Source organism: Rhamphochromis sp. 'chilingali' (genome assembly GCF_963969265.1).
Source record: "Rhamphochromis sp. 'chilingali' genome assembly, chromosome: 10".
Taxonomy (NCBI): Eukaryota; Metazoa; Chordata; class Actinopteri; order Cichliformes; family Cichlidae; genus Rhamphochromis; species Rhamphochromis sp. 'chilingali'.
The window spans coordinates 37,491,124-37,635,302 of record NC_137937.1 but is presented as its reverse complement, the minus strand read 5'-3'; the positions used below and the strand labels follow the sequence as shown (position 1 = coordinate 37,635,302).

Sequence of the window (144,179 nt, the reverse complement as noted above, 5' to 3'; positions counted from 1 at the left end):
TGTATTTCAGTTGCAAACAGAACACACTGAGCGAGTACAGTCAGGCTGCTTTTCTGCTCACATGTGATCCCAGGATTCACTCACTTCGCCCTGTTTTCTTTTTCCTTGGAGTTCCTGTTCTCCTGTTTTTCACTGAATTTTACCCAACTAAGCTCTACAAAGTCAAAAGCTGCTGACACCTGAAGACGCAGGGCGACGTTTTAACCTTGGTCTGATATAACCTGTTTGCATTGTGACACTTTGGTGCTGTTTAGCCAACAGCGCCTGTGCTATTCTCTGTTTACACATCACCACATTTTGTTTCCTGCACAATACAGTGTGAAGAAACTGGTTTCCATTTCTTATCTGCCCGGCTGTTTGAAGAGGCTGTTTATGCTGTCGCTCCCGGACGGACAGACTGAAGTCCGACTTCGATGCTTCTTGTCTGATTGACCTGTTTATCATTTTGCTTTCGTTGGTTTTTTCTTATCTGACATCTGAAGAATCTGTTTGCTGCAAAACTTTCTGTGAAAACCGGGAGTTTCTTTTTCTGATCTATGATCTCATACAGAAACATGACCTTTATACTGTGTTTATAACACTGCTGGCTTCGATGATCATGAGCGGCAGCTCTAAACTTTATTTAAAGAAAATGTGTTTGCATGGCTTTCCTTTGAGTCCTCTGTCAAATAAAAGACAGATGACTGTCTTCATGTCTTCCTGTTATTCAGAGAATTAATTGAGAGGTGATTTTTATTCATTTTGTTGCTTCATTTACAGTCCTGGGACTCATTTCAAACCTGTTGGGTTTTCTCCCTTCACAGTGCCCACTACTTAAAAACTTCTCAAACTCCATCATTAAATTAAATTCTGTGAGGCAAACATAACCCCGCCCATTAAATTAGCATCACATCACCGACTACCATCATTTATAAACTATGTGTGGAGTGAATTATGCTTAAGGCCATTTTTTTTAAATTCCTGAATCATGCAGCACCGTGAAAGTGCGTCTAGTGCTGGCACGAGGTGTGTTGTTTGGCATGGACGCTGGTTCACACATCAAGAGTCACATTTATGCTTTGGTTTAGGCAACAAACACGTTTTAGTTCAGGTTGGGAAATATTTTTGTTTTGAAACAGACGATGACATTTCACTGTCTTTGCAAATTGCCAAACACGTTGATTAACAGCCTCTCGCCCTCATGTTGACAGATGTCACCCGCTTTGTGTTTCCTTCAAAACATATTTGCTGTTGCAGTTTAGTTGTTTACACCTCAAACATTATTTCTAGGAGAAAGCACTGCTACGTGGCACCTATGAGTTTGTCAGCTTGAATAACAGAAATGAGCATTTTATTGACAGTAGTGAGCTAATTAATTCAGCTTTATTTACACAGCACCAAATCACAACAACAGTCACCTCAAGGCGCTTTACATTGTAAGGTAGAGCCTACATTAATACACACAGAGAAAAACCCAACAATCATATGACCCCCTATGAGCAGCACTTTGGTGACAGTGGGAAGGAAAAACTCCCTTTTAACAGGAAGAAACCTCCGGCAGAACCAGGCTCAGGGAGGGGCGGGGCCATCTGCTGTGATTGGTTGGGGTGAGAGAAGGAAGACAGGATAAAGACATGCTGTGGAAGAGAGACAGAGGTTAATAACAGATATGATTCAGTGCAGAGAGGTCATTGTCACATCTCCTCGAACCTGTGAACGTCTCCTTTATTAAACTTCTTATAAAAGCTGAAAAGCTGAGGTTTAATTGATTAAAAGTAACTTTATCTTCTTACAGGAGATGGTTGGTAGTTAGGAAGGAGGAATCAGCCCCGCCCGGCGAACGTGTTTCAAACAGCAACATTACCTCTTCATATGTCGCAACGTGACCGTTTACAGGCGGATGTTGATGTTTCTGTAAAGAACAGAGGCCGAGCCGGACAAAGCAAAGAGGTGGAGATTATTGCAAAGAAGAATTTAACTGTATTTGTTTAGTTTTGTTTTATCCATGAGCTAATCTGATCGCTACAGGCTTGTGAACGGCCTCCCGCCTGATTTAATGCACACGTCTGTGTTTGCACCGGCACTGCGTTCGTCAGGGTGACCTCATTTGAGCAGATGTAAACGCAGCCTATTTGCATGGAAAATGCTTTGTGATGTCTTAAAAGGAAAACTGCTGCAGCATCAGTTTTTTTTCCATTTAACGTTCAATCGTTGAGATGTTTTCTGAAGAATGATCCAGAATGAATCCAGATTAGATTACATTTATTCTACTAATTCCAACATTCTCATTCGTATAAAACCCTTCCAGCCATGGAGTGCCGTCTATTCCTAGTAAGAGTGAGGCCACGAGATAAGAATGTGACAACAATCAGACTAAACAGATATGCTGTAAGTCTGCCGACTCTTCTGAATATATTTGTGCACCAGTACAGCGCTGTGTCACATAGACAATAAAAAGTGCTGTTATGGGATGAAAACAGGAAGTCGTAGCGTGTTTGTCCAGCTACAGATCCTGCACTTCACCGCTCGTGAAAATGAATTATTGGATGTGTGCATTGGGAATTTCTGCCAGTGATACCACACTTTGACTTTTTGCCAGTGTAAGAGACACTGAACGAGGCTCTGAAATGAAATCTAAAGCCTGTAGATGAAAAATAAAACCCCTGTTCATGAAGCCATCTTTACATTTTCACAGGACTTTTCTCTTTTTTTACTGACTTACATGAAAGTGTTTTATGGGGAGCCTGCGTGACAGAGGGGGGATACCACCTCTGAAGCAAAATTTGGACAGTTGACTCATCCAATACATCACCTGTAAGTCTATCTTTGGGAGAGACGGTGAAGCCGCCTTTGATCAGGATCGCTGCGGAGCTGCTTTCAGTTTCACTGGGATGGTATATCATACTGTCCAGTGCAAATCACACATGTCACAGGCCAAAGTATAGCCTTACTGTACACGAGGGGAGAGAGGAGCCTTGTTTCTGCCTCAAAATGTTGTGATGCTCACATCACTCTGAAGGACTTTGAAAGTGTTGCATTAAAGAAGAAATCATTAGCAGTGATTAGTTAAATAGTTACCTTTGGTTTAATAATGACACCTAATAATACCTAATAATGACACAGTTAAATACAGAGCATGTGTGTGAATAAGAGCACATGAAGGTGGAATAGTGAAGAATTCTTCTGATACAAGAAGATTCTGCAAAATCATCTCAGAATATTTTATTTAAAGTTTACTGTTTAACTCAAGTAAAAGTGTTAATATCAAAAAATTTAAAAAAACACATCAGTACTGTTAAAAATCAAATATTACTGCTGTTAAATACACATTTGTCACTGTCCTGGGTCAGTGACCCAGTGTTTTGTGTTTGCATCATTATTGATCTTTAATTTTGTTAATGATTTATCATCGGTAGTTTCTTGCTTTTTGTCTCTGTATTTCCAGCTCCTGAAGTCCTTCAGTATCTTCTGATTTCTCGTCTTCAGGGTTTGTACCTCCCTGTGTTCCATGTTATGTCTAGTCTGCGTCTCCATGTCTGTCGTTCCCGTTTTACTTTGACAGTCTGTGTCCTCAGTGTCCTGAGTTTTGTTTCTCCGTGTCTCCTTGTGTCACATTCGTCCCAGCTGTGTTCTCGCTGTTCCCCATCCTCTCGTTTTCTTACTTGTGTATTTAAGCCCTACGTCTCTCCTTCTGCATTTCCTCCTCAGTGTTCATGTCTCAGGCTCCTCGTTCACAGTTTTCTTTGTTCTTCATATTCTTTTGTTAGTTTCTCCCAGTTTAGGTTTTTCTTAGAAGTCCCACTCTGCTCTGGTCTTGTTTGCATTTTGCTGTAAATTAAAACTCCATCGTCAGCGTCTGCACTTGGGTCCAAACTCCTCTCATCTCCACACGATTGCCTCATTAACTGTGACAGAATTACTATTACTAGTAACACATATGAATGGTTATTCTGTGGTTGGTCCTCATCAGACTTTCATATATTTATAGTTTCTTTTAAAAAACTATAATAGTACATCTCCAAAGGTTGATTCTGTTCATCTGGACGTAGCGTTTTAAATATGGTACAAAACATTTTGGATGCAGGAGACACCGAAAGAAGACGATGCAAACCAACAAACAACTCGTCCCATCATATTTGACATGAAGTGGAACATAAGATGTCACAATCCCCGAAAATCATCCCCGAAGACTCAAATATCACAAGAAGTAAATGTCACAAAAAACTAGAATAATAAAGAACTAAATCAAATAGAAATGCTCAAATATAATTGTGTTTCACTCGTCTTTAGTTCACATAAAGTCACTAACATATTAAACTTGTGTGACTAAAAAGCCGGAGCGCTCCCTGCTGCCTGTTTCTGACGAAGCCCCCACACAGCACAGACGTACCATCTCAGCACTGCATTAAATAATCACCACAGAATGCTAACACTGAAACACGATCTGCAGTTTCCTGAATATTGTGGCGTTTAACAAGGCGGTGTGATGTGGATTCATTCTGCAGAACTCATTATTAAGACTCAATGAGGCCTAAAATATTCTCAGCGGTAGGAAAAAGGACACGATGCCTTGTGACAACTTTGACCGGAGTCATTTTCCAGGAGAACCAGAGCCATTCCCTTTATGTGGAAACTTATGTCACACCTGCAAAAATGAACAGCGGATGCACGGAGATGAAACGACAGAAAACGAGGAAAACGGCGGAGCTGAACAAGCGCAGAGGTCGAGATAAACATCAGGTTTACGCCCGCTCTCTGAAATATCATATACTGTAAATTTGTGCAAGTGGGTGCACACATTAAACTGCTCCACCTGCAGGAAATCTATCAAGAAGGTCTTTGGGAGACTGCAGGAGGTCTTTGAACATGTGCTACTCAGCTGCTCACCTTCTAGCTCGGCTCTGCACGTTACATTGATGGAGGGAGAGATTTACGCCCCTGCTACGACCAGGGAAAAAAACCCTATTCGGGCCACATTTCTTTGGTGGTGCTTATTGCTCCCATTCATGGGAGTGTATTATATTCAGAATGTAACAGTATATATGTGTGACACTAATGACTCTTGTGGTTTTGGAAGTGGAACAATTTCCCAAAGTCCTAAACTTCTCAGGTAGCGTCTGTCAGAAACCTGCTGCTGTGGTGGAGGGCAGCTCTGCTTTTACTTGTTCTCCACGGCGTGAAGAGCGACCCAAATGTAGAACAAACCAGGAAAAATATCCACTTCCTTTGGGCCCGAGAGGAACGTGTCGACAGCTGAAGCCTCTGCTGCGCCTGCTTCCAGGTCTCATATGGGCCATTTATGTAAAACAACACAGAGAGCCCGTGGAGGGAAAAAATACATGTTAAATGCTTGATAATTCACCATCTCCTAGAGTGGATCAGAAGAGTCCAGGAGACAAACATCAGCTTCTCATTGGGCTGCAACTATTGAATGTTCTTACAATTTAAGTGAAATCAGTCATTTTGACTCGTTTCTGATTCTACAAAGTTCATGTTGCTTTAAAATAGAATAGTATAAAACTTCTTGTTACAAAAATCCACGTCATTGTCCTCAGATCTTACATCTGACATGCAGCGTATTAAATGAGTAATGTGAGAAAGTGAACATTAACTTTCATAATGTGGACATTAATATTGTAATTTGGCACGCTACACTTTTATTCTTGGACTATAACAGCTTTGCATGATTCTCAGTTCAAAATAATCCTCATTTATCTTAAACTTGGCCTTAGTTTCCCCCTCTGTTCATCCTCCATGTGAAACAAGCCACTTTAGTGCAAAAAGTCAGCGCTGGAAAGCAAGAAAAAGTGTAGTAGATACTCGTGAATTATGCGGTTGAAATTATAAACACATAAAATTAGACTCTTTAATATCTTGTGACAAGTTCTGCAATAAATTGACTGTAGCAGGCTCTTCCTGTCTTAAGCTGATCATATTCTACTTCTTCACACCGTTTTTTAGCAATATGTCAGAGATCATTGTTGCAGAGATTAAATATTTTAGCTTTGATGCATTTGGCTGAATCTGAGCCCAAAGAAGGTTCCAGTAGATTTAAGTTTCAACATGAACTATGGCCAAACTAAGTGTTTCACCACTGCAGTAAGAACTAATGTGGTTTCATGAAGCATCCTGCTACCAAGCCCCTCGACTTGGTAGCAGGATCCTCCTCGTTCTCCACCCTTGACCTGCCAAGTGGATACTGGCAGGTGCAATTGTCCCCTGAGTACAGACCAAAGACAGGGGGACTATGGCAGTTCAGGGTCCTGAGCAATTCCTCCACCACCTTTGAGAGTCTTATGGACAGTGTGCTGGCTGGTGTCCTATGACAGCGGTTTCTTGTCTACCTGGACGAACGTCTGGTGCATGGGAGCATCTTTGCTGCTGCTCTGGATGCCCTGAGACAGCTGATGGAGAGAGTGACAGCTGCAGGCCTGAAGAGTGAGTGAGAAGGGAGGTGGAGACTCTGGGCCACAAGTTGCATCATTAAGGCATCAGCACTTTGGAGAAAAAGTCCACACCATTGAGGACTGGCCCACCCCCACAGACCAGGTCCAACTTAAATGTTTCCTAGTGCTGGCTGCCTATGAAGGCCTTCTCCTCCATCGCTGCTCATCGGGATATTTATCATTTAGCTGAGAAGATGGGAGTATCATTGTTGGGACCTTTATTGTCTGCACGGCCAAGTCATAATTTCACTGTATTGCTTTTCTTTAAAAATCTAAGTGTGAAGTGTTACATTCAGTACTTTTACTTAATTATGTTGTAGCATGAACGGCCACATGGGAGGTCTTTATCAGCAGAATCAAAGGCATAAAACTAAAAATACAGTTAAAAGTCTTCAGTTCATTCATTCATTCCCAAGTGTCCAGGGGGCCGGATTGGAAAAATCATTTAAAAAATGTATAACATTTGCTTGACAGCATTTGAAAACTAATTCACCAATTTTGTATGTAATGACTTTAGCAATGAAATGAAGACTAATAGTTTTATTGGGAACGACTATTCAGCATCTAAAAGTAGAGTTCATTTTGATTGACATAAGCAAATGATAATGTTGTCGATGGCAGAGAATTGTATGAAAGCAACTGATACATGTTCAGAGGAAGGAGACATTGCTACTATGATGTGCACAAATGACTAAATGTTGTGGAGGTTGCACTAATGGTTTTGAGAATTTTCATTCTGATCTGAGAAAAGCACCAAAGTGACTGAACTGCAGTTTTAAGCCATTTGGAAAAACATGTGCCTCTGGATGCAGAAAAAACAAGTTAGACACTGTAACAATGCAAACTTGAAAATGTTTTGGTACTTTAACACTAGACTGCAAATGAAGACGAACGAGCGAGTGATAGAAATTAAAAACTGGAAACAGTCCCATATGATAGATATTTTCTCCTATCGTGCTCCCGAGGTCTTGGGGACTTATATGTATTGTCGAACAGTAGCCGGGAGAAAGTGGCTGAGAAGCTGACTAACTCCACCGTATCCAGCTTTGTTAATGCTGCACATCCATAACAGGGGCGGCTCATTTTTCAACAATGCTAACCGTTACAGCAGTCCCATTATGAGGCGAAGCTTTGACGTGAAGAATCTAAATGAACATTATTACTACTCGAATTACTCGAGTTCCTCGAGTAATCGTCTCAGCCCCATTTTCTTATCTTTGTGTATCTGCACCTGTTGTGCTTTTCAGTACTTTGCATGTTTCCAACGTTATACGAGACTAGAAATGTTTAATATCATTTAGCATCCTTGCTGCGTTGCAGCAGTTTGAGGCTGAGAAGCAGAGCAGGCGGGAGCTCTGATTTCGTCATTCAGATTTGCTCCTCTATAACCATTACCTTACTCCCCACTTTCCCCCCTGGAGCACAGGTGAGCTGAGCTCGGCTCTACAGCCATGTCCTGCTTCTACTGCACATTCACAACAGCTGCAGGCTTCATGTATGAGCACTTGATATGAAAAAAGAATTAATTTGATCTGACCACAACCTGCAAAATCCCCGTCAGTGCAATAAAGACTCCCAACATGGAACCAGGAAGATTTACCTGGATTAGGAATGAGCTATAACAGTATTAATATTTTCTACAGTAGCAAATGCTGCAACGGAAACTGCATAAGGGAGCTATTACTACTGATTCTCCACAGAGCATTTTGGATTTACTGAATTTCCAACATGTTGGTAGAGAACAGTTTTGTATGTCAAACAAAAGCTCCTATTAAAAACAATATGCATGTGAACAAATGCAATAAGTTGATTTCTATACGGTGCATGAAAATGAGGTTTTTTAATTTCAAAGTAGTTGCAGGTTGTCATGCTTGAGCAGCGACTGTCAGTGCCAGAAATATTTAACCAAATGCACAACCAAAGTGAACCAAAGTGAAAGCAGGATTAGCTGACTCTGACTCTTTATGGATCTGTTCTATCATAAAAGTTAAAAACAAGACATATATATATATATAGAGATATATATAGATATATAAATATATCTATATATCTATCTATATCTATATCTATATATATAGATATCTACAGTGGGGCAAAAAAGTATTTAGTCAGCCACCGATTGTGCAAGTTCCCCCACTTAAAATGATGACAGAGGTCAGTAATTTGCACCAGAGGTACACTTCAACTGTGAGAGACAGAATGTGAAAAACATAATCCTTGAATCCACATGGTAGGATTTGTAAAGAGTTTATTCGTAAATCAGGGTGGAAAATAAGTATTTGGTCACCTCAAACAAGGAAAATCTCTGGCTCTCACAGACCTGTAACGTCTTCTGTAAGAAGCTTTTCTGTTACCTGTATGAATGGCACCTGTTTGAACTCATCATCTGTATAAAAGACACCTGTCCACAGCCTCAAACAGTCAGACTCCAAACGCCGCCATGGCCAAGACCAAAGAGCTTTCGAAGGACACCAGGAAAAGTATTGTAGACCTGCACCAGACTGGGAAGAGTGAATCTACAATAGGCAAGCAGCTTGGTGTGAAAAAATCAACCGTGGGAGCAATCATCAGAAAATGGAAGACATACAAGACCACTGATAATCTCCCTCGATCTGGGGCTCCACGCAAGATCTCATCCCGTGGGGTCAAAATGATCATGAGAACGGTGAGCAAAGATCCCAGAACCACACGGGGGGACCTGGTGAATGACCTGCAGAGAGCTGGGACCAAAGTAACAAAGGTCACCATCAGTAACACACTACAACGGCAGGGAATCAAATCCCGCAGTGCCAGACGTGTTCCGCTGCTGAAGCCAGTGCATGTCCAGGCCCGTCTGAAGTTTGCCAGAGAGCACATGGATGATACAGCAGAGGATTGGGAGAATGTCATGTGGTCAGATGAAACCAAAGTAGAACTTTTTGGTATAAACTCAACTCGTCGTGTTTGGAGGACGAAGAATACTGAGTTGCATCCCAAGAACACCATACCTACTGTGAAGCATGGGGGTGGAAACATCATGCTATGGGGCTGTTTTTCTGCCAAGGGGACAGGACGACTGATCCGTGTTAAGGACAGAATGAATGGGGCCATGTATCGTGAGATTTTGAGCCAAAACCTCCTTCCATCAGTGAGAACTTTGAAGATGAAACGAGGCTGGGTCTTCCAACATGACAATGATCCAAAACACACCGCCCGGGCAACAAAGGAGTGGCTCCGAAGAAGCATTTGAAAGTCCTGGAGTGGCCTAGCCAGTCTCCAGACCTCAACCCCATAGAAAATCTGTGGCGGGAGTTGAAAGTCCGTGTTGCTCGGCGACAGCCCCAAAACATCACTGCTCTCGAGAAGATCTGCATGGAGGAATGGGCCAAAATACCAGCTACTGTGTGTGCAAACCTGGTAAAGACCTATAGTAAACGTTTGACCTCTGTTATTGCCAACAAAGGTTATGTTACAAAGTATTGAGTTGTATTTTTGTTATTGACCAAATACTTATTTTCCACCCTGATTTACCAATAAATTCTTTACAAATCCTACCATGTGGATTCATGGATTTTTTTTTCACATTCTGTCTCTCACAGTTGAAGTGTACCTCTGGTGCAAATTACTGACCTCTGTCATCATTTTAGGTGGGGGAACTTGCACAATCGGTGGCTGACTAAATACTTTTTTGCCCCACTGTATATACATATCTAGCTATCTATATATATCTATTAGGGGTGCAACGATACACAAAATTCACGGTTCAGTTCGATACTTTGGTGTCACAGTTCAATATTTCTTCGATACAAAAAAATGTTCATGCTTTTTTAATTTGTCATTTATTAAAATTATAAATATAGATTTTAACTCAAAAGTACAGTTTTTAAATTTAATGTTGCTGAAACAACAAAGTAATAAAATAATAAATATGATTGAGGAATCACTCATCTTTGGAAAAGAGAGTTTATTACAGAGAAATGGCTCTTTCAAAATAAAAGCTCTACTATACGCTTCTTCTGGGCTATATTCTCAGCAGCATATTAAACATATCAGGTCCCCATAAGGAGAATCCTGTGCTAACGGCTGTCTAAATGACTCGGGTAAAGTTTGTAGCATGCTGCTTGTTGTTTTTGTCTGCTTCCACTTGTCTTTGCACTAGGATGCTGTCGGAGTAAATGTGCAGTCATATTCGTTGTGTTCCCACTAGTGCTGTCAGCGTTAATCTGAAATGACGTTAACGCCACAACACGGCAAATCTCCGTTAACGAGCTACCGTGGATCGCCCCGTGCGTGGAGCTGGACGGGGTCAACACCTTAACGAGCTAACTGCGCTAACACACTAGTTCCCACCAATTGAGCATTGCGTGGCACATCCAACATACTGTTTTACTTTAGTCCATGACGCGCTTACCTTCAGGGTCATACGTCACATGAAAACCAAAATAGTTCCAAACACCAGATCTGAATGAGGGTGGGGGAGGTTCAATTTGCCATGTTGCAGCGAGCTTAGCTTCTGTCTTGCTAGCTTGCCCTGCGCTCTTCCTTCTGACTATACTGTCTGTGTGGAGCGCTCAGTGAATCTGCACTCGACAGTGCAGCCTAGGCGGAGTAGTCGAACGCAGATCCACTGAGCGCTCCACACAGACAGCAAAGTTGATAAAATTGATTAAAAATTAAATATATATATCTATATATATGTAATGGGGAAGGCTTTAGGACCCAGGGGACTCAATGGAGGGCATAAAAGAGGGCGTAGTAACAGGTGCTGATGATTCCCACTGACAAGCGGCTGTGAGTAATGGATGCGTGAGTAGGTGAAGAGCCGAGAAGTTTAATCGCCTACGACGCAAACTGTGGTTTTAAACCTCTATAGATGAGGTTCAAGGTATAGGCTGTTTGTCTTTTAGTGTCCTTTTTTTTTAAATTTTGTTGAAATGTATTTGATGTTTATTATAATTTATGTTTTAGTAGTGATTTCTGTGGAAGAAAAGGCCAAGACAAATCAGGTGTGCAGCAAATACAGTTGCCTACTCGAGGTATGTTAATTTAATATATCTGACATTTTAAAAAAGGGAAAAAAAGTCTATTATGCATTATAATTTAACTTATATTGTATTCCCTCCTGTAGGTCAGGCTGCACATGCGAACTTGTCACTGTTTTTTTTCCTCCTTCTCTGTATGGTTGTGTTTTGTTGGTTTTAGCAGGTCACCGTTTTTAATTATTTTTGTTGTTTTATTTCGGGTTTTGTTTATTTTTATTGGGTTGGTGCAATACTAAGCGGGCAACGTGCAATCCCTGAGTGGGGCTCATACCTCGGGGGGATGAGGATTTTTTTAGTGGTGCTCTGTGTGTGGATTTGCCGTGATTAAGGTTTATTAAGAGTGCTTTTATATTACCACCGTCTATTGCCTGAACTAGCACTTAGTGCATGCTATAAGTGTTCGGTTGGGCCTTTTTATGTTTGAGGTGGATTTGTCTCTTTTAGAGTGACGAGCACCTGGGACCGCCAAGGAGGAACAAACCCTCAGGTGATAGCTTCGTTGCTGGCAAGGTTGCACCGCTACTATTTTTTTTTTTTTTGTTGTAGCGATGTTTTAGGTTTTTTTTCTTTTTCTCAAAACTTTGGTGTCTTGTCATGTTAATAAATTGTTGAACATCTTTTACTGATATTGACCCTCTTGTCCTGTTTATTCTGGATTCGATCTGTGAGAGTTTTTTTTTGGTCTGAAAGTTCGTACTAGTCATAAGAGAGGCCCACAGTGGTTACTTGGTGGCTTATACCACGCTATATATATATATATATATATATATATATATATATATATATATATATATATATATATATATATATATATAATCTCTGTGGAGAAGACTGTCAAACAATAGTCTTGTCCTAATGGTGGCTGATGCTTAAATTGAACTAAATCTGAGTAAAGTAAAACAGTGAAAGCATCCAGGTGAGACTCAAGAGTTGGCCATGCTAATGAGGACTTCGTCCTTTTGTGTCAGGATTACAGGGTTGTTTCAAACGGGAGGACAAACATTCATTTAATCTCTGTAAATATAGGTCAGTCGGTGAGGAATGCATGACTCCAAATACTGCTGACCAGAGATGGGCAGTAACGCGTAATCTGATTACTTTTTTCAAGTAACGAGTAAAGTAAGGGATTACTATTGCCAAAACGGTAATTAGATTACTGTTACTTTCCCGTAGGAACGCTGCGTTACTGCGTTAGTAAAACCGTGATTTTTTTGCGAGAATGTCTCATGACAGTGACGTAAGCGAGTGCGACGTTAGTGACAACAGCTGTGTGCAGATCAACAGTGGATCATATATCGATTGTGGGAGAGAGTATGAGCGTGCAGCGTTTAAAGCGTGGAAGTACTGACCTTACTTTGAGTTTGATTCCATAAAAAGGGACAAAAACATTAGTGTCCGCTGTGCGTGGGAAGAAAACTTCTTTTTACAGCGAAAAAACCCCTAAACTTCCAACAAGCACCGAGTAGCTACGACGTAATGGGAAACTCAGAGAAACTTGCGGATTCTTCAACTGACCGCGGCACACCTGCACCAGGGTAACCCTCCGCCTACCCTGCTCCTGCTTTACAGGTGAAAATAGAGCAACAGGACCGCTGAGTCTTTGACTTTATTTATTTTCTGCTGTGTTTTACTTGCATCTATTTGAAAGAGTGAGTGTAAACACAAAAAATATTTTATTTTATGTGCTGGAATGTGCAGAAAATAGGTTTAAATGTTAAACTAATTTCTTCCAGTCAGAGAATGTTGCATATAATTACATTTTTGCTTGATACATAAAGTTAAAAGATTAAAACTAATAAAACAAGTTAAAAAAAGAGACTTTTCCATTTGATTACATTTTGTATGATGGATTATGCAGAAAAAGTAGAATTGGGCTGAAAGATCTATCACTTTATCACCTATTCAGGTTGTAAATCGTGTTTTTAAAAAGTAACTAAGTAACTAAGTAATTACTTTTGAAAATAAGTAATCAGTAAAGTAACGGGATTACTTTTTTGGGGAAGTAATCAGTAATTAGTTGCTGATTACTTTTTTCAAGTAACTTGACCAACACTGCTGCTGACCAATAAGATTTGAGCACTTTGGCTGCAGAAATTCAGCCTCATCCTGCGAGGTGACCACCGCCTTTGACCGCACGTTTGTGAGGACAGCCCTCCAGCGTGCAGCAGGTTCACTTTAATTGAGCTTTATTTATATTGCACCTGATCACAACAACAGTCGCCTCCATCGAAGGACTCTTGACTGAAAGAGAAAACCTCCGGCATCATCAGGCTCAGGGAGACGCAGCCATCTGCTGCGACCACATCTCCACCTGATCTGCAGATCTCCAGGGCAGAACGAGAAGGACTTTTGGCAGCTGCAGCCCAAGATGGAGAAAATAAAGTCCGTCCAACCACAACCTTTCCTCTCTGGAGAGGCAGCTAAATGATACAGACGACCCCTTAATGTGAGGCGGGAAAGGGCGGAGCTAGCAGTGAGTCACTGCTCAGGTGTGGGTGGTGTAGTTCTTTCACATGGATTACAGTAGATAAATAAATGAAGTCGTTATGCGGTGGGCTGTTATCTGTACCGTTATAAAGTCTTTATGTGAGAAACGCTGGATTTGATCTAAACATATGATTCCAGTTTAATCTGCATCCTATTTAACTCATTATCAGTTTGTCTCTGCACCTCGCCTAACCACGGCCTGCTAAAATACCAACACTGACGATGACCAGACTCATCGTGTAGCATCCTTAAGTGATTTGAGGATTTAACCGTTGTGAAGCCACCTGAGCCGTGCCCGGCCTGTCCACGGGATTGATGGGAAAGCCAGACGACATGTGCAGCGTTTTACTGTGGGCTGCTCTTCTATTTTCTCGCTGGAAAAAAACTCTCACATCCATGAAACACACATTTGAGCCTGAACAGGAAAGGGGACTATATAGGCTATAGCATGACATGTGTAAGCAGATCTAGCTGCATTTGAAGTTTTAAAAGCTTCTGCCTGAAAGATTTAGTATCGAGAGGGGGAACTGTATACGACACCCTTGCAGGACCCCTTATAAATTGGAATAAATTTTTCAAAGGAAATCATAAAAAGCCCTTTCCTTTTCCCCTTCTCGCCATGCCATGCTGATGGCTCCATTTAAACTGGGCCTATCCACATTCTTTCACCATTACTGCTAAGTATTGAGCTTTACCTTCAGTGACAGAGAGTTTAAACTGAGGTAGGAGCACTTTAATGGCCCAATTTGAGCCATTTTTACATTACATCAGGATGTATTGTGGTATTGTTTGGAAAAGGGCAAAGAATAATACAGGTCCGGGGAGAACGACAAAGCCAGCAACTTCCTACAAATCGACCCGGCTGATGAGAAAAGCAAAGCATGTGTAACGGCTTGGAGCGACCCTAAAAGGGTTCCTGGTTTAAAGAGGTCGGTTAAACGTTTCAAGTCCCGTCACGCTTCACTTGGACAGCTTGTAACAAAGGAGAGACTCTCCAGAAGTACTGGTGATGCAAGTGGATGCAAGGATCCCGCTCGCTCTTCATCCCGATCCTCGCCGCTTTCATCAACATCCACGAAGTTCGTCCAGTAAACGGCCTAATAACGTTTATCGCCTCGCTTTATTGTTTCACAATTTCTTGTTGAGAAAATGTCCCTGGCTGTGTAAAATCTCAGATGAAAGAGAGCGTTTGGATCACCCCTAAATGTGCTTCGGTTTCAGCTGGCTGCAGGCTGTTTGGTGCACAAAATCTCATCTGTGCATTTTGGTTTGACACCCTGTAACCAGAAATGTCACCAGCTTCGAGTGCCGTTGACCGAGACACTAAACATCTGCCTTCTTCAGAAGGACTGCACGTAGTTTAGTCCGTTTTAAATCAAACTCTGGTTAGTTTTCCAGCTTGGTGCAAACACAGTAGTCGCACTTTGTGTGGAGCAAAACAACTGCACCAAGAGCCTCTGGAGGAACTGTAGAACAACTCGTTTGTGATCTGAGCCAGTTGCCAGGTGTATGCATTAAGTCTGCCTTCCTATTCTTTGCATTCTGGGATGTGGCAGAGTACCATAGATGTGCATAGGACACATGGTCAGTGTTGACTATGCAACCAACTGTAAAATGTTGCAAATCCTCCTTGTTCTACAGTAGACCAGAACACAGCAGCTTCTTCCTGCACACACACTTCCTGTTGAGTTAAATAAGATGAGTAGAGTCCAGTCCACCCGGATTAAACAAAATGTTTAGTCAGACAAATATCTTACACTGAAAAACAGGGTGACAGAGACAGAGGAGCACAGGAGCCTGGAAGAAATGGAAGGATCGTGACACGAATCTGAACACCACTGAGTGATCACAGTTTGAAGTTGGAGTAAAAGAACACACTAGTGTGTGATCATGATTATGGTGTTAGTGCACACCTGACATCCTTAATGATGACCGGCTCAAACTAAAGTTTCATTTCATTCATTTTCCTCATGCGCAGTTATCTGCTTGGAGGAGTCTGCTGCCATCGGGGTGTGCCTTTGTCATTTCTCTGAGCCGTCTGCAGTGTTAATGCAGAGGATGATAACTCTGTGTGTGTGTGTTCAGTCTGCCTATATCAAAGTATTTGTTTAGCCAATCAAGCGTGTTGAAGACGCTCTAGGGTCCTCCGTCAGTGAGTCTCCACTTTCTCCTCTTCAACCTTTACATACAAATCGTCTTAATCTGCGCACTGCAAAGCAGAGCATTATATTTCTGGTTGCTTTTTCATGTCATATAAGCACATTATCTGTTTGTTATTGTGTATAGTGTCTTATAGAGATCTGGATGTTTGTGTTTTCAGTGGGAGAAACGTTTCGTCACTCAGAGACTTCTTCGGTCTCAGCTGACTGCAGGTTTGCCCAGCTTTATAAACATGATGAACTGGACGTGAGTTTAGTTTCATGATCATTAATTAGTGATCATTACGTCTTATAGAGAGCATCTCGTGGTGCCTTCAGCACCGAAAAAGAGATGATTCCTTCTTTCCCTCAGCTTGCACTTTCACCTTCTGCTCTGTGCCGCTCCTCTCTCTTTCCCAAAGGGATGTAATCGTTAAATGAGGCAGACGATGAGCTTTGCATTTTAGTGAGATGACTTAAATGTAGCGACCGGGTGGTCTCCTGAGGGCTCAGTCCTTGTAAAGATGAGGACCTCCCCATCTGTATGAAGGCCTCTCTGGGTTTGGCTGTTTCAGGTTGATGACCCGCACAGCTGGAGCTCCGACCTCAAAGACTTGCACAGTGATTAAAACACTCAAAGTTGAATGACACTGGAGCAGCATTAGCTTGGGTATAAAATGTGTATTTGTGGCACTGTTTGTCACTCTTTTAATCAAAATAGAGATAAAAACAAAGACAAAATAAGCAGCAGGACCCAGTTCAGCTCTGTGCTTCTCAGTTTGTCACATTAAGTTACTTTTCTGTCTGTTATCCCTTATCATGATTTTTCCTGCACACAGAATAAACTCATGCAAAGAGGTTTTTGTGTTCCTGCAAAGAAAAGTCATCAGGAAAATGAAATGAAAAAAAAGGTTCAAAATATTTTTATTTTGAACCTTTTTTTCATTTTGGGTTTTCATATAATGTTAGTTAAGATCACTGACTGTCAAAGGGAGCAACTAGAGCTTTAGAAGTTAAAGGTACAGACTGGTGATTTGATCTCCGGCTGCTCCAGTTTGCATGCCAAATTTCCTCGGGCAGGAAAATAACATCAAGATGCTCGAATGCATCTATTAGAGTGTAAATGTTAGATAGGAAGCACTTAACACAGAAGAGTGTGTGTGTTGTGTTGATCAGGTAGAGTAGAAAAGTACTGCATAAGAACCAGTTCAGTTACTATTGCCGTTTGACTGGATACAGGTGGGTTGTAGAGCAGCTTGCAGATGTGCAGGCTTGATATTTGTCAATCATAGAGGCAAAAATGATGGGAAATGCAGTCTTCTGTTAGGCAGGATAACTAATGCATTGCCTTAGTGAAATGAAAATGTTAAAACTGGGTGAGACTTTACGACCCCTGTCTCTCTCTCTATCCCTCTGCCCAGTGTCAGTGTTGTGTATCACTCACACTCTCAGTGGTGTGTGTGAGTCCCTGGTGTACAGCTGCTCGTCTCAGCGCCCTTCGGCCCCCGTGAGTAAGGAGAAGTGCTTCTCTCCCAGTCTGAAAACTTCCTGCCGATCTGTTCCGCTGCAGCTCCTTTGGTCTGTATCCATGCGCAAACACGACTGACCAGACACATGCAGGCCACTGAATCACTCACAGCCTGATGGGAAACATCACCACAAATCACTGCAGAGGCAACTTGTTTCAGTCGCTTCTGCTAAGAGGTCAACAAGGTTAAGACAAAGAATGTGATCATACCTCCGGCAGCACATGTCAGAGTGACACACTTTTGTTTGTTCTCTTCAAGCCCCGTAAAACTCCCGAGATCGTAGATACATCATCAGAGCCTACGACCAATAATATCTGAATGAATGAACAAGACCTCCACCAAGGCTGGAGGCTCCCTCCACACGCTGCATGTAATGATTCACTGGATCCAGAAGAACATCTGGAGCCACTGAGACAGCTCACTGAGACAATGTGTCATTTGTGTCATTCTGTTAATGCTGCTTATCAGCTAAATATGTGTGTGTAAGGATATGACACAGAACATTGCAATGGAGAAGAATCCTTCCAATAATTAACCTGATAGATTCCTAAAGTGAATCACTTCTAAGTTGAGTCAGCCGCTGGTAAAATCTTCCATTCCAATCGATCACATGATCTTCTTGGTGGAAGTAAGAAAGACATGTGTTTCTAACAGAGGTAAAGGTTGGGGAGATGAGCTGCAGATCTGCAGTGACCGTTCCAGGATATGATGAGGCCAGAACAAGCAGAGGGAGCTAGAAATGAAACAAACTGGAGTCCTGAACAATCGAGCCCAAAGCCAAGTCTTAATAATCAAGTTACTGAACCCCAAGTTGTTCTCTGGTCCGTTCCTCAAGTGTGAGTGTGATGTTAGATAGAAAGCAGGGCCAGAACATTTATCGTTTACTTCCAGAGTTTGGGGGCCAGGGCCGAAAGCATCAGCCTCCCTTGGCTTCCAGTTGATGTGCTGCAAAGCTCAGTAGAGGAAAGATGTCCGGTGTAACAGAGGCAAAGGACGAAGCTTTCACCCTGGAGCAGGGGGCTGCTCGCCCCCCTCACCTTCTGTAAAAATGTTAATATTGCTATTTGTTTACTTGTAATCTGTTTTGTTATGTTGTGACTTTTCTGTTTGCTTTGTTTTTAACGTTTGTGTTTTTACACGTGATCTGCCAATGAATAAAGACACTGGGGGCGAAGATGAGCACGTGACTTCAGGTCAGGGGATTTCACTTTGTTGCCGTGGTGAAACTGAGTGTGGGAGGGGCACTTGTTAGTCAGGCGAGTTTCCAGAGAAGCACAGGTGGAGAGCGGGCCGACAGGTTACAAACAGGTTAGTGTATCGTCTTACAGGAGCGGCGGAGCCGGAGACATCCTCAGTGTGCGGGGAGTGGGGCCCCAAACCGACAGAGCACAAGCAGAGACTCCCGACTGATTTGTTCAAAGCAGATTGTTAACAAAGGAAGCCTGAGTGCCACCATATTGACCGTGACAGCCAAAGAACTGCAGCACCACATGACCTTGATTTAACTACTGGCTGATTGCTTCATTGCAGACCGGTGCAGGAAGGACGGCTTCCTCTGAAAGTCTCCACCCTGGGGTGGAAACCCACCACCGAGCCAGCCCAACAACCAGCAGAGAAAATTAACAAATGACACATGGGAGCGAGAAACAGAAGAAAGTCCTAACCCAGTCCTGCCGAACCACAACGTACACAAACACAGCGATGGAGCAGATGCTCAAATTCAGGATCAAACACTGAACCAGAGCATTCAAAAAAAGAAACGCTCAACAGCGTCAGGAGCCAGAGCGACCAAACGAGATACTTGTTCACCTCGCACATGCGTACCTTCAACCCTGCATAAAACAAAGGTGCAAGTCAATGTGCATGACCTTGCATAAACACTTGCCATAAAAGTTAACACAGATGATTTGAAGTGCTTCAGCTCCTTGATGTGGGTTTGCTGATGACCCGCGCAGATCTGGTCCTCTCGGCAGAGTCCAGCTGCTCCTACGACTACTTCAAATCATCGCCTCGGCAAGTGTGACGCAGCTATTTCCGTGCAAGCGGGTTACAATAGGAACAGGAATGCTCACAGAGCAATAAAGAAAGCACAACGGGATCTGGAAACTAGATTGGAACATATAAAGCAGTGTATTAATCTCTGCTGGAGGTTTCCTCTTGTGCTCTGGAAGTCTCCCCCCCTCGTGAGATGACCTCTGCATCTGTCCAACCTGAGGTTGACGAGGGCCTCTCATTGGCTCTGGGTGCAAGAAGCTCAGGAGTTTTCACTAACATGTGCTCTTCCTGTTTAACACATATCTAACTTGGCTTGTCCAGCCTTAAATAATAATTACTGATGAATTAAATGAAATGAATAAATGGGACAATGCTGAAAACTGAAAGTGCAGATAATGTTGCACTGACCCATCAAACCACAGCGACAGTGTAGCTGGGATTTAAGTCGTTTTTTACACTTTACTGAATAAACTTTTTAAAAATGTGGTGATAATTTTGCACTCCTTCATCTGTGGTTAAATGACTGGAGACTTAGTGCCATCAAGTGTTTGCCTTAATAATTGTTGTTGTTGTTTGTTTATTTGTTTATTGGTTGTTTGTCCTGTTTGCAGTGACACAGAGTGTGTTCCTGAGAGGATGCATTTCAATACTGGTCTGTCTGTTTTTTGGAAGAATTTCCCGTTTTTCTCCTTTCTTGCTGCCTGACCTGCTTTTGCTGGATTCACTTTGAAGTTTTGAATATCTTCTTCATATCAGGACATCATGTGCTCAACCAGCTGTCTGTTTTTAGTACTGCCTGTAAGACAATAAAAATGACATCTTATTTTATTACCTGCCTTCCTGCCTTTATGATGTCCTGAGTTTGAGTCTGTTTAGAATTTCACATTAAAACATTAAACTTCCACCAAAAAGGAATAATAATAATAATAATAATAATAATAAATTAAACACATGTTGGAATTTTCATGGCTGCATCCATTTAAAGGTGATCAGATCATTGCATTATTTGCACAGTGTACTGCAGGTCGCTGATTTGAACCATGTCATTATTATTTGCCGTAGCAGCCAGTTGTTATAGCAGCGTAGCATCAGGGTGTGTGATGCCATCATCTACCTCCTGCACTGAGCTCTGACCCACCTGGAGAAGACTGGAAGCACTATGAGGATCATGTTCTTTGATTTCTTCTGTGCCTTTAACACTAGCCTGGATTTCTGAGGGCCAAGCTGGAGCTGTTGGAGCTGTTGGTCTGCAGGGGACTGTGAGGGCCCGCTACACTGCAGACTTCTCCAACTGCAACAGACTGCCACCTCCTAAACTTCTCTGATGACTGGCATAGTTGGCCTCATCACAGGTGAGGATGACTCGGAGTACAGAGAGTGGATTCAGGACTTTGTGGAACCGCTGTCCGTACTGATGAACGTGGGAATACCAAGTGGATTTCCACAGGGGCAGACAAACCACACTGACACCAGGGAAGTGACACTAATAATAATAATGGATTGGATTTATACAGCGCTTTTCAAGGCACCCAAAGCGCTTTACAATGCCACTATTCATTCACTCTCACATTCACACACTGGTGGAGGCAGCTACAGTTGTAGCCACAGCTGCCCTGGGGCAGACTGACAGAAGCGAGGCTGCCATATCGCGCCATCGGCCCCTCTGGCCAACACCAGTAGGCAAGTAGGGTAAAGTGTCTTGCCCAAGGACACAACGACCAGGACAGAGAGCCCAGGGATCGAACCGGCGACCTTCCGGTTACAGATGCGATTCCCAACCCCCTGAGCCACGGTCGCCTAAGATAGTACCTGTGTGTTCACCTGAACAGTAAACTGGACTGACATCACAACACTGAGCAGACTCTACCTGCTGAGGAGACTGAGATCTTTTAGGGTGCAGGGGGCGCTCGTGAAGACCTTTTTTGACTCTGTGGTGGTGTCAGCCTTCTTCTGTGGTGTTGCCTTTTGGAACAGCAGCTTATCTACAGCTGAGAGGGAGCGGTTGGATAAACTCATCAGTAAGGCCGCGTCTGTTCTAGGATGGCCCCTCTTGACCCAGTGCAGGGGGGAGGACACAGAAGAACTCCCCCGTGCATGAAGCAGTTGCAGAAGTGGAGAACTCCTTCAGTGACACACTGCTGCATCCACGATGCACAAAGGAGTGTCACGGAAAGTCCTCCAAAACAAGACATAACACATCAGTTTGCATCCATGAGTTTTAATTTGCTACATCTGGCAACTGTCTGCAGTTTATTGCTCACAGTAGCTTACATCCCACTGTCTGCTTGGATACATCAGGCTTTTCAGGTCACACTGCTGATGCTGAGGACTCAAAACCTCAAATGTCAAATATGAGTCATTTTGCATTATTGTACTACTTGCGACACTTTTCCAGTCAAATATTTTCTTAGCTCAGTGCACTCTGTAAGATAATAAAGCATCAAGTTCATGTGGTGTATTAAAATGTGCAAACTTTCCCTGATTTGCAAAGGACAAAAAAACCCGAAGGAACACGTGTCTCCAAATTGTACTCGGTAGTTGATAAATGTACACGTTCTGTCACTGGTCAAGGCGGGGTGAGGTGAAAATCTGTAAAGGATATAGGGTGATGTGATCTACTGAACCAATCTTGTTCTCGGCTACACAAGCCCTGAAACTTAAAAGAATAAATCAGAGGAGGCTCCCCTCTGCCCTCCCTCTCTCACTCTGAAGTCATTTTTTTCATCCTCTCTATTCCTTCCAGGATCCCACATGTGCCCAATATATCACAGAGACTGTATCACCTTCTCCCTTTGTTTATCATCTCCTTGGATAACCATGTGGAATCCCCATCTCATCCCCTTTGCCTTGTCTCCAGAACTTCTAAACGTATTTTACAAGCCACCAGTTACTGAGCCTAATGGTTTGCAGCAGCCGAGCTGGTAGCGCACATGATATCTTGAATGTAACAATCAAAGAGGCATGCAAGATTTTGGTATTTCCGCTGGCTTACAGATGTGCAGCGGCTTCCAGCTCCAGAAGCTGTAATCTAAGTTAAAGGCGAAGGGGAGAAAAAGACTTCAAACGAGCGAACATCTTATTGCCAGGTGCCGCTGTCACAGATAAGAGACGGTGCAGTGGAAACCTCAGCTTCAGCTGGCTGTTGTGTGATGCCAGATAAATAAAACATAACAGTTACAAGACACCACTGACACACATGTCACTGATGAGAAATTCATTATTGTGCAAAACAGGGCAGGCGCAAGACTTTTTAGGGTCCCTGAGCACAACTTGCCCCCCCAACCCTCCAGGAAAGAAGATGCCTACAGCAACACAGCTTTACTCTGCAGCCTCATAATTAAACATTTTAAGTCTTATTTTACTCAAATAAACGTAATAATGTATCTTTAGTCTTGCATTGAATTTTTTACTTTCTAAACTCACCGATAGGTGGCCTGTGGGAACTCAGACACTGATCTTTACGGACCATTTCTATTTTTCTCATATTTACAGTAAGGTTGTTTTGAATTTTGCAGCTTTTTCCATCGTCATTATAGGAACCGTGATTTTATGCACACAGGAAACACACACGGACCAATCGCTTGGCAACTCATCCCACATGACACTATTTAACCAATCAAGTCCTTTACTCAGAGTGGGCTTTAAAACTGAAAATTCTGTGAGAAAGAAAAAAATAGCAAAAGTCACAAGTGGTTAATCAGGGAGGACGAGGCAGAGCCCATTTAATCCCACAATCGTTGCCCTTTGAACCCCCTATGATATTAAGAACATTGAACACACTGTGCAGGGGAAGTCTAAGCAGGAAAATGCATGCACTAATTTTGCAGGGAAAAAATTGGGATTAAATGGGTTAAAGCTGAAATTTTAAACATCTGAAATGTAGTAAAGGAAAAGGAAGAAAAGGAAAAACTCAAACTTAAACCATCTATTGATTTAGTATTATTATTTTTATATATTAACCCCGTCCATCCAACAGCTTTAGAAAGCAGAATCATGGTTTGAATACACTGACAGATGCTTCTTGTTTCCCAGCAGCAGCTCTAAGACTCTCTATAGGCTCCTCTTGTGAGTCTTTTTCTGAAATTTATTTATTTATTTTATTTATTTATTCACATTATTATGTATTATATGAATTATTGTTATTATTATTATGACAAGCAGGGACGAGCTGATTATTAAAGGGTGGAGAAGCGATAAAGCTTTGCAGGCTAACATGAGTCCCTCTGATGTTATAAAATAAAATAAAAGTTTCCTACTTTGTTAATAAATGAAACATAAAGCAACTGAGATAATCTGGAGAGTAAATTATTATTTTTTTACTATTTATTTATTGTTATTTTTAGATATTACAGTTAGCTTTTTCATTTTTAAAAAAAACAACCTTATTTTACTTGAATTTTACTTTGTTATTATTGTAATATTAGACGCTCCAGTCATTATGAAAATGAACGAGAGACATTGTTGAAATTCTGTTGAACTGCACTGTCTTTATTTTACATGACAGCCAGAGGTTAACTGTATACAACAGACAGAGCTGTGTAATATTTTGATTCTTTAAAATAAAATTGGTCTGCATGTCTGCATGCCTGTGTTCCTCGGGTGGGAGTGGGCTGAGGGGGCGGGCCGTCTGTTGTCTGCCTGCTGCAACTTTAAACACTCACTGTGACATTTTCTCGGGCTGGCTGATGAAGCAGCCGCGAGTTTGCCACTTGTGCAGCATATGTCTTTAATAAAAGCAGAGTGTACCTTCAATTTTGATTTCTTTTCATATGGGCCTACAATATGTGGACAGTGCTGGACAGAAGGTTTTCATTACTCTGTTAAAGTCACACTGAAGTGAAATCTTCGATCATACAGGACATGCGTTTGATGAATTAAGCCCCAGATTAGCTGAAATGTACAAATCAAATCGTGTTTGTGGATAAATACTGAGATTTAAACCTGAAAGCTCCAGCACAGCTCCTCTGGTTTTACCTTTGAAGTCAATTTTTTATTTAATGGTTGGGTGATCCCAAGGGTTTGGGTAATGTAAATAACATAAATGCACCTAATCAATAAGAAAAAGGAAAAGATGCAGGTGCAGCAGTCTGAGCAGTTTTCCCCTCCACCAGCTTTTCCAAGCGTCTGCCCTGTTTCCCCCCGCTGCACATGCCCCAAACCCCTCACATATTGGGGGTCGAGGTGTCTTAACTCGTACTCGGCTTCTTGTCCCGCCTCTAAAATCTGTTATTAATCATTTGATTTAATCAATTAATCGTCTGAATCCTTCAACAAATAAGCACATAAACCTTTCAGTCCTTGATTGTGTTTATCTGGACGTTGGGACGTCCTTACCTGGATGATTGAGCGTGAAACACATGAAACGTTCAGTTTTGGCTTTTGTTATTGTCTCCTGTATTTAATCCTAACCTTTATGTCCTCTTGTTTTGAGTTAGTGTATCATTACTCCAGTGACTAGTTTCCTTTTGTTTCTTGGTTATGTTTAGTTGTGCCTTGTTCCTCTCTGTGTCGTGTCCTCAGTCTTCCTTCAGTCCTTGGAGATTCATTTTGCTTTTTTGGTTTGTTTGCTCTGCACCGTGTTTGTGTTCCTGTTGCCTCCTTGTTCCTTGGATAACTTTGCCCTTGTGTTTCTGGACTAATATTTCTTTGGACTTTTTAAATTTGATTCTTGCTTGCTTTTGTTTTTTAACTCTGCCTGTTGCTTCCTGTATTTCTGTCATATGTGAATCACAACACTAGTGGAGTTTCTTTTGAACCACCTCATGTCACTTCCTAAAATGTTTTATTCCTGCTACGGTACCTCAGAAAGAAATTTGGCCTGTTTAGTTCACATATCTGGTGTATGTCTACTGTAAGACCATTAACGACTGATGGTGTCTGAGTCGTGTATATGTGATCTGAGTTACAGCAGAAGCTGATTTCCAATCCTCTGCTGTGTTAGGGTCCCTGGGTCGTTGACCCAGTGTTTTGTGTTTTTGGTTCTTTGATTTTGTTATTTCATTATATTCTAGCTTTGCTTTATGGGTTTTAGGATCATTCTTAGTTTAGGTTCTCTGGGTGGGGTTGGTTAGAGTTTTAGTGTTCTGGTTTTCTGTCTGTGTTCCATAGTTGCTGTCTTCCCTGTCTGCTGTATCCCCACATCCAGTCAGTGTTTGTGTCTGCCCTGGTCCCACGTCTCTGTTCCCTCTGTAGTGCCTGCATGTGAGTCTGTGTTATGTGTTTCCTGTTTTACTTTGAAGGTCTCTGTCTTATCTCAGTGTGTTCAGTTTACGCTTCTTTGGTCTCGTCAGTTCTGATTTGTCCCAGCTGTGTTTCCCTCCTGTTACTCATTCCCTGATTGCTCCCTCTGTGTATTTAAGCCCTGTGTTTCTCTGTGTCTGTGTCGCGATCTACCGTTTATTTTGCTGTGTGTTTTGCCAGTCCACCGGTGTTAGTTTATTTTCAGTTTTTCCCAGTTATGTTATGTTATGTTTACGTTCAGCATTAAAGCTGTTTTGGTTTAAGTTTGTCTCCGGAGTCTGCATCTTGGGTCCTATTCCTGTTTGCACACAGCCGTCACCTAACATGCTGACATTTCAGACTCCAAATCTTAGTTTATAATCAGAAGAGGAAATGACTTTCCTTAAAGTCCTCTGCCAACATTGATTCTACAGTTTTAACAAATACTCATACCTCGTGCACGTATGGTATCAATTTCAAACTCCTACGTCGTTTCGTTCTCAAGTTATGAGAATCACAAACTTGTGGGTCAAAGCTGCCCACCCGCCCGGCAGGGTGACGACAGTACCCCATCAGCCTTTTAGCCGAGAACATTTTCTGCATTAACCTTCTGTTCTCTGCAGAAGGTCAGAAAACTTGAAAAGTGTCTCTCCAAGTGTCTTTAATGTTTTGCTTTTTTCTGCCCATCGATTCAAAACCAAACACCTGTTTAAAAGGATCCAAAACCACGAACGTTCCCAGAACTAGGAGACAAAAACAAGTTCTTGGAAGTGTTTCTTTAAAATTATACTGTTATCAAAATAGTGTCTGTTAATCTTGTTTTAATCACTAGCACACCGTCACTCTCACACTGTGCGAATGTACCAGTTTGTGCTTAAAATAACTTCAAACAACTGGAGCTTAAATACCTGGAAATAAGATTTTCTTGATACCAAAAATCCCGTGGAAAACTAAGTGGAGCGGAACAGTTTGAACATCACGCTGAAAAGCGACTCTTCCCTATGGGTGGAAAACTGACGCTTTTTTCTGCTTCCCAGCTCTTTTTTTGATTTGTCTAAAAACAGTTTGGGTTCTGAGGAAATGTGTGTGACTTCTGGAAAATGATGTGTGCTATTAAAACCTGGATTTTATGGTATAAACCATTACACATATCTGTTTTGATAACATTTTACTCACGGAGATACATTCTGATGAAATTCTGATGACTTCATGAGGTGATTCCATGAGGGCAGCAACGATAAAGAGGAATCAGAGCACTCGCCTTTATTTTCTTTTAAATCTTATTATTTCACATTATTTTCCAAGTTAAGGATGGAAAAGGAAATTATCTCACCCACAGCTGACCAAAGAGAATCCAAGTCATGAAACCAGCGTAGTAAAGAATCATCATCTCTGCCAGTAAATCCTTCAGCTCAAAGGTATCTGGAGCCGAGTTTGACCTGATCTCAGTTGGAGGCCTGGGGTCAGTTTGACTCTCTGCCAGTCCTGCCAGATAAATATGCTTTGTGCTCCCAGAATCTCTTCAACATAAAGAGATCTCTCACTGCTCCATGAATCTCGAAATCTGTTCTCCATCTTAACTACGTTACATTCTGCTGGATCAAACACGCTTCCTTGTGCACGCTGCTGCATTAATAAATCAAATCAGATTAAAAGCAGCTAAACCAGCTGTGATGTCCTCACTCAGAAATGACAGAAAGGGTTTAGAAAACAGAGATTTTGACAAAGTTGCCAAGACAAAAATTAATTTAAAGCTTTTAATGCTTTAAAGCTGTTAAAAGAAACATTGCATTAAGCCGTGCAAGCATCAGTGACATGACTTCATGTCAGAAATCAAAATTATGAGGTTGAATAAAATCAAAAATTAACTTTAAAATAAAGGAACACATCCTGTTAGGCCTTATGTGGGCCTGGAGAACAGTTGACTGGTGAGTAGTTGTTGGAAGTTGCTCACAGTTGCTGCGAAATCGGTCAGTGACTGTCAGTGTTTTATCCCAGAGCAGTTGGTGAGTGGTTGCTGGCAGTTGCCAGATAAAATTGGTTGCCAGGTACACACTAAAAACCTTAGTGTGAATCGAAAACCTTGGTCACCAGCAGATTGCTGCTGTCACCAATAGTTTACATGAAGGATGCCAATATGTCTGCAAATACTTGCCAACTGCTGAACTTTTACTCTGAAGGGACTCTCAGGACAGCGTCCCTTCAGAGTAAAAGTTTCACCTGTTGGAACATGTTGTTTGCAGCAATAGTTTTACCAAAGCAATCACAGGAAGGTTTACGAGGCAGCATCTTCTTCTAGAAACAGACACCACCACTTACCAACTGATAGGCAATACACATGTCCCCTAGCAACCATGGTTGCCAAGGGGTTGTTGACCAGTCACTAGCCCTGTGTGCCCGTGGCTTTATGAAATGATTTACTTAAGCTGTACAGCTTGTGTGAACACTGGTTTGGCACACCTCATCCCTGACTTTCCAGTCCAAAAACCTCTCTATGAGTCTGATGCAGCACATCAACATTGTTTCCTTTACCAAATGAAACTCTAACTGCTTGTAATCAGATGCAGTTCAGAAAGCACCACCTCAGTCTGAAGGGGGATTACACCATGGATTTGCTGCAGATGACACAATCACTCACGCACTTAAATCTCACGAATTATTCAAATTCTGTCTAACAAGATGATATTTGCCGCTTTTTAGTGACTCGGTGTGACCTGGTCGCTTAGAAAAAGATTAAAAATGGAAAACAAATGTGAGACAACACCGCGGGAGGTGGAGGGACAAAAGAAAGCAGGTCTCACACAGTCCCTGCCAGATACCGAGTGCTAATGGAAGCAGGAAACGCATATTAATGTTAATACTTTATACGCAAATATTTCTGTGCTCTCCCACCGGCTTGTGTTACTCAACGCTCAGAAGACGAAAGCCAAGCGCTTCTCATGTTTCTGACCACAACAAACCCTTTTCTCGTGCACGTCCAGCTTCGGGCCGACTGTGCAGGGAGGGGAGTTAGCTGTGATTGGCTAATACCTCAGCCTGTTGCTCCCCAGGGACGACTTCACTGAGGTGAACTACATGGACGATTCTTCTTGCGAGAGTGCCTTCACGTGCTTTTTGTTTTGCAGCCAACGTCCTCGTGTTTGTGGAAAACAGGAGGCGATGGGGGGCAATGAGCAGCTGGAGCAGAGGCGGCCGTGGGGACTTTCCATGAAATTGGCTACTTTCAGACTTGTTTCCATGAGACAAAGCATTTCTTTTTACAGTGGAAAAATTGCCAAACTTGTGTTGCTATTCCAAACACTATGTGTCATATTAGATGAGGCCACTATGCTGACTGTGGAGCTGGTAGCGTGAAAGGAACTTGCTCACCTGTGAAGGTTATTTTTAAAACTGCTTTATGGCTGCAGGTCTTTATGGGGGGAAATAATTTAAACATGCAAAATTGACAGACAAACAAACAAACAAACAAAAAATAGGAATTCCAAGTGAATCACTGAATAAGCCCTGATATTGCTGCATGTTTACTAGTTGAATTCACCGTATCATTAGGAAACATAATGGTGCAAATCAAAGTGACAACAGATGAACTGGAGGAGCAACAACAAGACAACCCTTTAAAGGAGATGGTTTGTGGTGGCCACAGACCATTGCTCTCCGTATCCGAGTGATTGTTCTCCAGTTTTGCTTTTTGGCAGTGAATTCTTGTCACTGTTAATAATGCGAAATGTAATCAACAAAAAAATAAACATGGCCACCAATCTGCTAGTTTTTGGGTATTTTGAATTTAGCTAATGCTAAAAAGCTAATGCTAGCAAGCTTGGTTAACAAGCTGCATTTATAAACTGTGCAAATAGCAGACTAACAAACCACAGAATAAATTCTGAACTGAAGTACAAATCCTCTTGATGGTTTGCAATATATAAAACTTGTCAGATTATTTACTTAAAATGCTCCAAAATAATACACCAGCACAGCCGGGGTTAGGGGACCAATGCTTAGCTACAGATTCCTACATCGGGAGAACTGTCAATCAAAGCAGCCGCGCCTGTCTCAAGCTTCAGATGGAGACTTGTTTTTTTTTTTTACTGCATTATAAATTTTGAATCCATAAACCTTTCCTTTAAGTGAAATCTATCACACATTACGTATCTGTATTAGCCTCTTTATTGTCATGAATGAGGAAATATATCCAGTGTTGCTAACCTCTACTACAAACATTTATCCCCAACAATGGCCAGAGATTAGATGGTATTCTGAAAAGGTGATTTAAATTGAGACCCGGTTAAACAGTGAATGACTGGACTCTCCAGCACACGCTGAAATAATTCATTCAAAGCATCAGGGAGCTGAATCAAAGAAACGCTGACACTTCCCATATAACTTAATGCTGAGCTGGAGGGGAAAAACAGATCTGTGGTTGGAGAGCGAGTGGAGTGACCCAACCTGGTCAAGTGTAACTGAGAAGGCCATGTCTGGTAACCCCAGGTGCACCAGAGGAGTTAAATGATGTGAGGAAATAAGCAATAACTGCAGAGCGTGTGTGTGTACTTTTACAAAAGCGGTGTCAGGGTCGATAAGTGTCCCGCGGTGGCAGCGAACAGCTGGAAACAGACGATCTCTGACTCTGAGAGCAAGACTTGTTTCATATGCAGCTGGTTAAAGAAGCAAGGACTTTAACATTTCAGCACAAGCTAGTGCTAAGTGCAGACAGTGTGGCTGTTTGAAAATCAAACATGAGATAATGAAGAGCCGAAGCTGCAGATGCTGTGTAAAAGTGAATGTTTTTATAGTGTTGTTATACAGTTTCCTACATGTTTCTGCCCAAAGACTCTTGGCAGCCTGAGAGCTGTGTGGTAAGAAGTTTAGATTGACTGGGGACACTTTTGTGACTCTTTTACTTTAATGTCTGCGCCTTGAGCACCCCCATAGGATCCAATTAGGAGGTGCACTGGACTCCTGAGCTGCATCCCCAAGTTAAAAAAGTGCAGCTTGATCCCTTAATAAACATTTTTGCCATACAGAATACATTATTAGTCTTATTAGAGTTCATGAAAATGCCACCAATAACCACCAAAATTTTACATGCTGCAGTTTTCCACAAAGGAGGAAGAGCTGTTCTTGATTTATCAAAACTCTTTAGAGACTTACAGAGGAAGCACGAACACAATTAGCTTAATACTGTATATGTTTGCCTTAAAATCACTGGGTGTCATTAACAGGCCGCACAAACAGATCTGGGCATAAACCGCCTGAACCAACATTTCACACACAAATCTGCTAATCATCAAAATTTACTTCCATGAATTTTCTCGTAGTCGGCCGCTGCCCATGAGTACAAACCAACAACGAAGGACAAAATGTAGACACACAACTTTAAACTACTGTTACTTACTAGCATGATTATTAATTATGAAAGCTGATTGATCTTTGGTTGTTTTTTACAGTTTTCCCAAACACCATCAGCCAGAATTAGAATTAAATACTTACCAGTAAGACATTAAATTGGATATGAAGAATACAAAATACTAACTGAAAAGGTTGAAATTGGCATCATTGTATGGTTGTCATCACTTACAGTCTCATGTCCTGGTACTCTCCAGGAGAAACTGGAAATTTTTCCTGAATTTCTCATCTCATGCTAACAGATCAGATTATCTGGCACATCTTCTTTTCCCCGTCTCATCCGTCTGTGGAAACACTTCAGCCTCAGACACTAAAGGCTCAGTCGGACTTTCTCCTGCTTTTGTCTTGAGACATCGTCAGCACTTTCATGACTTCAACAAAACATGCTTACATTAGTGAATAAGGCCCGATGTTTGAGTGTTGCTATCAGAGATTCCCAAACCAAGACTAGATCCAAAGCCAATCATGCCATTTTTTTCCATGGTTACCAACGCTGGTACAGACGGTGTGATGGTCAAGTCCCACGAAAGCTCCCAGACTGGATGATTCTGACAAATGTTATAGTTAACCATTCTGCAGGGAAACAACCACAACAAGAACTCAGATTTCTCTTAAAATCAGGCGAAATAAAGCAAATTCTTTTTGCTAAATGTAACCGTGGGACAGTGAGAGTCTGTCCCACGGTTACATTTGCAGCTTTGGAGGGGCTGCAGCTCATGTATTCTGTGTCCTGGCCCTATAATAAGTCTGGGCTTATATACATGTTACACTTAACTGTCTGCTGGTCCAGAGATGAGTGCTGTACTGATTTGGTATCCACTGAGCCAAACCAACAGGAAGTCCCTTTTCTTATTTTATCACTAATATGCTGCAATGATGTTGAGAAATCTGTAACTGATCTTTGATACAGTGTAGTATAGTTAATGATCACGATAACAATGAGCGACATTAAGCATTTTTCTCAGTCTCATTTCAAACGTGTGTTCAAAAAACAACCAAAAAACACCTTCTGTAATATCAAATGGCAGAGAAAGAACCAAATGCTTTGCTGATTATGTGGAAATGTTTGTGAGAATGAATGATGGATCTGTGAGGAGAGTGAGACGCGTCAGCTGAGAAGCCCACGCAGACACTACGGTTTCATCCGATACTCATGAAACTGGTGAAATCATTGCTGGAATTGTTCCTCTTGAAACTCTATTTCATGTTTCACACGGTTTCCCAGGCGGAGACGGACCTGAAAGAGTCCCACACTCAACAGTGCTGTTAAAACTGAAACAAGTGAACTGAATCTCCGAATAAAACGCTTTCTGTGTTTGGACCGGAATAAGTGAGATCCTCTTAATAAAGTGTAAAGTTACCGCACACCAGTCAGCCATGACGGCGGTTGACAGTCAGATGGTGGAAGTAAAGAAATTTTCTCAGAGTGTCTCTGGTGGTGTAGCAGGAACAATCTGCATTTAATGAGCTGGGAGGAAGCCGGAGTTTAGCTTTCCAAAGCGAGAGCAGCAGGAATGGATTCATCAGTGAAAGCATACATGCAGCAGCATTTCACTGCTACTGCAAAGACAGCATTCAAACACACATAGACACTGAAATGATGTTTTTAATCATATTAAAAAGGAAAAGCTGGGACTAGTTTTCTTAGTTTGAATTCACCTTTTCTCATTATGTCATTGAGCCAGGGTGAGCTGTACCAAATTATAGCAAAGCAGTTCCTTTATCTGCAGGTCTTTATGCAAAATATGACCTGGAGAAGGAAATGACCACAATAAACCCAACAAATAAACCTGAACTCATACAGAAAATGATTACAAGTTATTAAAGTCAAAACTTTATTTTTCACAAATAGAATATCAAGTAAATGTTACATTAACTATTTAACTTCTGGAATACAGAATAAAGTTTTTAAAAAATGGAGTCATGAATAAATAAAGATCAAAGTGTTTGCACTGAACGTGACGTGAACACATTTCCCAACACGATCTGGTGCTCAGAGTAAGAACACACCGCCTGACATTCGACTCGCAGCCCCCTGGTGTTAAATTATGCCAAACGATGTCTTGATTTTCCCACTGTTACATTTTCTATTCTATTTTAATTTCCATACTCTTGAACTCACACCGGGAATGTATTCCTGCAGACTGAGTAATGATTTTGGGAAATGCAGTCAGGTCTCGGGAGGCAGCCGTAAAACTTTGCTCCCTGGATCCACTCGAAAGATGGAATAATCAAAACCTCCAGCTTTCTTTGATCTACAAAAACATCTCTCTCCGTATTACCAACCCCACTGTAACATATTCAGATCAGTAAAACTGAGCAAAGGTCCTCCAAAAGGAAATGTGAAATTGGAACATGAGCCCTTACTCTGCTAAAACACAATATTACACTTTCATTTGATGACTTCTTAAGTGGGGAAACCATAGAGACAGAATAACTCAATATGAAGACACCGTTTATGAGCGCTGATGTCATTGTGCAGAAAGTCGTATTGCATATTGGTAAAAGCTTTCACGTTGGGAATAAAACACGAGATTAGCACTGATCTTTTTATCCAGAGTCAAAGCATGTGAAGAACCTCTGAGTGGCTCCAGGCAGGTTTTTATATCCAAAGACGCTGCTTAAAGCAGAGTTACCGCTCCAGATACTGACCGCAATCATTTTCACAAGCTTCACAAGGCTTTCCGACGTTACCATAATGAGGGATTTTATTTTGTTTTTAAACTGTTAATAATGATGTAAAGCTGTGAAACTGCCAGATATTAAAAATGTGTCTATTATTATAAGGATGGATCTGCAGCAGTGACCACAGCTGAACATCTGTTCATTAAAGCTGTGCGAGTCATTAGATTGCATGAGAGGACAAATCCCAAAACAAGTGTACAAGAGACGCAAATGCGTCGTCCAAGTTTTTCCCAGTTAGTTCAAAAGAAAACATCATCTAGTGCACAGAATATGAACTACAGTTTGACAGAGCCACAGCAGAACGATGATTTCAAAACTAAAGAAACGTGAGAAAATGTAACTCTAGAACATATAATAGGACCAAATGACAAACCGACAGATTTCAGTTGGAACCGACTGAGGCTCCACGACACAAGTGCAGACATACTGACTGCTGCTTTGTTACACGACCACTGTTTCTGCACGGTAGCAGGCGGAGCCCAAGTTCAACTGTAAAAATACCAACCTTCAAAATGAGTTTAGCAACTTTTTTCCTGCAAGTTAAGATTGTGATTTGAAAAATGAGATAAGTAATGTTGGTGTAACTGGTAAGCTGGGAGCACCTATTAAAACACCAGTGATCAAGTCAGCTAAGTAACTACCAGCTTCTGATCATCTTACTGTAATAATTCTAATGTATGTAATATATATGTATGTGTCAGTATGAGCCAAACTTAAGTGAACTTTGCATGAACATCATCACACACGCAGTCATTATTCACACATATGTATTAAAATAAATTTTCTTCTGCTTATCCGAGGCCGGGTCACAGGGGGCAGCCTAAGCAGGGAAGCCCAGACCTCCTTCTCCCTCATCCACCTCCTCCATCCTATCTGTGGAAACATCGAGGCGCTCCCAGGTTAAGATATATCATTTCTCTAGCATGTTCTCCCCATAGACAAGTTTTAAACTGTCAGTTTAAAAAAATACTGATTATTAATCCCAGTTCTTTGGATTTTATGTTATTATGTTCGTTTCATCCCCCTGTGATGTAATCTGCTCAGCGTACGTCGCCCATATTTAACTTAACTGGAATTTTGGTCGACTCACTGATAATCAGTACAATACTAATCTTTGCTTATTGCTGTTCACCAGAATTCTATTCAGTCCACTTTTTTCCATATAACTGAATCACGGTTATTTTAAGGGACTTTATATTGTAAGGCAAGGACCCTATAACTATCCAGAGAAAACAACAGCTAGACAACCTCCTATAAGCAAGCAGTGGCAACAGTGGGAGGGGACACACCCTGTAGTGCAACCTAGGTCTTGGCTGAAGACTAGAGGAGGCCGTGCTTTTGCCGCAGCCAAATTATGGAATACTCTTCCTCTTGGCATCTGATTCTATTCAATCTTTTAAATCACGTCTAAAAATGCACTTTTTTTTAACTCAGCATTCGAGGCTAATTAGGGTGATTTTCATCTGGCTCTGCATTTACATACATGCAATTATTTTATATGTGTAACTTATATTTTATATTTGTTGTCTGAACTGAAGAAGCTTCTTGAGGTGAAACGTCTTCAAGCAATTTAAAGAAGTCCAGACGCTTTTCTTTCTAAGCTCCTGAGACTCTATTTTATATTGTGATTTTATCTGTATTGGTATTACTGGAAAGCACTTTGGCCTTTAAATGTGCTATACAAATAAATTTGATATGATATGTTAACAGGAAGACACCGGGACAGGGAGGGGCAACCATCTGTTACGCCGCCTAGTGAGTGTTCGATTATTTGCTTCTTGGGCTGAACCACAGAAAAAGACAACTCGCCTGTAGAAAACCAGGAATCAAATGCAGCACAGAGAAAAAACTAAAAAAAGGTTTGTGTGTGTGTGTGTAGTCATGTGACCATGGTATTAATAGACACAGGAAACATTTGGCAGATGTGTCGCAGGGAGACAGTGTGTACTTTCCCCCCTGCAGATGGAAAAAACATAGGAAGCAATTAAAAGCTCGAGGTCATGTGCCTTCTCACCCTGACACTTCAGGAGCAGGAGGATGCCTGCTAAAAAGATAAAGCTTCTCTTTCTTGAGCTTCTATTACAAAGAGACTCCTCCACCCTGCTCCACCCTGCTCCACCCTCCTTAGTGCACGGCTATTTATTTGCTTACACAGCTTTCCCAAACCTCATTCAGCCTCTAAAGGTCAATAACCACACAACACCTGTCTCAGGCCACACTAATCAGAACAACGTCTGTTTTTCTGTTTGTGGACAACAAGAGCACACACACACACACACACACACACACACACACACACACACACACACACACACACACACACACACACACACACACACACACACACACACACAAAGCTGCCTGCTTTTGCGCAGTATTTATGGTGAGACGAGGTGGGCAGACATGTGGGAACCCAACACCACATTTACATCCAATTGCTGTGCAATGATGAAGTGGTCCATTTGGTTCAGATTGACTGTTTGTCCAGAGCAGGCTTTGTTCTGTAGGCCTGCAGATCCATCATGTGCAGGAGTCGGTGGGACGTCTGAACGCAGCCCCTCGTCGTGACGCACGTGATGATATTTATCAGCTAAAACCGACCCGATCGTCCCAAACAGAAGGCGTTTGGTTGGATTTCTTTGTTTGTTATACACTGAGCTTGGATTTATAATGTGGTCTAATATGATCCGAACCTGTATTTTAATGATCTCATAAGCTGCAGCTGGAGCCCATGTGTGGCTGTCTGCTGTCCTTTTTGTGGAAAATAAGTAAATAAAAAGTGTGTAATAAATGCATAGTTAAAAAAGCACTGTATTCAGATTGAAGCTATTCCACCTGCTCTCAGTGCTTCTCATTTATTTTCCTTACAGCTAGAGAGAGAGAGAGAGACGGGTGAAAATTAAAGCAGTGAGGAGAAACATCTGTCCGATATGAAACAAAACCAGCCATCAATCTTCAGATGTTGCATTCAGAGCAAATAACAAAAACCTGTTTTGTTGTTCGTACCTTTATCATTTTTATTTTTCTGTAAGGCACCCAACGCCAGCAAAGTCTGCCAGGCACCAAGAAGCATAATGACATCTAAATCAACAGGACTCAGCAACTGCAGTTTGTTTTAACTTGTGCCTGCTCCGGGTTTTACTGCCAGACAGATTTTGGCTGTGGTCTTCCCTCTGCCGAGGCCTACAATCCGCACCAAATGTTTCACATTACCCAGTGTGAAAACCCTCCTATTCCTCAGATTCTTTTTTACTGGTCCATGCATCCATGGAAACTTGATATTTCATATTTCATTCTGGTTTGTGGATGTCATTGCAAGTGGACGCCGGTTCACATGCAACCGCCCGACCGCTGCCTTTGATCGGCCTGACCGCGACTAATTGCGGACGGTGAACAAATGAAAGAAATATCGGGAGATTTCATGGGAATTGCCACCACGGCCCGCGCTGCCCGGTGCTGCTGTTAGCAGTTAAAATAACCTGTGACTACTTAGTTTGTTTCCTTTTACAGTTCAACAGAGATAATTTTGATCAAGCGGAAGTCACGGAAGCGTTTGCGGCTTAGAGGAATTCTGGGATTTAAAGTTTTCACCGTCACACCGAAGCCGTAGCTCTTCATTCACATTCCCAGCACATGGAAACATAACACTTGCACTGCTTTTAAAAGCCTTGAGCACAAGTCAGAGCACCTCCTTCACATGTCCTGTTTGAGTCTGTAATAAACTGCGTATAGAAACACAACACCACAACCACAAAATCCCCACATGTTCTCAAAAGGTATTCACGATAGAGAGCTGAATTGTTCTGGCAAACAAAATTCATTCCTCGCATAAAATATCAAGGGAAAGATGTAGAAAAAATTTAAAGCAGCATAAATGTTCCAAATGTTTAAGAGTGGCCGGCGGATCCCGAGGGGCTCGTTCGCTCTCTGTTCCTCGTACAGGATGTAACTTTGCAAGCTGGTTTTCATTCAGGCTCCAACAAACCAACAGCTCACTCTCTTAGCGTTTATCTTCGCTGAGATTTGCGTGCAAGTGTCTTCCTTTCTGCTTTTCCTGGTTTTTTTTTAAATGCATTAAACCGTTTTCCTGCTGCTTTGGTGCACAAACATGTCGATAGGTCTAAGGTATGTGTTCGACCACGTAGCACGTTGACCTGCGCGGCTTCAGGGAGTGTTGGTAAAAAGGCGGCCGATTTTCCGGTTAGGAGGGCAGGTTAGCCACGGTCTCAGCAGCAGGTGACTGGAATGAGGTCATGATTTGGTCATGGGAGGGGGGACGGCAGCCCCCTGTGTGTGTGTGTGTGTGTGTGTGTGTGTGTGTGTGTGTGTGTGTGTGTGTGTGTCTGTGTTGAAACCTCTGAACAACTGCTGTGAGGAGACATCAGAGGGCCGAGCTACGCTGCTTTTCTCCACCGTTCAAGGTGTCGTTTCACACCGCCGAGCCCAGCCGCTGTGGAATCCTCCGGATTGATTTGCTTATCCATGAAAGAGATGGACTGCTACTACGAGCCCCCGGAGATAACACGGGAGGAGCACCGTACACACCAAGGAGGAAGACTCTGAGCTGCCTGTGTAGCATTTACACCACTTTATCTCACACCCCTGACTTTCCATAAAAGGTTATTTGCAGAAACTGACCTCCTAGAGTCCTGTGACATTTGCCATTAAGCTTGCACAAGTAAAGCTTTTCCATGTGCTGCTTTAAACAACTGCTGCCACTCAAATAACTTAATAACATCCACATTTCAACCCTGACCACCTTTACTTGCAAAGATTCTTTTTTCTTTTAAAGTTACTTTGCTCTGTGGTTGGGTTTTACTCCACCTGTTATGATTTCTTTTTCAATCTCGTGATCCTGCAGTATTCTTATGACCGTCTGCTGAAAGCTGCTGCTGGTGTTAATGAGACCAACGGTGCTAAAGAGCAGGAGACGCAGAGGAAGCTGAACGGTTTATGCTCACTGTGTCATGGAGCGTTCAGGTTCAGATGCTCAGTGTTTAAATTTTACATAAAATTGAAAAAGAAATGTAAAATCACCATGTTATATGTTTATGTTATATTTCTGACATTTTACACATAACTATAAAATTATTACAATAAAAATATATGCAAAGTAGATTTTTCCTTAGTAGAAATTCATGGAGGGATGGCTGGAACATTGTGACCATCATCACTGTAAATGTTGTTTTTCTTCATTTATTTTATAACTTCTGAAAAAAAATTCAATGCAAAAACATTTAAATTCCAGAAATTCAACTCAATATCTGTTCGGCTATATTTTTGCATTATTCAAAGCAATGATTCAAAGGATGGTTTGCAGCTGACTCCTGTGTGTAGTTTCAGGATGCTGTGTGTGTTTAACAGCTACAGTTTCTGGCTTCACTTTGCAAACCGTCACGAGCGCTCTGTCCACGCCCCTGCTGACACAGGGCCCACTGAGCGTTGTGACAGTTTTGCAGAAATAAGCTTTTAGCTGCGATTCAGGAACCACGTGTCCACTCGGTGTGACAGCATCAGGTTGCTGAGAGAAAGGGAACAATGTGCAGTTACACACAGACAGATTCAATCTGGTTAAACATCACAATACAGCCAATAGCTAAGAGCATAATTATAAAGTAAATTAAACTGAATTTCAATGGGTTTTTTTATTGTACACTACAATTTACGAATAAATGCTAATAAAAATAGATGCAATAGAATAACGGACTAACAAGTCAGATTTATGCAAGAAACAAAGAAACAATTACAGAGTAAGTAAATTTAAAACTAATTTAAAGCACAGCATAAGTAAAAAAAGGAAAACTCGTGATACATAATGAATATTAATTAAGAATTTAAAATAACAAAGATGTAAAAAGGCAAGTTTCAGTCCCTCCATAGTTTGGTACATGCTCTGAAGAGTGCACAGTATTGTGACATAAGACAGAGAAATATTGTTTTTACATATAGTTAATTACACACTGCTTAAAATTATTTATGCCGTGCTTAAATTTACTTACAGCACAATTTGTGACTTCCCTATAAAATACCTGATTTCTGCTGAAATACCAGGAAATTATGCGGTACGTAAAATGACTTAAATGTGCAGTGTAATTATTTCTTTGTTCCACAGATTTTGAAACGTCCACACTGCACAGGCTGTCCAAATGTCAGCATATCAATGGATGTGGCTGCACCAGCTGCTGTCTGAATGCATAAATATGGGATGAAAATTAAGTAGTTGGTGCTCGTCATCACATCTCGTGTCTCTCGTTTTTAGTGAATCGTGTGTTCGGCAGCAGATCTCCGGGCCGCTCTCTGACTTTGCCGGGCACCAAATCAGCTTGGCATGCTGCAGCAAGCCTTCTGTAAGACATTGTCTTCAGTGAGGTATCGCCTTTCACTCTTTTCCTTTCTATGCCATTTGCTGTGCGAGGGTAACAAAGCGGCGTAAATCTCTCGAACTACCTGTTTGATAGTCGTCCAGAGGCGCCTGATCGCCACTGCCAAGTTGGGGAGGGGGGGGTCGGTTACTGCTGGGAGCCTGAATCTCATTTGAGCTCGTAATGATGGTTAAAACAAAAGCCAGTGTAAGGAGAGACGGGAGTGTAATTAGCAAGAAGTCCAGTCTGTAAATACTCAGCGGCTTCAGCCTGTTATGCGATATGATTCATGGAGTGTGTTGAAGAAGAGTGAGTGTGAAATTTCCTCTGCTTGGCGTTCTCGGCCTTCAGATCCGACAAGATGAATGAGCTTGATGAGCTCTTCGGTTTCCGTCTCAGCCTCCTCGCATTTGGCCTTCACGGTTTCTTTCCTCCCTCGCTGTGGAGCCACTTTACAGGAGCCATGAGAAATGCCGCCATCAAAGAATGACTTTGTTAGGATATTACAAGCTGATGTGAAAGTAAGAGAGGGGAAGAGAGAGAAAAGAAAGAAAACACTGGTAATGGATCATAAGTTACACTTTTAATGGAACAACGTGATTTGATCCGGGTGTCAGCTCTTTCTAACTGATCAGAGCGAGGAGGGCCGCGAGGTTTCCTCGGGCTGTTTGTGCTCCAGATGATGTAAAAAGTGAGAAGGAGGAGGACAGTTTAGCCCCAAACAATTAGTCTCTGCAGACCAGCGAGCCTGCACAGTGCCAAAGGCCTGCCAGAATGAGAAACTCAGATGTTCCTCAAAGCAAATGTCGAGTCAGATTGACTCATTTGTGGATCGCGTTCAAATGTGAACGTATCTGTCTGGGACGAGCTCCGACTCCATAAAAGCCGTCCCTCGTATCTCCCCAGTATCTAATTGTATCTAACAGGAAATGAATACTTGATTCACCACCAGCTTAAAGAGGCAGAACTAATCAATCCCAGAGAGCCAACAAAAGCATTTTATGCAAAATTACTGATGAAAAACGAGTTTCTTAAAGATACAGGGACCCTGCGCCGCTCCAGAATCGGAATCAGACAGACTAATTATACATTCATAAGCCATAACTTACAGTTCAGCATAAAAATAATAATTAATCAAAATTTAAGAATCAACAATAATGCATGATATTCCATAATTCTTATACAGAACATGGGATGTTTTTCATGACCTCACTCTAAAGTCAATGTTTTTAAGGTTTGGACTTGACCCTCCTGTTATGTTGGTTTCCAGGAACACCAATCATTCCTGGGTCAATTTGACCCGGGGCGTGTTTCCTCATCCAAAAGTGTCAGACACACTGGCATTGATTATTTTACAATTTTCTTTTATAATTTAGATTTTTTTCGTTTTCTGTAGTGATGCAGATGACATGTGACATCTCTTCTGTTCTGGGTCAGTCTGACCCGCAACATAGAAACATCTATGATTTATGGCTTTCATTATTTACTGTCGAGTTTCCTTCAGTTTATTGTTCACCATGTCTGAATATTTTTTTTGGCACAAGCTACATTCTTTAATTTAGCTCATCTACTCAGTCCAGTTCTTAAGTGATGATGTATGAACCCTGCTTGCAGGTCCAAACCAGGGTTTTAATAGTTTTGCAATTTTCATTAGTTTTTATTTTTATTTAGTTTTGACTTCAGATTTTCAATTTTATATCAGTTTTAATTAGTTTTTACCAGTTGTTTGCTAGTTTAGTTTAGTTTTTAGTTTTTGAAAATCCTTAGTTTCAGTTTAGTTTTGATTAGTTTCAGTTATAGTTTTAATTGTGTTTGCAATAATTAAGTGTAACAAAATCCCAGTTTCATCATATCAGTCATGCTCTTCTGCTTATCCTTGGGTATGTTGCTATTCCAGCTACCATACCCTGCACCCTGCACAGGTCGCCTGTCTGCTGCAGGACTAACACGCAGAGACAGACAACTCACATTCCCACCTATGGGTTCTTTAAATAAATAATTAAATAAATAAATAAATAAATAAATAAATAAATAAATAAATAAATAAATAAATTAGGGCAGATGAACAACCATTGATACCAGGCAACTATAAAATGTATATCTTGGCCCCAATGAGACTATTAACTCTTGCAGCACCGGGTGTTCGTAATTTTGGTTCAAGTGAATTGATAAACTTTTTGAAGGCAATTGACTCACACAGTTATGTAGATATCCCCGTCCTGTTGTCCCGGGATGCATCACGCTGCCTTGCCTGGGGTTAGCGTCTGTTTCTGGGGATGAGGGTTGAGTGTGCTCCCTTCTCAAGGAAAGCTAGGTTAGCCTTCTTTTGTGAGCTTTTCAAGTGCACTTTAAGGTTTGTGGGATTTTTTTCCCTTTAGAAATGTCCCTCATAATTTGTCTCTTTCCACTACAAGACACTTGCTTTATCCAAAACACAGTCATATTCAAAGTAATCCCAAATTGGACTCTGGCGTTTTCTCCTGACATGATTCTGCGCGTAGACGGAGCAGCAACACAGACGACCCGACTAACGTGCTGCCACCTGCTGGCATAATGAGACAGCAAGAAAAAAATCTGGAAACTAAACTTCATTTTCACCCTTGACTATTGTATGACACGCACACATCAGTGAAAACTAAACACATTTTTGCTATAAATTCAGTTAATTCTAGTTAGTTTTGTGAACACTCATTACAGTTTTAGTTAGTTTTCCTTTTTTTGTTTTTATTTTTATTTCCGTTAACGAAAATGTTTTTTCACTTCTAGTTTTCGTTATTTCGTTAGTTTTCGTTAACGATAATAACCTTGGTCCAAACTGAGTTTATTAAGGCTGTTGTGTTTTTAACATGTTTTAATGTTTTGTATCTTGTTCTGTCTGAACAACAACTGTGTGATTTAGCCCTGTGATGGACTGGAAGCCTGACGAGGGCGTCTGATGCCTCTTTATGTAGGCTGGGATAGGCTTCAGACTCTCTGCAACTCTTGTACGATGAGACAGTAAGAAAAAGAATGGACAGATGGATGGAACGTAATTTTCACATACGCATCGTAAATTATTATTTTTTCAACTTAAAGCTCATTTTTCAAAAATGGTGAGGCCTTACTGTAGCGAAACCATCCCTGAGAAGGGTATCATAACCTCCTGAAGCGAAGAACAAAACATCAGGCGGCTCAAGAAGAGTCCCAGCAAGTGCAGCCGCCACATACCACATTTTAACAAGTATCTTACCACACTCACGCTGTAACCAAGTCAAACCATATGGACTGGGGAGAAGGGCGGGTGCACGGCCCAGCAGAGGTGTCCCATCTCAGGATCAAGTCATAAGTCATGTTGAAATACCTCAGAAGACAACAACATGTGGACAATTACCATCCTGGAGGTGGAAAACAGAAAACAGACAGAGAGCTAACAGAGAGATAAGAGCTTTTTGTTTTCATGGAATAAGTGAAACAGCAGAAAGTTGTTTTAATGACTGAACTTCCTCTTTTTCCTTGTTTTATTTCCTGTTTTGTTCCTTTAAGGTTGTTAAATTTCAGCCTACATGGCACGCTCACATTTATTTTGAACAAACCTGTTGCAGCTTGTCATTAAACACTGAAGTTTACACTGAGTGATGATGACTTCACTGATGTCAGGACGCTGAGCAGAAGGAGCTACACTGCGTGGTGAGGACTGCACAGCGTGTGGAGGGGTTGGAGCACCCACACCTAAAAGATGTTTACACCAACGGTCCGAGGAAGGAGGCCAGCAACATCATTTAGTCACCCTCTGTTTGAACTTTAGCCATCAGGCAAACAGCACAGATCTGTAGCACAGCGTTTTGCCTCCATCACCTCACCACAACCACCCATACACTCATCACATCATCATCATCATCACTCTATGTAATCATTCCTTCGGAAGTAAAAATATTTTTATAATCTGTCTGTTTATTATTGTTATTATTAATTGTTCTGATGGGTGTAGCAGACATGCTAGTCTAAATTTAGTTGTTCTTGTATAATGATAATAAAGTTTATTGTTTTGTATTCTATTAATAAAGTTGCTAAAGTTAATCTTCTCATTTGTGATTGCACACATGACAGACTGACAGCAGCTCATGAATTATTGGATTATTTCTTTTTTATGAAGGTTTATAAACTTTATCAGTAACAAACTATAACTAAAATAAAAGTTGGATATAAGCATTAGAAAATCACTTGTTGGTTCTGCTGATCTTTGCATGTTAATGTTAGCATTAATGCTACTTTGCTGACTTTTTGAAACCCAGAGTGATCGTGTTTGGAAGTGAGGGACTAAGCTAATAGCTAGGTTAGCGTGCTAGCATGCTAGGTGTGTGCAGACATGCATGCCTGCTAATTAGTGTAACAGTGAAAGTAACAGATAAAGAAGATGCTGAAATGGGTTGGAAGTTCTGTCAGAAAAGCCGTGGTATTTGTCAGATACAGACGAGAGGTTCAGGGACTCTGACAGAGGTGGGCTTCAGCTCCCAGCACACACCACGCCCCTGAAAAGGGAAGAGGGATCGAGGTAGAGGGAATTCATCTGTCTTTTGCACCAGGCCGTGAATGTGCTTTTTAATCCTATGAAGTTGGGTATTTTAACATGTGAGTGTATGGGGACTAACTCACTGTTGGTGCCAGCCTCAAGTGGACACTAGAGGAACTGCAGTTTTTGGTACTTCCAAACCGCAAAAGTAGTAAAGCTCTGTGATTTGCCCTTGGCTGTTTATTTTGGCTTTCACTCGACATTTGGTTGGTGTGGTTTGGCTTACACCCCCCATCATCTTAGTGGTGGGTGAGGCCACGTGGCGGCCCTTTGCTGCGTATCTTCCCGTTCTCTTTGTCCTCAGTTTCAGGTCCATCTTCATTGCTAAACTATCCAATAGAGGCAAAGAAATACTAATAAAAAATACTTATGACATTGCGCCCAATAATGAAAAAGTGCAAATGAGGAGAACACGACGCAAAATGCACGGCTTTATCTCTAAAATGCTAAGCTTAACATTAAATAATACCCTACTCTAACGTCTTTTGGACAAACGTTCTCACGTTGCTAATGGAGATAAATAATTAGTCGTCTGCTGTGACAGGTCAGCGCTGTGAGCAGGCCGGTGAAAAATTGGGCCACTGCTGACAGCTCCAGTTAAAAGTATCTGTGGCACAAAGTAAAACATGACCTTTGTTTAAAATTGCCCAAAAATTCCTCCTCCAGAGACATGCAAAACGTTTTAGTTCTACACAGCATGTGCACATAATGATCAGCCACCTGGCCCCGCTAAGTTTTTTTTTCTATGTGGGAATTTCAGACTAATTCAGCCAGGAATGTCAGATGGCTTCTCAAGATGATGCACCTGATACTAAAAAGAGCTCCAGTACAAGATGGATAGCTCCCCGGAGAGAGCTGCTCTTCTTTCCACCCTAGAAGCTTCGGCCTTTATTTTTCCACCAGCAGAGGTGCTTTGACTTAACCCTAACCCTTTATGTCATTTAAATTTTGAAGATACTTCTCTTAAGAGGAGAGCTGGCTGGGATAAATCTCACATTATCTGCAAACTTGCTAAAGCTACAAAGTAGACAGCGCATACCAAAAAACCCCTCTCGCTTTTTGTGGGCCCTGAAGATGACGGGCTGAGGCTGAGGCAAGGTTGCGCTCAGTGGGGGACCAGGAATATAGCCGAGGTCTGGAGGGGTGGGTGGACTTTGTAGCAGGAACTTCAGAGAAGGTGGGACACCTCAGGATCAGGTCGATTACAGCTTGCGTGCCCGTGTCCAGGTTTATGACGGCGTTCCGCTGGAACAGATCTTTGTTGGACGGAGGGGCGAGGCAGGTGTTTCCCCCCGCTCTGCTCCTCCCTCATCACCAGGTCATATAACTCAATGACACACACACACACACACACACACACACACACACACACACACACACACACACACACACACGAGGATGAGCCGCCAGCTTTCTTTTCTTTTAAACTAGAGCCTCACTTTCCTTCTGTTTAACCTTTGACCCCAGTGAAACAGTTCACAGCTTAGAGACACTTCTTAACACCAACATGCCCCCCCACTGTGGGAAGTCCTGACACACGGGAACACTTATTATCATCATTTTCTTCCTCTGATTAGTTTTGGTGCCTGAAACAACTGTGGCCGAATAAAAATGAAGTTTTGTTTTTTGTTCTTTTTTTAAATAATAAATCCTACCATGCTTACGTTTTTATGCTTGTAAAAGTCGTTTTGTTTATTTAACATCTGTTTGATATCTTTTGTTGGACTTTTCAATTCAATTCAATTTTATTTATACAGCGCCAAATCACAACAAAAGTCGCCTCAAGACGCTTTATATTGTACAGTAGATACAGAGAAAAGCCCAACAATCATATGACCCCCTATGAGCAGCACTTTGGTGACAGTGGGAAGGAAAAACTCCCTTTTAACAGGAAGAAACCTCCAGCAGAACCAGGCTCAGGGAGGGGCGGGGCCATCTGCTGCGATTGGTTGGGGTGAGAGAAGGAAGACAGGATAAAGACATGCTGTGGAAGAGAGACAGAGGTTAATAACAGATATGATTCAATGCAGAGAGGTTTTCACACAAAGTACATGAAAGCTGTTCTCTATACCAGTACCAGCTGTAGCTACATTACCTGTCCACAGTTTTAGCATGTTAGCATACATGATGGAGAGGCTGTCACTGTGGCTAAAATGTTTTTGGGATTGTTTCATTTCTATTACACAGAATTTGAGTTTTCACCTGAGAATGTTAAGCCCAGGTTGAGCATTTGTCCACACATAGGACTCAGTTCTGCTTCCATGCGCCATCTTTGTTTACTCTTTCCCACCCAGGCTTCTAGACTTCTGATTCGCCAACATTTCTACATGGTTAGGAATATATCGCCACCTGCTGGTTTGGCACGTTCCTAGCAGCGTTTTTCTTCATTTTTGCGTTTACGTGTGGACGGGATTTAAAAAAAAAATGAAAACAGAAAATCTCCATTTTCAAAAATACCCGTGTACTTGTGGACGTAGCCTTACAGTGCTTAAAAAATCTTTAATTTAACAATAATATTTTTGAAAATATGAATCTCTTTTCAAACTGCAAGATGTATATAATCTGGAGTTTGCATTATAGTCAGAAGGTAATGGGTAACAGTGCGAAGTATCAAAGCAAGTGTAAAAGCTGAACAGTTTGACCAGTGACATTGAGCAGCAGTCGACAGCAGGACTGGCCCTCGAATCCCTGGAGGCCTTTGACTTGACAGCTGCCTTTATTCAGTGTTGTAATGGCCTGTTGCACCACTGTGCTCTGCTTGCAGAGAATAAAAAAAGCAAATTTTAATTAATTGTAAAGCACAATTTAATCTCATTAATTAGTTTTGCTTGTGTTTGTGTGTCAGAGGGGGAGGGGTCTTTTCTCTAACTCCACTGGGGTGGCCATATGGTGAGCAAAGAGTGAGCAAACCTGCACATGGCACAGTCTCCCACCGCTGCAGGAGAGCAAAAGCAACCCAACACATCAATAAAGCGTACGTCTTTCACATGCAGAAATACCAAGCTATCCGTCACACAGCAGGGGGCGGGGCCAGGTCACTGGACTCCTCTACACTTGATCTCATGTCGTCCTCCTCAGACATGTGTGCTGCCCTTCTCTCATTCTCACATCTGAATCAGGCGCTGTTAGTGCAGACTGTACATCATGTTTCATACTTTGTTTTTCTTTTTTTTAAGTGGGCTCCGAAAACCAACCCTCACTTTATCGCAGGAAAAAAAAAGCCACATCTGTAATATTTGGAAATGGAAGTGCATCAGGATGGGGCTGCTGTTAGTAAGGACACAAAGCTTCATGGTTTTCACGTGTGCACGTGTGCAAACCAGTTGTTGTCTGAACCGCTCACAGAGAGAACTCGCAGGTCTGAACCCAGAACCTGAGCAGCCGATATACGAGACTGATACAGAATGAAACTTGTCCGATTGTATTAAAATGCTTTTCAATCACCTAAATGTAAACAGTCAAATGAATATTCGCCCTCATATCTTTCGTATTCTGCAAACACTTGACGGTGTCCTGATAACGCACCTTAAAATCTCCTGTGAGAATGTCAGTGAACTTTTCCCTTTTCCTTCCAGTGTATGGAACTCCTTTCATTGCTCCAGGGATTGTTTAAAGATGACATCTTTATTTTGGGTTTCATGCTTGAAATGTTAAATCCACAGATAATCTTGTTCTTTGTGAACGCGCAAAACAAACTGAAGGAGCCTGAACTTAACTCAGCTTTGTGCTACTGTACTCTGCACTACGGGCATGCAGGTATTTGGATAATATATGATAAACGATTGCCGTAAACCACCACCAAGGCAGATATGATTGAGGTGACAAGAAGAATAGCTGACTGTGACCAAGCTGATAACAGCCCTGAACAAAAGGCCTGTTTCTGATAAAGGAGATGGCGGAGATAGATCTCTTTTTTCGGGACACACGATGCTTGATTTACACGCTTACGTGAGTAGAATAGTTTTCACCTTCTGATGGACGACGATCTTTATCTGACTTCCAAACTATCCAAATGCCATCATAATATCAATTTTTTAGCACGAACAATAAACTGGTTCGTTGCGTTGCAGATGGGAAAATTCTCCCGGTCAGGGTCTTTACTTTGATCACCGCCTCAGCGAGATGCCTCCTCAGGTCTCAGATGCACCAACACCTGCGTCCATGTTGTTTAGCCATGCTCCATTGGTGGTCTGTCAACACGAGTGCTGATAGACCGCCAAGGACTAATTCAAAATAAATGACAAACCTGTGGGGGGGAAAAAATCACGTATAAAAGAGACAGTCTATGTTGTTAAAAAGGAACCTGTGAAGGAGATGTGTTGAACTGGAAACGTATGAAGGTTCATACAAATCTCTCTTAGGGATGAAAAGCATCTGCAAACATCTGCATGCAACAACATTTTTCTCAAATGAGCCTTAATCACAGCAGCATTATGGATCAAGTGCTACTGTCCTCATATCCAGATCATCAGCATATAAATGTCTGGTGTCCTCAAACCAAGTTCTGATTAAGGCTTGTTTTGTTGATACGTTTTTACAACAATAAAACGGGTTTTTATTTGAGGTTCTATTGAATCTATTGTGGGGAAGAAGAAGCTGATCTACATTTCTACCCTCACCTGTGGTTACGAGCTGGGCCGAGCCTGAAAGAACGACGTCCCAGGCACAAGTGGGGGAAATAAGTTTCCTTCTGTGGCTGGGCTCTGAGGAGTACTCAGAGTAGATCTGCTGCTCCTCCACATCAAAAGGAGCGACTTGGGGTGGTTGGGGCATTTGATTAGGATGACTCCTGGACACCTCATAGGGGCTTTGGGCATGTTCTACCAAGCGGAGGTCTTGGGGTAGTCCCAGGACTTTGTTACAGTCGCAGTTGTGCGTTGTCTCTTTATGACAGCCTAAGTTAATGTTTAGTGATGTCACAAGTATGCACCACTGCCCTCTGCAGAGTGTGGGAGAAACATGCTGCACATGGAGGCACGGACTGAGATGGACCTCATATCTTTACCTCCCCAACTCAAAGTATCATTACGGGCTGTACGAACACGGCTCACTTCATGTATGATAAGACAGCAGTCGTTCAACCGGGCCTTGTAAGGTTGGTGAGGAGTGTGTTCATTAAAGGACAAGCCCAGTAACAGTGTGGTCATGAGTTTTTAAATGTCCTGCTGAGTGTTTCTGCCGCCTCCTCTCAACCACCGAATACAACCCACGTTACAACTAGGTGGAGAGACATCTCCAGGCTGGCTTGGGAATCACTTGGTGTCCCGCTGGATGAGCTGGAAGAGCTGGAAGAGCTGCCTGAGGTGAGAAAAGTCTGGGCTCTCTGCTAAGACTAGTGGTTCATGTTCATGGATAAGACACTTCACTAAAAGGTCTTCATAAACACGTTAGTTATTTTTCCGGCTGACCTCTTTGCGTTGTCCTTTTCAGACAAAAATGTGGGGAGGAGGGTATCAGCTGTACACCTGTGATTAACTGACTCAACTTTCTGGTAGTTACTGCTACACACAGATGAAACCAGTAAAAGCAAGATGAGTCTTCTCAAAAGGTATCATTCTGAGTCCCAACAACAACAAAAAAACGTTAGTTTAAAAAAAAGAAATTGACTTGCAAGAAGATCAATTTTAAAAAAGATGATTACCCAGTTCATTAGATGCTGAGAGAATTAGCTCTCTACTTAGCGCTGTTGTTGCTTTTATTACAAAGACAGAGAGAAGAGCAACGCTTTAAAACACACAAAAATAAATGCACGACTCGAGCCATTTGTGTGAATCATCAGAAGGGTGTGACACAGTGATTTAAACTTTCCAGATCAATAACTCATAAACGAAACACAGCGTCAACATAAATGATCCCTCGCTGGTGTCTCTGTGGGGCCAGCTGTGGGACGAGTGGCCTCCTGTGGAACCAGCTCCCAGTTTTTAGGAGACTGACGTCGTCTACTTGTAAGATCACAGGTCAAACTCGACTTTTTGATAAAGCTGGTAAAAGTGTTTGTGGATCAGATGACCCTGACCCTTAATTATGCTGCTGTAGGCTCAGGCTGCCGGGGGGCCTTCCCACGATGCACTGAGCACTTCTGCGTGTCTTTGACTTCTATGTTATTTCTGCCACAGCTGATTTGTTCTTGCCAGCTCTTTTTTTCTCCTCTTTTCTGTCTCATCTTCTGTTCATCTGGAGGGAATAACGTCACTCATCCAAGAAATGTTTCCTCCCCTGAAAACGCTGTGCAACTTTGCAGGACTCGAAAATATGTTTTTGAAAAAAAAAACTTATTTATTTTTTTTACATTTTAAAATTTTTGTGTTTTTTTATGTGCGTGCACACAACAGACTAGTATTTTCCTTTTTTTAAAAAAAACTTTGATTATTAATGTGAATCTGGTGCTTTCGTCACAACAACACAAAAATGACACAAAGATCCAACACAGTGAGGACTGGCTGCTCAGAGAGCGTCAGAGCGCCATTAGTCAGGAAAGCGCTGCAGCTGCTGGAGCATTTTAATACTGGGGAGTTTATGATCTCGCCCATTCACAAAGTGCCTCCTTCCCCAGGGGGTCATTACTGAGCTCCCGACTTCATAATGGTGCTTAACATTACCAATAAAGGGGGGATCCAGTGTCAATAAACAGAAGTGGTGATGTTTAATCGTTTCTGAGCAGAGGAGGCAGCTGACAGATTTGAATCACAGGGGGTTAATCCAGGATACACAACATGAGTTTTGGCAGATATGCACCCTTATGTGGGGAAAAGCAGTAAACAGAAAACAGCCACAGTTTATTGGGCGTTTAACCCTTGGAAACCTGCAGGACAACGAGCTGCTATCTGCTCATGTCTCCCTGCTAATCAAAGCAGGTGAAGCATCTCTGAGAGCTCCTTCCAAAGGTTCAGCGTTTCAACTTGTATCACTTTGGCTTGATTTGCATCGCTTCTAAAATAACACCTGATCGTATTTGCCTTCTGGGCTCATGAGCGTGACTTGTTGATGTTCCCCCGGGCTGTTGTTATTTGTCACGTCAAAAAGTCAGTTGGGCTTTCCAACTGCCGAGATGTAATCTCTGTCCTCCCTGCAGGGACGACGTATGCCTGAATCAAAGCGGCAGACGTCCATTGTATATTTGGCATCGCTAAATAAGCAGAGAAACATTTTAGGGCTTTATCATTAGTGTGCCAAGTCTCTGCATTCAACCATGACATATGCTGAAGTATTTTTTTGAGTACTTCGAGTGTCTGCAGTCAGCTACTTCAGTTTTTGGCAAGCTTTTCTTCTGAGCATTGTTGCCTCAATATTTCATCTATTTTTTAATTCTCCTTTTTAAAAAAAAGAAGATATATAAACGTGTTTATGCATGAAATAAATCGACAGAGTGCATGTCATATTTATACAACAGCTTTTTATAAAGGGTGCCGTTTCTCTTGTCAGAATTCCTATTTGACATCAAACAAGTGTCAGGGGTGGCTGCTGTGGTCTACAGCCTTGCTGTGTGTGTTCTGTAAATATGCAATGGGCTCTCTGCTGCTGTTTTTCACTAACATATTGCACAATCTCTGTGCAATCACTACAACAACATGGATTTTAGCTGCAGGTAATGCGTTACATGCAAACAACCTTCTTCTGATCAAAGACACGTGAACGGTCTGCAGTGAAAAGGAAACGTAAATTCATTTGTGGATGTTATTAGCTCAGAGTTCTGAATAAGGCCAGAACTGAAAAACATCTTAATTTAAAAAAATGTGTAGCCAAAGAAATTGCAAGAAAGCAACCAATGAGTGCCCATCATGAAGCGAGCTGCATAACTCATCACATGGCACTCAAATATTCACCTGGTTCTGTGAGCAAACACACAAAATCTATTCCATTTTATCTGTTATCTGTGACACTGTTCACGTGGAAAGCAAAAGGTTGCTGGTTAGATTCCAGCCAGAGACACACATGCCCCGGTCTATAACTTCACGAAGACAATCGTGTGGGGCGACCTGCTGTGATGACCCCTTGTGGCAAGAGACGGAGCCAAAAGGAGCTCAAACCGTCCCTATAAGAAGATCCCAAGCTGCTCATTTCGTTTTTATTTACTCCCTTTGCACATCATGACATGCAGGTAAGTTAGAGTTGTAATAATATCAGTTTTTTACATGAAGTCAAGACCAAAAGGATTTTGTTTGTTTGTCTGACAGGAGAACACAGAGCCTTAACCTGTTAATATGACTGAGGAATGGAGTTGCACTAAAAACTCAACAAGAATGAGCAAATCCTGCAACGATTTATCAGGAACAAGCACGATGTGTGTGAGTCAGTATCAGTGTGTGTGTTTGCTGGCCAACGTAAAGAAAGCAAAAAAGCATCTGTTTTATTTGACTCTAATATGTGCAGCCCTTTGTGATCACCTGTCTGTGAAAGATGCTTTATACAGTGGGGCAAAAAAGTATTTAGTCAGCCACCGATTGTGCAAGTTCCCCCACCTAAAATGATGACAGAGGTCAGTAATTTGCACCAGAGGTACACTTCAACTGTGAGAGACAGAATGTGAAAAAAAAATCCATGAATCCACATGGTAGGATTTGTAAAGAATTTATTGGTAAATCAGGGTGGAAAATAAGTATTTGGTCAATAACAAAAATACAACTCAATACTTTGTAACATAACCTTTGTTGGCAATAACAGAGGTCAAACGTTTACTATAGGTCTTTACCAGGTTTGCACACACAGTAGCTGGTATTTTGGCCCATTCCTCCAAGCAGATCTTCTCGAGAGCAGTGATGTTTTGGGGCTGTCGCCGAGCAACACGGACTTTCAACTCCCGCCACAGATTTTCTATGGGGTTGAGGTCTGGAGACTGGCTAGGCCACTCCAGGACTTTCAAATGCTTCTTACGGAGCCACTCCTTTGTTGCTCGGGCGGTGTGTTTTGGATCATTGTCATGTTGGAAGACCCAGCCTCGTTTCATCTTCAAAGTTCTCACTGATGGAAGGAGGTTTTGGCTCAAAATCTCACGATACATGGCCCCATTCATTCTGTCCTTAACACGGATCAGTCGTCCTGTCCCCTTGGCAGAAAAACAGCCCCATAGCATGATGTTTCCACCCCCATGCTTCACAGTAGGTATGGTGTTCTTGGGATGCAACTCAGTATTCTTCTTCCTCCAAACACGACGAGTTGAGTTTATACCAAAAAGTTCTACTTTGGTTTCATCTGACCACATGACATTCTCCCAATCCTCTGCTGTATCATCCATGTGCTCTCTGGCAAACTTCAGACGGGCCTGGACATGCACTGGCTTCAGCAGCGGAACACGTCTGGCACTGCGGGATTTGATTCCCTGCCGTTGTAGTGTGTTACTGATGGTGACCTTTGTTACTTTGGTCCCAGCTCTCTGCAGGTCATTCACCAGGTCCCCCCGTGTGGTTCTGGGATCTTTGCTCACCGTTCTCATGATCATTTTGACCCCACGGGATGAGATCTTGCGTGGAGCCCCAGATCGAGGGAGATTATCAGTGGTCTTGTATGTCTTCCATTTTCTGATGATTGCTCCCACAGTTGATTTTTTTCACACCAAGCTGCTTGCCTATTGTAGATTCACTCTTCCCAGTCTGGTGCAGGTCTACAATACTTTTCCTGGTGTCCTTCGAAAGCTCTTTGGTCTTGGCCATGGCGGAGTTTGGAGTCTGACTGTTTGAGGCTGTGGACAGGTGTCTTTTATACAGATGATGAGTTCAAACAGGTGCCATTCATACAGGTAACGAGTGGGGGACAGAAAAGCTTCTTACAGAAGACGTTACAGGTCTGTGAGAGCCAGAGATTTTCCTTGTTTGAGGTGACCAAATACTTATTTTCCACCCTGATTTACGAATAAATTCTTTACAAATCCTACCATGTGGATTCATGGATTTTTTTTTCACATTCTGTCTCTCACAGTTGAAGTGTACCTCTGGTGCAAATTACTGACCTCTGTCATCATTTTAGGTGGGGGAACTTACACAATCGGTGGCTGACTAAATACTTTTTTGCCCCACTGTATAAAGCATCTTTCACAGACAGGTGATCACAAAGGGCTGCACATATTAGAGTCAAATAAAACAGCCCGTGTCATGGCCACGCCGCCCGCACGGTCACAGCGGAAAGCAGCAGAAGCTCCAGGCGTCCTGTCCACATCCAGGAACACAAAGAAGATAAAGCTCCACGGTGCGAGGGCCTGCGACCAACTTTCCACACCTTTTATGATCATGCATGTGGAAAAGCTTTCAACATATGCAGTGTATGAAAGTTTCAGTTTCAACTTCCTGTTTTAATCTGATAGTCCTTCGTCTCATGTTCAGTCCCCTTGTTTCATTCAGCTGTGTTCCCCGGTGTTTCACATCTCCATGATTGCCTGCCGCGTCTCCTTTGATCTTTGTTGTGCCATGTGTTTCTTCCTCGTGTGTCTCGTCACATCGTTTTGCTCCTGCCTTGCGTTATGATTCTCAGCAACAAAACTGACTTTGAGTTTTAAACCTGACTTTCCGAGACCTAAGTTTAGGTCCAGCGCAGTTTGACACACGCACAGCGAAACCTGACAACAATAATCTGTAATGTGTGCAAAGTAATTACACGTGTTGCATAACACCACAGTTTCACTTAATGCTGCCTGTATGCTCAGGTAAGCCATGTAATAAATGAAGATATTTATCCTTTAATCTAATTTCAGGAGCCACAGGATGAATTTGTAGTTACGTGACAAAGCAATTATCCAGCACAGGTGCGACTAAGCAAATATTTACTTTGGTCCCTTCAAAGTAAACCTACATCTTATCATGCACTCTGCACCAGCTCATCAGCGCAGCATCTGTCACTGTCAAAGCAAAGCGTTTCACATATCTGCATCATTGTTGGTGTCGCACAGATGATCCCATGTTTGTGCAGTAACGCACACTAAAGCCCGCTCCGTGGCTTTGTGCTCGATCTCCCTGTAGCAAAATGTCGGAGCAGGCTGGCACTCGCTCAAAAATAAGATACAATATTGCAGTTTATCAAAGACGGAGCTATCAACAGAAAGACTCCTGTGAGGCACCTCGCCCTATAAAACAACATGAAATCAAACAGCTCGGGTGAACTCATTCAACATCATTGTTGAGATGACAGCTTATTCTTTTGGCAAGCAAGTGAAAAGGGCCTGTTACGTGCTTCTCTGACACTTTTCATTAACACCTGCACAAAAGCAACAGTGAAAGACAAGGACGAGGAGAGGCGAACCTGACCGTATCCCCACGCTCATTCATCACAGCCAAAGGTATCTGCATCATGCGTTAGAGTCAATAAAGCCGCTGAAACTGGAGCTGATTTCTTGCTAAATTCCACCATTAGTCACAGGCCCATATTTCAGGATTAGCCAATCCTAAAAGGGGTAATTGTGGCTCAAGAGGGGGCTCTTAAGTCTGTCTGAAGCTGTGTGGAGTCAGTGTTTGTTTAGGTATTATTTTTTGGGGGGGGAAATGGTGTCTTTCTGCGTCTTTATGCCTGGCTGCTGTAAAATTCCTGCGTTTGTGGCTCTTTGAGGTTTTGTGATTCCACTTTGAGGACAAAAAAAGGTTTCAAAGAGAATGCTCATCAAGAGTTATGTTTAAAAAAGTCTAATGGTTACCCTGTGAAAAAATTCAGTTGTCACATGCGAGCTGCCCAGCGTGGCCCGATCACGTTTCTCCGTTGAGGTGAGGTGCACACAAGACAATATGACGCCCGAGAGCCACTTAAGTTCCCCGCGGACATTTGATAGAAGCCTTAATCGTTATTTTGGGGCAAAGCGGGACAATGGCGCCTGCGGGAGCGTCGTCACGTCGAGCTGTTTGCATTACTACTCAAATCTGTGTCGTGCCTGTTAAATCTTTGCAACTGAGGGAAATTTTTCAGCACCCGGCTTTTCCCACAAGAGAAATCGCTGGGAAACAAGCTATTATTTGCAACCCTATCCCATTTGATTTCTCTCTGCAGTGAAAGGAAATAGTTCCCATTGAGCTTTGTGAAACAAGAAAACCATAACATTTGGTCAGTCGCTCTCGTGTGGTTTTAGAGAAAACCAAAATATCTCGTTCAGGGACAGGCTTCCACAGGCTCGCCGTGCACAGTGAACTTGGGCTGAACTGGTTGTTAATGATTATAACCCTGATATATGCGGGTACGTATTGTAAATGAGGGCACACTTAGGAAACCACAGGGGCCTTGTTATCCTTTTGCTATTTTCTCGCCGCTTAAGGAGGTCCACCTGTTCCCTCTTAAGTCACACCGTGTTACTGTTAACTCTGAGTATTTTAAAAGTAACACGAAGACATGTAGAATCAATGCTGTCAGCAAGTCTGACCAAACATCTCTGGTCCTTTTATTATTAAAATATGAGCAAATGCACAGTCAGGTTTGGACGGGTACATTTTATCAAGGAAGATTTCATTTGTTGCTTTTTGTATTTACACATCTGCAGTGTTTTTACAAAAAACCGCGGAAGAATTTAAACATGAAACTGTTTTGGCTGTTTTTCCAGAGAAGTGGAACTGTGCTGCATGTCATGTTATTGTAAGAGAAAACCTTTCAATGGAGTTGAAAGGAGAAAATATGAAAACTGAAAACATTGCATTCATGCTCACTTGGAGCTGTATTGAGCATCTGGTGAGGACTTCCCTGCAGTACAGCCTGTATTAGCTTGTTGGGAACAACTCAAGTGCAGCGGGTTGTAGTGCAATTAAAGTTTTAATCCCAAAGAAAAAACTCAGAGTTACATTTAAGTGTTCTCCTGAAAATGTGAGTGCCAAAGCACAGGTTTGAGCAGTAAAAGGAGACGGATGTTGTGATGTAATAACCAGCAGAAATGAATGGACACCCCGGTGTTTCTAATGTTTTTACTTGGTGAAACCACCACAGAAGGAAGAGCTCAGGAACAAGTCTGCCCTGCTTAACTGAAGTTACAGGAACTGGTTGCCTAATATTTTGCTTTCAGTTATTGAATGTACATTTAATACAAAGTATTTCCACATATTTGTCTTTTTTTTCTGTCATTACTGCACAGGGAAGAATGAGACGACACATGAACCGTGAACAGCGCCTACAAAGTTGAGAGCTTTTACTTTATTTGTTCCTGTAAAGTCAGATTATTTTCACATTCGTCTGTTCCTGGAAACAGAAACATTCAAAGGTTATTGTATCGCCATCAAATGCTCGAGGTCCCTGTGTGGTTCAGTGTTGGGAGGCTGCTAGTCCCATGCAGAGCTTTGCATGGGACTAGCAGCGTGTTGTACTTGTGTCCTGTAACCAAGCTCTTTGTGGTGTTTGTGAATTAGCTCCTGTAACGCTGGAAATCACACTATGCAAAGAATTTGTTTTTTTTAATTTAGTGAAACTTGTGCATTAAAATGATTTGTTCCAGGTTTTTGATCTCTTTTTGTCAGTGTTCACTTGTAAAAATCAAGCTTTTTATACTTGATTGTTACGAGCAGTGTTGGTCAAGTTACTTGAAAAAAGTAATCAGTAACTAATTACTGATTACTTCCCTCAAAAAGTAATCCTGTTACTTTACTGATTACTTATTTTCAAAAGTAATCAGTTAAAAAATTACTTTTAAAACTTGATTTACAACCTGAATAGGTGATAAAACAATAGATCTTTCATCCCAATTCTACTTTTTCTACATAATCCATCATATAAAATGTAATCAAATGAAAAAGTCTTTATTTAAAAATTGTTTTATTAGTTTTAATCGTTTAACTTTATGCATCAACCAAAAATGAAATCATATGCAACATTCTCTGACTGGAAGAAATTTGTTTAACATTTAAACCTATTTTCTGCACATTCCAGCACATAAAATAAAATTGCTTTTTTTGTTTACACTCACTCTTTCAAATAGATGCAAGTAAAACACAGCAGAAGTGGGGCAGGCGGAGGTTTGCCCTGGTGCAGGTGCAGTGGTCATGTCAGTGGAAGGATCCGGGAGTTTCTCTGTGAATTTCAGATTCATGTGGCAGCGTACTTGGAGCTTGCTCAGAGGTTTAGGGGGTTTTCGCTGTAAAAAGAAGTTTTCCTCCCACGCAGTGAACAGCGGATGCTAATGTTTTCTAGCTTGAATTTAGTGATGCAGATTTAAGTTCCAGTACAAAGTTGTTTGTGCAGCCAAACAAATCTGTAATAAGTCCAGCAACCTTTACAGCAAATGAAATTCAAGTGATGTTTAACATCCAAAAATTCTCTTACCAAATTTACAAAGACAACAAACAGCCTCAAGCACTAGCCTCACCTCCTCCAAACTCCCAAGATCCCACTCCAGTCTTTAAGTCTGACGTCATCAGCTGTTTCTGGGTCCAAACTCTGCTTCAGGTCCCAAAGTCAAACCAACACTGAAAGCTACAAACTGTCTAAATTCTTTCATCTTTAATGAAATGATCAGCGTTGCTGCTCTAGCAGATGTAACAATTAAGTTTAACATCCAGGCATCCATGAAAACAGAATTCATGAAGGTTAACGGAGTTACAAGTTAGCAGGACATTAGCTCGCTAGCTTCCACCTAAACATGAAATAGCATGTTCTGACTGAGAGATTTCTGAAAAATTCAAACGTACAGTTCTGCTATCACTTCCAACATAAATGAAGACAGAAAACTAAACAGCAGTGACGTTTGCAGGGTTACTGAAGTTTGGCTAGCTGGTATATAATGATGTGCTACGTGATCGCTAGCGACACAGCTATGTTAGCATAACATTAACACTGAAGCTGGAGGATGAACGCTAACTTTTTTCCACTCGATAAAAGTTAACGTGAAGGTTCCTGATAGTTAGAGACAAATACAGTCGCATGGCAGGATGCTGTAAACGGACCAAACTTCAGTCAGAAGAACAACTGAGACAATCCATCCACAATACGAGGTTAGTCATTAACATACAGCTGCATGGGCTGGGCTGTAGTTACATCTAATGTTTTAAAAACTGAGGTTTGAAACAGGCTGCCAATGAGCAGTGATTATAAAAACTGAGAGAGGCCGTCACTGATCACTGATGATTTTAGGAGCTTGTTCAAATTAAATACAAGAAGATACAAACATTAAAACATGTTAAAAACACAACAACCTGAATCAACGCAGATTAGTTTTGACCCATAAGCAGGGTTCATATGTCATCACTTAAAGACCGGATACAGTGGTCCAGACTGTTTTGGCAGTGCAAAGGTAACCCACATAATGACGAGTCAGTTTACACACAGATAAATCTATCTATTGTCGCCTCTTACAGATTAAACAAGTAATTTTTTTTTACCTTGTTACAGATGTGCACGACAAGCTCTGATACATACTGGATAATAAGTGAAACATCTGTTTTCATAGTCTGAGTAAAAACAAATGTCAGAGGCCAGGACTACACTGGAAACAGTGCCGTAGCTCCGCAAACGCACATAACGCACACTGCGTAGGGCACCAAATGGCCGGTAGGGCACCAAAAAAATCAGGGTCGTAAAAAAAAAAGTAAACCATATTAATACTATAAATATCATATGCATTAATATGGTTAAACAATACAAAAGCAACATAAAACAATTTTCCCGAGAAAAGGGGTGAATCTGCTTTGTGCCCTGTCTCCAGTCTCCTCCTGGTGCCCCCCCACTCCCAGTGGTCTGTTCTATAATTGGTAAACACCTGTTTGAACATGGCCTCGAAACGGCAACAGGAGTCGGGAGCGGAGAAAAGAAAGAAGAAGAGGAAGCGTGATGAAACTCAGGCGTCGCTTGCCGGTAAGGCAATGTTTAAATAATAATAATAAAAAAAGTTCATTATTGTAGCCCTTGCTTGCACGCTCATGTCCGTCAACTCTGTGATAGCTCCTGTTAGCAGTGTTCATACTGTGTTAACAAATGTTGCAAATGATTGATGTTGGGTAGTTTGTTTACGTTGTGGATATGAATATAGAATGGACTACTAAAAGCAACTCATCATGGTCACTCAATTGACGGTTTTCAGATAACGTTAGCAATCGTGACTCACGATTGCTAACGTTATCGTGATTCGTGAGACTAGCATTTCCCTCCTCAGGTTGCTAGCTGGCTAACGTCATGCATGCTACTGATTAACCTTAACTTTGGGATAGGTCAGTGATGCAGTCAAGTATTATTATCAGATTAGACAAGATTACTTTGTATGTTGCTGCATTTCAGGATATCTATAAAGACGCATATCTTATTTATGCCATTGACGTCTGAACACATAAATAGTTCTCGTCTTTCTTTAGGTTCATAGATCAAGGGCGACATCTGTTGGTGAAACTGTAATATGAAACCTATATCTTCCAGTAATATAGATTTCCTACTTGCGCATTTATATCAAATTATGTACAGCATGTTTATATTGCCATTTGCCATTATGAAAATCTATACATGTAAAATATAGTTAGTAATTTTTAAATGTACCAGTGACTTACTTAATTTATTAGTCTTATAATGCAATCTTTCGTAGGCCTACTGTAGATTCAAAATTGTATTTCTGTAAAATCCCTGAATATTTTCTCTTGTATGCAGGGTCAATGCTTAAATATGTTCAAGGAGGATCTCAAGGACAGGATGAACCATCCAGTAGTAGTGCCATCCCTGGACATCAACCACCAGCCATTGTAGACCCTGCAACAATCCCTAGCCAAGAAGAACAAGAACCATCAACCACCAGTTCAGGTACAGTTCCATACACAAGTACCACTGAGAGTCCTGTCACTGAGAGACTATCAGAAAGTGACACTGTGGAGACATGTGTGCCCCCTTCAACCGATCCTGCTCTTTGGCCAGCTCACATTGTAGATGCTGATCGTGTTGAAATTGTGCGGAGAGGTCCTTTTAATGTCAGCTCTGATTTTAATTTTCCAAAGGGGCCTGATGGAAGAGCATTTCACACTAGCCTTAAGTTCAAAATTCTTCCCAATGGAGAAAAGGTTCACCGGAGCTGGTTAGTGTACTCACCGCAGAACAATGCTGTGTTCTGCTTTGCATGTAAGCTTTTCAGTGTGAAGGATATAAAGCTGAGTACAGAGGGCTTCAGTGACTGGTCGAACATCAACATCCGTTTGAGGGGTCATGAGTGTAGCCAAGACCACATACAGTGCATGCTTAAGTGGAGAGAACTGGACACACGGCTAAAGAAAAGCATGGCAATAGATCAACAGGAGTTGACCTTACTAGAGGCAGAAAGGAAAAAGTGGCGAGAGATTCTCAAACGATTACTCTCAATAACTCTCTCACTGGCTTCCAGAAATTTGTCTTTTAGGGGCTCTTCTGACTGTCTTTATGAGCCGGACAATGGCAACTTCTTGAAGGAAGTAGAGCTTATGGCAACATATGACCTTGTAATGGCAAATCACTTGGCCAACATAAAAGATGAAGGTTCCCACACACATTACCTCAGCCCTGAGACACAGAACGAACTAATTCAGATTATCTCTTCAGAAACATTCCGCGCCATTGTGAAGCAAATCCAGTTGGCAAAATACTTCTCCATCATTCTTGACTGTACTCCAGATGTGAGTCACACTGAACAAATGTCAGTCATAGTACGCATTGTTTGTTTCCAAGCACAACCAGATATTAAAGAATACTTTCTTGGCTATATAAATGTGGAGCAAACAACTGGCCTTAACCTGTCCAATGTTGTCCTTGACAAGTTGAAGGAGCTTGGCATTCCATTTGAAAACTGTCGAGGACAGGCCTATGACAATGGGGCCAACATGAAGGGGAAGAAGCAAGGTGTTCAGGCCAGACTGCTACAATTAAACCCGAGAGCATTGTTTGTGCCTTGTGGAGCTCACACGATGAATCTGGTCATAGCTGATGCTGCCAAGTCCTCTCCAGATGCAACTGGCTACTTTGGGTATTTGCAGAAGTTGTTCAATTTCTTTTCCAGTGCCACCCAGCGATGGGCCATTTTAACAAAACATGTGAAATTGACACTTAAATCTTGGAGTGACGTTAGATGGGAAAGCAGGCTTCAAAGTGTAACTGCTGTCCGGAGTCAGACAAAAGAAGTGAGGGATGCTCTCCTGGAGGCCAGAGAAGCTGTAAGTGATGCAGTCGCAAAGGTGGAGGCTCAAGTGCTTGCTGAGGAAGTAGCCTCATTTCGATTTTTGATTTGCTCCATCGTGTGGTGTGAACTTCTTACAATCACAAACCAGGTGAACAAGTTACTACAGTCCAGCTCCATGCAGCTCGATGTTGCTGTCAGGCTCATTGACACTGCCAAAAGTAACCTCTCTAAATACAGACAGTCTGGGTTTGATGAGGCTGTGTCAGCTGCCAAAGAACTCTGTGAGGCCCTGAACATAGAACCACAGTTGAAGGAGAAAAGGCTCAGGAGCACAAAAAGGCAGTTTGCATATGAAGCTGTTGATGAGCCCCTCCATGATGCCCTTAAAAAGCTTGAGGTCACATTTTTCAATTGTGTTGTGGACTCTGCTTTAATCTCCCTACAGGAGAGGTTTGAGACCATGAATCAAGTGAAGGAGAAATATGGAGTGCTGCTTGATTTCAGCAAAGTGAATGGGATGTCCAAGGAGGATTTAAAAAAACACTGCACTGAAGTACAGAAGACACTGACAGATAAGGGAGTAGCTGACATTGATGGACCTGAGATGATGCAGGAAATCATCAACCTTCCTCAGCTGCCACCACAGACGTCTGCTTTGGAAATGCTGTCATTTTTACATGACAATCAGCTTCAAGAGGTATATCCCAATCTGTGGATTGCTCTGCGTATTGCACTGACCCTGCCTGTCACAGTTGCCTCTGCTGAGCGAAGCTTTTCAAAGCTCAAACTCATTAAAACGTACCTGCGTTCATCAATGGGGCAGGAACGTTTAAGTGGTCTGGCTGTTATCAGCATCAATGGTGACGTGGCTCAGAAGCTATCATATGATGACCTTATAGCTGATTTTGCAACCAGAAAATGCAGGCGTGTGCCTCTCTAGGCCCTAGAGAGGCACACCACGCCTGCATTTTCTGGTTGTCAGAGTATGCCCTAGAGTCTAGGGCATACTCTGACAACGAATTGTAAAAATGTTTAACATAGTTACTTAAGGAATGTGGCTTTTGTGTTCAAATTCTTATTTTTCTTATTTAAGTTTCTTATTTAAATTCTATTGTGAAACTATTTGTAAATATATTAATAATAATACTATTATATTATATATATTATTTTTTTATAAAAAAAATTACACATTATTGCCAGGCTCTTTGTTCTTGTTCCAATGTTCAATTTTTGTTTCAGTATTTATTTGTAACAGTATTTTTAACCTCCTTTAACCTTATTTATTTGTTTAACTGTCATGTTTGTTGTTATTTAATTAAACAAATTCCACTGAGAAATTCAAAAGTATTAATGTTTTTTTTTTTTTTTTTTTTCAGTGGCGGGGGGGGGGCACCATAAAGCATTTGTGCTTAGGGCACCCAAATGGCTAGCAACGGCCCTGACTGGAAAGGTCTAAATGGTTTACTGGTACTAAATTGACCAGGGGTAAATTTGTGAGTTTTGTGTCATCTGTGGATAACAGCAGTGAAAATATACCTGAGGTTATACTAACGATCTGTATGTGCTGGTTATGTTTTCCTGTACACACTCTAGCATGATGTGTCAGGACCATGAGGACAATGACACATTCTAAAACAAAAATATGCAGAATTAACATGAATGAATTACGGTGAATTTCAAGTGTTTCCCTGCAGGCTGCTTGGTTTTACTGTCAGTCTTAACACATTTTACCTTCTTTCATCAACAGGTTTCTACTGGTCACATCGTTATTCCCTCCTCTCTCTGACTGCAAATCAAATTCCTCTTGAAGACTGCAGTGGGGCTGCTACGCGCTGGCTTAGAGCCAGGCCTGTCTGCATTTCAACGATGGACTCGCACAGCAATTTGCCTGAACAAACTTATCCCAGCTGTACGGCTAAACCTCTGGAAAAGACATCACTGCGACAATTTCAGGCATGTTTGACTTTTCAAATGGATTTTCAGAGATGTTCCTTCCTGTAGCTGCTGTTATTTGAGTCAAAATAAAAATAGAATCAAAGACGCACACCTCCTAAAGATGGCATTCAGTCCATGTGCGAGCTGTTCTTTTAAGTCAGAGTGGAAACATGTCAGGAGATGAATAGCAGGACAATAAAGGCTTTGACTGTACTACAAAATGACACCACCAATAATAACCTTACCATAATAATGGAGAGGTATAAAAACAGATGTTTTAAAAAGTGGAAAAGTCCATGAAAAGAAAAATAGATTAAAAAGCAAACATGCCTCTGATGGTCCGGACTCGTCCTTCCCGCACTGTATGAGGTTAAAAGGATCAAAATCTACTACCCATTAAAACTGAAGCATACCTCGAAAAAGTACATGAAATGTGAACCAATATAAACAGTAATATTTCAATTTATCAAATAACACCTTTAGTAAGGTGTTAGTAAACACATAAAGCATCACTCCTCCCTCAGTATGTAATATATAAACACAGAAACATTTTATTCCTCATTAATAAGCTCATATGTAACATGACAACATTTTTATAAGAACCAAGACCAAAGACATGCATGCACAACCCTGATATGGATAAGAGGAAGAGAAGGGATAAATGACAGATTCACCTTTTCTGTGTGCACAAACAAGGAAATATTACTTCAGGACAATCTGTGTCTTACAGCATTTATACTATAAACATCCTGAAAATTTAACAGTTTAATGTGATGGACGCTGTGAAATATTCACTGTTTTTGTTGTAATTTCATGCATGTTTATTTAAAACAAAGATACTTCAGTTGATCTAAAGTACTCAGTGAAAAATGTTCCTGTCTTAAACCCTCCCGCAAACTCTGGTGCATACATTTCAGTGTTCTGTGACTCTCGCGTGGTTTTATGCATAAATATTTGCATGTTCTTTCTCACTTTGTGCTTTGTTTCTTTTTCTGTTGTCAGGACAGCTGAGACGTGAGTCTTTACGTCTTTCATTTTCATTTGTAAATACTTTGTAAAGCTTAGCCAGTCGAGGTCATGTAAAAATGTATCGAACTAATAACTATCTGAATTTGCAATTGTAATTTTAATCAAGTGTTTAAAAACATCTCTATTAAAAAACAAACAGTTAGTTCAGCTTATAATTCTATAATCATCTACTTAGATTTTCTAAATCACACCATAATCCATTAATGTAATACCTTATATAGAAACACTGACTCTGTAAAGTATAATGACACTATCTTTAATCACATTATATATGAGCTCATTAATCAGTACTAAAAAATATCTGAGCTCTATAAAAGATGAATTAAGTTTTAAGTAATACTTTATTAGTGCTTAATAGCGTGTAATTAATATGAAGTTGTTACTAGCTGGTGTCTGGTCAGATAAGAGATTCTCTCTTCCCAATTGGTCGCAGCAGATGGCCCCGCCCCTCCCTGAGCCTGGTTCTGCTGGAGGTTTCTTCCTGTTAAAAGGGAGTTTTTCCTTCCCACTGTCACCAAAGTGCTGCTCATAGGGGGTCACATGATTGTTGGGTTTTCTCTGTATCTATTATTGTGAGTCTACCTTACAATATAAAGCGTCTTGAGGCAACTGTTGTTGTGATTTGGCGCTGTATAAATAATATTGATTACTTTGTGGTAAATTACTGCAGTATAGCTAACAGCACAGTCTAACGGCCTCTAACAGCAGCTAACTGGTTTCTGATTTCCATCACTATGAAGCTGTTTCAGGTCGTTTTTTCCCTCATACAGTATTTGAGTGAAATTTGACTCCAGACTTTGAATGACCCGTTGCATTGCCCTCCTTTTCTTCTCTTCTTCTGATTTCTTGGTGGATATACTAATGTGCTTGGGATCATTATGCTGTTGAAAGCAGCACTTGTGGTCCATCGTCAGGTTTTAGACACATGGCTTCAGAGTTCAGGATTCACAGTTTAATCGATTATTGCCTGCTGCCCAGTCGCTGATGCAGACAATAGCATGTCAGCTCATTCATTGCTGCTGTTTGGAGGTTCTTCTGTTAAAAAGCTGTCTGCAGTTTGTATCAAGTACATCTACTGTCACTCGTTCTGGTTAAACAACACACTTCAGCAGCGACACTTGAAAGCGTCACCTGTAAATCCTCTTGAGGTTCTGGTGGGGCGCTCAGCTCTGGACCACCTGAAGATAATTTTATTTAAGGGGGAACATGAGCATAAGTCCAATGTCAGAGAAACCATCATCTTTTTCTCTTTTTTGAAGGTTTCATGCAGGTCTTCTGATATCTGCACAATAAGGTCACACATTTCAGTGGCAATTCACCTGTTGCTTCCTAGAAAAGGTGCACCTGATGTAAAATTTCACAAATATAGCACAAATATTTGATGTCAAAACAAAGACATTTCCTTCTGTTTGATTGCAAAATTTCGGTTTTGTGTGTCATAACCTCCTGAGACTCATCCTGTTCACTGTGTCCTCTGCAGTGGACAAAAAAAGTTAAACTGAAACATCCTTTTTTTCCTCGGTTCTCGGGAGAAAATGCTGCAACATTTACTGTGAAATTGTGCCTCTGTATACCAATCATATTTAACCCTGTAACACATATTTGATACATGAGTTTTTGAGACCTCTCCATCCGGTTGTAGCAAAAATGATACAAATTATGATGATACAAATCATTATTGCAAATGCAAAGTTTCAATTGTTCCATGGTTCAGGCTTCGCATGGCCAAATTTTGTCTGTAAAATGTTTTATGACCCCAAGGTTGTCATGAAAGGCCAGGGAAGCTGTTCTGTATCCAGGTGTCCAGGTGTGGCGTCTCTGTGCACCTGGGAATTATGGGAAATTGTGCCTGAAACCGAGCTAAGATAAGATTAGAAATACTTTATTTATGTCAAAAGTGGTGAAATCACCGAATAAAAGCATCCGGTTGAATCTAAAGGGGAAAAAAGTGAAGAGATTAACAAATAGAAATCTGATATGATACAATAAGAAGGTGAAATATAAAATGAATGCAGGTGTTGTCGTGTTTATATGTGTAAAGTAGACACATACAGCATCCCACTATCATCTAGCTGTGTCCTCTGTATATGCAGCTGTGGACAGAAAAAATATTTTGGTCAACGATGCACCGCACGCAGGAGCAATACGCTGAAAAGCCGAGCATCCACCCTCTGTTTTGCTTTGCCATGCTTCATTTTCTGTTTTCTGTATGCTCCAAATTGAACTCATCTTATTTTGGAGATGATTGCATCCCCTTTTGCCGACTCCAGAGTAAACATTTACTCCGAATAGGAAATAAAACTAGTTGAGTAAAGTGTACAGTACAAGCTCGCTTCTTGGAAAGGCCGCAGAGGAGCGGTGGTTTGGGTAAGAACCAATTGCTGGCTCTGCTCAGACTATCCTGTCAATGAGTCCCTTAATACCATAACAAAACACGAGGCTGACACATACGACGGGCCCGTCTGTTTGTGAACAAGTCATCACAAGATTCCCATCCAGGGTTAGAAAGTTACATACACATCAGTCCTGACACGGAGGACAAAAAAAGCCTTTTAAATGGAGGCCGGTGGGGGGATTTGTATTGTGAAAGGCATGAGAGGAGCGAGGTGTGGCACTTTGACAAGCTCTTTGTGAGCACAGGGCTCACATATTAATTGCAGCGCAGGGCGGCTGCCGTTGCTGTCAGAGAGCTTTGGTGCACAGCGCCGGGTGAAATACCACAGGCTTGAATCAAACGACTAAATACTTATCACACGTATTGTTCTCTCAAAGTGAGTGCTGAGTGTCAGGTCAATGGATGAAGGCTGATGTATCTGAAGGCAGCGTCTGATCCCATTTGTCAGAAGCACGTCTGTCATTACCTCAGTAATGAGTAAGGTCTTGAAATCTGTCAGACTGCACAGAGCTGACAAAACATACATCATCTCCTTTTTACAAACTCTGATAAGAATGGTGTGCATTACAGCAAGTGATGACCTGTATAAACACTGAATACTACAACACTGTGGAAAAAATGCACGCCTAATCAGAGGAAATTCACCGTACATTAGAGGCGGAGAAATAAGGAAAAAAGACACGAGGAAACATAAGAAACTAGAAGTGGGCAAACAAAAGAAACGTGGCTGTTTCACTGACACAGACTAACAATGGAAGCAGAGTTTACATAAAGGTCAAAATCCATGAGAAAATACACCACAAAGTAGCACAATATATCAACTGTGTTAGCTTTGAACACAGCTCTTTGTTGGAGCCTCCAGGCTGACGTACGGCTGTTCAAACACAGTTGTAGGAATCATCTCAACAAAACACATCAGCTCTCTGCTGTCAAACTAAAGACACTCTTTCTCTACGCAAGTGTGGGTGACAGGCAGGCTTGGTGATTAGCTGAAACGCAGTGATGTGAATTGATGATCTGCTATTTTTTTATATGTTTGTCACATTGAAATGTTTCAGATCATTAAACAAGTTTAAATATTAGACAAAGATATAACAGGTAAACACAAGATGCAGTTTCTAAATGAGGGAGTTTATTAAGGGGAAGAAAATCCAAACCAACGTGTCTCTGTGTGAAAAAGCAATCGCCCCCTGAACCTGATCTGTGTTTGACTTAACCCAACATCTGCAATCAAACGTCCCTGAGTTTGTGTCTATGTGTCGGCCTGCCAGTCTGTCACATAGACACAAACTCACATTCACTATTATGGGTAATTTAGAATCACCAGTTAGCCTAACTCTTGGCAGGTCAAACCACAATAAATAGGGAGAGTGTACAGGTGGTGTGTGTGTAGTTGTCTGCCTGTTTACATTTCTCGAATTTCTCGAGTCCAGGAAACTAACCACTCTTACTACACTCAACAAAAATATAAAGGCAACACCTTTGTTACTGCTCCCATTCCCCATGGGATGGACGTAGAGACCTAAAATTCATTCCAGATACACAATATAACCATCCCTCCCAAACAGTGGTCACAAATCAGTCCAAATGTGTGGTAGTGGGCACATCTGCTATATTGAGATAATCCATCCCACCTCACAGGTGTGCCACATCAGGATGCTGATCTGACATCATGAGTAGTGCACAGGTGTACCTCAGACTGCCCACAACAAAAGGCCACCCTGGAATGTGCAGTTTTGTCTCACAGCAAAATGCCACAGATGCCACAAGCAATGAGGGAGCGTGCAATTGGCATGCTGACAGCAGGAATGTCAACCAGATCTGTCGCCCGTGCATTGAATGTTCATTTCTCAACCATAAGCCGTCTCCACAGGCGTTTCAGAGAATATGGCAGCACATCCAACCGGCCTCACAACCGCAGACCTCGTGTAACCACACCAGCCCAGGACCTCCACATCCAGCAGGTTCACCTCCAAGATCGTCTGAGACCAGCCACCCAGACAGCTGCTGGAACAATTGGTTTGCACAACCAAACAATTTCTGCACAAACTGTCAGAAACCGTCTCAGGGACGCTCAACTGCATGCCCGTCGTCCTCATCGGGGTCTTGACCTGACTCCAGCTCGTCGCCATAACAGACTTGTGTGGGCAAATGCTCACATTCGATGGCGTCTGGCACGTTGGAGAGGTGTGCGCTTCACGGATGAATCATGGTTCACATTGTTCAGGGCAGATGGCAGCTGAGAATGTCCCAGTTCTTGCATGGCCAGAATACTCACCGGACATGTCACCCATTGAGCATGTTCGGGATGTGCTTGACCGGCGTATACGACAGCGTGTACTGTGTTAATGCCATAAATAAATAAAGCTTGTAATAAGCGTAATAATAATAATAACAAAGAAATTATTTACAAAATGAGAAAATGTTTAAAATAAAGTAAAAATGCTAAACCAGGATCTCCACAAACACATACACACTGAGTCACACCTTTGTGCGCTCATTGTAAACTTTCTATCCCACTGGGACAGACTGGTCTTTGCTAAAGAAAAGAAAAAAGGTCAGTAATAGTAATAATAACTTTGTATAATGTCTGTTAAGAAATCCAAGGACCAAAGAGTATAACTAAACAAAAGGATGGAGGTTAAGAGTCCCGTGATGAGAACGAGGCTTCAAAAGTAGGCAGTGCAGACGTTTGGACGGATCTAAAGAAATCACAAATCAAAAGCCTTCAGATAGAAAGAAGAGCACAACAACACCGTGATCTTAAATCTTACAGCTGACCTGATAATTTAATATGTAGTTTTTACTAGAGTAACTTTGCCTCATCCAAAGTTCAACACAGTCATTTATCTGCCTTTGTGCTGCCAACATTTGTTTGCTGTCTGCAACAAGCCTGTTTAAGCCCCTTTCTCCTCCCTTTAGACAAAGGTTCTTCTCATTGGCTGCCCCTTGCAAACACAAGGTGTGATTTATATGTTCAGAGCCGGAGCTGTGTGCCCGAGATCATCATATCAGAGGAATCTATGCTCCTTACAATAGTGTTTAAGCTGTGTGACGTCTTATTCTTGATGGTACAGAAGTGGAAAGAATAACCAAACAATCAGACATCGTTTAGACTTCATACATTTAGCGCAGGTTTCTGCAGTACTAGTATTTTAGGAATAAAAAAGGATTTTATTTAGAATATTCACACTAACCTGTGTGAGTGAAAACAAACAGAGCACGTCATTCCTCAGAGGAACCACAAAACAAACACATATGTCTTCCTGAACGGCCGACAGACACATTCCTCCACAAATGCAGACAGACATGTTGCACCCTTCTTTACACCGCAGCACCGCTCAGCCCGTCTGTGCATGTGGTTAAGATGAAGTGGTCTTAACAGCTCGCAGATGCTTGCCGTGCGCTGATGGTGGGCAGGTATTCAGGGCTGACTTCATTCACTGTGACAAGTTTAAAACACATGCTGGCTTTGTAGCTTCAGCTACAACTTGAAAGGCCTGGAAACACATTTGGGTAAAATGAGCCAAACTAACCATTCTGCCCCGTTTGATCCGTTTGATCCAATTGCAGCTCGTGGTGAAAGAAGAGGACACAACTCAATTACAGGTGCCATTAACAGGCGTGGATCAGGAGCTGTTTCTGGTCTATTTGGACTTTAAAACGTTACAGGAAACGTTTTTTATTTATGTTTTTTAAACTAAATTTTGTGGATTATATTCCTGCATTTCCCCTACAGCTTTCCTGGTTTTCCTACGCAACTGTATACTTTTAGGGTCAGAGTGAATTGTCAGGATAATGATTGTTTTTTTCAGCTGGGTGCAAAAAGAAAAGCAGTGAGATGCTGTCCTACAGACCTTACGTCAGTGAGGACACTTAAATGAACATTTTGGGTTTTAAACCTATGTCTGCCATGTTTATTGTGCTGTTCTCAACCCTTGATCATCTGCTTTTATCTTCCACAGGCTTCAGGCTAACGTTCCTTTGCAGTAACACCCTTGAAATCCAGGTAGGGACAGATCTTTCCAGGAAGTGCGAGTGACAGGAAGTGTTTAAACTGTCAGTTACTTATAGTCCTTCATTTATTTTATTTTTTAGAATGAGCCAATAATACTATTTCATACAGCAGCATTTCCAGATGCAGAGCTGTTTGTTTTTTATTGAAAACACTCGGGTGAAGATGCATGATTAGAAAGTACTGGTCCGTCCTCAGAGTGCATTTTCAGGTTTCATTTGGAGGATTTGATTATGCAGAAGTGCCGAGTAAAGTTGACGTTTCAACAGTTGCCCGTGCACTGACTGATTAGACATCAACATCTGTGCTTGTGTGTAATCTGTCCAAAGATATTAGCAGGGTTATCATCGTGCTGCTGCTTTGTCCGGCCCAGGCCACCAGATGTCTGGCAGGCTGTAATATTAAACAGCGTGCTTTAACAATGAATGGCAGAGCACCTGCAACAAAGGCAACTACAAAGGGGCTTCCTCTGACAGCGTTTCCTCTCTTCTCAGCCTCCTGCATGGCCCCTGCACCATCTTGGAAAAAGATCTCAGGGCCGTTGCTCCGGACCAGACGCCGGTCCCCTGAGAGCACTCAAAGGCAGCTCTCACAAATTGAGCACCAACAGGCAGAAGCTGAGGTTGCGGTGAAGGAGGAGGGCACGGTCACCTGCACGTAAATCTCTCCAAGTTCCCCTTTCATGAGACCCGCTCGAAGAGAGCAACAACAAACATGGTCAGAGGGTCAGGGATAAAGCACAGACCTGCAGCTGGACACGTTTAGGAAAATTATTTACAACAGATAATATTAGGCCGAGCTGGACACCCCTGATATCCGAGTCAGTCGCTGAACACCTGCGTTTTCCAGCAGTCTGTGAACATCCACTGTACGTGAAATTTTAAAACCAATGAGGAAGGATGGAAAACAGATGCAGGTCAAATATTCGTAACCTGACACGGTCACATGGCTGCGATGATGAGAGCGACCTGATGATTGGAGAACTGTGGATGCAACTTTAAATCAGAACAACTGAAAGTAGGCGACGTCCAATAAGCATAGGTTGTACAAAAGGAGATGTCTGCTCCTATATGCAAAATACGCATTTATATATTATATATAAGCTTATTGTATTCAAGAAATATTTCATTATGCTGAAAAAATACAACACATCTTTGCAGAGTTGATTTTGTGCCGTTGTGTCTTAAAAACACACAAACTCACCAAAATCAGAAGATCATCGTTCCATGGAAAAATAATGTGATCAGCACATGAAGACACTTCTGTTATTGTCGCGATGATAATGTGACAAAACTACAACAGCAACACAGCTGAGCATAACTTAATGATGACCGACGTCCTAAACACACTCAACCTGTCACAAATGCACAATAATAAGTCCACCAATGTGCCGTGAACGTGTGGGCTCTCAACGTTAAACATAAAACAACACGACGCCTAATTAGCTGATGTTCTTTAATGCCACCTGAGAACTTCTTCATTTGTGCACCAGCCAATTAGAATCCAGGGATCGAGACACTGTTTTTCCTGTCATGTGATGACGCTTGTGTCTGCCTACTGAGCATGTGCAGTTGCTGCATGTCCCTGACTTCTCTCTGAAACTGCTCAAACACACATTGCAGTCAACAGGCCCTTATTTCACTACGCAGCCAAAGCTTTGCTGGTATTTAGTTTATTATATACATTCAAAGTTATATCAGTGCTTTATGTTTATGTTTTTTTTAAATATCAAACATTGTATATAATGTTTATATGTCAACTAGATGTTTAGCTCATTGGTAACTTCTAAATCTGCTTTACTGTCAAATAAACCTGTAAAAGATGGATGCAGCGTCCACGTCTGAAAAGTGAGGACAGCGTGGAAGAGCCACAAAGATGCATTTTTGTTAATGCCCAGCAGGAGGTAAAGAGACCTGCAGTCCAATAGAAGTCTATGGGCAGTGACCCTCAACCCTGACCTGTGAACTCTGAGTTTTTAGGCTCAGTCACACATTTTAATTCATACTGAAAAAGAAAAAAGAACTTTTCAAATGTTGGTGCCTGTGAGTGTGCAGCATCACCTCTGACCCCCCTCACACTTATTACTTATTATGATGCTGATGGGTAGTTACGCCCATCTTCATATGTCACTGCAGTGGTAACACCTGGGAGAGCAGCCACACTGATCACTGTGTTCGATTTGAATCAGTTTGTTTTTTCTCTTTGCTTTTGAGAAATGAAGAATCTTGAAACCAAAAAAGGCAAATGACATCAGACTGAACAGGCAGTCAACAAGATCTCAACAAGGTCTGGGAATCAGTTCACAGTGTGTTATCCTCTGGCTTAACAGTGTCTTCTAAATAATAAATGAACGTGGTTATAACTAGAAATAAAAAGTCAAAAATGAATAAGAGATAAAAGGAAATAACAGGATTTAAGTAAAAAGAGAAAACTTAAGAACTTCCAGCTGCTAATATCAATAATAATTTGTATGTACTGTAATACAAAGAACAAGCAGTGACACATGTAATGTGAACTGTATCACACTAAACAAGCACATTTACTGGTATCTACTCATAACAAACATGGCCGCTTTATTATTTCAGTGCTGCCTGTCTGTGCTGTTCAAACAGCCATTCCATCATCCAGCTCAGAAATAAATCAAGTACACCACAATGTAAGCATTGGTTATTCAAATGGGACTCTCAGATAACACAGAGAAAAAGCAAACAGCTCGCTGCCAAATGTGGCTCATGTAAAACTAATTATAACACAGGCTTTGTTTGCACCTGTGGAGACGCAGTGTGTGCACAAGCCTCTGATTCTGTTAGCCGCTGATGTGACGGCCAACAGGAAATTGGTACTAATAACTTTAATACTTTAATAACTTACTTTTGTCTTTGTCTACTTTCTAATTCTGGAGACATTAATAATAGCTTTGATTGAAACCTATTATTTATTTGTTTATTTGTTAAGATATTTCATAAAATATGTGTGTGTGTGTGTGTGTGTGTGTGTGTGTGTGTGTGTGTGTGTGTGTGTGTGTGTGTGTGTGTGTGTGTGTGTGTGTGTGTGTGTGTGTGTGTGTGTGTTCTACATTTAAGGTCATATATTTTGTGGTTTATATGAATTCTTTATTGTTTCACCGTATCGTCTTTGCTGTCTTCAGGTTGGGATCTGCTTGGATTAGAGCCACCATACACGGCGTCTTTTATCTGCATATTATTTTAAGCACATTTGTCATCTTGCGTATAGACGTTTTATGTGGAATTTAAAAAATAATTGCTCGCATTTGCAATCCAAATTATTTTTCCTTTCATTTGGAATTTTCACTGAGGCCAATAACGTCCTTTGTAAGGCCATGGGAATCAGTTTTATATTTTATATCAGGGGTTGCTGATCGAAAGAGACGTCTCTAAGTATTTCTGGTGTATATGAGCCTCGTAGAGCTGTGCAGGCTTTGTCTGTATAGATGAGTCAAATTAAAAGCAGCCCACATTTAAATGAAAATAAAATAAATGAGTGAATGAGCAACACTGGAAATGGTTTGCTGACTATTTATTTTTACAAGATAAATTTAAAATATAGTTGCCAGGCAAACATCTAATATTAAAATTACCTAACAGGTCGGGAACAATATGTTAGCATAGGGCATTACCATTCAGAGAAACTTGGTATTACATGTGGTGTTCCCCAAGGGTCAGTGTTGGGACCAAAACTTTTCAATGTATACATAAATGATATTTTTGATGTTTCTCAAGTACTTAAACTCATACTGTTCGCAGATGACACCAACATATTTTTCAGTAGCGATGATTATACTGATCTTGTAATGACTGTAAACAGGGAGCTAAAATTAATAAAAAAATGGATGGACATAAATAAATTATCATTAAATATAAATAAAACTAAAGCAATGTTTTTTGGTAATTTAAAATATAATATAGAATTACCAATTATCATTGAAGGTGTACCAATTGATAATGTGAGTGAAAACAAATTTTTGGGAGTTATAATTGATAACAAAATTTCATGGAAACCCCACGTCAGACACATAAAAACCAAAATTTCCAGAAGCCTCGCAGTTTTGAACAAAGTGAAACAATTCCTTGATAAAGATGCACTTCGTACTCTGTACTGTACCCTGGTTCTTCCATATCTTACATATTGTGTGGAAGTGTGGGAAAATACATATAAAAATACAACTAATCCATTAGTCACAGTACAGAAACGAGCACTGCGTATTATTCACAAGGCTGGTTATCTAGATCATACTCACAAATTCTTTCTTCAGGCAAAGTTACTTAAATTCCAGGATCTGGTTAATTACAATACATCCATAATTTTGTATAAAGCTTTTACTAAACTTTTACCGGCAAATTTACAAACTAGATTTGAAATTCGAGAAAAGGTTTATAATGTGAGAGGCTTTGGAGAATTCAAATTACCCAGAACTCGAACAACCCGTAAAGGCTTTTGTGTGTCTGTATGTGGTGTGAAAATCTGGAACAGTCTGAGTTTACAATTGAAACAATGCAAAAATATTCATAGATTTAAATTTCTCTACAAACAGTTGGTCTGGTCACAGTATACTCAATGATGCTTTTAGTGTGCTCTGTAATGTCTGTCCTCTTACCATTGCTGGTATGGATTCCAAAATAAAAAATAAAAAATAAAGTGTGCGTATGTATGTACATATATGTACTTGTGTGTGTAGATATATATGTATGTATATGTATGTGTGTCTGTTACTTGTAGTTATTACTGCCTGTTACCTGTGGTAATGCAATTTATAATTTATATATTCTGTATTCAGTTATGAAGGCTCTAATTGTTGGTTGCGAGCTGCCGTTTAGATGCTTGTATGTGCCCGGGGCTGTTGATGGGTCTGTATGCAATGATGGGCGTAGCTGCGGGAAGTTTATTGTTTTTTTTTGTTGATGAGTGAGTATAGGGGTGGGCTTTAATAAGTTTTCTTCGTCCCACTCCTTTTTCAGGCAAGTTTTGTTTTTTGTTTTGTGTATTTTATGTTCAATATAGGTATTTGTTGTGCCTGAAAATGAATAAATAAATGAATGAATGAATGAATGAAAATGTTTTAATCATTAATTAATCAACTATTGAACTGATTTTATTCCACTATTATTAAGTCAGCCAGTAAGTAAAATGTATAAAATAAGAGATAAAAATCAAACATATAACAATGTAAAGCAATAGAATAAAACAACAAATTAAATTAAATGAAAAACCTGTATGTATAAAAATGTCTTCAGCTGGTTTCAGTGGAGTCTGCACGACGTGAAGACAGTGGGAGTGAATTCCAGCCTTGAGTAAATGTGGCCAGCAGCAGCAGCCTCGTACCTGAAGACCTGATGTTTGAGTATGTCAGAGATAAACTGGGGCTGAGACCATGAAGGGCCCAAAAAATTCAAACTAAAATTTTCTGGCAACCAATGAAGAGAAGCCAAAACTCGAGTATATGCGATTTTCTGTTGGCGCCAGTTTAAAGTTCTGCAGTCTGAAGACCAACCAAAGCTCATTTATTAAAACATAAAAAGATAACAATAACAATAATAATCTTTCAGAATAATCAGAAACTGTATTTTATGCTGATTGGTACCAGAAACAGAAGCACCTTTCAAACCTAATTATTTACTATCAAAAATGACTAAAAGTGTTTTGCTGCTGGAAATATTTGGTATTTAAAAAGTAAAACTCTCACATGTGGTATTCTTTATTCAGTCCCATTCGACCTTTAAAGAGACTAATAAAGCAAAATAGGATATTTCAAAGAAGAGAAAATTGAAGAGCCCTTCTTTGCATTTCTACTTGAATGTTCTTTTGTTTGACCCTTTATTTAAAAACCTTTAGACTTTGAATAAATTGTCATGCCAGTGATTCCCTGAAGCCTTTTACGGAGGGTTTCAAGGTGAATGGAAGCCACAACCACTAGTCCTTTTACTGACAAATGACTGCGGCCAAGCCCTTTCCTGGCTCGGTGAATTTGAAGGGGGTGGTGGCTTTCACCACAAACTTAATTAGGTTTGTTTATTTGGGTAAGATTTACATTCAGGAACCCTGTGCACATCCTTTATAAGGACACGTAAGAAAGGGCAGAATTGTTAAGGAGGGGAAGTTAGGACAAAATGTCGTGAGCAGCTTTGTTTATCGATCTGTGGGGTGCAGGCCATTCAAATGATGGCTGGTCAGGCCTTTGAATACCTTTGAAGGTCATCAGAGTGTCACTGCTCGTGCACAGAAAGTTCACATCAAATAAAACTATTTTTTCAAAAGACTGAAATTTGAAAAATAATCATTAAATATTTGATTTTTATTGCAAATCCTGTTGATTACATTTGAAAATAACCGTAAAACAGACGAGTTTTGTGCATATTTGTAGGATCTGGTGGATCTTATTTTTTATCTACTGTAAAAAATGAGAAATATAAACTTTCTAATGTGAAGCACATGCACATTTCTTCCTGTCAGCAGAAGACGGCCAAAAGGTTTTGGGTGTGTTAAAAAAAAAAAAAAGCCAACAGGGCGTTAAAATAATTTACTTCCCTGAGTGGTTCTGAAAGCCTGACAGCACCAGTTTGTAGAAAGAGTCAGCCTGGAAGTGATCCCAAGGAAATATTTTGAATATATTACCATGCTGAAATAGGCTGTAATCGTTATTGATCGTTATTTTAATTCATTTGGATAAAATACACTTCATGTAAATGCTGACAAATTATGAACTGTACTATGCAGAAAAGAGTAATACTCTGAGTTTAAATAAACAATGTTCAGTAAAAACAGCTTTATCTTTTCATAATGAAAACAAAACACAGTTTCTGATATCAATAGGATGCAAATGGAGCTTTGCGTTGCTGTGCATTATTTGCATGGCTTGCCTTTAAACTCTGCTATCGTCAGACTTGCTAAGTTGGTAAATGTAAACGTGTGCTGCAGTACTCAATCACTCTGGATTTGGCGTGTTTGTTTAGAGCCCAGGCGTGCGGTTCTTCACAGGTGCTTGTGTCAAAGCAGGAGGCCGGCTCGCTGAGGCATCCGCTGGTCAGTGTCTCCATCTAGTGTTGACTCCACAGACTGCATGCAGGAGCGCTTTCCTTAAGCTGCTTTAATGTTACCACAGCAACAGTGCGCAAACACTGTGCTAAGATGTAGTCAGACTGTGACTGACAGCTGACAGCGGCATGATCTCTCATATATTGTGGAGTTTTTAGCTCAGGATGTAAAGTCCACAGAGGCAATGTTGTTGTGATTTGACACTATGTAAATAAAAATGAACTGCAGAAGGTTTTTTTTTTATAAACTACAAAAAGTAACTAACAACATAAAGAGTTCTATGAGATGAAATGTGCAACATCTGCATGTTGTTAGATTTGATTTAATCACTTAATTGATATATTTTAAAGAAGACGATGCTTCAAGGAGAGGAGAGCTGTGCTGACTCAGTGCAGCAGTTTTGTCTGATTGTGGAAAGACAAACACACAGCGATGCAGGAAATACGTACAAGTGCCACAAGATGATGTATGCTGAGACGTTTAATCTCAGTTTAGGTTTAACAATGTCAACTTACTGTTTATTGGCTTTTATGCTTTTTCCATATTTTGCACTTTTAATATACTAGCTACGCCTCACGGATCCCCTAAAAGTGTGTTATTTGTTATTTGCTTTCAGGAGAATTTTTATGTTCTGTTGTATGAATGTAAATGATATCTGCATGAAAAGAGGTTGCTTGTTTATATCTTCATTAATGTAGATGTGTATTTATGGTTTTATGGAGGAAGAATAGCCAAGGCTAAGACTGATAGCATATTTTCATTAAATACAAGCAGCTAGAATACAAAGCAAAAAAGCATAATCACACTTAAAGCTTACTGAAGATACAGCAGAGAGGAGCCTCACCATGACATGGAGTGTTCAGCATAACATTTGCATATTTGTGTTGACCTTTGAAATTGAATTACTTAAGATTATAATATGATTTATTATTATTAATGGAATTTATGCTGTGCCCCTCTACAGACACCCCTCTGCATCCCTTTCTTCACATTTAAACTAGAATCTACTCACACTCATATAGTACCTTTATAGTCTTACTGACCACTTTTAGACTACGAGTCAAATTCTAACCATATATTCATGTAGCACTATACAATTAAAGTATTTTATCTGCTACTATCCACATGGTGATTAAATGAAGGACTCTTATTGGTATTTTACTGTGAAATACTGACAGTAAGAAAAAACTACTCATTTATTAGGATCCTTTCAGACAGTTTCCTTTAAAAGACAATTGAATGACCCACCACTGGCCCAAAGCTCACCATCCCACGGATTCTACGTTGGATCAGGCCTTGTGTCCATAAAGTTTGCTTCTGCATGCTTTTGAAGCTTCGTGTATTAAATGTTAAATATGAATAAAACTTGAATTAAAACTTGAAACAATAAAAAAGTGAGCTTGTATTTTCCTGCTGTAGTGACTAAGAACATATAAAGGCATACATACGTTACATACATACATATTATACACACAGTGCAGTGCATATATGTACAGTCTGTATAACTAATTGCTAATTACTCTGATGTTAAACACAATTATAAAAGCAAAGTATACGTTTTTAAGTATTCATTTCTAAAGGCAGGGAGAAGAGCACTGACAGATGGACAGCATCAAATACGTTATTACAACACAAACCATGTTTGTAATAAACTTTTACATGAGCGGGATATTCGTCCAGGGTGCTGCTCTCAAAGTTACAGCACTGGTCACAGAGCGGGCACACGCCCAGAAACAACACTGCAAGAGTGACAGCGATTCAGCCTATCACCGTTTACGGTAGGTGGGACTTCCGGTGACATTGACAAATCAGTAATGGCGACACAAGAACAACTTAAACATGACAGCAAAACAACACCGAGGGGGAGTGAACTTATGGACAGCAGTCATATTTTGAAGAAATATTATAAAAATTTCATCTAATTATCTGCAATTTCAATCCAGCGAAAAGGTAAAACGACTAACGGTGGTTCGGTTTTGATGAATACTGAGGTGTAACTACTGTTAGGAACTGCTAACTGTCCAAACTTTCTAACACGGACGCAGTTCGCTACATGGAAACCAGAGCCAGCTAACGGGCTATGCTAGCTGACGTTAGCAGATGGCTAAGTTACCCAACGATCGAGCAAAGCGGCAGCGAAAAAACGGCCGAATTTAGGGCTTTTGTGAAACCGCGTGTCTATAAACGCGATACACAAGTTAAATTGTGCGTCTTTAAATGTTAACTAGGTCATGTCAGGTGCTCGACTTTCATCTTAACTTTGATTTTGTCTGCATATCCGTTATGGCCACCAGTTTTTTGGGGAAGCCATGATCCAATCAGAGTGGGCTCTACAGTTGATCGAGCTAACGTTACTGTAACTGTACAGGGACGGTCGGAAAACAGGCCAGCTGGTCCTCCAACAGCGTTTATCTACGTGGCGCTGATTGTTATGCATGTTTTTTGTTTTTCTTATAGGTGTTTATGACATCGCTGTGTTTTCTAACGGTGCAGATACGTTTTGCAGTCACTATGCAGCTCTATAAGTCAATCATGCTATGGCTGTTGAGACCCTGGAAATTTCTGGCTCATAGTGACACTTGTAAGCAGAACATAACGTCAGACACACGTCAGCTAATTCTTTCTATATAAAAGAATCCTTTCACGCAGCCTCGGGTTTTATTATTCTGTGTGCAGGAGAGCTTTGCCTTTAACCCTTGTGCCCTCAAATTTTGCACCCCTTTCCACACCTTCGTGGACAAAAATGTCCACGCACAAAATCTGCCATAAAATACAGCAATAATTTTTCTGCGTGTTTTCATAAATCACCAACTTTAACCTTTTTCAAAATGAGCAAGCGTTAAATGATTTTCAGAATTTTAACCCTTTAAATCCCGGTTTAAACATTTGAACCAATGCATTTTGTTTTTACCCCCCCCACACACACAACACGAATTATTTTCCGTATAATGAATAGAATTGGGGATACGGACATGTCAAACATCAGCAACAAGTCTGATTTGAATGGATTATTATTTTTTGTGTAGTGCACATGTATAATCATAATCAGCATACTTTATTAATTCCTAGGGAAATTATGTGGGTTACAGTTGCTCCAGTACAGTAACATTAACAAAAAGACTAGACTATGTAACAATACAATATTTTAAGATATAAGAAATAAGGAATAATACACACCCAATCTGCCATAAAATCCTCATAAAGAAATACATTTTTCTGTCTTTAATTTTTCATAAATCATTAATCAACTGGACTTTCTCTCAAAGACACACATACGTCACATATTCAAAGCCTGGGTATTTCAGTTCATATTTGTTCATATTTCATATGTTCTGTTGTGTTTTCAGTGTTGTTGCAGTTTGCATAATAAATGTTCTCATTGATGAATTAGATGTTGTTTCACACACACATCCATACAAATCACTCCTGGGGCTCCCTGGTGGTCACAGGACTCCATAATACAACTGGCAAAAATACAAGAATTTCATGCATTGGTCTACTATGGGGAAATGGTTGAATATGGTGAAGTACAGTAAAAATGTCAAATATCACTGCTTTTCTTCCAAATGAAATGCTAACATTACAGAATGCATGGTTTTATACTGCAATGCAGAGAGATTAAAAAATGTTGTTTCAGTGAAAGTGAATGAGGCCTTTCTGTCCACGAAGGTGTCGAGAAGGATTACCAGGCACTACACAAAAAATACGAGTAATGAAATTAAATCAGTTTGACATGCCCAAGACTCTAATCACCACCAATGTCCTATTCCCATACTATTTATTATATGGAATCATAATCAGGTTTAACTGTTAAACAGGCATTGAATTAACTCAGTGGCTGTTTCCGACATTCTTTGATCACTGATAAACATGATTGACGTTGTTCACAAACAACAGCTAACATATTAAAATCCATTTTCGGATGGTATGTGCCTCATCTTGTTTTCATAGAATTAAAATCACATCAGTCATGTTCTTATTTTCCTCCTCTAGCTGTCTGGTACTAGGGCTGGGCGATATGGCCTAAAATCCATATCGCGGTATAATTTGAAGCACGTGCGGTAACGATATATATCGCGATATATACGTTATACATTTTCTTCTGTATTTTCCACACTATAAGGACTTAAAATCCTTTAATTTTCTCAAAAATCGAGAGTGTTCCTTATGTATGAATTCTGGTTGTGCTTACTGACCTGGAACGGATTTCGGCTGCAGAAATCTGTTAAAAAATGTTTTAGTACAACTTTGGTAAGCCGCACTGCTTGATGGATTGTCAGAGCATTACGGCTGCCGTAGTGAGGAGCTCCGCGGAGTAATCTGAGTCCAAAACTCCGTCTGCTTCAGGTCCCAAAGTCAAACGAACACTGAGAGTTAAAAACGGTCTGAATTCTTTAATCTTTAATAAAATCATCAGCGTTGCTGTTTTATCGGGTGTAACAATTAAGTTTAACATCCAGGCATCCATGAAAACAGAATTTATTAAATTTAACGGAGTTAACAGTTAGCAGGAAGTTAGCTCGCTAGTTTCCACCTAAACATTTCATACCATGTTCTGACAGAGATTTCTGAAACTAATTCAAACGTACAGCTCTGCTGTCACTTCCAACATAAATGAAGACAGGAAACTAAACAGCAGTGATGTTTGCAGGGTTACTGAAGTTGGACTAGCTGGTATATAATGTTGTGCTACGTGATTGCTAGCGACACAGCTATGTTAGCATAACATTAGCACAGTGAAGCTGGAGGATGAACGCCAACTTTTTTTCCCGCTCGATAAAAGTTAACGTGACGGATTCTGGTGGTCAGGGACAAATGCAGTCGCATAGCAGGATGCTGTACACGGGCCAAACTTCAGTCAGGAGAACAACTGAGATTATTCATCCACAATACGAGGTTAGTTATTAATATACTGCAACAACACGGGAACAGAGCAGCTGCGAGAGAATTCAACATTAATGAATCAATGTTACGGAAGTGGAGGAAGCACAGTTTTTGGCTTTCCCCATATTTCAAAAGTGCTTCATCTCTTTGCTATGACTGTCGCCCAGCATAATTTGCAGATGATAATGGTTGTAGCCGCTGCGATGCTTTCGACCAAAACAGGCGCAGCTTGATGACATCATCAACATGCGCTATCGCAATAGAGCGGTATAGTCAAAATCTCTATCGTTGGCCAAATTTATATAGTTTCTATCATATATCGTTTATATCGCCCACCCCTATCTGCTACCTTCACAGGTATTCAGTAGATGTCCGGCCCCTCAGAGACATCAGGTGGTATGTCGCATCCTGGCCCTTCTCCTGGGGCGGGTATGTCCCCAGGGCCCATCTTGGGCCCCAGCCCTGGACCAGATCCCTCACCGAGCTCTGTTCACAGCATGATGGGCCCCAGCCCTGGACCCGGAACACCCAATGCACCTCACGGCATGCAGGGCCAGGGACAAAGTGATTACTCTCAGGACAGCATGTACTCTATGCATAAGGTACAGCGTGCAAACAGTACTACAAACTATGTCGTGATGTCATTAGTGCTAAAGGAAACTGTTAAAGTAGATATTTATATCACTCTGATGGATTCAGTTTTTTAAACCTTTTAGTATGCTCACTAATAAACCGACCAAACTAAAACAAGGAAGGGAGGAAACATTAGGAAGATATGAAATACTTTAATTATCCTTTTATATATCATATAAATATATATTAGCTTAAATGAGGGAATACGACATATCTGTTGTTTGATAAATTGATACAGACATAAATAATAAATGTGAATTTTTGCAGTACTTTTATAATCTTTTTATACTCTTGAGTTCATGCAGTGGAGGGTGGAATAGATTTTTTTGTTATGGTAATTTTTAAAGATTTTGGCAGTTTCGCAGTAGAATTACTGATGTTACTTCTGCTTAGGCAGGCAGTTCATTTTGCTGCTGTAATAATCCCAACTTTGGAACTAATAAAGGCTGTCTTATTTTATCTTATCTTATTAATGTTTATTTTTGATATGATTAGAACCATCAGTGTCCTAAATTCAATCTTAAACTGGCAGGACAGTGTGTTTTTGCAGTTAACTTGTGTAGATCTGAAACATATTTTGCGTTTTCAGCCCATGGAGGGGATGAATGACAAGTCAATGGCAGAGGCAATGCACTTTGGTCACATGAAAGGTGTGGGGATGAGGTCTCTCCACAGTGGCATGGGACCTCCACAGAGTCCTATGGACCAGCACAGCCAAGGTTTGAAACCCAAGTCCTTCAGCTCTCTAAGCAGCCTGGTTTATTAACTTAACCTCATCATCCACTTGTGGTGTTAATGTTTCTCAGACATCTTCTAAATATAAGAGTTAATATTAAACAAGGAGGAAGCAGCAAGGAAATAAACAACCCAGCTGTGTATTTTCCTCTTTCTAGTGTGTTAATGATTAAATAACCTCTAAGACTCATTGGCTTTTGCTCTGATCCCGAGGTTGTGACCCAATTCTTCAAGGCTTTGATGTGTGAAACCTCCTTTCTGTCCACTTAAGGGTACATGTCTCCCCACCCATCCCCAATGGGAGTCCATGAGCACGCTTCAAGTCCCATGTCAGGAGGCGGAGGTGGACCTACACCACCACATATGCCCCCTTCCCAGTCAGGCCCTATGATGTCAATGGATCCCCAAGGAGGCATGCCCAACATGGGCCAGCAGGTGAGGGGGTCATCTGCTTTTAGTCCAGTACAGCTGCAGCAGCTCAGAGCTCAGATTCTGGCCTACAAGATTCTGGGTCGTGGGCAGCCGCTACCGGAAAACCTTCAGCTGGCTGTTCAAGGTAAAAGGAGCCTACCCACAATGCAACAGCAGCAGCAGCAACCACAACAACAGCCGCAGCCACAGGCACCAAGTGCCAGTCCTTACAACAGGCCTCCAGGTACGATACAGATTTATGTTGGTACAAATATTTTGTGAGTTTCTTTGTTGTGAAAGTCTTTGAACATTAACAAGTAAAGATAAAGAAGAATTATGATTTTGTTTTTGGTTCTTTGTTGTACCTTAATGTGAGACTGTAGTGTAGAAAGATGCCTCAGTCAAAATATAAACTGATCTAATTACATAGTTTAGTTTTGGGTTTACGTTGCTGTCAATAAATTGAGTAAAAAGCTTGAAATTGTCACTGAGCCCAGATTGAAACATTCATATTGAACCTGTTTTGTCTGACAGAGAACAGAGATTTGTGTGATTAATGGTGTAATGACAGAAAAGAGGCGTGAAATAATTTTCCTTTACAGTTTCAAATTGTAACGGACAAATTGTTGAACTATGAAATCTGTTATTGTGTTGAAAGGTATGCCAATGGCACCTATGGGGGGTCCCCAGTCGAGTCCCTGCCCAGCCCCGGCCATGCAAGTACTCAATCAAAGCACAGGACCCAAGCCTTGGGCCGATGGTAAGTTTGGCAGGTGTATGTGGTAAACATGGGCTCTGTGGCTGGACCGATAACACAGGAATCTGCATGTGGCTTCACAGTCAGTCCCACTTTTCATTCCGCCCAGTCTAATCCAACATGCAGTGCCCAACAGATCTTTCTGTCAAATGGCTTAAAGCAGAGAGATCCCCAAGCATTTACTAAAACTTCAGTTCAGCAGGTAAAGGTGAAGAGAATAATGGTGCAGTAGTAATATGACAGAAAGTATGACAAGAAGATGAAATATTTAGAATGAATAGTAAAACAGTCATAAATTAAAAACAGATACAGAACAAGAAAATCTCAACTTCCACTGTGGTCGATTTAAAATTGAACAAATAGAAAAATGAATCTGTCAGAAGCTCAGGGAGATCTTTCTGACAGCTAATTGCTCCCAGGTGAGGACACTGTTTCCTCTGTCATGAGCTCTGGCGTTGTGTTGGTCAGTTAACCGTGTATGAGGAACGGAAAAATTGACCTCCTGAAGCCAAAGGGGGAAAAATCCATAAGATGTGTGTAAGTGCCAGGTTGTCTGTAAACACACAGGTGCATTTACTGAATTGAGAAAACCCTGGTTGATGTGCGTGTGTTCATAACTTCCCATGTGATAATTTGGTATTTTTGAATAATTCCCAGTGCAGACATTTTTACAGACGGTATTTTTACCTAACGTATCCAGTTCGTCCCTTTGGGGTCATCACAGTGGATCCATCTCACCCTCTGCACCGTCTTCTCTCACACCAATGATCTGTTCATCCTCTCTAACTACATCTGTAAACTTTCTCTTTGGCCTGAAAACTTTCTTGTGTCTTTATAATTCTTTGTGCAGCGTATTTCCTCTCTCTCGTCTGTAGATGTTCAGACCATGTCCTCTCCAAAGATCCAAGCTGAGCTGTCCCTCTGATGTGCTCATTTCTAAATTACTTCCACCCCCATCTTTGTCTTTTATGTTAGTGTCTCCAAACCATCATAGCAGGCCACTCACATCTTGTAAACCTTCCTTTTCACTCTTGCCGCTGTCCTTCCGTCACCGATCACCCTTGACACTCGTCTCCACCCTGCTTCACTCTTCTCTTCACCTCTATTGTCCACTGTCAGTTGCTTTGAATGGTTGCCCCCAGGTATTTAAGCTCATTAAGCATAAAAAAACTCATGCAGCTTGTTGTGGTTAAAACCAAACTGAAAAAAACGAAACAATACTGACACGTTAAATTTTTAAAAACCTTTTGGTACTGAAGGAATTTGAGATTTTGGTTATGTGGGACTGGATGCAATAACCAGAAGTCTTTGCTCTCCAGGTCAGTGTGCTGAAAATCAAACCATTGCACAGAAGCAGCTCACTCCTGTTGCTAGTGGTCGCCCCTCTCCTGCACCACCTCAGGCCTCTGCTGTGCCAGCTGGGCCCATGCCGGGCAGTTCGGGGACCCCTCAGCCTCCTGGGCAGCAGGGGTCCGTAATGCTCCCGATACAGCACAAGCAGAACCGCATCACACCTATCCAGAAGCCCCAGGGCTTGGACCCAGTGGGAATCCTGCAGGAGAGAGAATACAGGTAGACACATTCACGTATTCATCAGTGGTCTCACAATAGTGCAAAAACTTCACATCTACACAACTCATCACAATAAAGAATGAAACTGCCTGCATGAAATCAGTGGTAAAGGAAGTTTGAAGATGAATTTATGTGTCGAGGTCAAACTGCTGCACATAACAAACTGCATTGCTCTGCATATGTGACATTACATGTTTTTCACTTGAAACGAGTTTAAGTCACATATCCAAACATTGACTGTGACACGAAGACTTGCGAGCAGAGTCTGCGAGCGTTTGACGAGGGTTAAGGTTACAAGCTTTACCCGTATGAATATGATAACGTGAGAAACACTTTGTGGTGGAGCCCCTATGGCCTTTCTTAAAGGTGCCTCGCATGCTCAATCACAACTCACTGTTATCCCCGCAGGCTGCGTATTTTTCTAAAAACAAAGATTGCCGAAGGAGACGTCGGGAAGCCTCCACAGACCTTAATCTTGTTTTGGCCCTAAGGCTTGTTTTTCTCTCCATAAATTTGATGTTGTTTTGATGATCTCTTCTTCATGTTGTCTTGACCGAGCTGCATTGGTTTAGACATGATTAGAGAGAGACTTGTCCTCAGTCCACCTTGTTTGTCCAGTGAATACATTGTGAAATACTGTGCCTCTCACAGTGTTGTGGAACAGCACTGCATTATTGTCAGTGTTATGTAGTAATAAATATACTCCTGAGGCTGTTGAATAATCAAAACAACTTTAGATCTTATTGATTTAATGCAGTTTCCCCTCAGAAAGCTACCTGATGATACTACTAAATAAGTAAAGCTCACAGTGTAGCTGCACCATGGATGTGTGAAGAGGACCAGAACTCGTACTGCGGGCAACAGACCACCCAGAGATATAGGGGAAAAAACTTTCAGTAAGACTACACAAAACCTGCAGGTTTTATGGTTTAGTTGGACCCAGAGTGTCATCATCTGTGTTAACATGCACCAAAGAAGCTAAAGAAGCACTTGGAAACTAGACTTTAAGCCTGAAAGATACTTATTCAGCAAACACTCAGTATGCACCTGAGGCAATGAGACCATGTGTTGATGGAGGCTCTAATGAAGGTAACTGCAAAACAAAGCATACGTCAAAAAAGTAAGTGCCATGCTAGATTCAGATGTTGCAGATTGCTGTGAAAAGTGCAATCTGCATCCAAATCCCATCTAAATAGTGTGATAACATGAATCACATTCTATGGCCTTAACAGCTGACAGGTCTCATGGCAAATGGATATAATAATAATAATGGATATATCACCATCGTCCAAATTTCCAGTGATGTAAATACCTGACAGCATGTGGTGGCCAAATGCCTCAATAAAACACTGTATGTGTGTCCAGTGTCCTGCAGTTTAACCAAATGTCTCCGTAATGTCTCTCAGACTGCAGGCTCGGATTGCGCATCGAATCCAGGAACTGGAAAGTCTGCCAGGCTCGCTGCCTCCGGACCTCAGGACTAAAGCCACAGTGGAGCTCAAGGCTCTGCGTCTGCTCAACTTCCAGCGTCAGGTACGCGGCAGCTGCAGCGTTTCATGTTTCACGTGACTGCATCAATGTAAATGCATAACTGCAGCAGCTCGTAGTCGAATGGAAAGAGCTCACTTTTGTTATCACTGGAAGTTCATCGGATCACCTGCCGTGTGAGTGTGTGCGGCGCTTTTATCGATAAATCCACTCTGGGCTGGCTTGCTGCTCAGGTATTCTTAGAACGGAGATGCCATTTCCACTGATTTATGTTAAAGGTACATGTACATACAGAGTTTGGACTTCTTGCTCTCAGTCAACAAAATACATTCATCCACCTAAAAATATGATTATTAATTTGTTTTCTTTAGGCTGGCTTTTATTGTTGTTTTGGTTTATCGACACTTTCAGAATTCTTAATTTCTCTTATGCAGTCGTGCTTTCCCATATGGAAAAGATGTATATAAATCTATAAATACAGGGCTCTAGACTAACTTTTTGCCATGGTTGCACTGGTGCGCCTAAAAATAAAATTTAGGCGCACCAGCACAAAATTTAGGCGTACAAGCACAAAAGTTAGGCGTACCCAAATTTTTAAACTGCATTACTTAACACCGCAGTTTTACATGTTCACGTTTTTTTTGATTTGTAAATGATTAACTAACAACCTTTCAAAATGATTAACTTGACACCCCCTTTGCTGCCCAAATTAACAGCAGCTCCATCAGCCCCCATAGCAATGATTTTATCCAACCAGTTACTGCACTGGTCCCCAAGAGCAGCAAATGCTTTCTTTGAGGCAGCATAAATTCCTAAACAAATTAAAAAAAAATACCATTTACTTATCAGATCAAGAGTTTACAATGCAGTCTTTTTCAGTTTGAGTTTCTATATTCATGTATTATTGCTATGTTTAATTTTCAATGATAAGAACATGCTAGATATGGTTAATTCAGTAACACGACGTAATATTATTAATCATATACATAGGCTACGTGACATGACATGGCTTACCTTTGGCATGGGCATGCTGGACCTCAATGTGTCCAATCAGTATATTCGCTGGTCTTCCTTTTTGCAAGATACGAGCGTACACAATGACACATTCTTTTGTGGCGATGTCTGTGTCTCCATCGATCAGGAAGGCCATGTATGTACTGTTCGCAATTTCCACTGACGTCTTTTTTTTCAGTGTGTCAGCGATTACGCCTATAAACTGGGCGCACGCAACATCATTGCTGTATGTGGGGTTTATGTCCAAGCCATTTTTCCTGTGAAGAGTTATTTCTGACTTGAACTTAGTAAACGGAACTTCTTCTTTTGCAATATTGTAGGCGATGTTAAACTTAATGATCATCTCGGCCTCCTCCGATGACCTGTTTACTCCTGCCTGCCGCTGAAAGGCAGTGGGGAGCGGGGACATTTTGGCAGAGCATTTATCGCGGCATATAATGTGTCTTCTCGATGCTGTATGCTTTTTCAGCGTTTCAATTCGAAACGTATTAGCACCAGTGACAAATGCTGTGTTGCCGGCCATGGTCTTTCCACACTCGCGACAATAAATGCAGTGCATCATATTGTCAGCTTGGCTGTATCTTAGCCAGGGAAACTGGTCAAGCCACTCGATTCGAAATCTATACATTTTCTCACTTTTACTTTCAGTGGACTCCGGCTGGGAGTCGATCGTATGTGGCTCATTTTCTGATGCCGTCTCCGGACCAGTGTTTGACAAAAACGGAGAGGTTGATGGCTCCGTGTCAGAGCGCTGGCTCAGAATTTTGGACTGATCAGGCCTTAACTTAACGAAAAAGTTATCAATTGTTCTTTTCATATTTTCTCAATACCAACTTCATACACTTCTGACCTGGGCTACTCACCCTTCGCTATCTGCCCGCACTTTCAAACGTAAACACAAGTAGGTCTGCAGGAATATCTGGACCACGGCCAATCACAGAGGTCCCCGCCTCTGAGTATCTCTGATTGGTTTAGAACACGACATGGGCATAATGTGTGCCTGTTGTTGAACACACGGAGACTTTCAGGGTTGCTGAAACCTTTTTTCCGAGAAAATACTTGGTTGCACCGGTGCAACCAAGTATTTTTTATTAGTCGCACCATGGAGAAATTTGGTCGCATTTGCGACCAAATTGGTCGCACTCTAGAGCCCTGAAATATATAAACAGATATAAGATCCCTTGAAAAATTATATAATGAAACTTGTATGTTTTGGATACTTACTAAAACAATATATGAAAGTAATGAGAAAGTGGCCACTTTCATGAGTAAATCATATATGTTTTTACTATTTCTTTTCCATATGGGTTGTAATGAAGTGGACCAACCCTGTTTTTAAAGGAAGCTCATTCAATCATGCAAACGTTTAATTAGAAGTCAAATTGTTCATTTTAAGCCCTTTGATAATACAATAGTGCCTCAAGCTGCAGCTTAGCACTATTTTCAACTCATACTCAATTTGTACTTTAGAGATACAGGTGAGATTAGATCACTTTAGAGTTTGATAACCCGTTGATGAATATCCCAGCTGAGGCAGGACGTCGTGGCCTGTATGAGACGAGACACGACCCTGGAGACGGCCCTCAACTCGAAGGCTTACCGGCGCAGCAAGCGGCAGACGCTGAGGGAGGCACGCATGACCGAGAAGCTGGAGAAGCAGCAGAAGCTCGAGCAGGAAAAGAAGCGCAGGCAGAAACATCAGGTGAGTCACACCAGAGTCCATGTAACAACCCACAGCACTTATTATATCATTCATCTTATTGTTGTTCTTGTAAAAACTGCAGTGCCATGGAAATCATTAAAAGTAGTGGTGCAACGGATCAAAAATCTCACGGTTCGGATCGGATCAATTTTCAGATCAGCAAAAAAAGAAAAAAGACAAAAATTGAACATTTACTTGAAGTATTTTTTGCCTGTTAAAAACATTCATCTCTAATAGTAATATTAAAAAATAAATTATGGTTCAATATAGGGCAGTACAGGGCTTTGTATCTACCACTCAATTCAATTCAATTTTATTTATAAAGCACCAAATCACAACAACAGTCGCCTCAAGGCGCTTTATATTGTAAGGTAGACCCTACAATAATACATACCGCTCACTACATCGCACTCCGCTGTGATATAATGAGCGGTCACGGTCACGTAGCTTTCCGTTGACCTGCAGCTCCACCCATTTTTAGTTGGGCAACAGAAGATGCCTGGGACAGCTCAGCCATAACTTTAATCTTTTCCTGCTCATACATGCCTGGAACGATCTTGTCACTAAAGTGGACGCGCAACGGGATATCATAGCGTGGCTCAAGCATGTTCATCGTAGTTTAAACCCCTTGTTTTGCACAACAGAATACGGCGTCCCGTCTGCAGCTAAACACCCCAGTAGCTTCTGTAATAGCTTTAGCCCGGTCAGACTGGGCAGCAAAGGGCTGCTTAAATACTGCAAACTCCTCTGCTCCTCCACTTGGACCGCTAGCACTGACCATAGCTATCGCTTGACAGACTGACCACGCGCACCATACACATACTTTTTTTCCTTCTTTTTCGGATCACGTGCGTGCCGAACCGTGGAGTGGGATCGGTTCGGATTACGGATCAACCGTGATTCGCTGCACCACTAATAAAAAGTATTCATGACAATTTTTGGTTAAAAAAACAAAACGCTACCGTCTCATTTCCTGCAGTCAAAACAAATGCAACAAAAGCAATCAGAAAACTGTCAACAGTGCGACAGCATCCAGCAGGTCCTCTGTGTGAAAGCAGGTGACAGGCTGACAGGAAGGAAAACTCATGTGGCGTCAGGGTTGTGTCTGCAGTGACGGGAACAGAAACAAAAACTTGTGACTTGTTTTTCAGGAATATCTCAACAGCATCCTTCAACATGCCAAGGACTTCAAAGAGTATCACCGCTCTGTGTCCGGTAAGATGCAGAAGCTCACCAGAGCCATCGCCACCTGGCACACCAACACGGAGCGTGAGCAGAAGAAGGAGACGGAGAGAATCGAGAAGGAGAGGATGAGGAGACTCATGGTGAGGAGCGCCAAACCAAGATGAATCTTTTTGGAAGTCATGTGTTTTCATAAATGCTCAAACTAAAAGTTACGGATATACATGCTGATTATTCACTATAGTGGCTACAAGCATATCACAGCTTACAGTAAACATGTTTGCTGCCAGCAAATAAAGGATCTGGGCCTTCCTACAGCCTGCTGAGCTTGGACCAGCCTGCTGGTGCTGTTCTTATGATGCCAGTTGTTGTCACTGAGCTCAGTGTTGGCTTGACACACTTAGACATCTGTCTAAATGTTGCTCTCTGCATCTGTATAAGAAATGCCCCCAAATGCACAAAGCAGACCAAAACTGAACCTTTCAGAATTAGTATTTAATGTGGGTGATGGTCTCAGTGAGAAGCAGGATTAGACTGTCCACTCGTTTTCCGCTGTTCTCATTCTTCTCTGGTGTCTGATTATATTCCGACTCATTAAATCAGAGCTGGAGTTTGTCAGCTAAATAATAGCACACGATACAAACGTCCACAGTGTCGTGCTGCGGCTCTGCGTTCCTGTTTCGCACTTCTCAGCCCCCCACTCAGCTGCCAGCGCTGTTAGTGCTGCTGAGGCCTCATTACACGCATGACTGAAGAGAAGGGAAACTGTAGAAGTGTCTTATGATACAGACAGAGGAGGACTTTGTGACAGAGACAGTTCACAGATAAGGTCGCTGGTGTGCAAATACACAGTTTAGCCATTTAAAAGTCTGTCTATTAGTTTTTTAAAAATTATTGTTAGCATGTTTTGTAAAGGATCCATTTGTAATCATAATAATAATTAAAGATCCTAAAGGTTAAACTGGCAACTATATGAGTGCAGTGGAGTTAATTTATAATTCCGTCCTGTTATTGTAATGGATCATTTACACTTTACCGTTACAGCAGCTCTCGTCTTTAATTTGATGTCACTTTGGCTCATCCAGGCAGAAGACGAGGAAGGGTACCGAAAACTAATCGATCAAAAGAAAGACAAGCGTCTGGCCTACTTGCTGCAGCAGACGGATGAATATGTGGCCAACCTCACCACCCTGGTGTATGAACACAAAGCTGCTCAAGCTGCCAAGGAGAAGAAGAGGAGACGGAAGAGAAAGAAGGTAGGAGGACGAAGGTCAAGTGTGTGCTCTGTGCAGCACTCAGCTTCAAGCAAACATAAACACAATAAAGTGGCTGCTGCTGTTTATCCTTATGTGTAGGATATGTGGCCTGCAGTGTCATATTCAGTTCAGGGCAGTTTGTTTGCTCTTCTCTCAGTGTTCTCAAATGCTCCTGAGTAAATGACTTCACTACAACTACACTCACTGGCCACTTTGTTAAGTGCACCAGTTCAACGGTGCATTAATGCTCATGTTGCAGCGACTCGGTGTGTGCGGCCACGTAGGCCAAGACAACCTGCTGACGTTCAAACCGAGAATTAGCTCAGGGTCAAGGACAAACGGGGATTTAAGTGCCGTTGAATGTGGCGTGGTGGTTGGTATTTCTGAAATGGTCTGGAAAAGAGAAAATATCCGGTGAGCAGCAGTTCTCTGGGTGAATGCCTTGTCGATGTCAGAGGTGAATGGCCTGACTGCTTCAGGCTGATAGGACAGAAACAGTAAGACAAGTAACCACTCACTGCATACAAGGCATGCAGAAGAGCATCTCTGTGTGGGCGACAAACCTCCAAAGCAGCACAAGACCACTGGTGTAAGCTAAGAACAGGAAGCTGAGGCTCACAGGGTCGACAACAACAGGCTGGATAAATGTTACCTGGCCCGATGATTTTTGATTTCTGCTCTGATATTCAGACTGTAGGGTCAGAATTTGGAGTAAACACATCCTGCCGTGTATCAGCGAGTCAGGCTCCAAGTACCAACAGGATATTGTTTAACAAAAACACCCCAGCTATTGTGGCTGACCTCGTCCATCCCTTTGTGATAATGGTGTACCCGTCTTCTGAATCTGCTTCCAGCAGGATAACATGTCACAGAGCTGCCTTACAGTAGTTTCTTGAACATGAAGAGTTCACTTTATTTAGTGGTTCTTCACAGTAACCAGCGTCATGGATGTGCAGCAGCTCTGTGATGCTGTCGCACACAGTATGGACCAAACTCTGTGAGGACTGTTTCCAGCTCCTTGTTGAATTAAGCAGTTCAGACGGTAAAAAGGATCCATCCTGGTCCTAGCAATGTGTACCTAATAAAGTGTCATGTGAGTGTACAACAGGAACACAAAGAGCACCTCAGATTTCCCATTCCCTCTAACCTATTATTATTATTATCAGTGTTTTTCCAGCTTTGATATGAGTCAGTGTTTTGAAGAAAATGCCATCTGATTGGTTGATGTGTTATTTATGTAGAAGGTGGATGGCGATGGTGAAGGCACTAGCGCAATTGGACCCGATGGAGAGGTGAGTGACTGTTCATGTTAAATGTAAAAAGTGTTTTGTAATTTGATCTGCAGCTAACTTTGAGTTTACTGAACGCTACCTCATTGTTAGCACGATTCACACTCTGCAGCTTACCTGCTCAGGACTGCAGACAGAGTCGGTGCTGAGATGTGACAGCAGTGGACATTTTTTGTGGAGACTAAAAGTGGCAATAAAATCACACGAGTCCTGCACTTATGTTCAACAGGTGGACACAAACATGAATGAGTGACAGTCGTACTGATGGATGTGTAAATAATCAGCTGTTAAAAATCAAGCACTTCTGTTTCAAAGACTTTTTCAGGGTTCACGTCCCCCCGATGTCGACAGATGTTCGCTCTTTGTCCTCTGAATGTGTTTAACTTTCAAAATTAGTAACGCTGATAATTATCCCTCTCATGCATTTGCTGAGTCTTTTATTGTGACTGCTACAAAATCCAACCTACTCTGACAGAAAAAAGAACCAAATAAGGAGGCGAACAAACAAACAGTAATTATCCATTGAGAGGCAGACTGCACCCTGGGCGATTGTGCAACAGAGGCATGTTGTAAACAGTCCTCCGAAAGCAAAAAGACGTCTGTGCTGTTTGTTTGTTTGCAGTCGTAACTTTCCACACTTTTTAATCATGTTCCTCTGTGTGCTCCAGAAGCTCAGGCTGAACTTTGATGGCAGGTTTGGTGAAGCTCTCATTGATGTTGTTTACCTCTAAAGGCAACTTTGGAGGTCTGAAAGTTTGGTTCATGTTGGGATTTATTAGTCTCATTTTTTCCGGTGAAAATAATTTATAAAATAATAAACAAAAGCTTTTGAATTGTCTGTAAAATTTTATGTTTTATAGCTCTTGTTTAATTGGGGTTATGGAACTAATGAAAAGTGTTTTACGTTCATGATATGCAGTCATAAAAGCAGCAGAAGCTCAGGTTACATCAGCGGTGGCTGATGAAAGTGAAGCTTTGTGGTTTATGGTTCTCGTTTCTAAATGGATTTGAAGATCTATATCATACTTTGATCAATATCAAAGTCCGCCGCTCATCTTAAAAACTTAACAGCTCATATCTTTTCAAAAGAAAGTTAAAAGACTAAAGTTTGAAGATGAGTTCAGATTTGTTTATGCATGCTGCTTCTTGTGTTTCCTCTGTCCTGTAGCCCATGGATGAAAGCAGCCAGATGAGTGAGCTGCCTGTCAAAGTGATTCAGACTGAGACCGGGAAAGTTTTGCAGGGAACCGAGGCCCCAAAATCCAGCCAGCTGGAGGCTTGGCTCGAGATGAACCCCGGGTGAGTTGCACAGCACTGTTGTCGGCTTCTGATCTCTTTGAAACGAAACCGTTGGACACTCCAAGATTCTGCTGGTGGCAGTCTTTGTGTGTTCGGCCACGGTGGCTCGTAATGCTCACACAGACTGCATTTTGTAACGCCAAGAACAAAACTTACCAAAATCAATTCCAAGAAAATTCTTTCAAGTCTAGAATTAAGCATTGCTATGCACATCAAGGTTTGTGAACGCGATGACTCGAGAACGAAGCAACATAGGAATTTCAGACAGATGCCAAATCTCAGATAAGCTTGGATCTTAGTGACCTTGGCCTCGAGGTCAGAGGTCGAGTTTCCTGAAAACCTGGCGTGTCTAATAACTTGAGAAGGAAGTCACCTCGGATTTTGACGTTGATACCAGTCTTGGCATCCTCGATAGAATTCATGCATTTTTATGTAGCTGGTTTCTCAGTGGAGCAATATGTAGCTGTTCCACCTGACACTGTGGTCCATGAAAACACATCAAACTACACTCGCTGTGTTCCCTCACAGGTCACAGCACACAGAGTCCACGGCTGTATCCCAATTCAGGGTCTGCAGCCTTAACGGTCCACAGGGGCCGCGCACTCAAAGACCGCTAAGGCCGGAAGTGCGAGGCTTGTGAGATGGGACGGTCTAGCCTCCGTCGCGCTGCCCAGGTTGCCTAGCAACCATGATACTAACAGCTGGAAACGTGTCATACAGCTGTGTTTGACAGAAATGAAGGGGAACATATTTTGTTCATTTGTTTGTTTCTACATGAGCTTTGATCATTCTCTGTGAGATTAAGCTCAGCTATTGAACGGCGTATTTTTTAAAGTAAAGGCTTTAAAACCAAATTAGTACAAACGTCACTAATGTCACATGACTTTGCCGACATGTGGCCAACAGGAATGTTTTCATGTTCTTCGTTATTAAACATTTGCACATAAATAAGTGACATGATATTCAATACTTACTTAAAGTTTACTCTTCGGGCGCCCCTCATCCGCCGTTTTTTTCTGCAAAATTATCCACACCCACCGCCGCGCTATGCATTCTGGGATATGTTGGGCCACGAAGTCTACACCGCCACAGCCTTAAAATTCAGGGAAATGAAGGACGCATTTGAGGACCGCATTTCGAGCAGCCTTCGAATTGGGACAACCTTCGTCGCGTCGCTGTGACGTAATCGGCCTTAAAATGCGGCCTTTAAGGCTGCAGACCCTGGATTGGGATACAGCCCCTGTTATCACTAAAGCACCCGTCGTTTTCTCCGTAGCACCTCCAGGATTGCAGGTGTCGCTCTGTGCAGCAGAACCGTGAGCACGATCAGGTGGAAAAGATTCGTCATTGCCAAGAACACCAAGAGAAGAAAATCCAGTTTGACTTTACACAACTTTAAAACAAAAAGCAGCAGTTTCATCTTCAGTGAAATTATACTGAGCCAGAAAAATCGTTAAAATTAAAAAACACAAAAGAGCATGAGCTGCTGCAACAGGCAGACAGTTAACAAGGCAGAAAAAATACTGAAATAATAACATTAGCTAAAATGTTTTAGATTTTTAAATAATATTTAATAAAACTAGGAAACGTTGAAATTCTCCTTCCACACTCTGATGATATTGATAGTCTGAATATCAATATCCCTGAATCAGCGCATCTCTTTCATAGTTAAACATGTTTATAGTGTGAAACTTTTACTCGCTCTGTTTATTTATTTATAAACTCTCTTCACTATCTGGAGAGTTGTTGCTTGTTAGATAAATTCTGCTGAAGCTCGTCATTATGTTTCTGTGACGGGCACAGATGTTTTAATGAGGCTTTGTTTTTCTGTTGCTTCTTTTGAAACAGGTATGAAGTGGCCCCGCGGTCAGACAGCGAGGAGAGCGGCTCAGAGTTTGAAGAGGAGGTAGAGGATTTTCTCATTAATAAACTTTATATTGCACAAGATCCACCAGGGGGCGCTGTACACTTTATTATCCACATCAAAGTTGCTTCTTTGTTCCACCTGTGCTGCTGTTATTTTATTAAGCACGCTCACAGTCATGTGTTATCAACTTTACCTTATAAGGAGGAAGATGAGGCGTCCAAAGGAGAGACAGAGGAGAAGAAGATAATCGATCCCAATGGAGATGGAGCCACTGAGGGTGCTGCCAAGAACATCATCGAGTATTGTATTTCCTTCTGTTATCTCCCATTTACTCGCCATGTGTTGCATCGGCTAGAAAGAAGCGTTCAGTTCACATATGCTGGAAGTTGAGGGTGTAGATTGTTTTTTAACAAACCTGATTTTCCCTGCAGGAGCCTCACAAATAAGCAAATAAACAAACCTCTGGCTGTCTTTGTATTGGATTTGGATTTCCAGAGGAGCTCAGACAGTTATTAGTCTGAGCTCCCGGGGTCAGGCCTCAGTTAGGCGCCATTAAATTAAATTTGTAAGCTGGTTTAGTTTGAGTTAGAATACTTTCAAATGCTCTCTGTCTCAAATGATCAAACACACATGCAGGTCAGCCAAGCAGGATGTGGATGATGAGTACAGTGTTCCTACTGGCCAAACCAGCTCCCAGTCTTACTACGGCGTGGCCCACGCTGTCATTGAGAGGGTGGAGAAGCAGTCGTCACTGTTGATCAATGGGATGCTCAAACAGTACCAGGTACACACACACGTATACATGTCTGCTTTTGTAGAAGCTGTCTACTCCTCCCTGTGCCTGAATCTACCAGAGGTCTCTTCCTGTTAACAGGGAGTTCCTTTTTCCACCATTGCCAGGTGCTCCTCGCAGGGCATCAGTGGATTGTTGAGTTTTTCACCCTAATATTGTATCTTTGAGGGAACTTTTTGGTCCACGAAATCCAACAACATGACAAGAATTTAATAAATGAGTCAAGCAAGTCTACATTGGTCACATTTGCGAATAGATCGAGGGAACATATAGAAACACTTGTTGTGAAGCTTCTGCTTTTTTCCAGCTTTGTGCCAAACAGTGTGTCAGATGTGTCCTTTATCCTAGGCTGGTCTAAAACGTCGTTCTTGCCTTTAACTGGTTCGACCTCATTTGTAAGCGCTACGCTGGAACTTTGGCGTGACTGAGCAGGGCCTCCTAACTGTTCTTGGACAGCTTGTCCTGATTCTGGCTGAACAGTGTGGCCCAGTGCTGCCACCAGTAGACACGTCTAATTTGTCTTGAATGCCCTGTGAGGACTTGAGTTTCAGTTCAGTTCTACCGAGTCTGTGAAAAACATCTAAAGTGTCCAGCTGGAGCAACAGAGTAAGATGTTGAAAGTCTAGTGAGATGGCAGAACGCTGCACAGAGATTTGCAGCGTCATGCAAAGATATCAACTCTTTCAGCAGCTATTTTATCTTCCATCAACAACTATGTGCAAAACAGACGTAATGTGGATTTCAGGTTAGAGAGCAATCCACCAGGAATGTCTGCTTGCATGTGGTTGAAATTGGAACTTCTTTCCAAGTGAAAGTTGAGTCAGATTGTACCCTCTTTCAGCACACCGGCTCCTTTCAAATCAGCGAGAACTGATTTGCAGAGCTAAACTTTGTCTAAATGTATGTCTGCATGTTCACATGGGAAGCCCGTGTCTAATGTGATATGGTGCACATCCATGGGGCATTTTTAAGCACGCGTGGGATCCACCCGAGCATTTGATGTGTGATTTGAGAGGCATTAGACAAAGTCATGCAAACACTGAGCTTGCATGGGCAGTCAGCAACTTGATTGCAAACAGAAATCAATATGGCAGCTTGTTTGAGACCAAAACTAGTGCAGCAAAATGTATTTATAACAACATGGTAGCAATGAAGTATGCAGGTGCTGAATATGTTTTCATTTTAGATGAAAAAAGTCCAGTCTAAGTGCTTTCAGTAGTTTCCTGGTTACATAGACAATGAATGGGAGCAAACGTTGGCTGATCTGCAGAGAAGACCAACTTTGTATAAGGAACATTTTAGAGACTATAAAGTTCTCGTATAAGTTGCAAACTGCAACCGAGGAGCACCGCTGCTGTCAGCTTTAAGCAGAGTTTACACGACAGCTGAAGTAACAGACTGTCTGCATACAAACAGCTTTAGCTGTAATTGGATCTTCATTCTCCAACTTTGTGCTAGTCTAAAACAAAGGGTCAGTGGATGACAGTGTGTTTAACACGTAGTTTGATAAATGACTTCATTTGGCTTTTTACCCACAGAGGTTTTGATTGTGACTACAGTGACACGCGCTGGCGTTCCTTAACTCCCCCTGGGTATTTGGACTTGATGGACTGCATCATTACTGTGTGTGTGTGTGTGTGTGTGTGTGTGTCTGTGTGTGTGTGTTTCATCAGTTTTTGTCAAGAAAACAGAGTCTCGTCATGCTTTCTGTTCTCATATATTCTAAATGCATTTTGCAGTCCATGCACGTCTATTTTTGTAGTAAATGTGAGTGAAACAGTCCAGCGCCAACTTCCTGCTGTGCTTTCAGTGCCACCAGTAACAGCTTCATAATCATCAAACGCTACCTTCAGCATGAAAACAGACTACAGACTTATAGATGAGTGCGATTTCATTTGATAAATGCGATGAATCCACACCTCAAATGTTAGATACGTTTTATATTATTGATTCATGTAAACAAGCATCACGTTTCGTGGGAAAAAAGCCTCTCAGCCTCCTAGAGGTCCGAACTAAACTTAGTACCTTGATCAGAAAACTAAACTTCCTTTTTATTTCTCTTAACCTTTAACTTAAGCCTACATGTGGGACTAATAAAGATTTATCTTAATCTTAATCAGCAAATTAGGTGATAGTTAAAATAACAGCTCGAGCCTTAAATGTATTTATGTTCTTCAGTGCAGGTAAATTAGCCTCTGCTCTCTGTGAAGATGTCCTAGTATATTTACTGAGGCCGTTGCCGCCCTCTGGACATGGAAACAAATCATTTTCGGGTTTTCTGAATATTCCCGAGTCTGTGGGCAAAGAGCTGGTGACTGTCACAATCTTCGGTCATAGATAGAGGCTTTGTAAACAAACACATCTCCTGTTAGGCACATGAAAGCCTGTCTGCCTGTAGCGATGCAGACACCCTCATCTCGTCTTCAGCTGCAGCGTACATGACCGTGAGAGACATATTGGCAGAGATCTGGAACTGGCAGCTGGGTACAGCTAGCATTTGTTTTCTATCCAATCACGGTGCAGTCATCCTGTTTGTCTGATTTATGGTGTGCCAAATTTAAAATGAGATATGGCGCCCTGCTTGGGGAAAATTGGACATTCATTAATCGGATCAAACGTCTGCAGTGTCAGTGTATATATAGCAAACCTTAATTCACAGAGACTATGCATTCAGTTGGGAATTTCTTTTCACAACCTTCATCTCTGCAATTAGCTCTGCCGCTGCATGTAGTGAAGTATTGTGCAGTTTATTGGTCACCTTTTCTGTTGCCACTGTCCTCCTGACCTTTCCTCAGACCGTCCTTCGCTGATTGTTTCCCCACAGAGTTATTTTTCTCCCAATGCTTTAGGATATAAAATGCTGTGGTGGCAGTAACATCAAGTTAGCCGGCAAAGCTCACAGTGAAAAATGTCAAATTAACTTCTTCTAAAGGTCTAAAGGTTTGCACATTTACAAGTACAGAGGCAGAAGAAATGCCTTTAGATTCCATATGTTTGGCAGTTCTTTCTTTTAGGCTGTCACAGCTAAAGGCACAGCATGACATCATGGATATGTGTGTCTAGTTATGTTTAAAAACTTTAACACATGTATAATTTCTGCACTTTTCTGGATTTTTCTGGATTAAGTCTGACATGTCAGAAAAAGTCACTTGTCCCAGAATCCAAAATTCAATCAGTCAGCAATAAAAAAAAGGATCAAAGATGAGTTTCAGTGTAATCTTTTGTCGCTTTAATGTCTTTTTTTCTTCTTAATTCAACTTAATTTCACGGCGTATGTTTACCTGTCGCCATCTGCACCCCACCCGCAGTGGCTCTGTGCCCCGACAGCAGGCCCCGCCCCACAGTTTGAGAAATCAAGTGTGCTGCTCCACAGTGGGATGCTATAGAAACAAAGATTGCACCAACAAACGTACAGAGCTGGATGTTAGAAGACATTAGAAGGCCCGTAGTGCTACACAGACCATCCTCAACATGCAAGAAGCTTTTATGGGCTGCTTTAGCTTCATCACCTGATTGTTAGGACTGCCCTACGATAGGATAAACACAGTAGTGCAAGGATGCATTTACTTGACTTGTTGCAGGTGCCTGTGATTGCCTCCATATCTGCTTTTATTATTCACAGCAGCCAAGGAGAGCTCCATTATTCATGTTGGAATATAGATGATTGTAAACTCTGGACATTATTAATTGTATTGTCTTTTTAACATCTAGTTAGACGTGAATTTCTCCTTTTTCTTCGTCTTCACCGTTTTATCGTTTGTGTGTTTTGTGTGCACACAGAGCACGCTCATGCTTTCCTCTCTGTGTTTTAGATTCAGGGGCTCGAGTGGATGGTGTCCTTGTACAACAACAATCTCAACGGCATCTTGGCTGATGAAATGGGGCTCGGCAAAACCATCCAAACCATCGCCCTTATCACCTACCTGATGGAGCACAAGAGGCTCAATGGTCCCTTTGTCATCATCGTTCCTCTCTCGTTAGTACTTCTCTTCCAGTATCAATCGTGGCTCTTATCTCGCAATGTCATGACACCCTAAAATCTAACATTATTAGAGTTACCTTTGAAAAGAACTTCAAATGATAATCATTCGTGTGAAGGCTTTCTTTTTGTTCGTGTATTAGCAGCACTACACGTAAACTACCCTGAAGGTCCTTATGAGTGCTCCCTCACTCCCTTCCTGTCCTTTTAGCTATTTCCATCGGTGCCAGGAACCTGTTTAAAAGGCATAGGCTATATTTTATCAGCTTCAGCCTTGTTACATGGACTCAGCATCCATTTGAAAAAGCACAAACAGCTTTTCAGCATGACTGCACCTGGAATTAAGGGGCGCTGTAATAAGAAAAAAATGTGTTTTTTTATATCTTTCTAATAGATTTGTGCTCTCCACACGCCCCTGTAGACTCACAGTGAAATAGCCTGAGCAGTACGCGGGCTGTAATGGAAAGCAGGAGAGTTGGTGTTTGCGCAAGTGTCAGGTGTTCACATCCATCTCACTGTGATAAGTCCAAATTCATGCTTCGTAATTATTCTAACAATATCAAGTACAGTGCATACTAAACAGGGTACGAGAATACTACTGCAGATATTTTTCACTTTGCAGTGTGGAAAGGGTCCAGCTGCTCACAGCTGCATTAAAAATGCATTGTGCACGAAGGTGCTTATTGTTATTGAAGTTAAATTGGTCTTCTTAGGCCACTTCCTGTTAGTATGAGGCGGATGGAGGCACGGACAGACACTCACACATACGTCTTTCAGGTCTCGCTTCTCTTCTGAATTGTGGAGCTGCTGGTTTGCTTTGCCTGTGATAATTGAGGCAAGGTGCAGAGAAAAGTTCAGCCAATCAAATTGCATTTATTCAGATACGTCAGTGCAGCTGCTTGGCACTCAGATTGTGTTATTGAAATAACCTGAGAGAGTACGCTAGGGACGGGTGCAGCTCGTCATTCAACATTTAAACTGCAGGAGAAATGAATCATTGCTCTGAGTAATCAGAACATCTCATGTAGCCAAAGCAGTGAAGTTCATGCTAACTGCTAATGGAAGCTTGCCCTGTGGGAGAGATACCACCTGGATATGACATTACTGCTCTAGTGACTGCAGCAGGACAGAGGCATTACATCATCAATAACGTTTATGTGACCCTGCACGCCCCTCAAACCACACGGTGTTCTGGTTATGGCTTTCTTTTCTTTACTGTGCTTTCACAGTACTTTTTGGGTTTAGCACAGTCTTCGGTCCAATCAATCAGCTTGTCACCAGCTCCCGGCGTCACTAAAAAGGGAGAGACCTGATTACGCCTGCTGCACCACCGCTCCCCTGCTGCAGAGCCAAAGACATCACCTCTGCCACAGTTTAGTTTTTTAACCTGCTAAAACAGCACAGGAGGATAATTAGCATGTCTGAGTGTGTTTTTGGCCCGAATAAAGATGCTGAATTTTAGTACAAGGCCGTGTGTGCATCTCATTATAGGGTCAAAGGAGCCAAATTATTTGATGGCAGTTTTAATGATGAGTAGAGAGGCTTGTATTTATTTCATGTGTGGGGCCGCTCACACAGTCCTCACGAACACTTTATAACTGTGCAACATTAAGGCTAGAAACAACCCATAATGCATTGTTGTCCATTACAAAATAATATCTGATAATGTGAATAACTGATGACTTTACGGGGTGTGGTCGAAATAAACTGTTTTCAGAATGTGGGAATATGTCCGATTACTGATCCAGCTTCATGAAGTGTGTGATTCCCCTCATTGTTTTTCACTTACAAACAGCAGGAAACCAGCGTGCTGTTGTTCAAGGGTGAAAATTCAAAGTGGTTTAAGGCTGATGAAAGTGTGCTCCTTGTGCAGAGTGCAGGAAAACACTCGGCTTTTTAATTGTTATTCCTTTTAATGTTGGTTTCTAACTGCAGGTGTTGGAAGATTAGAGTGAACAATGGTTGTGTTTTTAGAAGCAAGCCTATTTTTTAATGATTAATGAGCAGAGCACTTTTTCTTTCTAAGTGATGGAAGCTGAGCGGAGGCTTAATTCGCTGCTCAAGGCCACTGTGTGTAATGTGCTCTTGAATATGCATAGTGTGCAAATATGGAGTAAAGCCTAAAACTGTCTGTTTTTTAGCACACAGCAGTTTGTGCCAGTGTGCCACTGAGCAAGAGCTCATCTCGTCTCTGCTTTTGTGCATTTTCATGGTTTCATTGGTTGTTTTTGTAAATGAAGTGTTGATGAATCTGTCGTCTTTGAAGACTCTGCCTTTACTGCTAAAAACATTCTGACCACATTTAAATGCTGTTTTCAGGACCTTGTCTAACTGGGTCTATGAGCTTGACAAATGGGCTCCGTCTGTGGTTAAGATTGCTTACAAGGTGAGACAAATCTCTGTTTTTTAGTCTAGTCTCTTTTTTCACATCACAGATGTTCAGATTTTCTGCTTTTTACGACAGAACGTTGTCTCTTCTTTGTCTCTCCACATATTAGGGCACCCCTGCTTTGCGTCGTGGGCTGGTGCCTCAGCTCCGCAGCGGGAAGTTCAACGTCTTGCTGACCACCTATGAATACATCATCAAAGACAAGCATATACTGGCTAAGGTGAAAAGGATCAAACCTCTTTCTTCTATCTGTAATCTGCTTCCTAACGTGAACCCTGTTGCAGCAGCTCCATCACAAATATCCACAAAATGAGCAAAAGGAAATTATGGTGAGCTTCCATCCACCGCTGCTGCCGAAGCTCAAATCAGCAAAAAGTCTGGAAAAGCGACAGAACTGTGATTGTTGTTTGTTTCATGCAGTAATTTGAGAGATGTTTCCTCACTTTGCTTTTCATCTCTTCAGTTGAATAAGTCATGCATCGTGCATTATTCACTGACTCGCTTTTGCACTTTGTACATTTTGCTGTTTTTAATGAACAAACTTTTCATCTTCAGCTAAAATTCAGATTTTTGTTTTTCTCACTCGAGGCTTTTTAAAGGTTAAATATGTGCATCTGGCAGTAATTGTATTTTATTAACATAAAAGTTTTGCAATAACACCAAGTTTTATTACTTGTGATGAACAAACCTGACTCCTGTGTGAAATGTAACTAGAACACAGGGATGTGCAAATCTTACAAAACTGTATTTTATTCACAACAAAACACAGAAAACACATCAAATGTTTAAACCGAGTGAAATAATTGTTCATTTTGTATCTGATGGCAGCAATATGTCTCCAAAACAACAGTTTGCCACTGTGCAGCATCCTCTCTTATTTTAACATCAGCCCACATCATCAAACATCTGGAGCTGAGGAGCGCAGCAGCTGGAGGAAAGCTTCCGGCCTTTTGTTGCTCCCACTCGGACTGTTTTTCAGATGTTGCTGCCATCAAAATCAAAATGAGCCAATGTTTCACCTAAAATTGTGCATTTGTTCAGTTGAAACACGTAATATGTTTTCTCTGTTCTGTTGTGAGTAAAATATGAGATCTGCAATCAGTGAATTCTGTTTTATTGACATTTTACAGCTTTTTTGTGCTCATAATACACATTATATGACAGGGGGCACAAAGATTTCATCAGGTCAGATGAGAACGTGTGTCATAAACACGCTAAATAAAAGGCGGAGTCAGAAGCTTGTTTGTATTTAGAATTATTCTGCAGCCTGACGGTCGTCAAAGTGCAAAATCAAAATCCTGCAGTGACGACTGAGACACAAACTGAAATATTTAAAATGCTAATTTGCACTCGGGTTCTGTTTTGTGTCTCCTACAGATTCGCTGGAAGTACATGATTGTTGACGAGGGTCACCGCATGAAGAACCACCACTGTAAACTGACACAGGTGCTGAACACGCACTACGTGGCCCCCCGTCGGCTGCTCCTCACCGGGACTCCTCTGCAGAACAAGCTGCCCGAGCTGTGGGCCCTGCTCAACTTCCTGCTGCCCACCATCTTCAAGTGCTGCAGCACCTTCGAGCAGTGGTTTAACGCACCCTTCGCCATGACAGGAGAGAGGGTAGGTGCCAGGAGAACTACCAGTGTTTTAGTTTTAAGCTAACACTGGCTGATGCTGAAGTCTGGGTTTTGCAAATCAAGTTAATAATTAGTTTTAACCTTCGTAGATCAAATAATAATACATAATGCATTTTGTGTTGTCATGTAGTATAAATTTACAAAGGAGATATCAGAAAGAGACGAATCATTTCTGAAAGCTCTGTGATTATAGAGACTGAAGAAGTTTTACAGTTTGGCTGCTGTCGTGATCTCACTCAGGGCAGGAACCATCAGAAGGAACCTCGGGCACATAAATGGTTAATAAGTCCTTCATGTCATTTGGATCAAGGCCACTTAAAACTTTTAAAGTGATGATAAGTACAGACATTATCATTCATTATCAGAAAATGCCAAAGCTTCTGTGTAAAAACTGAAATCCTTTTAAAAACTGTATTTTCAGCCTTTTCTTCCTGCAATGGGCTGATTTTTACTGAACACAGAAATACTTCCCATTTAAAGCTGTTAAATGGAGCTGCTTCCATCTGTTCCCCTCAGCTCACTGCTTTTCTTTGCAGCAGTCACATGTTTCATTACTCCGGGCAAGGAAGCAAAGGGAGGTCATTTATATCTAAAATTTAACACGGCTTATTTAAATGCATAAGGGAGAATGTTTTTATACCCACTGCATTAAGACTCTGGAAGTGTTCTGGATGTAATTCTGAGTATCCACGGGGAATTTTATTTCCTGCCCCTGGAAAGTTCAGTGAGTCTCATTTAGAAGTCTCTACATTTAGAAGCGGTTTCGACTGCTTTCGATGCTTCTGTACCGTCTTCCAGAGCGCAGTAGGCTGAACGAGCGGTAGCCAGCATGGAAGTGGTCTCTGATATCTGTCTGTGCTCAGTTTGCAGTTTCAGCAGTCATGGGACTGCGGTTTGGACAAAGGTCCCGGTTCAATGCTAGGAGAGGACACAGCCCTTTGGGGTCGTGTCATATCAAACATGTGGACACCTTTCATGTGGGAGTAGGCAAAACTTTCAAATCCCCCGTAGCAGTGCCCGCTCCCACCAAGTTCAACGTTTCATCTTTAGATTACATACAGCTCGTCTCATATTACTTTTCTAGATGCATATAATTAAAAGTTATAGATGATTTCTAAGCTGAAAAAGAAGTTTTCGTTTTACTAAAGGGAACCTGTTCTGCTCATTTCCAGCTGTACAAGCGTTGCATGATTTAGGAAAAGAATATTTAAAAGCGTATTTTTGCTTTCTTGCATTAGTAGTAGCTGTTTTAGTTCATGAAAAACAATTTGGTGCCCTGGGTGCAACAGAAGCACCGTGGCCAAACATAACAATTTTTAATTAAAAAGGCACCCTTAAGGAAAAAGTGGATTCAGGCACGCTTCTTATCATCAATTAGTTTTTAAGTGATGTGTAATAATGGCAGCAGAGTGAGTCAGTGGTTGGAAACAGGCCGGACCCTTCTGTCTGGAATTTGCATGTTCTTTGTGTGCCAGCATGGGTTTCTTCCAGGAGCTCTCGTTTATCACGCCATGCAGAACATGGCGTGATAATAACAACCTTAGTTGGCCAAGGAAACACATGCAAAAGAGCTTCTTTCTCTTAAGTTTTACTTCTGGGTTAAATGACGGTTTAGCTTAAAGCAGCATGTCGGCAGGTAGGAATCTCGTCACTCTGCATGAAACAAGCAGCTGCGAGGCGTCGTCTCTCACTCTTTCTGACGTGTTCAGGTTGACTTAAACGAGGAGGAAACCATCTTGATCATCCGGCGTCTGCACAAAGTGCTCCGCCCGTTTCTCCTGCGCAGGCTGAAGAAAGAGGTGGAGTCTCAGCTGCCAGAGAAGGTGAGGTTAACACGACTGAATGCTGATTTAGGACGCTGCAGAGTTCTCAGTGCACCAAACCTGCACTGCTGTTTGTATGTAATGCATGTGTAAGTCGCTCCTATTGAGCTGATTTCAAGGTTACATGCAGCTGTTTTTACACTTTGAGGAACGGGATAGTCTTTGCTGACCTTGGATGCAACATTCCTGCTTTCCAAAGTAATTGAAGCTGCAGGTTTGTAAGTACTGCATCGAGCTCCTGGCCACACTGTGCCGGAGGAGTTTCAGAAAGTAATTGAAGAAAAGGAGATAAAGTAGTCTGTGTGACCTAAACACATTGTTATCAACTTATACGGTTGCATTGCTTAACTGTTGTGACCCAGAGCCAGACACCTTAACTGATGACAGGAAATTATCCGTAGCCTTCTTCTGACCATTCATAGTTATTAAAAAGAATGAAAGATTTTGAAGGAGATGACTTTCTAAGCTGAAGCACAACCTCACAGCTCGTTCTTTGGTATTATTCTTTATGCCTTTATTTTCATTCTCATTAGTGTATTTTGTCAGTGCTGAGCTGACTGATGGGGATTGTGGATTTGGCTCAAACAGCCTCACTATTGAAAAGACACCACTGTGCCGCTGGAGTTTCATTTAATTATTTATGTTGTCGTTCACAGGTGGAGTATGTCATAAAGTGTGACATGTCTGCCATACAGAAGGTTCTGTACCGCCACATGCAGAAAGGCATCCTCCTCACTGACGGCTCAGAGAAAGACAAGAAGGTAGATCATCAGCTCCTCGGTGGCTCCGCTGTGTCGCTTTGTTCTGTCTGTGTGTGTCGACAAAGCCTTTGGGAAGAGTCTGCAGTGATTTGCCTGCTGTTTGACATTAGAAGGACCTTGAACTTTCTTTGAGTGCACATTTGCTATGTTTGCATAATTTAATTGGATATTATAAATTTAATTTGACTCCTGAAGCTACATTTTAATTTCCAGCTTTAGTTTAATTTCTTTTAACCAAAGCACTCGCGGGAATATTCTGCCCATGATCTGCGTTCAAAACAAACTAGTCAGTGTTACCTACGTCCAAGACGTTGTAAAGAAGTTTTTCAATGTGCTGTCCATGGATGCGTCACGATTGTGCTCATCAATATGACCATGTAAAGGGGGGAAGAGCCCCTCTGAGAATCGCTGCCTTATCGTGGTGGAGGGTTTGTGTGTCCCAGGGATCCCAGGGGCTTTGTTGTCCGGGGGCTTCTACCCCCTGGCAGGGTCTCCCATGGCAAGTTGGTCCTGGGTGAGAGACCAGACAAAGGGCGATTCAGAAGCCCAATCAAGGGAACAGTTCATCCTGCCTGGGATGGGGTTACCGGGGCCCCGCCCTGGAGCCAGGCCCAGGGAGGGTGTCCGAGGGTGAGCGTCTGGTGGCTGGGCCTTAGTCCATGGGGCCCGGCCGGGCACAGCCCAAAAAGGGACGTGGGTCCATTCTCCTGATGGCCCACCACCCGCAGGAGGTACGTTAGGGGTCGGGTGCAACTGGGACAAGAAATGCCTCCTGAATCTGAATCTCCTTTTGACTTTATTGAGCTTCGTGACAGATTTTCATCTTCTTTTATTAACTGAAAAAGCTCTAACAGCCCAGTGCACGCTGACTGTCCCCACTTATTTTAGAAGCTGAGGAAATCCTTCCTTCATGAGTTGGTAAAGACCAAACACAGAGTTCTGACGGAGTCGGCACCGCTCTGCTCCTCAGGAGGCTGCAAACACGGCTCCAAATCAATCAGAACGTGGTTCCTTAAACAAATGTTGGATCGGTCAAAACTTCGTTCACACCTTGTTTTCACTTCCCACAAGTTTTTAAAAAATAGTTAATAATTAAAATAAGGTCTTGTAGGTGATTAGTAGCATCAGCATATCCAGACTGTTTGGGTCTTTTTTACTCATTTTATCTCTCATACATTTCTGCAGGGCAAAGGTGGAGCAAAGACCTTAATGAACACCATCATGCAGCTGAAGAAGATCTGCAACCACCCGTACATGTTCCAGCACATTGAAGTGAGTGTGGGATTGTTTGCTAGAGTATTTTATGTTGATTTCAAACTGTTGCACATTTACTGGATTGTGATATTTAGGTTTCAGCTCAGAGAAGCAGATCATTGATCACATCTGTGTCCCCCTGGTTTTTACCGCTGTTCCAAGTGAGCTGTTTCACGGTGGCTTTAGAGGGGAGTCTAGGATTCACCGTACCTCAAACACCAGCATTAAACACCTGGTCCTGTTACATTTGCTACAAATTGGTTGTTTCCAAAGTTCCTAAGTGTTGGCTTGTGATGGCAGTTAACGGCAACATCAGCCATATTTGTTCCACGCCGAGCTGATTCATGGTGTTGTTGGGACATTGCCTTTAAAAGTAAAAGTAGTTCCTCAGATGCCAGGAGAGCATTAAGCGTCTCGTCTTTGCTCTCGCAGGGAGTAATAGAACATATGGCTTGCGGTGTTTGCAGAAATTGATCAGGCTGGTAGACTTTGAGGCTGACGCTCATTTGAGCCCATCTGTTTGGATGCTGGGGCGGTTCTCAGATGAAACATCACAAGAGGCTGAAAACCTTAAAGGCTCATTCAAACAGACTCTCTGTAACTGCTTCAGTCTCATGATTGAAGTCCTGATAGAGTCATGTAAATGTGATCAAACAGTAAGGTTTTCATTGATGTTTAGTTCTTGTGTTTGTTAATGTTCTCAGGGCCCCACACAGAAACAGAACTGATAGATCAGCTGGTTAAAACCTGCCTGTTGTTGCAAATCTTGTGACATGTTCACAAGAAGTCATATATTTGCCGTTTATAGGACTTATTTTAATTGTCTGTGTTGCTTTGACTAGTTGATGTTCTCCATTGCAGGAATCCTTTGCTGAGCACTTGGGCTATCCGAACGGCATCATCAGTGGGTAAGTCGTACGATCAAACACCTCGTGTCCTTCACTGTTGCACTGTTACTGTTATGAAAACATAATAATACAGTGGCCAATCGATCTGTTTTGTGCTTTGAAAAACACATTTGATTTAAGGCAGTGCTGTAGATGCTCGTGCATGGGCTGAGTAAATAAGTAAAATAAAGATTTAACAGTGATTTAAGCTCATATTGATGCTCAGACATCGTTAAGCACTTAACTGCTATATTTAGTTCTGCAGAGATTCAGGATTTCCTGCCATGAACGTTTGCTTTTAATTTCATCTTTATTAATGATAAAAAATCCACACATGAAAGTGAATGATTAATATTGTTTACGTCAGTTTACATGAGTGCAGTGATAGAGCTCGTCAGTTTGTGTATAATCATTTAACTGCTAATTCAGGATGACGAGGTTTCACATGCAAGAAGCCAACCTGTCAGATAATTGCTGCATCTCTGCTGTGCTTGGCACTAATTGGCACCAGATAGCAATTATTCACAGCGGCAGTTCACCTCAAACCCCTCGTGTGAGAATGGGTCCACGTTTAGATCACAGATTGCAGCTTTGCTTTGGAACATGCCAGAAACAGCCTGCTGTGTTGCAGGAACAGGACACGTGAACCCGACGTGAAAGACAGCGCCGATTTCATGGAAGGGGTATGCAGCGCGCTGGAGCGAGAGTCAAAGTTTGAAGTGTTAAGCTCGCCGCCTAATGCTGCTTCAGGCACGAGGATCTCCAAACCTTATTGCAGCACGGCGTGCAATAAATGCTCACAAAGGAAATTGCGGCCGTTTCAACTTATGTAGCGCTCGACTCCAGGTACACGACGCCCAGCTGAAAACAAGTCGAGCTGCCTGAGATTCACAGAATTTACAGAAAATGTAAAACTTTTGTGATTTATATCGTTGTCTGGACGATAAATGTCTTATATGGGAATATGAGATGTTGGTCATATCGCACAGCGCTAATTTTGCAGGATTTTCACTACAAAACATTCCAGTAAAACAGGCGTGCTTTTGTCCCATTTTTGTGGAGACAGTGAAGGTTCCACGGCGTGCAAAGAAGAGCGTAAAGTCTGAAAAGGTTAAAGCTCGAGAAGCTCTCATCGTAAATTGAAACCTTATTATTTGCAGCCTTCGTCACGCTCGTTATAAAACATATTACTGACGTTGTTTTAAATAGCATAGGTGTCACCAGTGATTCACCTCAACATACCTGAATGGGGGGTGTCCAGTGGAGTATCACCTTATTTGCTACATGAACTGGGAACGTTCATGTTAGGTGAGGTGTTAAAGTTTTGCTCCGCTTCGGTATCTTGACCTAAAAATAGTTCACGATAAACAGAAAAGTCTTTTAGTTTAAAAAAAAGTATGATTCAAGGCAAAGAGAAAATAAAACATTATAGAAGCTACTTAATAAAAGATGCATCGTGCACATAAAACATGATGAATAATAAAAACCACTGTAGAAACTCATTTATTGAGAAGTCCTTGTTCATACCTGCTGTAAGCAGCAGCAAGCTTTTAAAAATGCGAACAGATCCTCTGTTTTTCAGAGAGAATTAACATCAGCGCCTGTGTGTTTGGGTTTAACTGATGTGTGTCATTGAAGTGCATTTCTCTTCATGGAGCTCCTGTGGTCAGTGACACGCTCATTAACAGAGCAGGATGTTTCAGTGACATACAGCAGGGAAAATAAGGATCGAACATGTCACCAATTTCCTGAGTAAATATATTTCTAAAGCTGCTTTTGAATCCACACATGTGAAGAAATCAAACCATGGACAGAGACAGAGTTTTTAACAACACAGTCTTGGTAATATATTGAAAGAAATCCAGCTGTTTATTCTCATGTTACCCATTGGAGCTGTTTAATAAACAAATCACGCTGAAGAAACAGAAAAATTAAAGTAGCTTCAAGTTCCAGGAGACAGAGGACAGATTAAAAAGCTCAGATAATGTGTGGATGTTTCATAATGTTCTTCAAAGCTTTAGTGAACATGTTTTCACAGAGATGACGTAAAAGCCCAGAGCTGCCTCAGCTGTTGTTCAGACTCTGAGTCAGGCTTTCATTGGCCAATTTGAAACCATTCACTGCTGTCACACTAGATGCCACGCAGGCTTTAAAAGTCTATTAATAAAAGTTTATGATCCATTTCTTGTTTTTACTATCTGCACTCAGGCCTGATCTGTATAGAGCATCTGGGAAGTTTGAGCTCCTCGATCGCATCCTACCGAAGCTCCAGGCCACCAACCACAGAGTGCTGCTGTTCTGCCAGATGACCACTCTCATGACAATCATGGAGGACTATTTCGGATACCGCAACTTTCAGTACTTGCGTCTTGATGGTGAGCTCACACACACATCTGTTTGAGGTGTCCTGAGCCGAGCCTGTGAATCAGGACAAAGGCAGAATCAGCATATTTTAAAGTCCTGAAAGAAGCTGAATGGAAACAGAATCAGATCCTGTCTTTGTTTTGTTGATATGCAGTGAGGGGATTAATGTTGTAGTATCTTTACCTGAGACAGTAAAGCACCTTGTGGTGAGTGCTAGAGCTGCTGGATTATTGCACTGCTCAAGAAAATGAAAGGAACCGTGGAAGTCACACATGGGACTCAATGCACGAATACTCGAGCTGAAAATCTGTACGGATGTTCTTTGTGTCTAATTTACTGAGAACAAAATGATCGACTTGATTCAAAATCACACCAAATGTCAGAGTTAAAAGCTGAAATCTCAGGCTGATCAAAGTTGCTCCCACATGCCTGGACGCACTCTCGACAACATCTGGACGGACAACCGATGAGACGGCATGTGGTGTCCTGGGGCATTAGTGAGCCACTGGGTAAACTCTGGTGCTGTTTGGTGGGTTCAGATTCACTGATAGATCCCAAAGGTTCTCGAGTCACGTCCTCGTTTCCCACACTGGAGTCTATTCCTTATCAGTCCTCACTGGGTTCTCACTGGTTCTGCTTTGAGTCACCACCATCACTAGCAGCATATCAAAAACATAACACTTAAATGCTGTGGATCAAATGTTTGTGCATGTTTGAGGTTTTCCCCTCTTTGATGTGATCAGTGTTGGGGCCATCGTTAAAAAAAGTAACTGTTGCACATATTGCACGGAACATTTTCTTAAAAGTAATGCAGTACATTACTGAATTTGTTACATTACTTTTGTGTTTCTTCTTAAAATGACATGAAACATCGTCTCATAATTACCATTTAACCATCTAGACCTATAGGTTACTGTCATACACACCAACACAATGAACGATTTTTCTCTTCGTATTTAGGTATGAACACAAACCAAAGATGGAAACCATTATAGAAAGACTTCAAAGCGATCGTCATGGTGATTCTACTTTAGAAACATGAACAGATAGAAACACAGGCTTTAGCCTGACGGCTCATCAGTTTGTTACCTGTTGAAGTTCAGGGTCTGGCTGGGAGCTGGAGTCAGCACTCTCTCAGCTTTAAGATCACTCTGGGGTCTTGGCTAGCTTAGCGTTAGCATGCTATCTGTGCAGGTGCTAGCAAAGAGCTGAAGTTGTGTTAGCAGCATGATGCAGTTGTTTCTGTCCTGGATGCAGTTTCCACTTAAATATCATGCTTCTGTCCTTTTGTGGAATAAGAGAGTAAGGTCTATACAGTGCAGAGTGAGCCACCATTTTCCTTCTCCTGCACACGAACTAGATTGAGCTGATTGTAGCACAGTAAGTGAAATCGATAGGCAAACAGATTAACAACTCCAAGGAATCAAACTTACCGGGAACTGCTTCTCTACAAGAACCGGTTGTTGATGCTCATCCCCTGGCAGGGTACCAGTGCCTGCATATGGAGGTCTAAATAACCCTCCAAAAACTTCCTCCCCAAATCACCACTGACCCACTGCCCTTCATGCTGGATGAAGGTCACGCCACGGCGTCCCCAGACTCTTTGACATCTGTCACAGGCTCAGTTTTGCATCTGTGGAGAGAATGGGGTGCTTTGCCAGACCTGCCAGTTCTCATGATGATCTCAGGTCAAATGAGTTGATCCACACAGTGCTGTCTGTGAGCACATGTCCCACTAAAGGACTCTAGAGCCCCATGCCAACCTCATGAAGTTGGTTTCTGGCGGTTTGGTCCGATATGTGCATGAGTAGCGTGCTGGAGGTCACTTTGTATTGTTAGCTTGCTCTTCCTGTTTGTGTTCACACAAAGGAGCAGATACCAGTCCTGTTGCTGGGTTGATGTCCTGGTGTCTTTTCCACATTCTTCAGAATGTACTGGGAAGCACCAAAAAAACCTTCTTATAACGGCACATATCGATTTGCCACTCTTGGCGCAGTTGGACGGCCTGTGGGACTTAATTGGGCTGCGGTTATCTCACGCTACCAGCAGTGGAAAAAACAGGCAAAAAGCAGCATAGAGAAAAAAATAATTCAAGGAATAAGGAGAGGGCAGCGATCTGTGGCCACCACCTGCTAAACCATCCTCTGTTTGGGGGTCTTGTTGTTACCTGCTGTCACTGCGATTTACAACAAAGCATGAAAATCGATTCTTGATGGTTGATGCAGGATGATGTCCATGAGGTTTGCTGTTACACTGTGATGTGTTTTTGAGTCGTGGATTTTGAGCAACACTGAAATTATTAGAAGAACACTTGACTTAACTTAAAAAATGGCTTTTGAATTAAATGTGAACCAAACTAACGGTCACGGGCAGCATGTTTAGAAAGGCCAACAGTAAATGAAACGCAGCGCATTAGTCACAGTATATTTGTGGGCATTGAGCCCTTTAAATACATTATATGGTGTTTAAAGGACAACTTTCCTGCCTCTGCCATTAGGACTATTTTAATTTGTTGTAACTCAACAACAGCCAGATCCCCGCACGTGCCATCGCAAACAAAAGACGGGTTATTAGCCGCTGGGTCTGGCAGCAGAGACCCGAATCCACTGAGGAGCTGTCATTGATTGATTGATTGATTGATTGATTTTTCCCCCGGGACTCATACTGAAACACAATAGGACGTTTAACTCGATAGCGTATCAGTCTTGATTTTAGCCTTACTGCAGATTTGTTTTTCCCAGCAGTGGAAACGAAAAGCGTTTCATCAAAAACATCACAAACAGAAAGACTGTCACAGTTGGGCCAATTAAAAAAATAGAAGTTCAATACTTTTGTCTTACTTTGTTAGATATAAAAGCACATTACACACTCCTGTGCTAAAGAACACAGTGCAGCCGGTCCTGCTTCACACCAGCTTGCAGTGACTCTGTCTTCGTCTTTTTATGCCTCCATGCTGCTTGGCTGTCCATCTGTCTCGGTGTTTGAGGTCCGTCCTCCTCACTCTGATGAAAGCACCACTCTTGCATACTTTGAGGGAAATTCTTGAAATTTAGAAAGTGTTCATTTGCATTAAAAGGAAAGGTCTGTGTTGCAGTGACTTCATGATGTCCTGCAGAAACACTTGGCTGTTATTTAAAGCAATAACCAGAATGAATCTATGGATAGCCCTTCCACTTCCCATTTATGCCCATAAGCCACCAACGGCCTCAGTGAGCTGGAACTAAACAAGCTGTTATAAGGTCAAACCACATATATAAGATACGTTTGGTCAGACGTGGATGTGAAAGGCGGTAAATCACTGATGTGATTTTTGTCTTGGCGTTTTGTGGTGAAGAGTTCTCATCAAATCATTAACAGTTTCAGTCTGCAGTTTGAAGCAGTACATCATTTTGATGCTCAGCATTTCCACTGTCTGCACAGTACAGCAAACTAAATGAAGATGTAAGCCCCTTACTCTGGACCCGTCTCTGGACTTGCCCTTTAGAGACGCCTCTGAAACAGTTTGATTGGTCTGAGATGAGGAGCAGTTTACACACGCTGGAGCAAACCAACAGGAAGAACTTCATGCAGACTTCAAACAAAGTGATGATGTTTCTTATGATGCAAACAGTTAAAAGACCTACACCATGTAGGTCTTTTAACCTTTTGTTTCTAGCCTACATCAGCAGAAACAGAACATATTAAAGGATCCCTGTTAGGAGTTAATTCCGTACCACAGATGACAGCGACATAGTTCAGTTCAGGTGATCGGACCCTTCATTATACTAAACCATAACAGGCCTGTTAATGCAGTTATGTTATTTGCCTGTGGTGTGTCACACTCTTTGAAGTTATGTGCATCTCTTTCATACACTCTCCGTTTCTCTTGAATGTCTGTTCAGCCTCATTTTGCTTTTAGAAAATGGATTATTATTCATTGTCTCACTTCCTTTTGATGTTTCTGCATTGCTGTGTGTATTTGGTTACTTTATTTTAGGGCTGCTCAATTAATCGAATTTTAATCTAAATTACGATCTGGGCTTTCAACGATCATTAAAAATGACTGAGCCGATGGTTAGCACCTCCCTTGTGCTTTACTCTCGCGCTGCTCCGTGCGGCAAATCGAGCGCACCGCTCTGCGTTTCGAACACGCGTCACAACAATAAGAGGACCCGAGGGAAGCTCGGAAAGCTAAGCAGAAGTTATTTGGAGAGGAGAGTGACTGCTGTTGGTTGAAAAGAGGTAAAAAAACTTCAGTGGTGTGGAAACATTATGGTTCACGGAGTCAGACGTGGATCAAGTAGACACAGTGTGTAAACTTTGCTACGGTGTCGTAGCTGCACCACAGAGCAACACTGCAAAGTTCACTAAACATAGATGTTTACATTTTTCATTTATTTCTTATATTGCAAACATTTGCACTGTTATCAGTATTTGCACACTATTTTATATTATTTTTTGACAATCTTGAAAGTCATTATTCAATACATTGTTATTGTTAAATAAATATCGTCAAATAATCGAGATCTCAATTTCAGTGAAAATAATCGTGATTATCATTTTTGCCATAATCGAGCAGCCCTACTTTGTTTTATGTCTTTAATGCATCTAAGGATTCATTTGATAATTAATTGTATGAGATAGTAAAATAAAAATTCAAAGAATAAAAACAGATTTCGTGTTTCAGGAACCACCAAGTCCGAGGACCGAGCAGCACTGCTGAAGAAATTCAATGAGGAAGGCTCTCAGTACTTCATCTTCCTCCTGAGTACCAGAGCTGGCGGCCTCGGCCTCAACCTGCAGGCTGCTGACACTGTGGTCATCTTCGACAGTGACTGGAACCCTCACCAGGTCCATGACTACAGAGTTTGAAGTGCTCAGTATGATGTTGATCATATTTCAGGTTGTATGTCTGTGAAGGTTCTCAGTCATCCAGGTCATCGTAGTCAAAGGAGCTTGCAAAGAAAAGCGTCTGGACTTCTTTAAGTTGCTTGAAGACGTTTTACCTCTCATCCGAGAAGCTTCTTCAGTTCTAAGGTCAAATGGTGGAGAGTCCCAGATATAAACCTAGTGGGAATAACCCCCCACAGAGGGACAAAAGGACCCCTGATGATCCTCTAATCGCCTGAGCCAAGGTGTGAAACTGAGTGTGGGTCCCAATCAGCCAGAGTTTCGGGTGTGATGAGAGGTGAAACGTCTTCAAGCAACTTAAAGAAGTCCAGACACTTTTCTTTGCAAGCTCCTTTGACCATATTTCAGGTTGTTTTGTTAAGTGTGCGTTTACCTGGATTTTATATTTCTGTGTTGTGTTGTAAAAAGATGGCTGTGCCTGTTTTCTATACAAATCCCACAGAGATCAGGTTCTTTCTCCGCTGTACCCACTGCTGCCCTCTAACCAGCCAATCAAAAGCAGGAACGTCAGTGAAAGCGTCCCTGGCCGTCAGCCAATCATTTACAATCTAACAACGAACAAAATGATTCTGTAGCCTAGCAACAATAACAGCAACAATCTGGAAATGAGCTCACGGGCACTCGGTGGAAGAAAGCCCGTAGAAACAAGCTCTATTATAAGAACCATACATACAGTCCTGTGCAGAAGTTTGAGGCAGGTGAGAAAAATGCTGTAAACAAAGAACGCTGCTTTTTTTTAAAGGAAGTGTTAATCATTTATTTTCATCAATGAACAAAATGCAGTGAAATCTAAATCACATCAGTCTTTGGCGGGACCGCCCTTTGCCTTCTTCTACGTACACGTGCACACAGGTTTTGAAGGAACTCAGCTGGTCGGTTGTTCCACCCACAGATGGTCCTCACATCCTGTCTCTTTATGTAACCCCAGATGCTCTGTGGGGGCCGTACCATCGCTCCCAGTACTTCTTGATCTTCTTTATGCTGAAGATAGTTCTTAATGACTTTGGCTGTATACTTGGGCTCGTTGTCCTGCTGCAGAACACATTTGGGGCCAATAAACAATCATTTATATTTCTGAAAGCGTTCTTTGGTTACAGCGTTTTTCACACCTGCCTAAAACCTTTGCACAGTGCTGTATGTTGAAGCAAACACATGAAAAAGACGCCATAATACAGTAACTGGAACAAAGAGTTCATCTTCATTTCCAAGGTGTGTTTGGTTCTTCCAGTGAGGACGTAGCTCTTTTTTTCCAGCTTTAGCTTGTCCAGCGCCAGCCGGGAGTTTATTAAACCTCAAATTTACAAAAAGTCAAATAATTAAGTGACTAAAATATTAAATAAATTATTTCCCTTTGCTTTCTGGCTCCAAAGGTTTCCAGTGATATGCAAATCAGATGAACTGTGCCTGGCTTCATATCTTATTGATACCCCACTACATTGATTTGTGACAGGGTTGACAACTAATCCATTTTGACTTTGGCGAGAATCATTGATTAATTTTTAAAATGGCATCGGGTTGTGAAGCAGCCCGCAGCTTGACTCCAGATGAATTTCACAGAGTGGACCGTGGGAGGCGATGGCTTTGGTATTGCGTCAGGTGCTACTGTTGAGTTTTTCCGGTGTTTTCAGGAGAGTTGGTACAGTTGGAACAGAGACGGTGCTGTTAGCCTGGCTGTCGGGCTGACAGTCATTCGTGTTGTCTCAGTGGTTCAGTAGAGTTTTTTCCAGCTTTAATGTAAAACAGCCTCCTTTATGTTGATGCAGGACCTTCAGGCTCAGGACCGGGCTCACCGCATCGGCCAGCAGAACGAGGTGCGCGTGCTTCGTCTCTGCACTGTCAACAGCGTCGAAGAGAAAATCTTGGCTGCTGCCAAATACAAACTGAACGTTGATCAGAAGGTCATCCAGGCCGGCATGTTTGACCAGAAGTCGTCGGGCCACGAGCGCCGCGTCTTTCTCCAGGCCATCTTGGAGCACGAGGAGCAGAACGAGGTAGGATCGTATTTCCATATGTTGTTGTTTGCCTCCAAGACAGCATCGTTTGGGGAAGAAGATGAGGTGTTATATTTTTTACATGACTCTTCCCTGAACATTTGGTCTTCAGTTAAATTATGCTTTGGTTTAATAGAACTACTGCAGGCTCGGATGATTCCTTTGATACGAGTTATTCATCCTTTTAATATTCCAGCACAGTTGCACAGTGCAACCGTGGCAAAAAGTTAGTCTAGAGCCCTGTTCCAGGGTTTAGTAATCGCTTTAGTTTCATTTTCTGTGGCGGCTGATTAAAATTTGTAAACCATACTTGATTTGAGCTGAACGTGAGATGATTGTGTTTCACTTGTGAAGAACACTGTCTGCTAACACCTGCCTCCTTTGCTATTTTAGGAGGAAGATGAGGTGCCTGATGATGAAACTCTGAACCAGATGATAGCCCGCAATGAGGATGAATTTGAGCTCTTCATGGTAAGATAATGACACATCATTGCGAGATTGAAAGTAAAATTGCCATTTCAATGTAAAATTGTTGAAATGACAGGTGTTACAATATTAATTCACCCAAAATAGAGAAGCTGGTTCTTTCACATCTGTAAGACAAATTGATTATAGGTTCATGTCAAGGCTGTTTGTGTGGTTAAATGTCACCTGTACTGAGGCCCGTCCCCTGCCAGATGCTGCCTTTTGCACGATAAATTAATTTAAGACCAGTTGATGCGGGGAGTGTGAATCTGGAGTGATTCAGAGGACACCCCATAGCAGTTTCACTCTTTGCTACTCATCATGGTCCTCTGTGTTGGCTCAGCGTATCACTAAGATCACATTTCTAATGTTTCTTCTTTTTTTTTAGATTCTCACCACATAAGCTCGGCCTCCTGCGATTTTCATTGGTCTCTTAACTCTTCCTTAGAAGCAAGTCGAGCCACTGAGCAGCCATCTGTTTGTAAAACTTGTTATTACAGCGGGCACCAAGACAAAGACCTTCAGATAGATTCCACAGTTTAATCTGCACAAGAAAGCTGCTCTGTTTTGGTGACTGTAATCTAAGTGAAATGTAAAAATACCTTCTTCTCCTGACTTCTGCAAACTCTCATAACACAACATTACTTCCTGGCAGCTCTAAAAACTCCCTAAAAGCCTCCAGCTGATCCAAAATGCTGCAGTGAAGCTATGAATAAGGACTAAGGCTGTTTTTTCCATATTAGCCTCTCATTCAGTCGAGGGCTGGGCGACATGAAGACAATCTAATATCGCGATATTTGTTATCTGTATCGCGATACACGATATGTTTAAGTAGAAACTCAACTCGTATTCTGTCGCTCGGGTTACTGAAGTTGCCACCACTGGTGCAGTAAGCCTAAAGCATTCAGAGTTGTGTGTTTCACTCTAACCTGATGTGTGTTTCCTGTTCTTGCCGTCTAAGCGCATGGACATGGACCGGCGCAGGGAGGATGCTAGGAACCCAAAGCGTAAGCCTCGCCTAATGGAGGAGGACGAGCTGCCTTCTTGGATCATCAAAGACGACGCCGAAGTGGAGCGGCTCACCTACGAAGAGGAGGAGGAGAAGATGTTTGGTCGAGGGTCTCGCTGCCGTCGGGACGTGGACTACAGCGACACGCTGACTGAAAAACAGTGGCTGCGGGTAAAAACGTGTTTCGTTATCATGTCAGCCTCAGTCTCCACGCTGCAGCCAAGTTAGAGGGTTTTGTGTTTTTTTCCTGCTGCTTCACCTGGAACCTCAGCAGTTAATTATACGATCATAGGTGATAAATGTGATTCACCCCGCGCCGCAGGTCACGTTTTCTGAAAATGTTGTGAATGCGATAACTCGAGAACAAAATGATGTAGGAGTTTGAAGTCTCAGTAACCTCGGCCTCAAGGTTGTGACTTAGAATTTCAAATTAATACCATAGATGTGTCGACAAGAAGGCTGAGGAGTCGCACTGGCCACTGCCAGCATTTTTAGAAATACTGTAAAGCAGACAGGTAAGTTAAAAGTGCCTCACTAATGACAGTACTCTTTAATAATATATATATATATACATATATATATATATATATATATATATGTATATATATATATATATATATATATATGTATATATGTATATATACACATATACATATATATATATATATATATATGTATATGTGTATATATACATATATATATATATATATATACACATATATATATATATATATATATATATATATATATATATATATATATATATATATATATATATATTAGGGGTGCAACGATACACAAAATTCACGGTTCGGTTCGATACTTTGGTGTCACGGTTCGATATTTTTTCGATACAAAAAAATGTTCATGCATTTTTAATTTGTCATTTATTAAAATTATAAATATATATTTTAACTCAAAAGTACAGTTTTTAAATTTAACCCTAACCCTTGTGCGTGTTTTTTATTTTGACAGCGAATGCGCACCTGCGGACCACTTATGTGCAGCCCTGGTTTTTTAGCTCGTCATATTGCAGCCACAGAAATTATTTTGTCCATGAAACCATAAAGCTGCACTTTCTTTTTGCCTCATAGTCTGATTTGTCATAACTTCTCCATTTTGTGGTAAGCTTTTCTTTGGCTGTCACTTCTTCACCCTGACCTGTCTTATTTGGCTCAGCAGAACTGAAATGCTTTTACACACTCACTCACATAAGCTCAGCGATTCTCTGCGCGATCAACCTCTCACATGTTTAAGCTGCGGGAGATTTCACTTGTCATGTTTGCATAGTAAGCTAACGATTAATAAGACGATGTCAGAGGAATTGGTGCACAAATTATCATCACTCACAGATCAGTGCTGTCGCTCTCTATACACAGTTCGCACGATTGCAAAGTGAAAGCAAAAAAAACAAGCGCAAATTCAAACGCGATTTCAATATGTCACATATTGACAGTGGCTCACCGATGCCAATGACATAATTACCCAGCTACATTTCTGAAAGAATGCAAAAGCATTGACATATATTTTTCGTACAATAGCCCGACGGGCAGGGAAGAGATAGATTTTGGTAGCCCGACTGAAAAAATCGCTAGCTCCGGGACGTCGGGCTAGCAATATTGCAAGCCCTGTATCTGATTGAGGAATCACTCATCTTTGGAAAAGAGAGTTTATTACAGAGAAATGTCTCTTTCCAAAATAAAAGCTATACTATCCGCTTCTTCTGGGCTATATTCTCAGCAGCATAAGGAGAATCATGTGCTAACAGCTGTCTAAATGACTCGGCTAAAGTTAGTAGCATGCTTGTTGTTTTTGTCTTTGCACTAGGATGATGTCGGCGTAAATGTGCAGTCATATTCGTTGTGTTCCCACTAGTGCTTTCAGGTTAATCTCGTTGAAATGACCTTAACGCCACAACACGGCAAATCTCCGTTAACGAGCTACCGCCGATCGCTCCGTGCGTGGGGCTAGACGGCCAACACGTTAACGAGCTAACTGCGCTAGCACACTAGTTCACACCAATGTAATTGAGCATTGCATGGCACATCCAACATACTGTTTTACTTTAGTCCATGACTCGCTTACCTTCAGGGTCATACGTCACATGAAAACCAAAATAATTCCAAACGCCAGATCTGAATGAGGTTCAATTTGCATGTTGCAAGGAGAGCTTAACTTCTGTCTCGCTAGCTTGCCCTGCGCTCTTCCTTCTGACTATGCTGTCTGTGTTGAGCGCTCAGTGGATCTGCGCTGGACAGTGCAGCCTAGGCGGAGTAGTCGAACACAGATTCACTGAGCGCTCAACACAGACAGCATCGTCAGAAGGAAAATTGATAAAATAAATTACAAATGTTGTATTGTTCGATACATATGCGTACCGAACCGAAAGCACTGTATCGAACGGTTCAATATCGATACGAATATCGTTGCACCCCTAATATATATATATATATGCAAGTAACAGTTTAACCTAAGTCTCATTATGGCTGCATGCTGTAGTTTTGCTTGATTTGATGCTAAAGGCACCGATTCACACTCAGCAAATAAAGTGTGACATGTTCCCTGGAGAGACAAACTCAGATCCGTTTTATTGACTTTAGCTCAGTTCTGTGGGAGAACGAAAATAGAAAGAAGAAAGTTTCAGGCCAAGGTGAGAATATATTGAAACACTGTCAACTGAGTTTCAGACGAACGTTAATTAAAAGAAAACGACTTAAACCTTTAAGCAATATAACAAAGCTAGAGGTGTGATGATCATAGAAATCGTTTGTCAGGGAGCAAAGCATCCCCCAACTCAAATGGTTTGAGTCATATAAAATATCAACAAGTACTGAGTGGATTTCAAAATATGAACGTTGTGTACATTAACAGGCCTGTTTCCAAAGGCAGTCTTTGGCTAAACCTTTTATTCAGTTCAGTTGTATTTTATATAAATTCAGTTGAATTGATTGCAGTGAATCAAAAGAACAATCGCCTCTCTGCACTTTATGTTGTGAGGTTAAGAACCTAGAGTAACAAATCACACGGCCCTCTATGAGCACTTGGCAACAGTGGGAAGGAAGAACTTCCTTTCAACAGGAAGAAGCTTCCAAGTGAACCAGGCTGAAGGATGAGGGGAGGGAGGCAGGACAAAAGACACACTGGGTATGTAAATATTTTACACATGAAGCTGTATGATTAAAGGGTCCAACAGCTGATGGGTATTGAATAGCGGGGTGCGACACAAAGGATGCAGTTTGGCATGGTTTTGCTTAAATAAGCAGGGTCTTCCTGAAAAAGGTTTCTGCAGTCTGGCAGCATATGTTGCTCCAAAATGATTACATAGCTCAGGCCTTCAAAAACCTCTCGCCGTGGTTTTCTGTACCTCTGTGCTTTAATACATCAAGAGCTTTTCTCCTAGATTGCTCCGAGGAAACTTAACAAATCAAACATTTTGACACTTTTCATCGACCTACAACAAGTTGTGTGGCTTTCCTTCCTGTTGTCTCGGAAAACGGACATTTTTCAGGTCACAACAGATCATCATTAAACAGTCATTAATGATACTGGGTTTCAGAGCACAGTGCATCCTGCCCAATGTGAAAACACTGTTGGTCCTACAGTGTAACAGCATGCACCACTGATAATCTCTGAATCTTTGCAACGAGAATTGTTTTTGATTGTTGAGATCCTTGCTGTAGGTTTGACCTCAGCTCCGCTGTGGCTCTTTTCACGTTTTAGGCGATTGAAGATGGAAACCTGGAGGAGATGGAGGAGGAGATCCGGCTGAAAAAGCGCAAACGCAAAAGACGTCAGGACAAGGACTCCGGCAGAGAGGACGGAGGCGCGAAGGCCAAGAAGAGACGTGGACGACCGCCAGCAGAGAAGCTGTCCCCCAACCCGCCCAAACTCACCAAGCAAATGAACGCCATCATTGATACAGTGATCAACTACAGAGACGGGTGAGATCATCCAGAGACTTGCTGCATGTTTGAGATAACGTATCATACAGTTAATATACCAGCAATTCATCTTTCCATTGTACAACCATTCAGGAAAAATAGCATCAAACAGGTGATTCACATCAAACAGGCCTTTTGGGATGAATGAAACGAGTCTAATAATTGGCTGGATGATGTATATAATAGCTGATCTGATTAGACACTCTAGTAACTCCGTGTTCAGTGTTATTTCCATAGCATATAACTTATGGAAACACGTTATAAAGTTGAGTAGAACATTAGCTAAAAGCCCTGTGGTTATAGAGGAAGGTCCAAATAGGTTCTTACCAAATGAGAGGACTTTAAATAAAGCACTGCCTTATTTTTCATTTCACACCAGCAGCATTAAAGCTGTTAAAACTTTAATTACAGTTGTACTCTCTCCATTCAGAGCGGGCCTTCTGAAACACTAGACAACCTTCTTATGCATATATTTATTTCTTCAGAGCTGTGCAGCATAATTCATTTAGCTCCGGAGCTGCAAAGAAACACAAGAATGCGTGCCAGATTACATTTGGCTGTCTGAAAGGTACAAATGCTTATAGGAGTGGAGCAGTGGGCTTATCCTGTGGAGACTCCGAGGAAGGAATAAAATTACTTACATAGCAAATATAGGAGGAGGACCCTCCAGTCTTGGGGTGACTGGGACTAACACCTGATTTGTAGCAGAGGAAAGTGTTCCTTTAAGTTCTTTTATCAACACATATTAAGGTTTTGTTTTTGTTGTTGTCTTTTGTTTGCAAGCGAGCGAGCTGCTGCTGTCAAACTTAAATCGATAGATTGGCCAATAGATCATCCCGTGGTCATCGATATCCAAACCAAGTCCCTCATAAAGGCAGCAGGGACGGTGGGGAAACCAACCGGAGGAAGAGCTGATTCAGCATGTGTTAAAAATCTAGCTAACGAGGAGCTCGGTGCTTGAGGAGCGTCACCCTCAGTACATGAACTGACCTGAGAAGGTTAACTTGTCGTGGTTACAGTAAAATTTACGTTTGCATGCAAAAAGGTGGCCCCGTTTGTGAGAGTGTAGCAAATAGTGGCGTGACTATCCACTGGAAAGTACAGCCTTCTCGCTGGTCGGCACGGTGAAAATGAGCAGACGTGAGGTAATGTCTGAGAAACGGGAACCTCGCATTGGTTCTTCCCAACAAGCCAAAGAAAATAAGTGTGCGTCTGATTTGTTGTGTCTGGATACTTTCTCTTTTGCCCACATGCAGAGTCACGAGCATGCATCTCCCTGTGACATCCACCCATGCATGACAGAACATATGCATTTGTGTTCACGTTGCTCTGAAGTGCACTGGCTCACTGCTCGGCTGAAGCTTTTCCAGGAAACTGCTACCTGCCGTTCCAGAAGTCGAATTCTTTCCTCTCCCTGTTGATGGTTGTTCTTCCCAGAGCATCTCAATCACGACTCTGGCGCTGCTCTCTCCACACTTGACCGGGGCAGAATTTGAAATTTCCAGTGCAGGACTTTGGATCCCTGGGTTACAGTGATGTTTCCTAATAAAACAAAGTGTGACTCCGCATTGCTTAAAGCAAATGCGGGCGGAGTTCAAGCTGTTGCTGGAATGTAATAAATGCTTATCTCCTCAGTGGAGGCAACAGCAGCATCCAGGAAACAGGTTACGGCTTGTTTGGCAACACCTGTGGTTTCCAAGTATGATGTGTCACGCACAGAACAATTGGTTTCTAAATCAATAGTTTTTCCATCAAGAAGCTCCACCGTCACATTTCCACTCCAACCCCAGCTCTTTGATGGGAGTCAGCAGTTGAGTGTGTTTCCTAAAGTCTTTGTTGCTGGGCTTGATAGGCGTCATACATCAAAGGCAGCTGAGCGAGATCAGTGGAAACGCTGTCCGATGATTGATGCTGTGGAACATCATCTCTTAGTTGCTTGTATTTCTTCCCCTTGAACTCCTAAATTAATGACTGCAGATTTGAGATTTCAGTATTTTTCTTTCTGATTAAGAGCTGGCCTGGTATAAAATGATTGATGAAGCCACAAGGAGATCCTTAAAAATAATCCCACATGTTGAAATGTTAGTGTTTCTGCCAAGTCTCTGTACACAAAAAGAAGGGAAGTCAGTGCTGGCAGAATCTAACAGATGATATCGGACATTTGAGAGAAAAATGGCGTGTGTGCTTTCTTACAAATGCAGATGAGTTGATCTTAGTGACAGGAGCAAGCTGGGTTCTCCTCATCCTCCTTATCTCTCTTTTCTATTTTCACAAACTCTGGAGAAACTGCAGGTAAAGACGCCGCCGTCGGTCTTCGTGCACACCGTTACCGCAGGCTCACTGCTGCAGCTGTGTGTTGGATATCGCTTCAGAAGACTCAACAGATCTAGTTCATAATTATTGCCTTAAATATCATCTAGCAGGAAAATAAGTGGGTATTTCAGGGTGTAAAATACTACCGAATACTTTGAGTGAAGTTTGATTACTGCTGGCATTTTACTTTCTGTGTTCAGAGAGGGCCTCTGTACTCGGGGTATCTGTGAAAACAGCTCGCACGTCAGATGGTTTCAGGAGCTAACCTGTCACAGCTCTGCGCTTGCTTCGTTTTTCCTCCTGATCTCCAACTTCACTTCTTTCTGACTCTTGGCACTCTGAGATCCTTCTAACTGTTCTTTGCTTTGCTAACTTTAAACTCACCCAAACACTTGTTATTTCTGGCCATTTGATAAAGTAATATTTTAGCATCTGAAGCCCGACTTCTAATCTAACTGCTTTAAAATGAATTTTGTTCCAGCTCTGGTGGTTTTGCTTTGGGGGAAAGCCAAAACCTCTCTGATGGGAAGTAATGTTTCTGTGTTCAGGAGAATAAAAGTCTTTGGTAATTCTTTTTGCAGTAGTCACTTTATCAATCATGTGTAGTAGAATATGAACCTCTCTGACAGGAGTGACGCTCCCACAGAGACCGATGTCTGCAGACACTGATGCTGATGATTGTGATCAGCGTAAATCACAGTAATTAACTTCTCCCTTCGTTAAAGTCATTATTAGTTCTCCTTTTTCTAAGTTTGCTGTTCAGTCTGACAAAATGTTATATCTCACTTCTCCATGTGCTGGGCCCTCAGCTAAAAGTAAAAAGACCCCACAGTGCAAGAGAGACATCGATACAATTAGATGATTTAATGTGAGCAGCACTTGGCGATAGTGGGAAGCAAAAACCTCCAGGTGGCTCAGGTATGGACAGCCATCTGCCGTGACCAGTTGTAGGGTCAAGAAGGAGACAATAGATCAGGGGTGGGCAACTCCAGGCCTCGAGGGCCGGTGTCTGCAGGTTTTAGATGTGTCCCTGATCCAACACAGCTGATTTAAATGTCTTTAAGCTCTCCAGAGGCCTGGTAACGAACTAATCGTGTGATTCAGGTGTGTTGACCCAGGGTGAGATGTAAAACCTGCAGGACACCGGCCCTCGAGGCCTCCCCACCCGGCCATAGAGAGATAAAAACAAAACACACTATGTGAGAGAAATGACAAATGCTGAGGGGAAAATAAACATGCATGTTTAAAAGAGGAGAGGCGTGAAGAAATGTCCCCCGGCAGTCTGAACCTGTGTCAGTGTAACTGAGGGTCACCTGATCCAGGTTTAACTTTGTGCTTTATCAACGTTTAAAGTGTCCAAGCTGGGAGCTGCTGCAGAGGAGAGGGGCCTGAAAGCAGAAAGCAATAACTCCCACAGTGATGTGGATCTTAAAATATTAATGGTGTCCTTAAATGAGACCTAAAGTAACATTTACACCCAGTTGGTCTCGTTTTATTAGAAACACTACAGCAGTCTGACCGCAGCATCCGTCCCACGAGGCTTCCTGCGCTCGCTCTTTGTTGCAGCGCTGTGATGACTGTTGGTCTGTGATAGAAAGCACCGGCAGTGTTAGTGTGCAGTAGAGTTTGACGGCATACAAACTGCTGTTTTTGTTTTTCCAGCTCTGGAAGGCAACTCAGTGAAGTGTTTGTCCAGCTTCCATCCAGGAAGGAACTCCCAGAATATTACGAACTGATCCGAAAACCCGTGGACTTCAAAAAAATCAAGGTTTGTGATCTAAGATGATCCATTCATTTGTGCAAAGGAGGGACGGGTTAGCGGGAAAGAAAGGGCTGAAAATTATAACTCCAGGTCCTTTAATAGAAGAGAATACTCAGTAAGATGAGAAACTCCTTAAATGTATTTAAAAGATCAAAGAAGTTTCTGTTTGTGGTAATCTATTAGTTTTAATTTAGTTCCAACAGTTTTTGGTATTTAACAATCAGCTCTTTTCTCTGTTGCTCGAATAGTCCGGTAAATTCACCGTCCGTGGAGCTTCGTGTCATGATGGATTTGAAAGGAAGGGCAGACGGTGAAGCTTGATGTCGATGTAGTTTAAGGTTGTGCGACCTGTGTGGATGTAGGCGTCGCTCAGTGCCGCTGTTCTGTTTTTGTCTTTCAACAGGAACGTGTGAGAAACCATAAATACAGGAACGTGGGGGACCTGGAGAAGGACGTGATGCTGCTCTGTCAAAACGCACAGACCTTCAACTTGGAGGGATCCCAGGTCAGAAACCCTGCTGTGGAACTCTCTTCATTTTCCTGCTCATCTCCGGGGCTTTGTTGGTACTCCGGGACTTCTCTAGAATAGCTTTATATATTTATATATGGTTAGAATGATTGTGTGTAGGCGGGGCCAGCTGTTTGGTCGGTGACGGGCTTTCCCCTGAGAATCTTGGCTAGACGGAGCTCGGCGTTGCTTTGATCGGCTCCTGTTCTGTCGGACTCGAGCTCGTTTGCAAACACATGGTGTTATAGTTATTAGCACTGAGCTAGCCTAAAATGAACTGTACACCCCCCCGCAGATATACGAGGACTCCATCGTTCTTCAGTCTGTTTTCAAGAGCGCCAGACAGAAGATCGCCAAGGACGATGACAGCGATGACGACAGTGAGGAGGAGGAGGAGGACGACGACGATGACTCAGAGGCCGAGGGTGAGACGCACTTTGTGGCTACGCGTACCAACACACACACACCAGAGACCTTTGGTTGTCTCATTGAAATTCTTCTCAGTGCAAACCCGGCGAACGCTGCTCGGGTTTTATATTCATCGCAGCGGGAGCCCCGTGCACTCCTGCTGACAGACGAAAGTGATGTTTTAGACATAGGAGTGAGTCATTATTAAGGGAGGACATTTATTGTGAAATGTTAAAAAGCATTTAAAACCACGAACTACAGCTGATGTGCAGTAATGACACCTGAGAGATTGAGTATCAACACAAATCCCTGACAGCCCTGCATTAGAAACGGCCTCCAGCATAAAAATCTACCATGTCAGCTAAACGTTCAACAAATAGTTTCGTTTCTAATATGTTTGGTTAAACAGGATGTCGTAGCTTTTATTCTCAAACATGCTGAAGGGAAGCGGTGCAAGACTGTTCACGTTTCTCCCGTGTTTCAGCCAAGTCAGTGCGGGTAAAGATCAAGCTGAGCAGGGAGGCACGCGGCCACGACAAAGGCAAGAAGAGGCAGAGCCGAGGGAAGGCCAAGCCGGTGGTCAGCGACGACGACAGCGACGAGGACCAGGATGATAATGTAGGTTGTAAAATAATTGTACTTATGTTGCCGACACAGGTGGTTCAGGTCCATCAGCAGCTGTTGGCTGGCATTAAATCTTCTGTAGAATAAAAGGATAAAAACTTGTAGTGTACTTATGTGAAACCAAATGCTTATGTAGATAATGACGTTCAGTTCGCTATATTTCCCGGTATTATCCGCCTTCTGCTGTTCAGCCTCCGCTTCACTCAGTAATGTGAAGTTAAAGCTGTGCAGGCACCACGTCTGTGCCCACTATCAAATACACCTTGTATCCTCCCCTCTCTCCTTTCTTTCTGCTCCTTTGTCTGTTCTATGCGGGAATAAAACCACGATGAGGCCACATAAACGCTGTTCTGTGGTTACAAACTATAGAAGTTTCTCCTGAAGTTAGCTCGGTGTTAGCTCGGTACAGCAGCAGGAATAAGACGTAGCACATACAGGCAGCTTCAGCCACTCACACAGGGAAAAGCTTCAAAGTTTCATTGATCTCGTGGGATGAGATTTTGAAGATTTTAACTTCTTTGTAAATCGTCTGATGCAATCACACTCAAAGTCTTTGAAGACCATCTTCCAAATTCACTGTTTACTCTTATAGAGTGAGCTTCCCCTGGCTTTGGTCTCATATACCGACAGTCACAAAGCTCCGTGAAGCACCCTTTAATTCCTCGTCAGCTATCACGTCTTTTATCTGTGTTGATGTGGCGTTTGCCGCTCATTTAAAAGCCAAATCGCACATCTAAAGACCCAAAGGACCCTCAGAAGGATGTAAATGAGTCCTAAATATTTCTTAAACATGGTTTACGGAGCATGTTTGTGAAGCAGAGTGTAACAGGTGCATGTAGAAACCACACGTTTATATTCTCCATTTATTGTGCGATACTGTGAGAACGAGGTGATGTAGGACTTTCAGTTGATACCGTAGGTGAACGTACTAAAAATCTTGAATGAGTTTGAATCCCAGTGACCTTGACTTCAAGGTCAGAGGTCAACTTTTATACCATGGGTGCATCTACTGGGAGGCCGAGGGGTGGCCCTGGCACCTCACTGCTGCCAGCTAAACCTGATTGACTTACCCTGGTCAGAAGTTTTTTTTTATTTTCATCTATCTTTTTCCATAAATAATGAAATAATAATGGATTGCATTTATATAGCGCTTTTCAGGGCCCTCAAAGCGCTGTACAATGCCACTATTCATTCACTCTCACATTCACACACTGGGGGAGGCAGCTACAGTTGTAGCCACAGCTGCCCTGGGGCAGACTGACAGAGGCGAGGCTGCCATATCGCGCCATCGGCCCCTCTGGCCATCGGCCCCTCTGGCCATCACCAGTAGGCAAGTAGGGTAAAGTGTCTTGCCCAAGGACACAACGACCGAGACTGTCCGAGCCGGGGCTCGAACCGGCAATCATTTTCTGTTACGCCCCCCTGAGGAAGAAGAAAACATTTCACGCCCCGCCCACTCTCCCCTGTCACTATAAATAGTATCATTTGTCTATAAAATTGTTATTATAAGTACATTTCTGCATAACATTGTATCCTTATTAACATTAAAGAAAGCATAAAAGAAAGAAATATAGATCAACTTAAAACAAAGACTAACAATGTTGTTTAGTCTGTAACAGAAAGGATTTAAGTACATGTACTAGTACTGCGACTCTCTAAACTACTACAGACAAAGTGCATCGATTTGCCTGAAATATAAAAACATCCTTCTTCAAACTATAAACATTTTTTGAACCATTTGATTCTGAAAAATAAAATTAAACAAAATCCATAAATACATTTAAATATATCTGCAACATTAACTGCTCAAGTAAAGTACAGATCCTAAGAACGCTGCCACCTACTGTAGCGGATGTGCAATTACACTGTATGCCGGTCCGTGTTCCCCGGCGGGGGCACTATTTGAGAAGGACCGTCTTAGTGTATTAGTGTATATTGTATATTGCATAGCTTTTTTTTGTTATACGTAAAATTGTATTGTATTTATTTAAATTTTTACTTTTTAATTATTTTATTTGCATTTTTCTAATCACTAGGGTTTGAGAGTAACGCAGTTTCTATTCTGTGTATGTCCTGTACATGTGGCAGAATTGACAAATAAAGTTGACTTGACTTGACTTGACTTGACTTCAGCGTAAGTGAGCAGCTTACCTTTGTCCAGGTGTTGCATCAGTGTTTGTATTTATGATGCTGAGTGTTTAAGTGTCTTATGTTGGCTGAGCTCGGAGCCTTCACGTTACTCCGTGAATATGAATGCAGCGATTTCATCAGCTGTGTGCCGGCCGTGGTGGGAGCACGCTCTGCCCTGACGGAGTCTGTTCAAAGGACCGCCTTGTCTGACTCGCCTCACTCCTTCACTGCTCTCCTCGTTAGCCTCAGAACAGGAAAAGATGTGAAGACCGCCCGTCCCACCTCTTTTTCCTCCGGAGAGCTTTCTTATTTCAGCGTTGTTGTGTTGCGACAGGCCGCTCTGCCTCTCGTTGCTGCTTCGCTGCATCCTCTTCCTCGTTCTTAACACTCTTCTTCTCTTTGTCTCTGCAGGATCAATCAGACAAGAGCAAAAGTGATGACGAGTGACAAAGGAGAAGCAAGGGCGCGAGGATATTGTTTACAGCACTTAGAAACAAAGGACAATATCTTCCATTGCTGTTGTTCAGGTTCATGTTCCTTAAACTTTGCTCCGTGTGTCTTCTGTGTGTGTCTGTAGGGTGTATTCTCATCTCCCACCAGCTTAGAAATGTATTACTTACAATCGATAACATACAGCAATACCAATCAGCTTATATTTCTCTTTTTAAGACAATTTTGTAGTATATTTTTTAACTACGTGCTTTAACAAAACACAAAATGTACAAAAAAGAAAAACACACATTGGTCATCCTATTTGCGCTTTTGCTTTGTTTGTAATCGCTTGCTTGCACTTTAAAAAAAACCTTCAGTATCCTGATTTTTAAAAAGTCAAGTAAAACAAAAATATGTATAATCAGTGAAATCAAAGCTAATTTGGAGAAATGGCAGTCAGTTTTTTAAGTTTTGGATTTATTGTTTTTAACGTGTGCCGTGCCAAATGTAGACAAACTGACTGTTAGCTTAACCCCTCCCACGCGCAGCGTCTGTCCAATTACAGCTAGGCTTTTTTAAGCTTGTACGAAATAAATATGAAAGTAAGTAAAAGATTTAATAGTTATCTGCCTCAGTGTGTAGATTAAACACGCTGTCAGCGTGTGCGCTCCATAAAGAAGCTAACACCTGCTAACTGGCCCAGGCTGAGGTCACCTTGTTCTGTGGGGTGAGTGGACACGTGTGGAAGACTGAATCATTCGCTGGACAGCGTTTGGAACAGTCTGTGTCGCGTGTTGTAGCTCATGTGGACAAGTCCACAGTCCAGTCCAAGTCCTCAAACTGTTGAAAGCTGGGCTCACGTCTGTGTTAGCATGTAGACCACAGTCTGTGTGTCACAGATGAGTCCACAGTTACGACACTTTCTCTCAGAACTGTAAAGAATGCAGTGGAGAAACCCAAAGTTCACTTCTGCTGTTCATCGTAGAACAATCCAGTTAAATCTCATGGTTTAGTCTAGAAATGGGCAGAAGTGTCAGGCAATGAAGGCTTTCTCTGTTTGTCGTGGACCAACGTGGGTTAGGGTTCTTTCACCTGCCCCAGGGAGGACTTGCATCTTAAAGGAGGAGAACTCCTGCAGGACTCACATTGAGGCAAACTTTTCTTGACGAGTAGCAAAAGGAGAGATGTTGATTTCATTGTGGTGCAGACAGCCCACAGCCACTTTGGCCTGGTAGAGGCGACGAGTGTGTGAACGTTGAGGTACTTCTGAGTTTCCCAGCTGCTCTGAAACTCTGGCCACTAACTGTACTTTAATCCAGCGTCTCCCTCGGGCTGCACATCAGTCTGTGGAGATGCACTTTTGTCTCTTATCTGGGACTTCCTCGAACTCAATTATCTCTTCAGCCTCTTTATCTTTCCTCACGTGCACATCCTCCCTGTTATTACCATCAGTGACTGAGGGCTCTCTGAATGTGATATGTCAGCTCAGTCTCAGTCCTGCAGCAGCGGCCGGCTCGCTGAGTAGCACAGCATACTGCTGCAACATCAGGAACAGCTGTGCGCTTCATCAAACATTCACACACACCTGATTACTTATTTACCTACAGTAACAGGACATTATATAGATCACATAGTACTAAGACAGGGCATTTTAGTCATCACAAAACAAATGTACATATTAATCAGCCTCTGAGCCTGACACTGAGGCACGCAGACCCTCACGATCAAATCTCTTTGTGTTCTGTCATTACGTTACAGTTCACACAAGGCCTGTTCTCTGCTTTCTGCTCCATCAGCCCCACCTTAAAGCTTCCTCCTGCTCTCTCCCAAAGCAGCATGTCGGCTGCTGTCCTCCACCTCCTGCTCTCCTACATCTCGCTCTTCATTAGCTACAGCTGCCTCCTTTCTTTCACCTCCCACAGAAACTGTGGAAATATGAAAACAGAGACTGTAACACTGGGCCAATTATTAGCGTGTGTTTCCTTTGGTCTGTAGGTACTCTGTTGTGCTGTTACCATTGGTCCAGCATGTCTTTGAACCTCCTTAGGAGCGGGCTTTTTGAGTCTTTGGAACTAACAGAATTGTTTTCATTGGTTTGAACAGTCGATAAATGCTGAGCAGCTGCTGATAGATGTCTTTGTAGCTGTGTGGTGTGAGGGGTTCCCCGAACAGTCTCGTGTCACTGCCCTTACTGTTTGGCCCCGTCATCAGTTTACAACAGTGATTCACTGTTAGGTTCCCGGGGCTGCAGGGCAGAACATGCTCTACTGCATGCTGCAAACAAGCAATCTGTCCGTACTTTGAAGAAGAAAGTACTTTTAGAAGAACATGATTTGGTTGCATGTGGGCTCTGTAAGGGAAAGCCAACACATAACCACTAAACAGCAACTTACAGAGCAGTTTTGCTGTTAGCCCAGCAGTTACAGCCACACTGAGTGACTGTGACTGTTAGACTGAGTGAGTAGTGTAAATTTCACGATATGTTTAGACTGTTTGGACATTAGAAGACTAACTGCTTCCTCTGATTCTCCCTGGAGACCTGATGCCATGTTATCAGTTTGCAGAGATACAAATGGCGTTCTTACCTTCTGAAGTGCTCAGCTGTGTCCCTGCATCACCTTCATCAAACTGTTCACACGTTTAGTTAAAGATCGGCATTTGCAGATTTTCACAGCTCACTGAGCTCAGCACCTTGTTCATGAGTAGAGCCTGCCTGCACATTGAGATATAGACTCTCTGCATCAGCTTTTTGTTTTTAAAAGGGAACATTTGTTTCTTTCAAGGTATTTAAAATCATCCTGTAGACATTTCTAAATACCTGGGATGTTATAATACTGTGATATCACCAAGGCCTCCTGTACAGAGACGCCATGTCCCTGCTGTAACTTAAATATCCAAACAAAATAAAAAGGCTCTTTAAATACCCACTAAGAACTTTTTAGATTAGCTGGCGGGAGCAGAGCTGTACTCGTGTGTCTATGCGTTCACCTCATGTCGAAGCTTTACAGTTGCAGTAACGGTAACAGGAGGGCGGGGCTTAGCAGACGGTCAGCAACGCGATTACACGATTGTGAAAGTACAGGCAGATAAAAACGTGCGTCTGTAGCTGACAGATGAACTTGACACAGCCAGAAATGTCCGACGCTTTTTTTAACCGCTTCTAGTAAGACAAATATAATCGCACATGATTAGGGAGGTGCACGTGGTTCATGTGTTCTTCCTCTGATGTTTTTAACATTTTCTGTATCACAGCGTTGTCGCATTAATTTTCTCGTTTTGTTGGAGTTATTTTCTACGTAGAAAGCTCGTGTCAGACAGCGGGTTCACGGGGAAACATCTCACTTCGGGGAATGAAACCAGATTCTGTCGTAGCGCTAAATGTAGCGTCTGAATACATGTTACAGTCGTTTTGCAAAAAAATAGAAAATGAAATCATAAAAATCTGAAAAATAAGTGTAACAAACCGAGTCTGACGGGTTGTGACGGCCTGAATTACTACAAAGAAAACAGTATTATGAGATTAATGAGACGTGTCGGTTTGTTTCAGGTGTTCGTGTTCCTTGTGAATTAGTTCTAAACCCTCATTTTATTGTTTATGTGTTATTTGTAGCATGCACTCTTGACAGTATACCGTGCACATGCAGATATATCATTTTTGTGTAATATGTGCTTGCCGACTCTCCGTAAGTGTGACTTCATCTTTGCTTTCTTTGCACAGTGTCTTTGTGGTTGTATCTCATAGCCCAGGGCAAATAAACATCACTGATTTCCAACACAAAGATCGCGTCTCTGCTTTTTCTTTGCCTTCTGCTGTTTGTTGTGTTTGTGTTGCCGATGTTGCCGCTCACCTTTGTTCTGACACTTTATTTCAAAAACTCGTTAAACTCCTGAAGTTCATCTGTTTTCGGTTATAAAACTCAGTCTCTCTAATTAGGGAGAACTGCAAAAGTCATGAAATAAGAAACATCTGAATGTGCTGTTCTTCTGCACTAAAGTTAACGAGCAGCGTAACCTCGGTGGTTTCAACTGACGCAGATCATCAAATACCGTTCAACTCCCACGTAGGGATGGGTACCGGTACCGGTTCTGACATAAACGGTAGTAACCAGACCGAAAAGCAGAGCACAATTCGGTGCTTTTTTCCCCCTGAGCTGTGACACATTTTAGATTCTAGCCAATCATTTTACGTTTCCGAGGATAGTAGGCGGGTCCAGGTACGTGCGTTCTGTTAGAGCAGAGCTACAGATTAAAAATGCCCAAGGCGAAGCTGTCAAAGTCTGGCTGTACTTCACAGCAAAAGATGCAAACTCAGCAGCAACAAGTGCTTTAAGCTGATACTGTGATACAGGGGCGGAGCGTGGGGGTGGCTTATGGGGCTTAAGCCCGGGTTGTTTTGTCAGAAGCCCGGGGTATTTTGGAGTGTAATTTTTTCATAGTTAGATGCCTGGCTGACAACTGTATAAAACAAAAAGTACACACAATATTCGAAGCACATAGTGCACACTGTGGGAATTTACGACTGTGCGTGAATCCCCCCCTGATATTGGTATGATCCAAGCTCAGGCACTAAGCGACTGAGCGAGGGGGCGGGGGGAGCTGCTGCCTGTGAGTGCGCTGTTGGAGAGACGGAGCCAGCCATACTAAGGAGAGCTTAAGTTTGAGCAGGTACCAAAGCAAATCATTCGTACCGTACAAATAATGTAAATATGACGGTGCATCACGAAAGATTGATATGAAACTGATCACTTGACCAATATTATTTTACTTGCTCTTCAAGTGAATCAACAAATGGCGAAATGAAAAGCCGAACAAATGCTATTTTTTAGAGAGTCTTAGCTTACGTGTGTTTATTTCATATTTTCAGTTCTTACCCTCCCCGACTAATTCGGTTTCAGTTATGTACTGAAATATAAGAATGGACATTAGAGGGTTCTTTCAAAGAAAAAACTCAGGTAAATGTTATTTTATATATTATGCTTTGTATGTTGTTCAGTATATTTCTATGCAAAACAAGAGGGATTTCAGTACACAGCAGGATATTCACATTTGTAACCAGATATTTACACTTTAGGGAGAAAACATAAAACATTTTTACTGTACAACATCAATTTAGAGTAAACTTTTGTTTTAGATAAATATTGAAATATATTTTGAATTAGTTAAATGTCAGAATAAAGAGAGACAGAGCTTTCTATTTTTTATCACTTTCATCAAATTTAGGAGTACATGTACACTAAGTTTATTGTTAATTAGTAAGAAACTCCAGACGATTCCATTCTGAGCTGAAGAAGCTTCTGATAGGTTAGTAGAGTCCATGTGAGTAAACTGGTGGCACAGCTGTGGATGCATATAAGGCAAAACACAGAGCCTGTTTCTTTGACATGGGAACATCAAGAGATGTCAACCAAAACACCAGGAAAAGAATCGTGGAGCTCCATAAATGTGGCTCAGTTTGAATACAATTTGGTGCCATTTGCAATTAAAAAACACAGACAGTTTCTCTCTTTACTCTTAAAGTTAACAAATATGTTTTTATATTTATCAATCTAAAAAAATAAACATTTAGTCTGATTTGATGTTACAATTAAAAAAGTGTTTGTGTTTTGATCTGAAGAGTTTGTAAATATCTGGTTTCAACTGTATATTTGATGATTGTCAGCACAAAGAGAGAGAGAGAGGAGCAGAGATTGAGATGGAGAATGAGGACAGAACAGAGATGAACAAGAGCAGGTGAGACACACATGTTAGTCAAATGGTTGCTTACTAAAAGTATCACTGTATCATAGGTCCTCATGTATCTCGTACCTAGTGTTTCTTTTTAGGTTTGCTATTTTTCAAATTCTATATTTATTAAGTTCTGCAGGCTTGTTTGCACAACAAGGATAAATAATTATATAAACTTTTCTCAATCTAAATATTGTACTTTGGTAGAATTAAATAAATAAGTGTAGTGCAGGTCTATGATGATTTTTAGTGCTACTATCATCTAGTTCTGATTGTGGTTATGTCTTGGTTAAGTCCTCAGTAATCCTGCTTTTGAACTGTTGTAGTCCTGTTTTAATTCTGGATCAGTTCTGGGTCTGGTTGAATTGGGGTTTAGTCCCTGTGTCTTGATACAGCCCCGACTTCGTTCTGTCTTGCTGCTCAATTAAAAAACTAGTTTAAGGTGTCCTGCATGTGTGATATATATATTTCCCTATATGAAGTCATTCTTTTTTGAACAAAACTCAAAACAGAGCCTATTAATCTTTCAGTCATTTCTACACCCCCCCCCCTCAAAAAAAAAAAAAAATCCCACATGCATACTACCCTTTAGGGCTAAGCCCCGGGTGTTTCAAATGTCTGGCTCCTCCTCTGCTGTGATACTGTCAAAGGAGGTAACACCTCGAATCCGATGAAACACCTGGCGACGCATAGCGTTTTTTTTAAAAGCCCAGAAATGCGCCGTATTTGATAGCTTGCTGCGAGACCTCACACCGTGCACATCTACTGTGCGTGGGTTGCCTGTTATGAGACCCGGATTTAGCAACATCCCCCAAGAACCAGAAGAGGAGAGTCCTGGCCCCTAGCCCTGCCAGTGTAGCAGAAATGATGAGGATGATGATGCAGCAGCAGCCGTTCTTCTCTGCATGAGTAGCTTAATGTTGTTCGTGTGTAATTTACGTTGAGTAGGCTAACCACGTTATTACATTAATGCATGTAAGGTGAACTAGCAAACATCATCGTAGCTACATGCGGCTGTCTTCTTGTTTGATGGCAGATACTCCCTTCACCCTGGCCAAAAAGGCTAAAATGACCAAAGAAAAAGTGGAAAACAATTAAACATGAGAGGTTTAGGACAAAGTTTGTGTTTTTTCCATTGTTTAAGCACTGCTTCCAGCCAAGAGTGATACCATATATGCCCCATAGCTGCAGAAAAGGCTAACATTGTTATATTTTTACAAAAAACAGCTGAACATGAGAGGTTTTTGGACAAAGTTTGTGTTCTCCATTCTTTAAGCACCGACTGTCACGACCGCGCTGGCAGACGTGTGGAATTGGAGATAGGACCCAAAATGCGGCAGCTCTGGTGCAGATGAGTATTTATTTAACAAAAGAAAATACAAACAGCAATGGCGTGGGTGAAGGTGAAACAGGAAAACCTAAACTGGGTAAAACTAACAAAACAAACCAGAAACGAAGATGCAGGGAGGTCCGGGGAATTACATACGGAGAGACGCAGGGAGACCGAGGGGAAACAACACAGACGAACCAGCAATTACTAAGACAGAAAATACAACTTAAATACACTCAGAGAACACAGGGAGATTACACACAGGTGGGAAACACAGCTGGGAGTGATTAACCTGACGAGACCAGGGAGACAAACTGAAAACACTCACATAAGACGCAGACCTTCACAATAAAACAGGAACTTACACATGAAAGGACACAAACTAAGAAACGCAGACTAGATACAGGAACACACGGGGGGAACAGAGTAAACACTAATCAGAGGAAGAGCAGAACCAAAATCGTGAAGAGAAAAATACAAAACGCTGGGTCAAAAGGACCCAGGATCATGACACCGGCACCGATAAAACCTAAACGATACCCATCCCTACTCCCACGTGATTAGGAATGTTTCAGAAGATTTTTATTTCAAAGCTTTTAATGCTGACAGGACGTACTCTGCACAAATAAAAGAAAAACCTCAAAATGTTTGCTTGTTTTTCAAAATTGCTTCAATTTATGTCACTTTGAGCTCCCAGCCTGATGGAAGGCAGGGTCCAGCAGCTGCCCCACGTCTGTTTAGCGTGAGAGGTCAAAGGCATCAGCAGTAAATAGAAAATACTTTAAAATACAACAGGAGTGTTTTTGGGGAAACAGCTGTGGCTGTGAGGGCTTAGCAGTAAACAGCTAATAGGAAACTGCATCTACAGTATTACATGAACGTCTCAGTGTGCGTTCCTTCACAACGCTCCTCCCTTTTTTTTCTTTTTCTTTTTTGAGCTTTTGCTGCATTTTGTTATTTGTTGGTGTTTTCATAGGTTAGAATGCGTTTGACCTCTCAGGGCCACCGTAACTATACCGTACACAGATATGGAAACCTCATGTAGGAAACATGAGGTTGAACACCATCACAAAACTTGGATATGTTAACAAAAGCCCGCCCGCTCTAAAAAGTATTTATTAAAATCTGACCTTACTAAGCCACACCCCCTTTGGTGATGTCACATAAAGTTGTTACAGAAATGACTTTAAATGTTATTGTAGTGATGTAGTCGACAGGTGATCGCACAGGCCGCCTGGTTGGAGGATTGCTTTGACGGCCTGGTGAAGGTTTGCAGACAGATTACCTGTTTGAGTCCACCTGCACCGATGAGCGCAACTCACCTGTGATGGACTTGGTTCATTCCTATATGGTTTTATGCATGTGTCATTTTACAGTTAATCTCTGATTTACTACCATAGGCAACTTTGTCACTGTTTGTGCAACAATCCCCATT

General features: G+C 41.7%; 1 protein-coding gene and 1 long non-coding RNA gene across 2 annotated transcripts; one reads left to right on the top strand and one right to left on the bottom strand.

Moving 5' to 3' along the window:
- Positions 1 to 1,384: 1,384 nt before the first annotated feature.
- Positions 1,385 to 10,941, bottom strand: LOC308404180. Its single transcript, XR_013973081.1, has 3 exons — positions 10,816 to 10,941; positions 1,773 to 1,891; positions 1,385 to 1,616 (listed from the first exon to the last, which is right to left on the bottom strand). It is a non-coding gene; the product is annotated as an uncharacterized lncRNA (long non-coding RNA).
- A 70,117-nt stretch (positions 10,942 to 81,058) lies between these two features.
- On the top strand, positions 81,059 to 139,458 carry smarca2 (SWI/SNF related BAF chromatin remodeling complex subunit ATPase 2). The gene is made up of 34 exons (XM_080895215.1): positions 81,059 to 81,191; positions 84,483 to 84,727; positions 85,348 to 85,477; positions 85,765 to 86,148; positions 86,563 to 86,664; positions 87,981 to 88,233; positions 89,640 to 89,766; positions 92,264 to 92,437; positions 93,589 to 93,762; positions 94,705 to 94,875; positions 96,117 to 96,167; positions 97,333 to 97,463; positions 99,312 to 99,369; positions 99,532 to 99,629; positions 99,967 to 100,114; positions 103,936 to 104,099; positions 106,422 to 106,488; positions 106,601 to 106,711; positions 107,869 to 108,111; positions 109,838 to 109,951; positions 110,608 to 110,712; positions 111,898 to 111,984; positions 112,828 to 112,874; positions 115,062 to 115,228; positions 119,884 to 120,047; positions 121,871 to 122,098; positions 122,492 to 122,569; positions 123,525 to 123,743; positions 127,293 to 127,513; positions 131,489 to 131,594; positions 131,992 to 132,093; positions 132,392 to 132,521; positions 132,989 to 133,122; positions 135,670 to 139,458. Exons 2-34 carry the CDS (start codon positions 84,494 to 84,496, stop codon positions 135,703 to 135,705), a joined length of 4,758 nt encoding a protein of 1,585 aa, XP_080751341.1. The 5' UTR covers positions 81,059 to 81,191; positions 84,483 to 84,493; the 3' UTR covers positions 135,706 to 139,458.
- The last annotated feature ends 4,721 nt before the right edge of the window (positions 139,459 to 144,179 follow it).

Excerpts from the sequence above, each read along its gene's own strand:
- smarca2 (XM_080895215.1), top strand. The coding sequence starts at position 84,494 with ATGTCCGGCCCCTCAGAGACATCAGGTGGTATGTCGCATCCTGGCCCT. Across the intron at positions 93,763-94,704 it reads AGAGGATGAGGAGACTCATG|GCAGAAGACGAGGAAGGGTA; the intron begins GTGAGGAGCGCC and ends TGGCTCATCCAG. Across the intron at positions 106,489-106,600 it reads TGGTTAAGATTGCTTACAAG|GGCACCCCTGCTTTGCGTCG; the intron begins GTGAGACAAATC and ends TCCACATATTAG.